This window comes from Phodopus roborovskii, unplaced genomic scaffold (genome assembly GCF_943737965.1).
Source record: "Phodopus roborovskii unplaced genomic scaffold, PHOROB, whole genome shotgun sequence".
NCBI classification, from domain to species: domain Eukaryota; kingdom Metazoa; phylum Chordata; class Mammalia; order Rodentia; family Cricetidae; genus Phodopus; species Phodopus roborovskii.
In genome coordinates, this window is record NW_026126407.1 from 11,419,463 (window position 1) to 11,542,688 (window position 123,226).

At 48.4% G+C, this 123,226-nt stretch overlaps 9 protein-coding genes across 27 annotated transcripts; 2 read left to right on the plus strand and 7 right to left on the minus strand.

The window, feature by feature from the left end:
* Positions 1 to 25,559: 25,559 nt before the first annotated feature.
* On the minus strand, positions 25,560 to 29,054 carry LOC127219021 (asialoglycoprotein receptor 1). The gene is made up of 9 exons (XM_051180194.1): positions 28,934 to 29,054; positions 28,416 to 28,504; positions 27,309 to 27,425; positions 26,938 to 27,033; positions 26,786 to 26,857; positions 26,503 to 26,589; positions 26,264 to 26,415; positions 26,082 to 26,188; positions 25,560 to 25,977 (listed from the first exon to the last, which is right to left on the minus strand). The coding sequence occupies exons 2-9, from the start codon at positions 28,483 to 28,485 to the stop codon at positions 25,821 to 25,823; spliced, it is 858 nt and encodes a 285-aa protein (XP_051036151.1). The 5' UTR covers positions 28,486 to 28,504; positions 28,934 to 29,054; the 3' UTR covers positions 25,560 to 25,820.
* Positions 29,055 to 37,935: 8,881 nt separating this feature from the next.
* Positions 37,936 to 64,981, minus strand: Dlg4 (discs large MAGUK scaffold protein 4). 15 transcript variants are annotated; one of them, XM_051180163.1, is made up of 20 exons: positions 64,560 to 64,981; positions 55,883 to 56,047; positions 52,558 to 52,611; positions 52,356 to 52,406; positions 52,030 to 52,154; positions 51,533 to 51,702; positions 51,274 to 51,410; positions 51,018 to 51,162; positions 43,914 to 44,209; positions 43,640 to 43,742; positions 43,326 to 43,440; positions 41,731 to 41,907; positions 41,448 to 41,484; positions 41,324 to 41,351; positions 41,142 to 41,189; positions 40,965 to 41,066; positions 40,481 to 40,653; positions 39,481 to 39,590; positions 38,875 to 38,966; positions 37,936 to 38,655 (listed from the first exon to the last, which is right to left on the minus strand). In XM_051180163.1, the coding sequence occupies exons 1-20, from the start codon at positions 64,587 to 64,589 to the stop codon at positions 38,549 to 38,551; spliced, it is 2,265 nt and encodes a 754-aa protein (XP_051036120.1). In that variant the 5' UTR covers positions 64,590 to 64,981; the 3' UTR covers positions 37,936 to 38,548. The 15 variants fall into 15 exon arrangements, 14 of the variants coding, with proteins under 14 accessions (XP_051036120.1, XP_051036119.1, XP_051036124.1 ...); XM_051180162.1 differs by having other exon boundaries at positions 52,356 to 52,414; positions 52,557 to 52,611; positions 64,560 to 64,980; XM_051180167.1 differs by having other exon boundaries at positions 55,982 to 56,047; positions 64,560 to 64,979.
* Positions 64,982 to 67,973: 2,992 nt separating this feature from the next.
* On the plus strand, positions 67,974 to 73,233 carry Acadvl (acyl-CoA dehydrogenase very long chain). The gene is made up of 20 exons (XM_051180176.1): positions 67,974 to 68,084; positions 68,152 to 68,227; positions 68,501 to 68,566; positions 68,654 to 68,726; positions 68,809 to 68,873; positions 68,963 to 69,097; positions 69,733 to 69,877; positions 70,019 to 70,148; positions 70,242 to 70,367; positions 70,650 to 70,848; positions 71,097 to 71,201; positions 71,630 to 71,716; positions 71,802 to 71,864; positions 71,947 to 72,048; positions 72,125 to 72,222; positions 72,318 to 72,390; positions 72,474 to 72,546; positions 72,637 to 72,709; positions 72,804 to 72,879; positions 72,949 to 73,233. Exons 1-20 carry the CDS (start codon positions 68,023 to 68,025, stop codon positions 73,087 to 73,089), a joined length of 1,968 nt encoding a protein of 655 aa, XP_051036133.1. The 5' UTR covers positions 67,974 to 68,022; the 3' UTR covers positions 73,090 to 73,233.
* A 156-nt stretch (positions 73,234 to 73,389) lies between these two features.
* On the minus strand, positions 73,390 to 82,765 carry Dvl2 (dishevelled segment polarity protein 2). Its single transcript, XM_051180173.1, has 15 exons — positions 82,383 to 82,765; positions 78,523 to 78,592; positions 78,101 to 78,246; positions 77,856 to 77,965; positions 77,615 to 77,750; positions 77,409 to 77,499; positions 77,223 to 77,292; positions 77,001 to 77,140; positions 76,841 to 76,917; positions 76,120 to 76,187; positions 75,627 to 75,755; positions 75,424 to 75,555; positions 75,142 to 75,321; positions 74,510 to 74,728; positions 73,390 to 74,377 (listed from the first exon to the last, which is right to left on the minus strand). The coding sequence occupies exons 1-15, from the start codon at positions 82,574 to 82,576 to the stop codon at positions 73,929 to 73,931; spliced, it is 2,211 nt and encodes a 736-aa protein (XP_051036130.1). The 5' UTR covers positions 82,577 to 82,765; the 3' UTR covers positions 73,390 to 73,928.
* A 618-nt stretch (positions 82,766 to 83,383) lies between these two features.
* Phf23 (PHD finger protein 23) lies at positions 83,384 to 87,496 on the minus strand. Of its 4 annotated transcripts, none has more exons than XM_051180188.1 (5): positions 87,259 to 87,496; positions 85,714 to 85,745; positions 85,514 to 85,606; positions 84,257 to 84,881; positions 83,384 to 84,139 (listed from the first exon to the last, which is right to left on the minus strand). In XM_051180188.1, exons 1-5 carry the CDS (start codon positions 87,290 to 87,292, stop codon positions 83,925 to 83,927), a joined length of 999 nt encoding a protein of 332 aa, XP_051036145.1. In that variant the 5' UTR covers positions 87,293 to 87,496; the 3' UTR covers positions 83,384 to 83,924. The 4 variants fall into 4 exon arrangements, with proteins under 4 accessions (XP_051036145.1, XP_051036144.1, XP_051036146.1 ...); XM_051180187.1 differs by having other exon boundaries at positions 84,257 to 85,082; XM_051180189.1 differs by lacking the exon at positions 87,259 to 87,496 and adding an exon at positions 86,287 to 86,330.
* Positions 87,497 to 88,354: 858 nt separating this feature from the next.
* On the minus strand, positions 88,355 to 90,962 carry Gabarap (GABA type A receptor-associated protein). Its single transcript, XM_051180201.1, has 4 exons — positions 90,765 to 90,962; positions 90,217 to 90,295; positions 89,961 to 90,079; positions 88,355 to 88,841 (listed from the first exon to the last, which is right to left on the minus strand). Exons 1-4 carry the CDS (start codon positions 90,852 to 90,854, stop codon positions 88,776 to 88,778), a joined length of 354 nt encoding a protein of 117 aa, XP_051036158.1. The 5' UTR covers positions 90,855 to 90,962; the 3' UTR covers positions 88,355 to 88,775.
* Positions 90,963 to 92,171: 1,209 nt separating this feature from the next.
* Positions 92,172 to 101,059, minus strand: Ctdnep1 (CTD nuclear envelope phosphatase 1). The gene is made up of 8 exons (XM_051180195.1): positions 100,916 to 101,059; positions 98,178 to 98,244; positions 97,963 to 98,081; positions 97,694 to 97,765; positions 93,915 to 94,031; positions 93,689 to 93,800; positions 93,031 to 93,115; positions 92,172 to 92,606 (listed from the first exon to the last, which is right to left on the minus strand). Exons 1-8 carry the CDS (start codon positions 101,015 to 101,017, stop codon positions 92,546 to 92,548), a joined length of 735 nt encoding a protein of 244 aa, XP_051036152.1. The 5' UTR covers positions 101,018 to 101,059; the 3' UTR covers positions 92,172 to 92,545.
* Positions 101,060 to 102,214: 1,155 nt separating this feature from the next.
* Positions 102,215 to 110,318, plus strand: Elp5 (elongator acetyltransferase complex subunit 5). The gene is made up of 8 exons (XM_051180202.1): positions 102,215 to 102,275; positions 102,442 to 102,502; positions 102,591 to 102,671; positions 104,714 to 104,934; positions 107,174 to 107,355; positions 108,795 to 108,890; positions 109,419 to 109,519; positions 110,082 to 110,318. The coding sequence occupies exons 1-8, from the start codon at positions 102,230 to 102,232 to the stop codon at positions 110,194 to 110,196; spliced, it is 903 nt and encodes a 300-aa protein (XP_051036159.1). The 5' UTR covers positions 102,215 to 102,229; the 3' UTR covers positions 110,197 to 110,318.
* Positions 110,319 to 110,857: 539 nt separating this feature from the next.
* Positions 110,858 to 113,051, minus strand: Cldn7 (claudin 7). 2 transcript variants are annotated; one of them, XM_051180207.1, is made up of 5 exons: positions 112,791 to 113,051; positions 112,317 to 112,579; positions 111,368 to 111,532; positions 111,183 to 111,267; positions 110,858 to 111,096 (listed from the first exon to the last, which is right to left on the minus strand). In XM_051180207.1, exons 2-5 carry the CDS (start codon positions 112,537 to 112,539, stop codon positions 110,934 to 110,936), a joined length of 636 nt encoding a protein of 211 aa, XP_051036164.1. In that variant the 5' UTR covers positions 112,540 to 112,579; positions 112,791 to 113,051; the 3' UTR covers positions 110,858 to 110,933. The 2 variants fall into 2 exon arrangements, with proteins under 2 accessions (XP_051036164.1, XP_051036163.1); XM_051180206.1 differs by having other exon boundaries at positions 112,317 to 112,597.
* Between the last annotated feature and the right edge of the window lie 10,175 nt (positions 113,052 to 123,226).

Sequence of the window (123,226 nt, forward strand, 5' to 3'; positions counted from 1 at the left end):
TAATATCCAGCCTTTCTTTACCCAAAGCCTGGCTCATAGTGTAAGACCCTCAGAATGAGGAGTCTCCCAGTTTTGGTCGGTACCCCCAAGAACTCAATGTCCAGTCCAGTTGCTACAACACGAAAGAGGCTGTAATGAACAGGAAACATTTGCACAAACGGGCTCCTCCAGCATGCAGGCTAGAGAAAAGCCCCATCCCCTGGGCACAGGTGTTTTTAAAGGCAAAACCCACAAGCTTAGGGAGGGGTGGGACCCTCTGTCCATTGAGTACGGGACCCTTGGAGGCCGGATGGTCTCACTATTAGGGTCAACAGACCTTAGGGCCTCAGGGTGTGCTAATTAATCTTGTCTGGCAAACTGGAGACACAGTTATCTCTTTGTTTCTTAAGGACCCTATTCACTAACTGCTGACTCAATAGAAAGGAGGGCCAGTGTGAATTCTTGGTATCTTGTTATCTCAGGGCCTTGTGAGGGGAAGTTAGCAAATTCCAAGGAACAGATATTGGTCTGGGTTAGCTTTCCAGGTTAGTCTGTCCTTCATTTCTAGTGGGGGGTTTCTTTAACTTTACTTTTTTGTCTTTCAATAGTAAGTACTCAGAAAAAATCCATTCATCTCCTCACCTCTCCCAGTTGCTATAGAGAAAGCTCCCACCCCCACCCCAGCTCCAGCTGCTGGGTCCACATTACCCCTGGGGCAATGACAGGAAGCAGAACCCTGCCACACCAGGTAGGAGAGCCCCAGAGGATGGCCTGAGCCTCCAGCAGTGCATCCTGGGAAATGGGAGCAGAAGTGTGAGCTTCTCTTGAGGGATTTGGAGACTCCAGCAATTTGGGGAACCTAAAGAGCAGGAAGTGAAAGGAGATGTGGGCTAGAAAGGATTCTGATCCCTCCGAGATAGCTGCACACACCCACTTCTCAGTCACAAGAATGAGGAACTCGGAAAAGCCAACAGGAAAGGACAAGTGAAGGCTGGAACTTAGGCCCATCCCGCACTGCCACCCAGGCCCAGCAACCAGCACCATTCTAGTTTGATCCTGGAACCATTGGCCCAGAACCTCCAGTGAGGTCTGAGTTGAATCCCCAGAATCCCCAGAGCTCAGCTCTCGATTGTAATAGGAGGCATTGTATTAGTCGATCTTGTTATTGTGATGAGATACCGGACAAAAGCCACTGACAGGTCACAGTCGGAGGGTACAGTCCATCATAAAGGGAAGACAGCAGCAAGAACACAAAGCCACTGTTCACAGTGCGTCCACAGCCAGGAAGCATACAACAGTGGTTATGCTCATCATGTTTCCTGCTTTCCATTCTGCCAGAGACCACAGACCCTGAAATGGTTCTGCCTACATTTCACCTGAGTCTTCCTACTTCTGTTAATAATCCCTCACTGACACACACAGAGATTTGTTGCCATGGTGATTCTGACTACCATCAAGTTGACAGTCAAAATTATGAAGAGTTTCCCAAACATTCTCCCTTCCTTCTTTCCTTTCCCTCAGACCAGGCTGGGCTCGATCTCACAGAGAACTGTCTGCCTCCACCTCCTGAGTGCTAGGATTAAAGGCCTCAACACCCAGGTCCCAGACATTATTTCAAAGCAACTTAAATGTACTGCCGGTTGCATGGAAGAGAGTGGAGAAATAGGTAACATTGTATCTCACGTTAAACAGCTCTTGATAGAGTTGACCCAGAGGCATTTATGTTACTTCGTTTCTCCCCCATTGAAGACTGAACCTAAGGCTATGTTTCTCTTTTTGTTTTGATTTTTATTTTTCCAGACAGGGTTTCGCTGTGTAGCTTTGTAGCCTGTCGGAAGCTAGTTCTTGTAGACCAGGCTGGTCTCAAACTCACAGAAATCTTCCTGCCTCTGCCTCCTGAGTGCTGGGTTATATTAAAGTTGTGAGCCATCACCACTCGCCATAGGGTTGTGTTTCTCAACCTGTGGGTCACAATCCCTTTGAGGGTTGAACCACCCTTTCACAGGGAGTCACCTAAGATCATGAGAAAACACAGATACAATTACAAGTGTCTTCCTCAGGCAGGGTTGCCTTTCCTCTGGACCCAATTCATAACAGTAGCAAAATTACAGTTATGAAGTAGCAACAAAAATAATTTTATGGCTGGAATCTCCACCACATGAGAAAAATGTATAAAAGGGTCACAGCATTAGGAAGGTTGAGACCCACTGATCTAGGGCCTAGGGTATACTAGTTAACACTCACACACTGAGCTATAGCCCCTGACCACCATAGCCTTGGTAGGCAGCGTGGGGATTGGAGGGTGAGGGAGATGGTGTGTGTGCACATGTCCATAAACACACAGAAGTGAGAGGAGGATGGCCCTATGTCAGCCAGGTAGTCTGAATGTCCATAAAGTCTCCCAACCTCTCAGAATAGAGCTATCACCTGGGGACATTTCACTTTCAACCCAGAAGCATATGGCAGCTGTTTGTTAAATGGCACATTCCAGGAAGCAGAGAGAGCAATTGGGCCAGAAGCCAGGCTAAGCTATAACTTGCCCTAAGAACCATCCCCAACTAAGACTTCCTCCAACTAGACCTCAACTCCTAAACACTCCATCTGCCTTCCAAAACAGCACTGCCAGCTGAGCACCAAGTGTTCCCATTCAAACCTCCACAAGTATCAAAGCCTCCAGCAGGCTGCTTCTCCCAGCACCTTATTTGGTCTGTCTGGCCACTCTGATTTCCTTGAGTGCCGTGGAAATCAGTCCTCCCATTTCCTGGCAGTGTATAATAAGTAGCTGTTTATCAGGCAAAGCAATGGCCTCCAGCAGGTTTGATGGGTTTATTTCCTGAAGTTAGTGATTTTTCTTTCCAAACAGCTCCATGTGCAGCATTGGGAAAAGACACACAGCATTCATGCACTGTCGTAAAGACATATTCAACGCCAGTATCAATGTTTACCTGCTTGCCTTATGGCTATAAGTTCCTGGAAAGTGTGATAATTTCAGCCTTTTATGCAGGGTTGCTAGGCAGGAGGGTATGGGCACCTATTGTTTTATTCAGCATTACCCCAACACGGCCATCTCAAGAGCACCTTTCTTACATGTGGCTTCCCCATCAGTAAACAGCTCCCAACCCTGAACTGTGGTATTCCCACTCAGAGGCAGCATCTGCTGTTGGGAGCAGAATGTCTGACTTTAGGATTAAGGCAGTCTGCAAAACAATGCTTGGATTGTCCAGCAGAATGGTGTGCCACTTGTCCATCTGTCTCACCATCATCCAACAAACATCAGAATAAACTATTCAAATTTAACACTCTCATAAGACAGCACAAGCGGCTTCAATGCTCTGAGTCAGGGATGCTCTCCTCTAGATGCCTGTTGGTGGTGTCAATAGCTGTGGGCTGTGATCACTCTCCAGCCATATCATGAGGGCTCTTACAATGTCAAGTGTTCATTGGCACCCTGCTACCCAAAATAAATTTTCTATAGACTCAGACAGGTTTTCTCTCACACACAGAACTCTATGTGTATGTATGTGCGCACGCACGTGCACGCGAATGCACTCACATGCACACATGCACACATGCACACTTGCACACATGCTCACACATGCATCCATATTTGTTTTCATATGTGTCATTGATTTGGGGTCAGTGGGATCAGAGGGAAGTTACTTCCCCCCCAAATCCAGTCTCTCCTAACTCCAGGATCAGAAGGACAGGGCTTGTTCTTTGACACACGCACACCCCCATGGCAACAGCTTTATTCAGAACTATTTCCAATTGGTAATGGTGGTATTTGCCTGCGATCCTAGCACTTGGGGGGCTGAAACAAACAAATAAACAAAAAAGTACTCCAGGTCCAAGGACAGCCTGAGTTCCAAGCCAACTTGGGCTACAGAGTAAGACTGTATATAAAAAACAAATGCTGGGCAGTGGTGAGCCAGACCTTTAAAATCCCAGCAGAGGCCGGCAGATCTCTGAGTTCAAGGCCAATTTGGTCTACAGAGCAAATCCCAGGACAGCCAGGACTCCGTAGAGAAACCCTGTCTGGAAGAGAAAAAAAAAGAAGACTGACAGAAGCAACTTGAAGAAAGGTTTATTTTGACTCACAATTTAAGGGTAGTGTCCGTTATGGTGGGAAATTGTTGTAAATAAAATGTGCATCAGGACGGCAGGCTCAGCAGAGGAGCTGCCATCTCCTTTGGAGTGAGCTGTGCTAGGAGAGAGCCCGCTGTTCACTGGAGGTGGGGACGGCAGCTTTATAAAATAGACATCTGGTGAGACATAGAGAGCACTGTGCTGTGGAATACTTCTTCTGGGAATATGAATTACTCCCATAGGTTAATAAAAAGCTGACAGGCCAGTAGCCAGGCAGAAGTTAGCTGGGAAAGCCAAACTGAGAATGCTGGGAAGAAGGGGGCGGAGTCAGGAGACACCAGCCAGCTGTTGAACAAGCTGGCCATGTAGAAAATGAGGTAACAAGCCACAAGACACATGGCAAAATAGAAATAGAAATACAGATTAATGGAAATGTAAGAGTTAGCTAGTAACAAGCCTGAGCTATTGGCCTAGCTTCCATGTGATTTTATTTGAGAGCAGCTGCGGGACAGGAAAACTTGCCTTCAAATCCCCAGAGCTGATAGCATGAGCAAAGTCTCAAAAGGAGAAACTGGCCTTCAGTTCGTAAGGAACAGGAAATTTCCTACCTTACAGGTTTCCAGGGGCTGGTGAGAAGTTTCACTCCAAGTGACTTAGTCTGACCTATTCTATGTGTGACAGGGACAATAAACTCATGCTTCCATTGCAAGGAGGAGGGGCTACAAGGCCACAGCAGAGACCCCTTTCTTATCAGCTCTGGGTCCCAAAGAGGGGGGGCGGTATCCTGGCCTCTGAGGTGTGTGTGTGGGGGGGGGTGTCAGAAACCTAAAACAGCTGGTCACATTCAGTCAGGAAGCAGAGCTGTTTCTATCCTCTTCCTTCCTCGGTACCCAAGCCCATAGAGTAATGATACCCACACTGAAGGTCTAGAAAGTCTCAGACATGCCCCAAGGTTTGCCTCAGAGTCTAAAATCTGTCAATCATCAGACCTTGTTCAATAACAACCTCTAAGCTTAAAATATTATGTAAAAATGTTTTGATGTATTTATTTTTTGTTGGGTTTTTTAAAGATTTATTTTACTTTTAAGTATGTGCATGTGTGGGGGTATGTTCTGGCTGCTCTTAGACGCCAGTAGTAATTGATGCCCTTGGAGCTGGGGTTATAGTTGTGAATTGCCTGACGTGGGTGCTCAGAATAAAGCTCAGGTCCTCTGCAAGAGCAGTAGACACTCTTAACCACTGAACCCTTTCCAGCTCCAGCATACCTGTATTTATATAAAGAAATTATCTTCTAAGGCTGGGAATATAGCTCAGTGGTAAGGTATTTGCCTCAAATATGTAAGGCCTTAGGTTAATTCAATATCCCAACACTGCAAAAAACAAAATAAGCAAAACACCCAGAATTCTTCTTTTTTATTATTGTTATTTTGTGTGTATGGGTGTTCTGCCTACATGTGCACCACATGCATGCCTAGCACCCAAGGAGGCCAGAAGAGAGGGTACTGGGTCCCTTGGAAATGAAGTTATAGACAGTTGTGAGCCACCATGCAGATGCTGAGAAATTGAACCCAGGTCCTGTGGAAGAGCAGTCAGTGCTCTTAACTATTGAGCCAACTCTCCAGCCATGGTTTATAATTGTGTTTTAATTATAATTTTGATTGAAATAGAATTATACCACTTTCCCTCCTCCCTTTCCTCCCTTCAGCTCCTCCCAGCTACCCTACCCCACCCCACCCCCCACCTTCTCATGTGCCTCTGTCACTTTCAAGTTAACAGCCTCTTTTTCTTTATTATTGTTATATTCCCATACGTGATGCACAAATATGTAAATACAACCCGCTGGGTCCATTTTTGTTTGTCGTGCATATACTGTTTCAAGATTGGCCACTCTGAACTGGACAAAGGCTCATCATGAAGAGAGGCTAATTCTCTTTTTCCCAACAATCACTAGTTTCCTGTAGTCTGTCTAAGGTGTGGGACACCATGAAATTCCTTTTTCATGTTAAATGGCCACTGATGTCTCTGGTCTTGGTGACGCAGCCACTTCCAGGAGAAACTGTTTCACAGCAGGCTTCCTAGTATTCTGGCTCTTAGAAAATTTTGCACCCTTTTGTTACAGTGTTCCCTGAGCCAGAGATGCAAGAACTGTGATGGAGATGAGTCTGCTGGGGCCGGGCTCCTCAGCATCTATTGACCTTTGTGTTGTGTCCAGTTGTGGTCTTCTGTGATAGTCTCCATTTGCTATAAAGAGAAACTTCTTTTTGATGTTTTCAAGACAGGGTTTCTCTGTGTAGTCCTGGCTGTCCTGGAACACTTTCTCTGTAGACCAGGCTGACCTCAGACTCACAGAGACCTACCTGCCTCTGCCTCCTGAACCCTGGGATTTAAGTTGTGCACCCCCTGCCCTGCTTAAGAGAAGCTCCTTTGATGACAAGTGAGAGCTACAGGATATGATTTAGAATGAACTAAGAGTTGCACTGGCCTACAAAGTGGCAACAGTACATTCTCTTCCAAGCTCTATGACCAATGCTCTATGACCAAGTTGGTTGCCACCAACATTGAAATGCCATTTATAGCATCTTTATGCATATTTTATCATGCTGGTGATTGTCGTGGTTCATAGGTTTTACAGCTGCATAGGAAGGACTATTTAACTGCTTCCCTCTGTTGGCAGGGTGCACAATATTTTCTGGAACCATGAAAGTTAGACCACGGAAAAGAGACTTTCAGGTCAGATCCAGCTCTAATCATCTGGAGTATGTGGTGTCTTCAACAATAGGACCCCCCTCAACCCCTGGGAGGCACTGATTTTAATTAATTGGGAAATTTCCCCCAGAAAATGAAGTATATTTCTTGAGCCTCACTCAGCAAGACACTTAAACTAGATCCTGGAGGTAAGGGATTCCTATACCTTCTAGGGCCCCTTCATTTTCCTTACTGAACTCCCCTCCCCCCACATTTCTGGGGTGTTTTTTGTCTTTCTCATCCTTTTTGCTAAATGTTTTATGTCTGCTGCTGACTTTCCTTTCAGACCTGGGTTGAGTCCACCTGCTTGCTTGTAGCTTCTCATAGGTCATTGACTATTTTCATGAGAAAACTTCTGAAGTCCTCATGTGGCATCTTATCTGTTCGGGGTGTTTGGGTTCAGCTCTTGAAGGCTCAGCCCCTAGAGTCCATTCAACAAAAAGGAAACAAACTGCTATAGAAGCAACAAATCTGAACCATTAGTACCGATCAGAGCTCCCTAACACATCACAATGGTCACAAGGGCAGAAAGTGGCCAGTGTGCTTCAAAGTGGGAAATCACTCAGGCCTACAAAGTGAGCTCCAGGACAACCCTTCTCAAAGAGAGGGAGAGAGGGAGGGAAGGAGGGAGGGAGGGAAGGAGGGAGGAGGAAGGGAGGAGGAAGGGGAGGAGGGAGGGAGGAAGGGAGGAAGAGAGTGAGGGAAGGGAGGAAGGAAGGAGGGAGGGAAGGAAGGAGGGAATGAAGGAGGGAGGGGAGGAGGAAGGGAGGAAGAGAGGGAGGGAGGGAAGGGAGGAGGGATGGGAGGAGGGATGGGAGGAGGGAGGGAGGGGAAAACCACTTGGATAAGAGTGGGAATAGTAGTGAGATCAAGGAAGGAGACAGGAAAGTGGGAGCGAAGAAGAAGATGCAAGATTAAATAAATAAAAGAGGAAGTAAAGTGTGGGGCAGAAGGGAATGTTATAGAAGGAAAGAAAAAGAGCAGGAGATTAGGAAAAAGAAAGAAGAATAGAAAAGTTCAAAAACAAGAGTCCAACAAATATAAGAAAGAGACTAAAAATAAGGAAACACAGGGGTGGTTTTCAATAAGGCAGGGGCCGAAAGGTGGTTCAGAGCACTGGCTGCTCTTGTAGAGGAGCCAGGTTCCATTCCCAGCACCCATGTAATGGCCCACAACAATTTGTAATTCCAGTTCTGGGATCCGACACCAGGCCCATATGTGGTGCATAGACAAATGCAGGCAAAGCATTCACATAAAATATAATTAATCAATTCAATAAAATAATAAACCAGTAAGATAAAATCAAAATGCTGCTAAAAGGGGTGCAGAGAAACACAGGGCCAAAAGGTGGGGAAGAAACTAAAGGAAAAAACTAAAAGAAAAATTATTGCCCCCAGATGGAAAAAAAATGTATCACAAAATTGAAAAACTACATGAAAAGAAATAACAAATGAGACATTAAAGCTGAAAATAGAGTAGAGGTCCTGCTCGACAGATAGGGCAAGACTGTCACTGCAAGGCCGGGAGAAGGGGTAGCTGAGGTATGACAGCAGTTTCTGAGTCGTCAAAATAGGAAGGCCGCACAGTTGGGATGGTCAGCGCATGTGTGAACGCTTGTCTTTCCCATGGTGCTTGTCTTTCCTATGCTGCTGTTGAGTCTGCTGAATAAAGTGTGGTGTCCCCTAGGCCTCTGTTCACAGTAGCTGTTCCCTCCTTTATGATTCAGGGGCCTCTGCTGGCCACACTTCTCTTTAAGTCCTGAACCCGTGGCTGTCTTCTAAGCTCAGGCCTCCAGGGTAGCTCAGTTTTTAACAGCAGATTCCCTCTCAAAATAGCAACTAGTCACAGTTCTCCAAGTCATAGAGAGGGCAAACTGGGATTTGTCTGCTCCAGTGACGTGTCTGCAAGAGGAGTGGCTGTCCTCCACAGTCTACAGCTGCATCTGCGGTGCCAGAGATCTGTAGAACTCAGTTCTGGCTTTCATCTCCCTCTCCCTCCCTCTCTCTCTCTCTCTCTCTCTCTCTCTCTCCCTCTCCCTCCCTCTCTCTCCCTCTCTCTCTCCCTCCCTGTCTCTCTCTCTCCCTCTCTCTCCCTCTCTCTCCCTCTCCCTCTCTCTCCCTCTCTCCCTCCCTCTCCCTCCCTCTCTCTCTCTCTCCCTCCCTCTCTCTCTCTCTCCCTCCCTCTCTCTCTCTCTCCCTCCCTCTCTCTCTCCCTCTCTCTCTCCCTGTCCCTCCCTCTGTCTCTCTCCCTCCCTCTCCCTCCCTCTCTCCCTCCCTCTCTCTCTCTCTCCCTCCCTCTCTCTCTCTCCCTCCCTCTCTCTCTCTCTCTCCCTCTCTCTCTCCCTCTCCCTCCTTCTCTCTCCCTCTCCCTCTCTCTCTCCCTCTCCCTCCCTCTGTCTCTCTCCCTCCCTCTCTCTCTCTCCCTCTCTCTCTCTCTCACACACACACACACACACCTCTGCCAGGGCACTAGCCACACCATCTTTCTTCTGCTCTTCTCCAGTACCGTTTTGTTCCCCTTGTAGATTTCCTATTTTTTTTTTTTTTTTCTGTCTTTGAGATACAGTCTGCATTTTCTTATTGTTTTGCCCCTCACAAGCTCACACAGAGGCAGCCTCCGTCTGTCATCTTGCTGAGAAGTTTTTGTTACTGTTTTGTTGAGTAGTCAGAACCTCACACAACCCAGGCGGACCTGGAATTTATGTAACAGAAGATGACTTTGAACTCCTGATCCTCCTGTCTCCATCTAGAAATTCAGAGATTACAAGCATGAACCATTACTCCCCGCCAGATGATAAATTGTGTGTGTGTGTGTGTGTGTGTGTGTGTTGTCACTCTCATTTGCCAACATTCAGGATAACAGCGCCACCGTGTGGTAGGCTGCCCACTCCAGTTTCAGGAGCCCTGAAGCAACTTTTTTTTTTAATCCCTTTCCTAAACACTAAGGTAAAATATTAAACTGTTGATTCTTACAGCTTTTTTAAAAATTCCATACTTCAACTCCTGTGATAAGTTGTCCTCCCCCACACCCCCCACACAACTCCTTTCATTACTTGCCTATACCTTTATTGGTCACTCAATGCTAATAACTGCTTGCAATGACCTAAAGGTCAAGGAGGCTTGGCCTCAGAAAATAACAGTTTTCTCGATTAGTCTCAGACCTGCCGAACTGGTGCTCCATGGCCAGGACGATTGTATTCTAAGTTCAGTGGCCAACGACCTTCTTGAGTTTTGTTTAATACAGCTACTCCTTTCTAACAGATCTCATCCTTTCTTTCTGTAGTGGGAATTGCACTTACCCAGAAAGTTACTCGGCCCTCGCCCTCTCTGGGGTAGGGTCTTCCCATCCAAAACAAAAGCTTACTCCCAGGCATCACCGCCAAGCACTGAGCAAGTAGTGGAGGTCACCTGCAATGGTTCTCCCCAGTGTCACCCTACGAGTTGCTCCAGACAGTTCGCATAATCAGCTTCCTTCCTCTGCGGGTCCTCAAAACAAGTCTGCTGCAAGCATCTCTCCTCTTTTTAGGAGCTTAAGCCTCTTGCATGGTTTGACTCAGAGAGGAAATGCTTTGCAGTGATCTGACTGGCCTCACAGAGGGCAGAGACCCACCCTTTGCGGGTCTGTATCCGGGCACCGAAATCATGTAGCACTTCTATCCTGCTCCTTGCCTGTCTGCAAAGTCCAATAAAGCTGAATGGAGGCCACCTACCAGCACCCTGTCTACCCTCCGGGAATGTCACCCACCGCGCAATAGCCTTTCTTCTTGACTTTTAAAGATAAAACATGGTGCTGGGTTACAGGAAGTTAAGCTTTATTTGTGTGTAGTCAAACTGACATTTAATAACTTTTCTAAGTGAAGTCAGCAAGTGATCCTTGTTCTGGTAGAAGTTGGTCTAAGACTGCCCTCCCTCTTGGACCAGTGTACAGAGCTAATGATTGGAGACAATGCTTCTCTAAAAAAGCAAATAACTTCAACAAATAAATAAAAATTCCAGCAGGAGGTAGAGCAGCTGGAGAGATGGCTCAGCAGTTAAAAATACTGGCTGTTCTTCCAAAGGACCTGGGTTCAATTCCCAGCACCCACATGGCAGCTCACAGTTTTCTGTAACTCAGTTCCAGGGGATCTGATACCTCACACAGACATTCGTGCAGGCAAAACATCGATGAACATAGAATAAAAATAAATTATTTTTTAAAATCCCAGCCCAATAGTAGTGGCACACTTTAATCGCAGCAGTTAGGAGGCAGAGGCCGGTGGATCTCTGTGAGTTCCAGGCCAACCAGGGATTCAGAGCAAGACCTAGGACAGCCAGGACTACACAGAGAAGCCCTGTCTTGAGAAACAAAATACAAATAAACAAACAAAGATCTAAAAAAACTAATTCTTCTTCCTTTAGTCTTGTTTTCTTTCTTTGTTCGTTTGTTTAGGCAGGGTCTCCGTGTATTGCCCCAGGCTAGTCGGAAATCTTCAATCCTTCCTCAGCCACTAGTCCAAGACTAGATAGACATGTGCCACCACCATGACCAGTCCCATCTTTCAGAGATACAATGTTGTTAGAATGTGCCCAAGGCTGTAGTTAGGAGTACTTGTTGCATTTCGAGAGGACCAGATTTCAGCTCCCAGCACCCATATGGTGGTGGGGGATTACAGGGTTTTCACCTGGCCATGAGTCCAACCCTGGGGAATTCTCTCCTGGTTTGGAGAACTCTGCACTCACATGGGCATACCCACATACAAACACACACACACACACACACACACACACACACACACACACACACACAAACAAAAAACCCTTTTTAAAAGAACTTCCTAAAGTTAAATGGTCCACAGGAAATAGTAACATCAGATCAATGGTTTCAAAGATCAGCGTTTATTCCTCACAGTTCTGGAAGATAAGTTAAATATGAACGTGTTCAGGGATCCAGTATCTGGTGAAGGAGCTCCTTCTGGTTTGTAAACATCACCTTCCTGCAGAAGGCCACATCAAAGGGTGTGTATATGTTCTTACAGTTTCTCAAAAATCCCAATCCTGCCATGGAAGCCAGAACCCCATGATCTTATCTAAACCTTATTATCTCCCAAAGACACCACCACTGATCCCATCATATTGAAGGGAGACCATCAACATTGGATTTTAGGGGGCACATTCAGTCTGTAGGACCCTGGGTAGTGCTAACATCTGGACCAGCTCATGAATGGGCCAGGTCCAATGTGCCCCCTGCCCAAATTGATACTTGAAAATGCACTGGGGAACCATAGATTGACAGGGACATGAGTTCTGCCTCAGGAGCCCAAACATACACGCCTATCCAAGGGCATTAACAAGGGACTACAGGACACTCTAAGCAAGCCCTCACTGATCAAAATATCTAAAACTCACAATGTATACATGAAATGTGATATTGTGAGAGCCAAAGTTACATTTTAAGTTTTAATTACTATGCCTTAGAAATCCATGAAACAAAATGCCTCTGATCTGCAAGCCCATTGCCCAAGGACAGATAGTCCTGAAATGCTGGATGTTGTTGTTTATGGGAGATAAAAAGCCACATGTTTTTCATTTGTTTGTCCCGTCTGCAACAGATATGCTCGGTCACATGTGGGTGGGAGGTGCGCAGGCAGGAAAAAGTCAGGGTGTATGTTTGCCCCTGATTGGACCTGATGGGAAATGCAATGAATTATGGGTTTTCCTTCTTAAGTCACTGCAAACTGTGATTCTGGGTCATTTCCCCGGAACCTGAGTATGGGCCTGGCCAGAGCTTATCCATCTGGCTAGTATTTAATTAAAGTTTTCTTCAGATTTGGCTTTAAACTGTGGTAGTGGTCTTATTCTCCATCAATGGGATTAACAATATCACATAGGACCCCACAAACCTGTACAACTTTTATGTCAATTTTTTCTTAAGTTTTTTTCCCCCCTCTGTGTACCTTTGGAGCCTGTCCTGGAATGTGCTCTGTAGAGCAGACTGGCTTCGAACTCACAGAGATCCACCTGCCTCTGCTTCCTAAGTGCCTGGACTAAAGGTGTGCTCCACCACCACCTGGCAAAAAAGAAATCTTTTAAGTGTTGAAATTCCCACAGTCCAGGCATCAGATGGCTTGGAAGACACAGAGCCAAAGAAGGAATGAAAGATAAATATCCATTCTTTTTCCCATTAAGCCTGAGAATCTTCTGAGACAGTAAAACAGCATGCCAGGGGCAGTCAAAGGCCAAATAGGGCCTGTTTGCTGTCAGCCTCATTATATTGTCCAGATGCTGTGCATCTGCAGGCAAATCTGACCTTTTAAACTGCAGTTCTCCATGGTTCTTCCAAGAACTGGGTCAATGTACTTCCTACTAACCTGAGTTAATAATCACTAAAACAATACCTTTGGTTATCAAAAAGAAACAAACTCAATTGTACTCCAAGCTGGTGAGACTGATCATGTAGGTAACAGAAAAACATGTACTGCTTCCCTTCCCAGATGCTATCATCAAAGCAGAGAGAAAGAAAACACATCTAGTGTGATCCCTACCACAGTACAGACAAATAACCCTAACCTCGTTCAAGCCAATCTCTTTAAGATTCAGTTTGTTCATCCATAAAATTATAGTCATCTGGTCTACCCAATAAGGTCACAGTAAGATTCAGTTTGTTCATCCATAAAATCATAATCATATGGTCTACCCAGTAAGGGTTAAAACAATATATATGAAACGCTGGGCACATAGCAGACCTTCAGTAAATGAGTTTCCTCTTTTCTTTAAAACAGACATCACCGTGTTGTTACTTCAAAGCCTCAGTAAACATAGGAACAGGCTGCCTTCAGTGAGTCTCCCCATACTTGCACACCCTTGGAATGGAATCAGGCTTCCCTCCAGTCTAGGCCAAAAGATTACAGAGTGGCAGGCCAGGAAGTAGATGTCCTCTAGATCATGTCCTTTCTTCCCTGGCCTCGAACCTACCACCCTGGACACCATGCCTCATCACTTCTGCCCAGTCTTAACCTGTGTGATGTGATGACCAGCTGTCTTGGCAACCAATCTGGCTGCTTCTCTGCTTCTTGCTCCCTTGTTGGGGCTTCTCAACAACACCACAGTGTCTGTGGCATGTGGGGGTCTCCATTTCCTCAGCAAAGGACCCTATGTGTACCCCATTGTTTCTTGTTCTATCCTTGGGTCTTTTCTAGGGCCCTAATCTTTTCTGTCCTGGTACTCTTCACCACTGCTAAAATGTTCAGTAGTCTTGAGCCATGCATGATGGTGCACAGCTTTAATCCCAGCACTTGGGAGATGGAGGCCAGCAGATCTCTGTGAGTTTGAAGCCAGCCTGCTTTACATATCAAGTTCCAGGGCTGGAATAAGAGACAAAGGCAGGAGATAGAGGAGGAAGGAGAAGGGAAGAGGAATGAGAGGAATGGGAAGGCACCATTTGCCCTGAGGGACCAAGGACTGCCTCTGATAGAAAGAAGACACTGTGGCCCTGAGGCAAGTTTAGAAAGGGAAAAAGCGAAACCTGGTGTTAGGACGAGTAGGCTTGCTTTGATTGTGTTAATTAGGGTAACCACAAGGGGGCTTTTGATTGCTGGACATCAGCACTTTGATAGCTGGACGCGATGGTCAGTCTCAGGTGGAGGAAGTGACTAAAGAAGGGAACAGACCTTGGTGGCAGTTTTGTACTGTAATTCATGGTTTAGCAAGGGAGAGGGAATGCGGGAAGAGTAAGGCCTGCCAGAGCCTTGTTTGCTATGCTCCAGCCTATTAGAGCCCTTCGATAGCCATAACTACAAGGGCAAACACAGGTTTAAACAATAAACAACAAAATCAAAATCTACTTTGAGAGCCATGGAATATTTGTGTGTGTCGAAGCCAAAGGTCAATGTTGGGTATCTTTCTCCTCTGGTCTCTATCTCATTTTCTGAGATAGGCTCTCTTGCCTAACCTGGAACTCAGTGATTCAACAAATCTAGACTCCAGGGATTGCCTCCCCTAACTAGGATAACAAGCGTGTGCCACCACTCCTGGCTTTTTACATGGCTGCTAGGGATACAAACTCGGGTCCTCAGGCTTGCCTGGCAGGAGCTTTATCAACTCCTTAGTCCCTGCGGTTTTGCTTTTAATAAACTTTATATTTTAGAATATTCTAAATCAAAATTGTGAAGGTACAGAGTTCCTATATCTCCCCCGCTCCACCAAGCGCTTAGGTTCCCCGGTGACTGTCTATAACTCTCTCTCTAGGTTAGCCTCACTTACAGAATTTATGGGGGGTTTGTTGTTCTTTCAATGTGTTCCACCATGACATCTTCCTACAGTGTCACTATATTTTGTTCTCATTTTTCCCCTGTCCACTTGTCCCTGCCCCCACTCCAGCTGATTTGCTGTCTCCCCCATCCAGAACTTACGTTTATAATCACCATCATTTGTTTTTTGTGAAGTTTTTAAAAAATATCTACTCGTGGGCTGGAGAAATGGCTCAGGAGTTAAGAACACATACTATTATTGTAGAGGACCGGAGTTCATTCCCCAGCACTTACACCAGGCAGCTCACACCTGTCTGCAACTCCAACTCTGGTAGATCTGATACCTTTCTGACCTTCCCCTATGTGCGCACCCGTGCGCACACACAATAAGTAATAGCTACATTATTTTAGTTAGTGTTTTGTCTGCATGTATGTCTGTGTACCGCAGCCATTCCTGGTGCCCCTCAGAGTTCAGAAGAGGGTATCAGCCAGACCTGCAGGTGGTTGTGAGCTGCCATGTGGGTGCTGGGAACTGAACCTGAATCTCTGCAAGAGCAGCCAGGGCTCTTAACTGCTGAATCCACCATCATTTGTTTTTATATATTTCTTATACTTCCCTGACCCAGAAAGTGCTGTTAACAAAGAGTTCATTTGTTCCTAAAACAAATTTGTTTTCATCTCACCAGTGAGAGTATGACGCTCTGTTTTTTCAGGTCATTAAATGTTTGCAATAAAAATACAATTAACCAGTGTACCTGAGGGATTTGTTTGCTTAAGGATTCTGTGCCTCCCTTGAACAATATTCTTTATTGTTCAACTGGGAAGCAACCTTTAGCTGAAGGACACTGAAATTTCATTATGTTTCTAACCAGTATCCAAGAAAAACTAATCTGGTTGTTAGATCAAAATGTCCTGTAAGTTGAGTTTTTAAGAGTTCACTTTGGCTTCCAGGTGTGTGAGAGCCCATTTTCTTTTTTTTCACAGGAGCAGGGAATGCAAGCCTGCCATGAAGATAACTGGGGACAGAGCAAGCTTCCTTTGGCAATGAAGCCTTCCACCCTGGCGTAGAAGACTTGCAAGGACCCACAAAATCCACTCAAAGTACGCTGCCTGCTCCTCTGCCCTAGAAATGTACAACACAGAAAGCATGCTTGAGAGGAAGGCCTGCTTGCTCTCTGAATGATGTAAATGTTGATGGGAGGAACGGAACCATACGGAAGGAAGATTTTAGCACAGAGCAGCCTGGAAAACTGCAGAAAACCATTAGTGGGAATGGAACTATGTTACTTTACTTTCTACCCCCCCCCCAGACAAGGTCTTACTGTGTAGCCCTGGCTGGCCTAGAACTGGCAACACAGACCAGCAGGCTAGACTCAAAACTCACAGAGATTCTCCTGCCTCTGCCTCCCTAATGCTAGAATTTCATGTCACCACACCTGGCCTAAAATAATACATTGTTTAAAACAACTCCTTAAAAGTAAGGTCAAAGTAGTGGGGCAGCAGACTCATTGCCAACTCTCCCTCCACGTGGGGCTTAATAAAGAGCTGAATGGCCAATAGCTAGGCAGGAGAGGATAGGTGGGATTTCTGAGGGGAGACAAAGAAAGATGAGGAACTGGGATTTAGCCAACAGACTCAGAACGAGTCAGACATGGAGTAATGAGGAAAAGTAAAAGCCATGAGGCAGAGTGTAGATTAATAAAAACAGGTTAATTTAAGTTACAAGAGATAGTTGGGGGAAAGCCTAAGCTAAGACCAAGTTTTCACAATTAATAATAAGTCTCTGTGTCATATTTGGGGGCTGTTGATCCAAAGACAGCCTGACAAGAAATCTTACTACAGAGTACATATCATGTTCATCTTTATGGGTCTGGGTTACCTCAATCGGGATGATTTTTTTTCTAGTTCCATCCATTTGTCTTCAAATTTCCTGATACCATTGTTTTTAACAGCTGAGTCATACTCCATTGTGTAAATATACCACATTTTCCTTGTCCATTCTTTGGTTGACAGTCATCTAGGTTGTTTCCAGGTTCTGACTATTAAAAATAAAGCTTCTATGAACTGCCTTCTTACCTCCCATGGCTTGTCACTCTGAAGGCTGTGGAGGTCACAGAGACACCACCACCACCACTCATGAACGCACTGATGGGGGATTTCTCTCTGTATGCTGTGTATATATGTTTCTGTTATTGGTAGGTGAATAAAGCTGTTTTGGCCAATGGACAGGCAGGATTTAGCCAGGTGGGAAATCCAAACTGGAATAGAGAAAGGTAGTAGGCAGAGTGGGGAGACTCCATGTAGCTGCTAAGGAAGAAAGAGACCCAGGCATTACCGATAAGCCAATAGTACATGGAGATACACAGATTGATAGAAATGAGTTAATAATTAAGAGAGAGCTAACCAGTAAGAAGCCTGAGCCATCAGCTAAACAGTTTATAATAATATAAGCCTCTATGTGTTTATTTGGGACTAAATGGCCACAAGACAGGGTGGGACAGAAACTTGCATCTACACACACATATTGTGACTTTTTACATTCAATAATAACCAATCCCCTGCTCCCAAATGGAAGTGCTTATTCTCTCACTGATCCTTATAATGCTGGCATCGGCACTCGAACCTTTGAAGGAGGTGGCATTCTGCATCTCGGGAAGGCCGGTTCTGATATCTCCATCACAAATACTAGAGTGGGCAGGAAGAGCCCTTCTTACTCCTGCTGAGAGTTACAGACCTGGCATCACACACACACACACACACCCGACTGAGCCTTTCTCACACCTATAGTAAAGCCTCCCCATTGTGTAGCTCTACCTAGGTCTTCTGTCCTCTCCCTGGGACACTTTCAGACACTCTGGCATAACCCACAGCAGAAAACGGCTGTGACACTTCCCTTGGTCTGATCAAAGCCAAGTGTCTGTGTTCATGTTCTCAGTAGGTTCCCCTTGATAACACTTCTGACTCCTTGATCAATGCCCATTTTGAGTCGTTCAGTAAGATAGACAGACCTGATGAAGAGCAGCCAGCCACCCATCTGGCAACAGGTTAACGGCACTGAATTTGCTGGAGGAAGCAACATCCAAGCTCATTCCTTAGTCACCACGATTATTTGCTTGCCTGTCACGATTCTGTCATTTCCATCCTAGATGAACTTTCCAGAAGTCTTGTTTACTGTCATCGAGCTTTTTTATTTATTTCTGTGTGGGGGTGTGTATGTGGGGGGTTACTATGGGGTGGAGGATGGGGAGGTGGGTGTATGGGTGCAGATGGGTGGGTGTATGGGTGTGGGTAGGTGGGGGTGTATGGGTGTGGGGGGCATGTATGTGTGGGTATGTGTGGATGTGTGTGGGGTATGTGTGGTGTGTGGGGTATGTGTGGTGTGGGGGGTATGTGTGGGTGTGGGGGTGTATGTGGGTGTGTGTGGGTATGTGTAGGTATGTGTGAGGGGTGTGTGGGTGTGTGGGTGTGGATATGTGCAGGCACATGGAGGTGCCTGTAGAGGCCAGGTGTGTCAGATCCCTTCTGGAGCTGGAGTTGTAGGCAGTTGTGAGCCACTTGGCATGGTTGCTGGGAATTGAACTCTAGTCAGGTAGTCTGCTACTCAGCTGTGTCCCATCCCTTGGCGTCTATTTTGTTTTCCTGCCCTGGGTTTATCGTATCCAAGAGCCATCTCTGCAACCCCTACCATCATAGTTTATGTAACATGCTTCCCCAGCAGACAACTAATTTTACAGCAAAACAAGGGCAGCATTTGGGCTCAAACACACAGAATTCACTGATCTCATTTATCTTTTCACCCAGAAGCAGCTTGGCAGTCAACTCCGCAAATGTGCCTGGTGGAAGACGGCCCCCGTGAGAGGCTGCCGCTGCCTATGGATGTTGTACACACTCTGTTGCCAGAATTTACAGGAAGTCAAAGGATTCCTCCCCTATTAAATTCAATAAAGTCACCCGTGTTTGGCTTCTGCTCTAGTAACTTTAGAAGCTACAAATCCAATGACTGAAATGTTTGTACCAGCAAACCCAACTGGTCCAACCCAAGGGCTCCCTAAAATGCCTATGTCCAGTCAAAGAAACCTCAAGGGAAGTTTTGATTCTTGGACCTTGCAGATCTGAACAAGCCATGTTCAGGCAAGGATCTGGACCTTCTGCCAAAATGTCTACACGGTCGATAGCTGTGAACTGGAGATGTCTGCAGAGGGTACCTGTTTTGTACTCCAAGAGGTGAGAACGTTAGCTACAGCATCACAGCATCCACACATACACTTGTTTCTTTGGAATCTCTTGCTGTGTGGTGGTGGTTATTCAGTGCTCCTGTGGTTGATTGGTTGGTTGGTTGTAGCTTTTCCTTCTTCTCTTGACAACCACGCAGATCACAGCAAAGCTGACTACTGGCAATGGGCAAAAAAGGGAATGAAGAAACCTATGAAGCACTAGCAGCAACTGTTACCTGCTGAGATCAAAAGCAAGCTGAAAAGGATGGGGAATGTTCCAAAGGCTGGTGGTTTTGTTTTGTTTTGTTTTGTGTAGCCCTGGTCACTCTGTAGACCAGTCTGGCCTTGAACTCACAGAGATCCATCTACCTCTGCCTCCTCAGTGCTGGGATTAAAGGCATGAGCCACCACTGCCTGACTTGTGTTTGCGTTTCCTATGTCTCCATCTCTTTTCTGCACTTGGGTTGGGTTGGGCTGTGTGTGTCAGGGTCCAGTTGGGTTTTCCCCTCCATCATGGGCTCTCCTCTCCTCGGCCTTCTTCCATGCAGTCACAAAAGTAAACACGTCTGTCAGTACAAGTTAACTAACAAGGCGTGGTTTGAAGTATGTGAGGGACCAGGACACCTGCTGCCTCCCCATGACTCCTCCTTTGACTAACCCAGAAGTTACCAAGAACATCTGAGAACATTGTAGGGGACTCATTATGGAAGGTGATTGGGCCCTCAAAGTTTGTCCCAAACCATGGATTTGAAAAAAGAAATTGCGAACCCACAGTGCCTTGCTATTCTGTGCTTCAAGGAAAAGACGAAGTGCATTTACCTTCAGGTACGAAATATTTTGGTATCTCAGAGTCGGTTTTCTTTTCAATTGGTGCTATATTACAGAAAGAGATCTTTATACCTGTTATTATGTTCCTGTCAAAAATGGCAGCATAAGCACTATAATTGAAAATTCTGAATATAGAATGACGTGTGCTCAAGGTATAGGCGTATAGAAGGTATTATATTCAGTAGGAAGGTTTTTAGGGAACCAACTGACACAAACACACCACAGAACAGTAGGTTTGAGCTAATCACTAAGGACCACTAAGTCAGTGTCGACCAGATATCCACCATGCAGGATATGCACTCAGTGGCTGTTCTGAAGGGTTTCTTTATTGTAAAACCAAAGAGTTTAGATGAAGACAGAGTCCTCAGGTGCTACAGGAAAGGGCCAGAGCCCCCTCTGAACCAATCCCGCTGTTTTTTAATCTGGTTAGTAAGGAATCACAACCTTCAAACTAGAACACCTGAGAAGCATCACTCATCCCAGGGCTTGGAATTGGGAAAGATAATTTATCACAAATAAGTTACTGGCCAAGTGTGGTGAATGCCTGTAATCTCAGCTCTGGGGAGGCTGAGGCAGGAGGGTTATAAATTCAGGCCTGCCTGGGCTACGTATAATTAAACCTTGTGATAGGGAGATTAAATTATTACCATTGTCAAGGCAAAGAATGAAATCAATGAGAGGGCCTAGAGGGATGGCTCAGCGGTTAAGAGCACTGGCTGCTCTTCCAGAGGACCTGGGTTCAATTCCCAGCACCCACATGGCAGCCCAGTGTCAGGGGATCTGATGCCTTCTTCTGGGCTCTGCAGACCCTGCATATGTGTAGTATACAGACATACATGCAGGCAAAACACCCATATAAAAATGCATAATAAATAAACCCTTAAAGAAAAAGCACTGGGATCAGTGTGTTGGATCAAAGGTCTCACAGCAGTTTCCTCTGTCTCTCACCAGATTTGTCCAGGGCTCTGGGTGTAATCAAAACTTGTGTTTGTTCGTCCTCATCTCCAACCTCTTCTTCCCACAGTCACTGTGGCAACCATGACAAGATCCTGGGCTCCAGCTTATTACTATACTATCAGGTGACCCAAACAGACCCTTTGTGATGAAGGAACAAGAGAAAGAGAAAGAGGACAGATGGTGATAGCTAAACTGCAAAGCTCCGGAGTGGAGTACCGATGTAACATGAAGAGTAAAGAAGCCACCATGAGATTTCTGAAACTGAGGCAGGCAACCTACAAGAGATAGAATGAATACATGGAGATCCTCAGAGGGCCATCAGGGCACCAGGCCCTGTTTTGACATAAGGCCAGCCTGAACCCTGCCTGGAGCTCCCACCATGGTCCCCCAGGCTGGTTGCCACTGAACCCTTTCCTCCACCAGCACACTCCACAGCGAGCTCCCTGGCTCCAGTTCTGCATCCTCAACTCATCTTCCCTTCCCTTTACCGATGCCAAGCGCGTTTTAATTACACCACTTGACAATAGATTTTAAGTTCTGGGAAGATAAGTTTCCTAACTGTTCTTTTTTTAAACATTCCTGCCATCTAGTTCAAACATGTTCATTCTTCCAGATAAATTTAGACTCATTTCATCGATTTTTTTTTTAAAGGCAAAAACATGGCTCATGGACTTTGATCCGAATGATCTTCACTCGCCGATTGAGCAGCAGGGACCAGGGATGTCTGTGCAGACTTAACGATTGCTCCCTGAGAGTCAGGCGCTGTGCTCAAGGACATTTATGATCCCTGTGAGGCTTTGGCAGATCTGAGAATGTTGTGCACATTTCTTAAGGTCACTCTCCCTTGTCTTATGTTTGAGTTCTCTTGTTGTTCTTACCAGAGTTTTAGTCTGTGGACTACAGCGGACACCTCTGCTGCCTCCCCTCACATCCGCTTGGCCCACGGCCAAGCTTGCACAGTCTCAGGCAGGTAGGTTAAGCAGCTTGTTGTACTGATGATGTCCACTGCAAGCTTGAGTCACACGCTCCGCTCCAGAACTTTCTCTAGAGCCATTTGGAACCAGTTCAAATATGGTGCAGAGCTACCTCGAATTAACAGCTGTGGTGAGCAGGGACCGGTGGGCAAATCCTCCAGTCAATTCCTCCTTATGTCAGCCATGCTATATGCTCAGGAGGTGCTCACCATCACCTCAGTTGCCAAACACAGGCAGCAACTAGGTAACGCCCTCCAGGCCACAGGCTTCTTCAGCTCCTAAGAAACCACCTCCCTCAACCCCTTCCCACAGGCTCTTCTCTTAGGAGACTCAAACTGAGACAGAAATCTCCAGATTCTGACTCCTAAATGTTTCCCTCTTACCAAGGAATCATCGCATCTGCCTGTACCCAACTACCATGCAGAGGCTGCTCACCCTGACTTAGAGCAGGGAGCTCTATGATGCTTCAGGTAACAAAGAGTCCTAGACAAAGGGACCACAGAGATGACAGACAAAAATGGCTTGTGGAGAGAGCCAGAGGTGGGGAATCAAAACCCAGATGAATATGATTTCCTCTCCTTGACTCTCCTGGGCCTCCCACTGGCAACATGTACATAGACTTGCGTGTGTCCTGCTATACAACGCAGCTAGCTATCGCTGTGTACTTCATTCTCTGTCGTCTTACCATTTGAGACACTGCTGAAAGGCTTGCAGCACTGACGCCCAGCTCCACAGCCCTCCTCAGCTTGCTGCACTGCAAATCTAAGCCAGTGCCCCCCATCCCTGTCAATTCTACATTCCATGCCACAATTGATTTCAGATGATAAAGAGAATTAAGACAGTGCCCGGGGAGAGTTAGAACATCCAGCAGAGGTTCCCTGATGAGGATACTACTTGGAACAGAGTGGGTACAAAAGTCATTACCATCAGCTACAGAAACGCATCTGACTTAAGGATTGACTTACAATTAATTCTTCTACCTCACAAATGGTGGAAACACGGTGTTCATGTGGCAGGTCCATGCTGTGGGTTTTGAACTTATATCTTTTTCTAGGCAAGCAATATGACACATGGCCCCTGTCCTCATCAGCTTTTTTTATTGCTGTTTTAAAATATTAATAGCAACTTGAGGAACAAAGGGTCTGTTGACTTACAGTTCTTTTTAGTAATGCCAGGCAGCGACAGTCACAGCCCACAAGCAGCCACACTATCAGGAGAGACAACCATGTTCTATGTATCACTTGTGTATAGTGATTTCTGATGGTCAGTATTGGCACATTATAAATGCATGTGCCAGCTGGGGAGAGTGCCCACACAGAAGGATTGGGACCTGAGTCTATACCAGCACCCATGAAAAAAATAATAAGCCAGGCATAGCATTATTGGACAGTGGGAGCAGAGAGCTATGAGCTCTAGGTTCAGTGACCCTGCCTCAAAAATAATAAGGTAGAGAACAATTGAGAAGGATGCTCAACATCAACCTGTGGTCCCACGCATAACAACATGTGCACACAAGCAAAATGCATTCACCGCTCACAATGAATTTATCAGATGATAAATCTTAAAGCATCTGCATATTTCTACCATGGAATTTTCCATTTGTTGCTGTTTAGGGGTTTTCTTTTCTTTTTATGGTTATGTAGATGGGTTCATACTGTATGATTATTTTTTCAGTTTGTATATGTCACATAAGCTTTTTTGTTTGTTTGTTTGTTTGTTTGTTTTTGTTTTTGAGATAGGGTTTCCCCTGGAACTTACTCTAGACCAGGCTGGCCTCAGATTCACAGAGATCCTCCTGCCTCTGCTTCCTGAGTGCTGGGATTAAAGGCCACCACCACTTGGCCTTTAAGAACATAAATTCTTAAAAGTCATTTTTTAATATTTATTTTGCCAGACAGCCTGGGCTACAGAGTAAGTTCCAGGACAGCCAGAGCAACACAGAGAAACCCTGTCTTGAAAATCAAAATAAAATAAAATAAAATATTTCTTTTATTTTTAACATGTGAATGTGTGTATGTCTGTGTAAGTGTATGTCATGTTTGGGGTACCTTCAGAGACCAGAGGTGTCAGATCCCTGGAACTGGAGTTAAGCCTGTTGTGGTTGCTAGGAATTCAACATGGGATCTCTGGAAGAACAATGCACTTTCTTAACTGGTCAGCCATCTCTCTAGCTCTTCTAAATGTCTTTTTTAAAAAGATTTATTTATTTATTATGTATACAGTGTTCTGTCTGCATGTATGCCTTCTGGGAGCACCAGATCTCATTACAGATGGTTGTGAGCCACCATGTGGTTGCTGGGAATTGAACTCAGGTCCTCTGTAGCCAGTGCTCTTAACTTCTGAGCCATCTCTCCAGCCCCCTTTTAAAAAATCTCTTAAACATGATCCACATACAGCAACTACTACTTCACATTTGTGTCATATACTCAAGCCAATTTCCTTGAAGAGAGGTCTGGCTGGGCAATGTCCCTAGCACAGGCCTGCTCCCAGCCAAATCAGGGAGCTTAGCCAAAGGAGATAGCCTACTGGCTGCTTGTGAGCATGGGAAAGAATTCCCTCAAATAGAACTGACTAATGTTTACTACAGTATCTTTTCACATTTCTCGGTTGAGTTTTTCTCTTGAAATTTTGTAGTTCTTTATAGTCTGGATATTAATTACTCATTATAAATGCTGCAAATATTTCATCCAAGTCTGTTGCTTGTTTCTAATTTTAGTTGTCAGATTTGCCAATCTTTTCTGTAGAGGAAAAATATTGTTTTCTGCATTGCATTTGTAAAAAGAACACATACATATTACTTCATTTATATAGACATGTATTATACATATATATATATATACATATGTATATACACATATATGTATGTGTGTGTATCATTTCTTATATTTTGGCATTATTTATAGGCAAACATTTTGCCCAGTTTTGTTAATAATTCTGTGTCTATAACTGATTTGTCCTCACTCCCAGCCTTAGTTGTTGATTATTCTAATTTTTTTAAAGATTTATTTATTATGTATACAGTGTTCTGCCTGCATGTATGCCTGCAGGCCAGAAGAGGGCACCGGATCTCACCACAGATGGTTGTGAGCCACCATGTGGTTGCTGGGAATTGAACTCAGGACCTTTGGAAGAGCAGGCAGTGCTCTTAACTGCTGAGCCATCTCTCCAGCCCCCATGATTATACTAATATTAATGTTCTGTCCTCATGTGTTTGTAACCCTCAGTTGTGTATTCATCACATTTATTCAGTCTATGACATTTGTTGTGATAAATACAACAGCCCAGTGTATTCCGTTCCAGCTCACTCCACATTCCATGCTGGGGGTCTGAAGTTCTCTTGTCTAGCCAGAATCAATCCTATTTCCCAACTGAGATTTAAGGACAGGATAACTTCCTCAATCTGTCATACCTATACATAGCAAAGCCAGGCTGCTAGCCAGACGGTGTGGTCCAAAGCTGTCCTGTTTTCCCAGCAAGGCTGCTGGCCTGAGGCCTTTCCAAAGCTAGCAACCCATTCATGGTTCCTAATCCCCAATGACCAGACAGCTCATGGATGGTTAAGTATATTTCTGTTCTTTTTACTCTTAAAAAAAATCAACAATAGTAAAGTTGCACGCTGCACAAAGTGTCGTAGGTCTCAATAACCCCACCCACCATGCATCATAGCACACTCCTCAAACACCATTCTTTACCCTTCCCTTAAAATCCTAGATGAAGATTCCCAAGGCTGTGGAGACGCCTAGGTAGGATCTCCCAATTCCAAACCTCGGCAACTCAAGGCACTAAGAAAATAAATTAAGGGGAGGGAGGCTCCTAATTGGTCTTGCCCAACTCTGTCTCACAGACCCAGCGGTAGGACCTCTTGCAGACGTCATCATTCCAGCGGCCATCTGAGGTGAAGTGGGCACAGTCCTCGCCGCCTCCAAGCCCGTGCCCATACCAGTCGTCAGGCTGCTCTGGTCTCCAGTTCCTACAGACAAAAGACTGCTGTGAGCCTCTGAGAATCAGACTCCCATCCACCCATGCTCCTGGGAGATCTCCAGCCTTGGCAACACAGGCTGGGAAGACACTCACTTGAAGTTTGTCTCATAGTCGGTATCATCCACCCATTTCCAGGGCCCATTCTGATCAGTTAGGCCAATCCAAGTGTTTATAGGGCCCACGTGATGCTGGACAAATTTCTGAGGAAAGAAAACAGAGCTGGTGGCCTATCCCTTCCACCATCCATGTCCCAGAAGAACCCACAGTGGCCTCACCTGCTCGCCCCAGGAGGTGACCACCACCAGGTGGGCATTCTCCAACTGGCAGTACTTGTTGGCCTCAGCCCAGGACCTCCCAGAGCTGGAGAACCAGTAGCAGCTGCCTTCATACTCCACCCAGTTGATGGGGCAGCAGGTCCTTTCAGAGCCTGAGGTGGGAGGTGGGGGTGAAGGGTTGAGATGCTACGGAGGGTGGGGGTGGTCAAGAAAGTGGGGCTGCTAACTCCGCCCCTCACCGTTGCCCTGAAGCGCAGCCATCTGACAGCTCAGGCTTCTCAGGTCAGACACTAACTGCTTCACATTCAGCAGCAAGGTGGAGTGATCTGGAGTGGCAGAGGACAGAAGGGGAGCAGAGGGAAAGGGGGGGCAAAGAAATTAGCTGAGTGTGAACATTGCGGAACAACCAATCATCACAGACCCTCTGGCCAAAGCTTTGATCTGGGCTGAGACCAACCCCTCCCCGATGCCCAACCCATCACCCTCACCTCTCCCCCTCCCCCTCCACTCCCCCTCCCCCACCTTCGCTCAGATCCTGTTGCTGTTTCTCCAGCTGTGATTCCAGTAGCTTCATCTTTCTCCCCACACTACCTCCTAGAGGAGAAACTTGTTGAGTGTCCTAACAACAGTACCACCCCTCAGCCCCGCCCGAGGCCCGGGCTGGCCCCCCTCACCCTGGGTGCTCAGGATCTTGACCTGGTCCTCAGTGCTCACAGTGAAGTTGCTAAAATTCTGCCTTAGAGCCAGCAGATCGCCCCGGAGTTGGGAGTCTAGGCAAGAGAGGGTGTGGGTATGAAAACATAAATTGCGCTGGACGGTAGTGATGCCCACCTTTAATCCCAGCACTCGGGAGGCAGAGACAGGCAGATCTCTGTGAGTTCGAGGCCAGCCTGGTCTATTGAGCAAGTTCCAAGACAACCCTGTCTCAAAAAGAGAGAGAGAGAGAGAAAGCAAAAATTGCCCGTGTTTACCCACCACTGCATCCATCTCTCCCTCACACACACCCAAAGTTGCCCCCTTTCTCTGCCCAGCCCTGGCCACCCACTTTGGGATGCGATCACACTGACAACCACCAGCAACAGGAGGCTGAGGCCCAGGGAGAGCAGGAGAAGGCGGGATCCAGAGCAGAGACGTTGTAAGAGCGATGGGGAGGGGGGCGGCCCTGCAAGAGAAGGAGTCAAGAGTTCACCGGCCCAGGCCAACCTCGTGTAGAACCCGGGTTCCTAGGAAGACAGCAGCCTCTCCAATAAACTAAGTGAAACCATATATATATATGACAACCCTGTAGGACCGGACGCAACCTAAGATGAGGAAGAAAAGGAGCTATTTCAGAATTGCAAAGCTTTGACCTGCCCTAGCATTGCCGAGGTCCTGGACCTCTGCTGCCCCCTCGTGGCATGCTCCTGTCATTACAGGTGCGTAGTCTGCACCTCTGCCCCTTAGGGAGTCACTATTCCACCAAGGTGTGGGGAAAGTGGGTTTCTTCCCCTCTCCGTGAATCCTGTGCATCTTTGGTTGCATGCAGGGAGAGAAGGGAGTCTCCCGCCAAAGAATAAAATGACAGTCCTGTCAGTTACCCTGTGGCGCCTTCTCCCCAGTGCTCCTCCTGTACAAAAGCACACTGCCCACCTGGGATACCTCAAGACTCTGACCTTGTTCTGCTTGCACAACAGTCCCTAACCAAAGGACAAAAAAATGAGGAGAGGGGTTTGTTTGAGGTGTAGGATGCTTCCTCTTCCATCAGAGCAGAGACCCCCCCCCAATGCCCTCTCCAAGGGTCCTCAACCTAGCCCCTTGGACCAAAAGCTGGTCCTGGTTCCCCACGGCCACCGCTCATACACAATGTCGAAGCTGAAGAAAGCAAGGGGCCTAAATTCAGAAGAGACTGACAACAAATTCATCTCCCCAGCCTTCAGTAGTCCCCAAGTCTTGGATCCACCCACTGCCTGGGGTCTTGAGAAGTGAGTGAGGAAGCTTGGGAACTGCCACTCAGAAAGACATCAACGCTGGGTCCTGTACCCACCTCCCCAGCAAGGGTGACTCAGCCACTGTTTTCTGAGAGCATGGGACAGAGCTAGGGGTTGCAGGGGAAACAGGAGCTGAGATGGAGGGATGGAGCCACTGATTCTCGCTGGTGGGGAGCACCCCTCACCTCTCTGGAGTCGATGAAGGTCATTCTCCTCATTGTCCAGGTGTTGGAAATCTTGATAATCTTTTGTCATAATAGCACTGGAGCTGGACCTAGGACAGCCAAGTTTAGAGCCAAGGCTGGGACTTACAGGCCCAGATCTGGAAGTCCCATCCCGTCTGTGTCTGCCTGGGTGACTTACAGGAGCACAGCACCTTGCTTCTTCCCTCCAGTGGCTCCCAAGCCCGACACTCAAAACTCTATCCTCCAGCTGAGCATGGTGGTGCATGCCTTTAATCCCAGCACTGAGGAAGCATACATGAGTGGATCTCTGAGTTCGAAGCCAGCCTGATCTACATAGTTAGTTCTAGGCCAGCCAAGACTACATCCTAAGAAAAAATCTACGCTCTCAAATTTACACACACACACACACACACACACACACACACACACACACACACACACGACCTCGTATTACCGGACCCCTCTACCCACTCCCTCACCTGCCTACCTTCTGTGTTTCCTCATCCTGCCTTACTTACTGAAGGTCCCTCAACACCACTCAGGGTCCAGGCTAAGGAGAGGGATGAAGTCTGAAGAATCAGGTGGACAGCCTTGGACAATGCGAGGGAAGGGGACAGGGTCCATCCAAGGGTCCTGTGTGCCTGGCTGGCTGTGTGTCTGAGCACGCTGAACCTGGCATCACCAATGTCAGGACTTTGGACTTTAAACAGAAATAGATTTGGAAGTGGGGAGGTGTTTGGAGTGGAAAGAAGGCATGGGTGACCATTATTCTATTTCTCTCTCCGAGAAGGGGAATCTCCTGACACACACACACACACACACACACACACACACGCACACACACTCCTGCATTGCACCCCACTTGGATACTGTTTACATCTTTGTGGGGAGACAGGGCCAGGGTGCCTTTGCTGTTTTCTCTCAGAGCCCTCCCCCTTTCCGTTCTGAATTTCCCAGAATTGTCCATTCTCCAAACACCCCTGACCAGGATCAGAGACACCAGCTGATCCCCAGCTCTTGCCCAATCCTGCCCTGTGACCTTGGCATTATAATTGCAAGCTGTAGATTCTTTGGGGCTCAGCTCCAGGTTCCCCGGCCCTGGCCTGACCCACTCACTCTCCTGTGGTCCTCCAAGCAGCACGGAGGTGACAGAAGGATCAATTCTTCCCTAGGATTGGGGCCAAGAAAGCCCTGATTCTGCCCCAGGGCTTCAACAGTTTTCATACCCAGAGAGCAACCCATTCTGCAGACAAGAAAACTGAGGCCCTGGAAGGCAAGCGCTTGCCTTCCTGCCATACTTCACAGAAGAGTGCAGAATAAAACATGAGCAGCCCAACTCCGTGCCCTGTATACTGCCTCCAGCACTTTACCCAGAACAAGGTTCCCAGAAGGTTCACACACTAGGTCCCCAAGTCCCCAGAGATGCTTAAGCATGGCCCCTCACAGTCTTGAAGGCTTCAGAGATGGCTGTCAGAACCTGGATACTAGCTTGGAAAGTGAGCAACATTAAAAATATCAACAGGCCCTGTGTTAGGCTGAGAACTAGACTCCAACTGTGGCTGTCTAGATCCTGTGAGCTATTCAGGAAGGCATTGCTTACATAAACGCAACTGTTCCGTGTGTCCTTGTTTGTCTGTGTCCTAAAAATCCTCATGTTTACATGGACTAGGCTTGCTGCCAGTGATTTTGGTGAAAAATGGGCCATTAATTTAACACTCTCTGATTTTGCCACTTATGATCTAGTTTATTCTGGAAAACAAACAGACCCGGATCCAGTATGAATAGTAGTTACGCTCACAGAAGTAGTGATGGGCAGGAAGCAAGGCAGGATGTAGAGGTGAGAGGGCAGGGTGTAGGGGTGAGGAAGTGGGGTGTGGGGATGAGGACACACCTCGTTTTTTTGGTCTCTGGATGCTGGTGACACCTTGGCATTGGCTTGTAAAACTGCAAAACGCTGTAAACTTGGGATTTTTGCCCTTTCTCTTTGCGGGCTGTTCTGAACAAGGCATTTTGAAATCTGGTTTGTACCCTAGAGCCATGCCATAAGCTCAGGGAAAAGAGCAGCACTGGACTAGTGTTGACTGTGTGTGTGTGTGTACACGCATACACACACATGTGTGTGCATGTATGAATGAGTGTAGGTGTGGATTGTGAATGTTTGTGGATTGTGTGTGTGTGTAGTTTTTCATCCCTTTCCAATAGATTTCTATTTAGACAAATACATTTTATAATGCATGTATACTAGACCTGAACCACTAGATATGTGTATGAGTCACATATTATAAAATAGCTATCCCACAACTTAGCAACTTAAACAATAGACACAGATAGTCTTGTTGCTAAGATCAAAGTGCAGTTTCACCCATTGGCTCTGTCTCAGGGCCTCTCCTGAGTACACCAGGACCCCAGTAAGTAGTCGCATTCTCTGAAAGACTGGACTAAGACCGGGAAGTCAACCGACCAAGTGGCTCACTCAGATGACAGGAGAGTCACCACTCAATGCTGTTTGGAGCCCTCTGTTCCTCACCCAGTAGGCCTCTCCGCAAGGCTGCTTGAATTCCTCATGACATAACTGCTGGCCTAACCTCAGAGGAACAGCCCTCCATTTCCACACTGTCCTACCAGTCTCTCAGGAAAAGAACTAACACAGTGTAAGTCCCAGGAGGCGAGAATTCCTGGGACCATCTTGAAGGAGCAGTAAGCACATACCAAGAAGACATGTGTTCAAAGACATCTAACTGATATCATTATATGATCAATACATTTAAAGACAATGTGGCCACATTGCAGCGACCGTGAAGAGCTGCAGTTCTGTTGGAGATATCACTTGGTGATAGAGAGCTCTGTGGGCATGCCAAAAGCCTTGGATCCAGTCCCCAACCCTACAAAAACCGGAAGGAGGTGGGTACAGCCAGATACCTAAAGTGTGCAACTGCCTGCCTTGGGGTAGAAATTGGGTCAGAGGGGCTAACTGGCCCAGATGCAATGAGACCAATCAGGAATATGCCTCTGAAAGGTATATCTTGTCTTCTTCTTCCCCATCTCAGCTCCCTGACAACAGCCTTCTTTATCACACCCTCTATACTGCCATGATGTTCTGGAGCCAGCCAAACATGGACTGAGCCCTCTGAAACCCTAGACCAAAAAAAAAAAAATTCCTCCCGTAAGCTGTTTTCTCAGGTATCATTTCTCAGCAGCAACAACAACAAACATAGACCTAATGAATCCTGTGACCAGGGGAGAGCAGAGAATGTCAGGGATGCCAGCCGGGAGCTGGAGATGACCAAGAAGAGAGAGAGAGAGAAAGGAGTCTCCTTTGGGGAAAACCAGAGCAAGGGAAGTATTTTTCATGTTGGTAGAGGCCTGAAGCCTTGCAAAGCTGAGAAGGAACTGGCCAAGGTGAGCGCTTGAATACTAAGGATGAGCAAGAGATGCCAGGGACTGGAGGCCCCTCAAAGGGAAAGTGAGAGAAACCTGAAGCCTGTCATCAGACAGTTCCAGGTTCATCGGAGAAGTTAGATTAATGCCCATCTCAAGGGTTTGTCCAAGTTAAAGATGGTGGGTCAGCAGTGCATAGTTCCGAGCAGGCCCATGCTGAATGCTGTGTGCTGACTCTTCATTTTCACTAGCAGCCCAGCAAAAACTGGGCTGTGTCTTGGCTAGTTTTTTCTTGCTGTAAAGAGACGCCATGACCAATGCAACTTATTTTTTTTAAAAAAAAAAAATTTAATTGGGGGCTTGCTTACAGTTTCAGAGGGTGAGTCCATGACCAACATGGCAGGCAGGGAGCATGGCAGCAGATAGGCATGGTGCTGGAGCAGTAGCTGAGAGCTCACATATGATCCCCAAACAGGAAGCAGAGAGAGCAAGACTTTTAGACCTCAAAGCCCATCCCTGGTGACACAACTCCCCAACACCTCTTAACCCTTCCCAAAACTGCTCCACCAACTAGGGGTGAAGCCTTCAATATATGAGGGCTGAGATGAAGCTGGAAAGGTTGAGTGATGGGTGCTGGATGGATGGCTGGGGATAAAGCTTCGGGAAGAGAGAAATAGCTAGGACCCGTGTACCAAGTGTAGGATTGAAGCTGACAGCTCCTGGGAGGCTGCAGTACCCCAGCTCTGCAGCTGATGGCGCCCTCCTTAGAAAACAAAGGAAGCCTAAGCCACCAAAGTCCAGCAGGGTTCCTCACCATCCTGCCTTGCACCTCCCCAGTTTCATTCTTTCCAGCCCAGGTACTTACACCCCAAGTTTGCAGCCCTAGAGCAATTGGGGTTCTGTGGCCGGGTGTTTCTCTGTCTCTTTTCTTTCATGGCGTGACAATTTAAGAGAAAGTTAAAAAATAAAAGAAAAGAAACCAAATGCTATGGTTTTTATGTAACTTTCAGGTTTATCCAATAACTGAAGGGACCCAGAGCCAATCACACACCTTGTAACTAAGGGCTTTACAAGCACTGTTCCATGTTATTCCTGTTAAGGACCAAGCTAGGTAGACAGTTACTGTTGCCACTTTACAAGCAGAGAAACAGGCTGAGAGGTTAAGCTGACCCAGAGTGTCAGCAACACCACAATATCCTCTCATATCAATGGGGCAATTACCTCTAGGCTTTCTATCGCCCCCTTCTGTACATTCTCTACTGGCACCTAAGACTCCTGCCAAAATAGATCCTGCCACTCTGATAGCTTCTCTGTTTTCTTGTTTTGCATTGCCTCTTGATATTTATTTATCGTACGGATGTGTACATGCAGAGGTCAGAGGCAACTTCTTTCCCTCCACCACGTGAAACTGAACTCATGCCATCAGGCTTGGCAACAGCACCTTTTCCCACCAAGTAGCAGGGCTAGAAAGCCTATGCGCGGGGTCCTGCTTACTTCTCTCCTCCGCTACACCCCAGCTCCCTCCAGTCTTCCAAACTTAATTCCTAGTTGTTCCCCTTGGCACATTCCTCCGCCTGTCTTTGCCATCATTTATGTCTCAGCACAGTGTTGTACCAGGCCACACACCTAAACTAGCCTGAGATAGTGTTCACTTCCTCTTTGTTTCTTTTGGTTTGGTTTGGTTTTTTGAGACAGGGTTCCTCTGTGTAGACCCAGCTGTCCTGGAACTCACACTGTAGACCAGGCTGGCCTCGAACTCACAGAGATCCACCTGCCTCACTGGAATTAAAGTCATGTGCCGCCACCACTGCCTGCCTAAACAGATGTCCAACAGTCACGTTATTTGCTTAATGGCTCTTGTCACTTTAAATTATCTGCATCCATTTTCATCCTTTTTTTTTTTTTTTTTTCATTCCCTCTGATGGATCCCAGGTTCTCTGTATTTAGAACATAAACTGGAACCAGAAAAGAGCCAAGGAGGATTTGATGGAGGACATAAAGAGGGCAGGGAAAGAGATGCTGGGGTTTGAATCCAAGTCAGTTTGGGAGTCCAGGGCTCTTCTCTGCCTTCTGGGGCTGGGGAGGTGGCTCCGTGGTTAAGAGCACTGGCTGCTCTTCCAGAGGACCTGGGTTTGACTCACAGCACCCACACGCTGACTCACAACCATGTGTAACTCCACTTCTAGGGGCCTGACACCCTCTCCTGGCTTCTGAGGGCACCTGGCAGACACAGCACACAGACACAAATAGAGACAAAACACTCCTACAAACAAAAATTGTATTTTAAAAATGTGTTTCACTGTGAGTGCATAAGTGTTTTGCCCGCATGCATGTATGATTACCATATGCATGTCTATTGGATCTCCTATTGGATCTAGGATTACAATGCTGATGAGCCACCATGATACAGATACTGGGACTTGAACCTGGGTCCTCTGCAAGAGCAACAAATGCTCTTATCCTGAGTCGTCTCTCCAGCCCTGCACATCAAAATATCAAATTAAAACATTTTCAATCTGGTGCCAAGAATGGTGATGAACACCTTCAATCCCAGCACTTGGAGGGCAGAAGCAGAAGCCCCAGCAGAGAATCCCTGTGAGGAGATTAAGAGGGGAGGACCTTGGTCCTGCCTCAGAGTGATGCCCGGGGATGGATGGGGAGAGCCAGAGCAGGGAGGGAGTGGGAACTGGGATTGTCATGTTAAATGAGAAAAGATTATTTAAAATAATTTTTTTAATTTAAAAAGGAAGGCCGAATTGGCTGGATCATGGTGGAGCATACCTTTCTTTAATCCCAGCACTTTGGAGGCAGAAGCAGGTGGATCTGAGTTTGAGGCCAGCCTTGTCTACATAATGGGTTCCAGGAAAGGCAGAAAGCTACATAGAAGAAAGACCCTATCTCAAAAAAAAAAAAAAATTTTTTTTTTTAGGTATTTTTTTCAAAATAGGATTTCTCTGAGTCCTGGCTGCCCTGGAACTCACTTGTAGACCAGGCTGGCCATAAACTCACAGGAATCCAACCTACCTCTGCCTCCCAAGTACCAGGATTAAAGAAATGTACCACCACCATCAAGCCAAAAGGAATTTTTAAAATTTGCCTCAATCGACCAGAGGGGCTGGGGGTACAATTCAGTAGTGTTTGCCCAACTTGAGCCTTGGGCTTGAACCTCAATGCAAGGTGAGGGGACACCAGGAAAGCAGTCTCTGTACACTTCTAATAACACACTCCACACTGCTAACCACACTCCCTCAGATGTGTGGAACTCCTAGATGTGCAGATTTGTCAGGTACAAGGATCACCCACATCACTTAAAAATAATGCAGGACAGGTGTGATGTGGAGTTCTATAACCCAACACTTGGCCGGGGGAGGGGGTGGTTTGTGGAGCCAGAAGGGTCAAGAGTTCAAGATTGAGGCCAGGGTGGGAACCTGAGGCCCTGTCTCTCAAAATAATAAAACAAAACAATAATAGCCAGTGAGATGGCTTGACAGGTAAAGATGCTTGTCACCAAGCCTGAAACCCTGAGTTTGATCCTTGGAATTGGAATTCACATGGTGAAAGGAGGCAATCCACTCCTCCAGGTTGGTCTCTGACCTCCAGGCACCTTGGTGCATGCACACATGTGCTAATGGGGTGCACGTGCATGTGTCACGCGTGCGCGCGCGCGCACGCGCGCACACACACACACACACACACAATAAATCTGAGGAGCAATTGGAAAGGGAAAAATCAACGAAAAGACAAAAAGCAATAGGGGCTGTAAAGATGGATCAGTGGTCAAGAGCACTTAACTGCTCTTCCAGAGAACCCAAGTTTGGTTCCCAGCACTCACACTGGGCAGCTCACAACCATCTGTAACTCCAGCTCCAGGGGGCATCCACATGCATGTGGCATATACTCTCATAGACACACACACATGCATGAACTTTATTAAAAGCAGTTAATAATGTAGCGTTTGAGCCTGGTGTGGAGGTATACACTTGTAGCCCCAGCACTCAGAAGGCTGTAGCAGGGTGACAAATTTGAAGCCAGCCTGGGGAACTTAATAATAAAGAACAAAACCGGATGATCTACCCCTTCTAGGTAAACTCTCAACTCCTTGGACCCAGACCCATTACCTTAACACCTTCCTCAGCCAATGAGAATGTCAGCACAGCCTCGCCCTGCCTTGCCCTACACACAACAAAGCTAAGAGACTTCTCTGGAAACCACCCTCTAAAGCAGTGTCTCTCCACCCAAGAGGAACAATTCTACTGGGCCACCCAGAGTCATACTTATACGACAATGCTTTAGTGATCCCTGTGCTGATGCTGTCTTCCCCAGAACCATTTCTCCTAAGTTGGGGGTTGTGGGATCTTTGTTTTGTTTTTCCAAAACGAGGTTTCTCTATATAACAATCCTGGCTGTCTGGAACTCAATCTGTAGACCAGGCTGGACTTCAACTCACAGAGATCCTCCTGCCTTGCCTCCTGAATGCTAGGATTAACGGTGAGTACCACCATTGTCTTTAATCCACTGGCTTCCTAAACTGATCTTTCGCATCCATCTCTCATCTTTGCTCCCTACAGAAACTGCCCTTCTGCAATTGTAGAGGATTTAACAACCCTCAGGGAGCTCCTACCTCCTTCTCAAGGGTCTCTAACAATCAGACGGACATGGGGACAGGACCACAGCTGTTGCCAGCAAGCAAGTTACTTGTCCAGTGCTGAGATTATATGCCCATCTTCCTTTCTCCAGATTTTATGGCCACATTTCTGCTTTTCTACCCACAGTATTTTTCTGGAGCATAAAGAAATCCAATACAAACTATTCGTATACAAATCCCAATAAAAACCGTCCAAAACCCCATGAACATAACAAAGAATGAATGCTTCCTCTATATAGCCCCAGCTTTGATGGGACAACTTGGAGTTTTTTACTTTAAAACCACACCAGAGGTTGGGGCTTGAGAGCTGATTCTGTGGTTAAGAGCACAGCTGATCTTCCAGAGGACCCAGGTTCAATTCCCAGCACCCACATGGGAGCTCACTGTGTCTAACTCTAGCTCACGGGACCCAACACCCTCACACAGACAAATACAAACAAAACACCAATGCGCATGGAAAATAATAAAGAAAAAAAACAATGCCAAGAAACACAAATTCAATTCAAACTATTTTTTGTTGTTACTGCTGCTGCAATTTGTTTCACCTTTTAAGGTAGCTTCATTTTGAAGCTCAGGCTACATAGCCTAGGCTACCCCTGAACTCTTAATTCTCCTGCTTCAGCTTCCCAAGTGCTGGGGTTAGATGTAAGCCTCCATAATTTGATTTTGATCTTTTTATTGGCTATCGTTATAGTGGGTGACTCCTGAAGCCGGGCAACAGAAGCGCACCTCCACATCCAGGCCACATCGGGGGCTGCTCAGCACTTTATAACACAATAGGCTTTGCTCATCTATAGCCATGCTCTGAGCCCTTTAAGATGGAGCCAAGCCCTAAGTTCATCAAGTGAGGTATATGAAGTTTGTACATTCTATACATGACTCTGTACGTAGGCCAATTCCAGCCTAATGTGGTCAAGTAGCCCTCATACTTTTTTAGGAGTGAATGTGCTGAGCACAGGGATGAGGCCAGCTAGGAGAGTGGTCAGGGCCAGACTGAGTTCTCAGAACCAATGACAAGTCTGATAGTGACCAGCATGGCTCCAGCAATTCCTAGGCCTGTTTGTTACCATCTCTGCTGCCTTGGCTTGACTGCTCCCTCCCAGGACTCTTGTAGGCACCCTATTCTTGGTGAAGTAAGAAGGGACCTGAGGTTCTCAGATACCCCCATCCCAGAGCCCCACCTGTGTCTCTCCACTTCCCTCCCTCACCCCAAAGAACCAGGCCACACACTGGGTTTCAAGTATCTGTCTCTTCCTTTCACTCTCTCAAAAGAAAAAATAAATAAATAAACTGCAGAAGGCGGCAGCAATTCCTGTCTCCCCTGGCTCCCGGACACCCAACCCCTGACCCCTTGCCCCCCCACCCACCCCCACAGTCCCACTCCCTAGACCCATCCCTCCCCTTTCCCCCCAAAAAAAGAAAAGAAAAAGAAAAAAAAATTCAAAAAAAAAAAAAAAAAAAAAAAAAAAAAAAAAAAAGAAAGAAAGAAAGAAAGAAAGAAAAGAAAAGCCACAGTTAGACCTTCCACTCATGCAAACCGGCAAAGAAAAAAGGCGGGAGGCAGTGGAAGGCAGGGAACCCACAACTTAGTCCCCTTACTTCTCCCCCCAAAGACCACCCTGGAGAAGAAAAAATGGAGAAAATAAATGAGAAATCAAATGGGAGTTATGGTGGGGCAGGGGCGACCCCAGCCCCTGCCTCAGGAGAGCGCGGAAGCCTGTGGCCCTGCATCCCCACAGCGGGTACTCCTTGAGAGGGGCCCTGACTTCTGGAATGTATGTGGGAGAAAATGGGGAGGGCAGAGGCCCCCAGTGGGTCTGTGTGTGCATGGGGGCGGGCAGGGGTAGGGGTCCTAAGGAGCAAGGGCTCAGAACCAGGAGCCCAATGCCCCCCCAGGCCCCAGGTTCCTGGGGTCCAAGAGCCCTGTTTTGGGGTACAGGGATACATGCAGAGGAGTGTCCCCCCTCCAATGGGCTAGATCCAGTTAGAAAGGAAATAAATAAGAAGGGTGGGAAGGGAGGCTGGGGTGCGAAGGGCTTGGGCTATTCAGTCCAGACCAAGGGCCCAGGTGATGGAGGCAGGGTGAGCCCAGGCCAAGCCAGGGCAGGAATCACAGTCTCTCTCGGGCTGGGACCCAGATGTAGGGGCCTGAGAGGTCTTCAATGACACGCTTCACTTTGTGGTAGATCTCCTCAAAGCTGTCGCCTTCCACGATGGCTACAAGTAGGGTGAAGCAGGAAGTGAGGCCAAGGTCCCAAGGACACATGACCAAGGAGCCCAGAGCAAGGGGCACTGTCTACTCCTTCAGCCAGGAGCCCTGGATCCCCATGCCCACGGACAGGAGGCTCTTCCCACACCGACCCAGTTGGGCAGCAACATCAACTCTCAGTAGACTCTCTGAACTCACGGCTCATGGGGAACCGGGTGGACTCTCACCTGAGAAGCACTCTGTGAACTCCTGCTCCAGCTTAGTAGCTCTGTCAAAGGCTTTCCGGGCTTGCTCCTCTGTGATCCGCTTATTGATCTCTCTGTCAAGAGTTGAGAGATGCAGATCTGAGGGGTGGGCCCCTCTCTGTAACTCTACCTCCTCCATCCTAGCATGCTAAATTACTTCTTTTTTCTTAGTTGGAGCACATAGCAAACAATATAATTTCTGATCTCCTCTGGGGCTACAAATGAGCTCCCGGCAACCCACCCCATCCAGGACCTCTCTGGAACCAATCCTTCTGGGCTTTAGTCCCACAGAAGGGATCCAGGTTCCAATTTCCAATTGCCTCTGAGGTTTTGATTTGCCCCAGCCTGTGTATGCCCCAGGAGGCTACTGAGAACTGTAGTGCTGCCTAGTCCAAGGCAGCAGAAGGGGGAAAGGCCTGCCATTGCTTCAAGGCCTGGCTCTCAACTCTCAATCCAGCTCTCTGAGCACAGTGGGAATTGCTGTCCAAGGTTCTGAGAGGACAGATCAAGGTAGGAGCCTTGAGAGCCCATGACCACAAGGGTAGGGAGCAGAGGGGGAGCCCCCAGGACCATCAGGACCATACTCACAGCACATTCTCCAGGGAGCGGGGACGGATGAAGATGGCGATAGGGTGCAGGTGGGCCGCCTGCAGCCGCCGCACGGCATTGGCCGAGACATCGAGGATGCAGTGCTTCCCCTGGGGCAGGCAGGGTAGGCGGAGGGGGACCAGCAGGTAGCAGGAAAGGACAGACAGAGGTACCAGGAAGAAACACAGAATATAGAAAGGTGGGGGGCAGGAGAGTGGCCAAAGGGCAAGTGACAGATGTCAAAGGGTAGAACAGAAAGAGGTATGCAGAGTGGCCAACAGAAAACAAAAAGACGTGTGGGGAGAAATGGACGATGGGGAACCAAGCCAAGAGGGCAGGGGAGGGACAGAGTGGAGGAGGCAGAGAGAGGACCCAAAGGATGAGGGCAGAGACAGGGCAGGGGCAATAGAGGTGGGATGCACAAGGCAGACCAGGGCAGGTAGGGAAAGACAGTAAAGGGAAAGGGGTGAAGGAATTAGGATAGAGGGAGGAGGGAGAGGAGGACAGACAGAGGACAGACAGATGGAAGGAATGAGAGGGACAGATGGGAGGCAGGGGAGGCAGATGGAGAGAAGAGCCACAGAGCGAGGGCAGGCAGGGGGAGTAGTAGGGGAAAGGAGTTGAAGGAGGGGTGAGAGGGAGGGTAGTGGGGCCCCCATTAAAGGAGAGAGAAATGAGCAGAGGGGAGTCAGGAAGAAAGGAGGGGACACGTTGAGGAAGGCCAAGCCACCACAGGCAAAGCCCCGGGAAGAGAGGAGAGACGGGGGGGGGGGGGAGGGGGGCAGAGGGCAGTGGGGAGCGTGGGGCCAGGAAGCAAGGGGGGCAGGGCCACAAAAGAGCAGGTGGTCAGGGTTGCCCGAGAGGAGAAGGAGGTGGAGGAGCGGGGTGCACACCCAGCAGGGAAAGAGACAGAGAGAAAGAAAGTTAGAGAGAGCTGGAGGGAGGCAATGGGGTGGGGAGAGGGCAGGAGGAAGAGGATGCAGAGCCCACCAGCTCTCACCTGCTCTGCTACCTCTCGCACAGACTGGACACTGGTCCCGTAGAGGTGGCTGTTGTACTGGCCAGCCTCAATGAACTTGTGCGCCTGAATGTCCTTCTCCATTTTCTCCCGGGAGGAGACAAAGTGGTAATCCCGGCCATCTATCTCATATTCCCGCTTGGGACGTGTCGTATCTGCCAAGAAGTCATCCCACCCCACAAAGATCTAACCACCATCCCTTAATATTAGCCTGCATCAACCAACCCCCCAGGGCCCTCGAGGTCCCAGCTGGTCCTTGGTAGGATGCTGCTGGGGATATTGAGACTACGTAAAACAGAATTTGCCACCCAGGGGCCTCCCAGGCTCAGACCCAGCCTTGCCTGCTGTAGACATAAAAGTGGGCAATCTGTGTCCCACCGTACTCCAGTGTCATGGCCCTGACTAAGTAAGACCTCTGGGGTCCCCCAACTCCAACTCCATCTCTATCCAAGGCCCCTGTACTCACGAGGGACACAGGATCCAAACTTGTCGGGGAACTCGGAGAGAAGATCATCATTGGCACGGTCTTTGGTGGGTCCAAGGATAATGATGGGGCGAGCATAGTGCACTAAGAAGAAAGAGCCAGGCTTAGCCAGCAAGCAGAGTGGGCGGGAGCACATCCGAGGCTGGGGCTAGGGCTCACCTTCCATCTGCGTCACTGTCTCATAGCTCAGAACCGAGTCTTCTCGACCTGGTAGGAGACAGGGCATCTGTGACGGGCTCCAAGGCAGGGGACCTGGAGACCATCTCGCCTGCTTTCCCGAGGATGTCAAGGGAAACTCCATGTTCCACTCATCCCACAGCTTTCCAATTTTCCCTACCTACCCTGTGATCCAGAGCTGGAGCCCCAGTCCTAGAAGAAAAACCAATCTTATGGTAGGTTCAGAACTTAGCTCAGAGACCACCCCCAGCACTTCTCCACCAAGTTCATCGTCTACCTTCCACTTACCTTGGCCTTTAACCTTGACCACTCTCGTCGCTCGACCCTGTGGAATACAAGGAAGAAGAGCAGGGAATAGTAGGGAAATGCTCAGTGAGGTTCCACCCTCTGGACCAGGTGGGAATCCCATTTCCTAGCTGCACCTGGGCCCATGGTACCTCAGTGAGAAGTCCTTTCCCAGGGACTGATGGGAGCCATAGTCCCCAGCAGGGTCTAGCACACTCCCACCGTGGGAGACTTTGTAAATTTCAGTGCCTCTATCAGGAAGGCTGCAGAGCCCCAGGCGCCTCACCGTCGTTTGCTGGGAATGAAGCCAATGTCATCGGTCTCACTGTCAGAGTGGACCCGCCGTGCTTGCCACCACTCTTCATCGCTAGCGTCAATTACATGGAGCACATCCCCAAAGCGGAAGCTCAGGGCCTGGCTCAAGAAACCGCAGTCCTTGGTCTTGTCGTAATCAAACAGGGCCCTGCAGCACAAGGAACTATGGGTCAGGGCCTGGCTGAGAACTCCAGGAAGGATGCACCAGCCACCTCGAGAACCAGCCAGATTCTGGGCAAGGAAACTGCAACAAAGCATGGACTGGTGGTACACACAAAGAAATCCCAAACTGTCTAAGGACTAAAAGCTCTGTCAAGTTTCTGAAAGAGCAAAGATGCAGAGAACAACAATGTGACTAAGGAGAAGAAACAAGCCCCCAGGGTCGCACAGCATCAGCTGGCAGTGAGAATCCAGTATCCTTAGGGACCTAGTAGACTCCAATAGGCGGGGGGAGAGCATGGGTGTGAGCCTCTGAGAAGGAGCACAAGCATCCAGGAGAAACACAGCAGTTGCAGGCTAGGTCATGTTGAATGTGACATGCCCATGGGACAACCCAATGGAGGAGACGGCCCAAAACCGATAGCCAGAATTGGTCTAGGCCTTCAAGATGGTATCAAGCCAGGCCAGACCGCTTTAAGGGACACCTGCATAGCAAGCACAGTGGCAGATAAGGCCAGCCAACTGGACAAAGAAAGAGGATGAAGGAGAGAGGCAGGAAAAGCGTCGAGGAGGAGGAAGTCCTGATGCCTTGTGAGGGGACAGGGAGAGGAGCCCTGAGAAGGGGACAAATGCTACTGAGCAGCCAGGGGGTGGAGCTGAGATGTGTTTCAGCAGTGGTTTCAGTGGGAGCCTAACATGCATGAGGCTCTGGATCCAATCCCCAGCACAGGAGGGAAATGGAAGGAAGGAAAAGAAAGAAAGGGAGGCAGACAGGAGGCATACACAAAGAGCTGCAGTCCTTCCCACTAAGGCTTCCCACAGGGGTGCCAAACTGAAAGAAGACTCAAAATATCCCAAAGCTGGGCATGGTGACAAGTGCCTGGAGTCTAAGGCAGGAAGATTAATAAGTCTAAGGCAGGAGTTCAAACTCAGCCTAGGCAACAAGGGGGGAGGGGAGGGGGAAGGAAGGGGAGAGAAGAAGAGGGGGAAAGGAAGGAGGGAAAGAGGGAGGGAGAAAGGGATGGAGAGAAGGAGGGAAAGAAGAGAAGGAGAGAGGGAAGGAGGGAGGGGAGGAGGGAAGGAGAAAGGGAAGGAGCTAGAGATGCCTGCTGTGTCAGACACTGAACTTAGGTCCTACATGAGAGCTGTTGGGGAAGTGCTTGGGTGATGTGGGCTAGAAGGCAATTAAGACACTTGGGGCAGGGGTTGTTTTCCAACCCAGGTAATATATTCTAGTGGATCAGTCTATGCAGGTAAGCCTATGAACTCCTGGTTGAGCATCAGGTCTGGATGCTGGGAGAATAGAAGGCAGGCAGGATTTAGGGGAGGAGCTGTATGGGGAACAGACAAGTTCAGGAGGAGAACACACGAAGGCCTCAAAGCATCGTTGCCCTGGGAGCTTCTCACCTGATGTAGAAGCCCCTCTTGGGGTTGCTCCGCAGGGATGCAGTCCCTGAGCCCAGGCTACTATTCATAAGCTGTTCCCGAAGATCATGGATCTTGGCCTCGAATCGGCTATACTCTGAAGAAGGACAAGAAGGTTCTGGAAATCTGCCCCACCCTAATCACTCACACACACACACACACACACACACGCACGCACTCACACACGCACGCACGCACACAACCTCCCCCTCCTCCTGCTGAGGCCACCCATCAGCTAAAGTGACAGTTCTGAGGACCATTTTAGCCAATAAGGAAGGGAAGCTTAGACCTGGTACCTTCTGGTTTATACTGAGCAATGATCGTGACCGTCTGACCCGCGTTCTTCAGGGCAATGGCAGCCTGTTCATGGCTGGCATTGCGGAGGTCAACACCATTGACCTAGAAAGTGGAGAAGAGGCTGTCACCTGGGACAAGAAGACAATAATTCTTGGGTCCCAGGGGGTTAGGGAACAGTCTAGCAGGACCAGGCTGGATCCCAGCTAGCCCCTCCCCAAGAGCAGAGAGCTCTGTTCAGGGGGCAATGCAGACCCTTGCACAGGCCTCTCTCACCGATAGGATCTGATCCCCCTTCCGCAGTTCCCCACTGAGGTCGGCAGGGCCCCCAGCGAGGATGAAGGAGATGAAGATGCCTTCACCATCCTCTCCACCCACGATGTTGAAGCCCAAGCCTGTGGAACCACGGTGGATCACGATTCGCCTTGGTTCCCGGGGAATGTCTTCCTCCCCAAGCAGGTCCTTGGCCACAGGGGAGTAGCGCCGAGGGGAAGTGGGGGTCATGGCGGTGGGGTAGTCAGTGCCCAAGTAGCTGCTATGACTGATCTCATTATCCAGGTGCTGAGAATACGCTGAGGGAAGACAGACATGGGTGAGATGGAAATGCTTGGACAATAATACCCACCCACCCATCCTTTCCAGGGAAGCCCAGACCAGGCTCCACCAAGGAAGAGTTCATCTGCCAGAAAGGAGTGTTGGTGACTGACAGCACTGAGGGTTGGGAATTTACATATGACATCAGAGGTAATGATCTGAAGGTCGTATGTCTTTAGTATGCCAGGAATGGTGAGACCAAGGGGGAATAATTAGTCATGCATTTCAGGCTGCCTTTTGGTTAAAAGTGCCTCTCCGGTCTTTCAGTCTATAAAATTTCTCTCCCTTGTGGCTATTTATTTATGTCTTGTTTTGTTTTTCTTTTTTAAAATGGGCCATTTGTGTATTTTCCCATCCTATGAGGTATAGTCCTTATATCCCTGTGGTCTTGCTTAACATGCACCTGCCCCTGTCTCCTTTTTTGCTTTCCTAGGTTTGTCCTAGAGGAAAGCAGACTCAAATTCAATGTGAAAATATTCCCCCAGGGTGGCATCCTGTGCTTCCCACTTTATCACCACAGGAGCCAGTGCCCTCTGCGGGGTGCAGGGCCACATTCTGCACCACCTTTTAACCCCAGCACAGGGGAGAAGCAGTGGAAGGTCAGTGAGTTCCAGGCCAAGGCAGCTGCCTGTCTCTCTAGCCAGGCAGGCAGGTTCTGGTGGGGTCAGCCAGATCTGGCTCAATACAGTGTGCTCTAGCAGACTGTCCCTAAGTTCTTGCAGGTGTTAATGTCTAATTCTGCTATTTGCAGGGATTGCAGAGTATTGCAAATACTCTACAATCATCATAAGATCTTTATAAAGGACTGTCCTACCTGCTGAGTGTTGTGTTCAAACCCACTATCCCACTCAGGAGGATTGCTGCAATCTATAGGCCACCATGGGTAACATGATGACTTTGAAAGTCAGCTTGGCTAAATAATGAGACCCTATCTCAAAATAAAAAAAAAAAATATGCACACAAGTACACGTACACACACACACACACACACACACACACACACACACACACACACACGAATTGCTGCATGGCAACCCTGTGCTTACTCTGAGGTAAGGTTTATATAGAAGAGGGGACGGATGACTAATTCTGTTCCTTACACATTTTCTGGAAGAATGGTATACCTCTAGGTAACCTAGCATCCTCCCAAAGTAACAAAATGATTTTGTAGTGAAGATGGAACCCCAGATCTTTCTCATCCTATATAATCAAAGGATGACAGTCCCCCAGTCCCAAACACATTTGATCACAATTTGATTTGGGTTTTATTCTCAAGTCAGAATCTCACTATGCTGCTCTTGCCTGGTTGGGCTCAACTGATCTTGATCCTTCAGTGTCCTAAGTAGTTGGGACTACAAGCATCCATCACCCTTGCCTGATTTCTAACTTTTTCTTAGGTATTATTATAACCTCATGAGTTTCATATATTAAATGAATTCTGAAAGGCCAGGAAAAAATCCTCTTCAAAATGGCTCATGTGTCTGCTGTGACTCCAATAGTCTTGAGTTCCTTCTTTGGAGCCCTCTAGTATGACAAATGTTAAGGCTCATCTTATACATGTATATATTTCTTTTTTCTGGTTGGTGGGGTGTGTGTGTGTGTGTGTGTGCATGGATGTGTGAGAGAGAGGATGGAAGCCAGGGGTTGACTTTGGGTGTCTCCCTCAAAAGCATTCTCCATCTTATGTTTATTTATTTTTAGTATAGGATGTCACTATATAGCTCTGGCTGTCCTGGAACTCACTAGTAGACCAGGCTATCCTAGCACTCAGAGTGCTGGGATTGAAGATGTGTGCCGTGCCAACTTGCCTTGCGGCACCTCACTGTTAAGTTAACCAGCCAGTGAGCTCCAGAAAATCACCTGTCTGTCTCTGCACCACGTCTCAGAGTCAGGCTGACACATGTGCACCACAGCACCCAGCCTTTTATGGGGGTGTTAGGGACCCCAATTCTGATCTCATGGTTGTAAAGCAAGCACGTTACCACCTAAGCTATCTCCCCAGACCAGCTTTAAATTTCTTTTTTTTCTTTCTTTCTTTCTTTCTTTCTTTCTCCCTTTCTTCCTTTCTTTCTTGTTTGTTTGTTTTTAAGGCTCATCTGTACTTTTTTTAAAATTTATTTTTTTTAAATATGTATTGGTGTTTTGCCTGCATGTATGTGTGAGGATGCCAGATCCCATGCAACTGGAATACTGGAATTATAAACAGTTGGGAGCTGCCATGTGGATGTTGGGAATTGAACTGAGGCCCTCTGGAAAAATAGTCAGTACTCTTAGCCCTTAAGCCACATCTCCAATATCAGAATTTCTTTTAAAAAAAAAAAAACCCGCCAGGGTCTCATGCAGGGTTGGCCTCACACTCACTGTGTAGTCTTGAACTTCTGATCCCTCACCTCCACAGGAGCACTAGGAGCATGTACCACAATGTCCAGCTTTATCCAGCACTAGGGATAAAACTCTAGGCTTCATGTATACTAGGCAAGCACTCCACCAGCTAAACTACATTCGCAGCCATTTTTTGAGACAAGTTCTATATAACCCAGGCTTTCCTTAAATTCTCAACCCCCCAAGGTCAACCTCCCAAACACCAGGATTACAAGTATATACAACCCATCCTGTCTCTTGTCTTTTGCTTCCTGCCAGAGACTGGAAATCATCTTTTTCCAAGGAGCACAAATTATTTTTGGTAGGTTATAGGATTCAGAAATAGTACCAGAGAGCTGGATATGCTCACACACACCTATAATCCAGCCCTAGGAGACTGAGGCTACAGGATTGCCAGTTCAAGGGCAATCTTGGCTACATAGTGAGACCTTGTCTCAAAAAGGAAAAATAAATAGCATCATAAAATTTGAATATGGTGTCTCATATTTGATAAAGAAAATGTCTCATTCCTTCCCAAAATAATGTCTCAGTTATTCTCCCACACACTTTTCCAACTGAACTTTAGACGCGACATAAATTCCAGGGAAAGATAATACTGGAATCCTGATGAGGATTCCATAAATCATGTAATTTGAAGAAGGCTGGTTCTTCCACAAATTAAGATTTTTTTTTTTCCATTCAGGATCAATGGATAAAGATCTGTGCCAACAAGCCTGCCAACCTGAATTTGATCCCCAGGACCCACATGGTAGGAGAGACCTGACTCCCACAAATGGTTCACTGATCTCTACATGCTTATTATGATGTGTTAGCCTGTGAGCACACACATGCACATGTGAAAAATAATAAACACACACACAAATTAAATAAATTTTAAAAAACACTTTAAAAATTTTTTCCTATCAAGAAATATTGTTTTATGTCCTTCACTAAAATTGTATCATTTTTGCCAGACAGTGATGGTACACACCTTTGATCCCAGCACTTGGAAGGCAGAGTCAGGCTACTACAAGTTCAAGGCTAGCCTGGTCTACAGAGGGACTTTCAGGACAGCCAGGGCTACCCAGAGAAACTATGTCTTCAAAAATCTTTTTTCATCATTTTCAATGGGTATGGTGGCACCCACCTGTAACCCCAGCACTAAGGAGGCAGAGGCAGGTGGATCTCTGTGAGTTCCAGGCCAGCCTGGTCTATATAACGAGTTCCAGACCAACCAGAGCTACATAATGCAACTCTGTCTCAAAAATGCTTACCTCATTCATTTTCTTCATCAATTTATTGTATTTTTTGTCAAATTTATATTTCTGTCAAATGATAAAAATATTCCTTTCCTGTTTCTCCCATTCCACCCATAACAAAATGTTACAACAAATTTAGCCTAACAAAATTATCCTGGTTGATAATCACTGATTTAGCCAAACAGTGGTGGTGCACACCTTTAATTCTAGCACTCAGGAGGCAGAGGCAGATGAATCTCTGAGTTTGATTTAAGCCAGCCTGGGATACAGAACGAGCTCCAGGACAGCCAGGGCTACACAGAGAAACCCTGTGTCAAAAAAAAAAAAAAAAAAAAAAAAAAAAAAAAAAAAAGAGAGAGAGAGAGAGAATAAATTTATGCTATGATGCATCTAGACTAAGATCTTTAAATAAATTAACTGAAAACTTAAGACATAAAATGGAAAGTTATTGCCCAGCCTAGATGTATGGGGTAGAGAGGTCCTGCCTCAAGGAGATGATGGGATACTTGGTAGACTTCCTAGGGGAGGTCATACCCTCTCCAAGGAGCAGATGGGGGGTGGGGGAGGGGAGGGGAGTTGAGGGAGGAGAGGAGGGAAAGGGAACTGGGATTGAAATGCAAAAAAATAAATAATAAAAAGTATTTTTTAAAAAATGGGAAGTTAATGGCACATGCCTTTAATCCCAGCACTTGGGAGGCAGAGGCAGGCAGATCTCTGTGAGTTTGAGGCCAGCCTGGTCTACAGAACAAGTTCCAGGACAGCCAGGGCTATTACACAGAGAAACCTTGTCTCAAAAAAAAAAAAAAAAAAAAAAAAGGGGGGGGGGGGTTAAGAATGTAGCCAGACATGGTGGTGCACATCTTTAATTTCAGCATTTAGGAGGCAGAAGCAGGTGGACCTTTGTGAGATCCAAGCCAGCCAATGTTACACAGTAAGATTGTTTCAAAACAGAAAAGTAATAATGTGATTGTACCAAGTGTAGTGCTTCACCCCTGTAATCCCAGCACCCCTGGCTGAGGCAACAGTACTGTTTAAGGCCACAGACTTTTACAATAACAAGAATCTGTAGCATGGCTGGGGCAGGATAGAGCTGTTACAGACAGCTGCTTAGCATGTTCAAGGACTAAGGTTAAATCCCCAGGAAAGAAAAAAAAAAAAAGAAAGAAAAGAAAAGAAAAACAAAGAAGAAAGAGAAGGGAAAAGAGGCAAGAGAAAGGAAGGGAAGAAGCTTGGCTGAATATGGCAGTATAGGCCTGAAACCCCAGCACGACCTTGCCTCAAAAAAGACAGGTGGGTGAGATAGCTGGACAGGTTTGATGGCCTGAGTTTAAACCCCAGAACCCACATAGTAGAAAGAGAGAACAGGCTTTCACACGTTGTCCTTTGACCTGCACACACACACTATGGCATGTCCATACTCACACAAATGAATAAATAAATGATTCCCCCCCCCATTTAAAAAAAAAAAAAAAAAAAAAAAAAACCACTTAGTATAATGGAGCCAGGCATGATGGTACACATCTTTAATCCCAGCACTTAGGAGGCAGAAGCAAGGGGATCTCTGAGTTCAAAGCCAGCCTGGTCTACTGAGTAAATTCAGGACAAAGAGAAACCCTGTCTTAAAAAAAAAAAAAAAAAAAAAAAAAAAAGTATTTATAAATAAAAATTCTAAAGCCAAGTATGGTGACACACATCTGTAACCCAATATTGAAGAGGGTGAAACCATTGAATTAGCACAAGTTCAAAGCCAGCCTTGCCTCCATAAGGAATAGCTGGGGCTACATAGAAAGGCCCTGTCTTTAAAAAAATAAAATGAGCAAGGAAAGAAATAGAGCCCTCTATTCTTTCTCACTTTTCGTTCGTTCTCACTTTTCCTTAATTAATCTATATTCACTCTACTAAGAAGAGGAGGGTGAGGGCTGTAGGGCCTGCGTGTGATTCAGTGGTAGAGCACTTGCTCAGCATGCATGAGACCCTAGGCTCCATCCGTATCACCTTTGCAAAATACAATAATTACTGGAAATTCCAGAACAGAGTTTCCCGTTGGTTAGCGATAGCGGCACCAACACCGGGAAGCTGCTGAAGGCGATGATGAGGAACAGCAGTGAGAGGCAGCCTTGCCTAACTCCTAGAGCGATGTACACATTGCTGGGATTTACTGATGTGAAACATCTGCTGCTGCTGGTTGCTAGTAACCAACTACTCCCTGTCACAGAACCTCTACTCCTGGGTTTACTAAAGGCTTGTTTGAAGACACATGTTTAGTATCATCAGTGATTTTCACATCTGGACTTGATTTTTCTAACTGTCCTCACTATGTAGCCCAGGCTACCCCAGCATTTCCAATCCTCCTGCCTCTGGCCCCAGAATGCTGAGATTATAAGTGTGGGCCACCATCCCCATCTTTCCCACATTTTGTTTTTGTTTCTGCTTTATTTTTTGAGACTGGGTTTCTCTGTGTAGCCTTGGCTGTCCTGGAACTCACTCTGTATAGATCAGGCTGGCCTTGAACTCAGAGATCCATCTGCCTTGGCCTCCCAAGTGCTGGGATTAAAGGCGTGTGCTACCACCACCTGGCAGTTTTAATATATTGAATGGAAAGGTTCCTATTATTAAGCCAACCATGGTTTTCTGAAACAAACTTATTCTGTGGCAACATCCCCCTCTTAATGTACCGCTGCTGAGTGTGGCTACCCATGCGGTGTTCTAAACTTAGGCCTCTCTATTCCGGCGTACACTGGCCCTCTATGTTCCTTCTTCCATGTTGTCTTTGTGACTATGGGAACTGCTCTTAAAAAGTACAATGTGAAGCCTTTGTCTTTTTTCCTTTCTCTCAGTCTCAAGTAGCCCAGGCTGACCTCAAACTTGCTATGTAGCCCAGAGTAGGTTTGAACTCCTGACCCTCCTGCACCACCATGCTCTTTTCTTAAGGATTTGATCAGAACCACAAAACCAAATGGGCCTTGTGTCCCTTGGACAAGAGAATGTCAACAATCGTTTTCAGTGCTTCTTCATGGTTGATTTTCCATCACCTCTCTAACCACCACAGGGCTCAGAGGTGGTGGCCATTTCATGGAAATAGGCCACAGGGGCTGTCATGGAATTGCATGTCTTAGGAACTACTAGGATGGGCCATGAGGAGCTTTGAGGTTTGGAGGGCTCTCACAGGTTGTGATGTCTGGGGGAGCATAGCTGTCACTCAGGTAGGCATTGCTGGGCTTGGCCACCTTTAGGTAGACAACGTCATATGTGTTCTTCAGGGCTGCCACGGCGTCCTCATGCATAACGTCCTCGAGCCCCACACTGTTGACCTGGGGTCAAGGGAAGCAAAGCTCAGACAGAGGCAGAAATGGTCAGGCAGTGAGGCCCCCAGACCTGCACTGAGACCCAAGTCTTGACTAGAACATGATTCAGGCCCTCACCGCCAGGATCTTGTCTCCAATCTGCAACCTGCCATCCTTGTGGGCAGCACCTCCTTCGATGATCTTCGTTACATAGATGCTATTATCTCCAGGGATGTGCTGGTTGCCTACACCCCCTGCAATGCTGAAGCCAAGTCCTGGATGGCAGGGAGGGAAGAAATAGCTGCCTGTGGACCTGGGGAGCAAGCCTTCCAGGCAGGAGGGACAGGATGGGGAGGAGGGGGGAGAGGAGGAAGGAGCTAACATGGGTGACTACTACCTTTAGGTCCTTTGATGAGCTTGATCTCCATGACCTTCTCAGCTGGGGGTTTCCGGCGCATGACATAGAGGCGAACAATAGAACCTGCTTCTTTGAGGGCCTCCACTGCAGCCGAATGGGTCACCTCCCGGACATCCACTTCATTTACAAAAAGGATGCTGTCATTGACCCTAGGAACCACAACATGGGTCTGAGCCAGGGGCTTTCTACTGCCCAACCCTCTCTTTCCAGGATACTAGTTTTCTCTCTTTTTTGGGAGCAGGGAAGGGGGGTGGGGTGGGGGATGGGAGGCTGAGAGGTAGGGGAGTTGGGGGGGGTGGTTGTGGGCAGTGATTCTTTGTGTAGTCCTGGCTGTCCTGGAACTCCTTCTGTAGACCAGGCTGACCTGGAACTCACAGAGGTCCACCTGCCTCTGCCTCCCAAGTGCTGGGATTAAAGGCATGCGACACCACCTCCCAGCAGGTACTAGCTTTCTAAGCCCAGTCTTCTCTCCCAACCTGAGGCGGCCATCCTGGGCTGCAGCCCCACCAGGAATGATCTTGGTGATGAAAATGGATGGGTCGTCACCAATGTGTGGGTTGTCAGTACCACCTGCGATGCTGAAGCCCAGACCTGAGTTACCCTGGGAAGAAGGAGATGAGAGGGTCAGCTCCCCATACTGCCTAATTCTGTTAAGGGATGCAGGAAGGGGTCAGGATTAGAAAGGTGCAGCTTAGAATACACAGGGACACAGTTAAGGGTCTGGATCCTAGAAAACATAGGCACAAAAAGAGGAACACCAGCCCAGAGCCAAGGGACTTTGAATGGAGGGGCTGGCTCTCACCCTTTCCAATGTGATCTCCTCGTATTCCATCTCCCCCTCTGTCCCGTTCACCTGCAACTCCAGCACGGGACAGAAACACAAAAACAGTGAGACAGACATTCTGCTCACAGAACATGCCCCTCCGTCCCCACTCAGGGACTCATTCCCTTCCTCTCTCCTACCCTTCTGCTACAGCCCCAGCCCCAAAATCTAAACAACTCACATATCCTGGGGCTTCTAGGGTATCCGTGTTGACAATCACAGGGGGAGAATTGGCCTGGGAGAGGAGACAGAAGACAAAAAGCTACCTAAGCTTTAACTCCAGAGGAAGTCCATAACCAAAGGTGGGCCCTACCAATCTGGATCTCCTTTTAGCTGGATAGTCAAACCCATTCTACATTAGGGCAACTCTACAAAGGACCCAGTCTGTCTATATTACACAAACATGCATGCACTCACTCGTATACACACACACACACACACACACACACACACACAAAACTCTGCCCAACCCAGGCCCCTGTATGTCTAAAGAGGTATGAGAAGAGAGAGACAGCCAGACGGAGAGGGGAGCAGCAGATGGTAAAGAGTGGGGAAAGGGGGAGCATGCTGGGGGGGATGCTTCTCACCGGATGTAACACTGCAGGGTGTTACATGCATTACGAACTACGCATTACACCCCACGGTTCAGGTCCACTGGGTCCTGCTCTCCTCTTTGGGCCCCCCTTCCTGTCTCTATATCCTAACAATCACCCAGATATCTTCATAACCCTCCCCCAAATTTGTCCCTCACCTTGGCACACATTTGCTCTAAATCTTGCGCCATGAGAATCCGGGGTTTCCCCAGCTTCTGGTCCCTCCCTCTCTCTCACCCACCCGCCATCCAATCCACCCCTTCCTCCAGGGACCAGGTTGCCTAGCAACGGTATCTAAGATCAGCCAAGACCTGGGGAGACCCACCTCCAGGAGGCCTGGTAGTCAGGACAACGGGTGGGGGCGTGGCCTAGGATACGCCAGACTCCCTAGAGCAAATGACTCCGTGAGTCCTCTCAGGCTCTGGACCCGCCCACCGTTAGCCCGGCCAAGAGGCCAGAACGGGTCTATTCCTGGGCGTGGGCGCAGTACATCCTGAATAACCTGCCTTCCTCTCTCCTTTGAGCCCCTCACCCTACGCAGTGCAGAGTGTCAGGAAGGAGAAATGGTAAAAGGCATCCAGAACCTAGCCTGTTTGTTCTACTACCCCCACTCCTCCCCGCCCCCACTTCATCAAGGAAAGGGTTAAAGTGAGGCGTACCCTGGTCCCTGACGTCAGTGGCCTCAACGCAGCCGGTCTCTAGCTAAACTGCAGGGCGGGGATAGCTTTAGATTTGTCCTAGGGGCTTCCCCAATTGCCAGGGCAACCGAAGCCACGTCTCTATGGCAATGAGGTGAGGCTGCCAAGAGACTCCTTCCGGGGGTCCCCAATCTATTTCCTCCTTAGACAAATACTTGAAACCGACCAAGTACGAGGATTCCCAGTCCCTTCCTAAGTTCTCCCTCTCCTGTAAAAGTCCCTCTTCTCCCTTACTGCCATTTCTCATATCTAGAAACCCCCAAACATTTCAGGCCCCTTCATTAATTTCATACCCATGAATCAACTGTCATCTCCGCTACCACCATCGATCCCCACCCCCAAGCCATTGCTGTTGTCTAGTCAATCAGTAGCACACATCCTCAGACCCACCCTTAGACTACAACCTCTCCCCGCACCTAGTCCCTCCCTAACTATTCTTTATCTCAAGTGTCATCCCACACCCTCCCTAGATCCTTGTCCCCAGACTTCAGTTTTCCAAAATATTCCAACCCCAGTCACCATTCTCCGCCCACTTCCCCGTCCCTATCCCAGATTTTAAAAGGCTCTATCCCTTTTCTCTCTTGCCTGTCACCTCTCTGAGGAGAGAGCACTTCATTATCCCCATTCACCTCATCTTCAATCCCTTAACGTTCCAGCTCCAAATCACAGCCCTCCACTTCTCAACCCACTGCCCAACTCCTGTGGATATTAGGGCATCTCCTGTCCCTTCGCTGAAGCCCTGTCCTGAGATTTCCCACCTTCACTTATGGCCTCTCCTAGCCCTCTCCCAGGCACTCCCTAAGCTCTGGTGCCACCATGTCTATGCACTGTACAGCAACTACCCTCTGCACCTGTTTCCTCCCTACCCCGGGCATTAAGGCCCCACCTTGCAAAAGGCACCTAGAATCTTCTTTCACTCCTTGAAGCCACAGAGTTACAAATATTCTGCACTGTTCCTTTTCCTTCCTCCAAGCAGCTTATTGAGCAGCCCTAATTCCCATCTAACCCCCATGCCTTAAGACCCTGGCCTTCCCACTTTTCTCCCATACCTCCCTTGGCCACTTTTAGCCTCAGAGACTGGTACAGCCACTTTCCTGCCTCATCCCTGGTTCACAAGCCTCCTCCCATCCTCTTAGTAAAATATCAGCAACCGGGATCCCCCTTCCTAAAGCACCCCACACTTCTGGCCCCTCGGTGTTCTCCTCAATCTTACAGCATGCGTCTCTAGAAGAGGAGACTGAGAGAAAGGGGGCTGGGAAATGGAAGGTCTCAGAAATAAGGCCTCTCAGGCCTGGAGAGAAGAAAACATAAAAATAAAAGCAGACTGTGAGCACAAAGGAGGAGGGGAAGGGGAACAGGTGGCCATATATAATAAGGACAGGGGATGGCTAAAGACGGTATGGGTGCAGGTGAGACCAAGAGGAGAAAAGACAGTACGATCAGGGAAGGGTGAAACGGGAAAAGGAATGGGCATCTGGAGGACAGAGAGAGACAGACCGACTGCTCAAACCAGGAGAGGGTTGATCAGGCCACAGAGGCCTGAGCTGGGGATCAGCGAGAGGGGGAAGGAGATGCATGCGTGGGAGGAAGAGAGAGACAGCATCAAGAACCAGCCAGCCAGCCAGCAGGACGGGGGGGGGGGGCACGGGAGGGGAGCAAAGGCTGGGGCACAGGAAGAGGCAGAAAGGACCAAGATTTGAAGTCTAAGTCCAGCCAGATGGAAAGAGCTGGAGACTCGGGAACAGGCAGAGCCAGGCCCAGAGGCAGAGATTGGGGGAGGAGGTGGGGATAAGGACAAGAGCAAATGAGGGCACCAAGCACTTGGAACAGAGCTCTGGACACAGACAACTGATGTGGGGGCTGGGGGAGCGAAGGAATGAAGAGGGCCCTGGTACTGAGGGCCCTTCTTGGGGGACCCTCCATCTATCTCAACACACCACACACACAAAAAGGAGGCACATACATTCTGGCATTAGGCTCTGTGCCCACTCCCACTTCCTCTTCTGTGACACCCAAGTGTTTCCAGTCTCATGCCCCCCCCACTGCCAATCAAGAAACATACACCCCCTAACCCAGCCCCAGGAGTCCAAAACCCAGATGCCAGGCCACCCCCAATCTTTTCCCCCATAGCTCTTGCCCTACCGGCCCTTGGGGATTGCTGCAGCTCCGAGGTTCCGAGGGCCGCACTGGGGAGGGGGCCGCCAGGGTCTCCTACCTTGAGGGGGGAGAGGTGGGCGTGGCCCACGACCCCATGGACGGCCTCGAGGTGGGACAAGTTCCTCTCCGCCACGTGCACCAGCTCGGGGGCGTTTACCTGGTTGGGGAGGTGGGCCGGGCTGTGCTCCAGAGGGGGCGTGTCTTCATCTTGGTAGCGGTATTTCTGGGGATGGGGACCGAAGCAGCCATCACTGGGCCAGCCCAACGCCTCGGGCTTCAGGCGCCTGCCCCGACCGCCTCCTTTTCCCCCCACCAGTGCAGTGCGGAAGGCCCTGGGGCCTGACCAGCTCCTCCCCCTCCCTCTCCTCCAGCCCATTGGCTCCCCTCTCTCCACCCTCCCGACAGCCCCCTCTCCAGCCAAGGCCTCAGCACCTCTCATCTCTACCCAAGTCCAGGCTCCATTCTCCAGCTTCCTACTCCCCATATCCCAGGGCTCTGGATGTCTACCCCACACTCCACCATTGTCTTCAAACCTTTCTCAAGCAAGGCTTCATTTTCCATTCTATCCTTTTAAGAGTTCAAGCATCTGACCCTTGTACCCTCATTTATCCCAAGTTCTTTGCTTCCATAATTATCTCCCACTCTCGCACTCCATCTACTGCCCTGCTCTACACCCCACCCTCATTGCCCATGCCTCCTCATTGCAGCTGGCTCACCAGCACCTTGTATTGTATGCCTGAAACAGGAACCAAAGTCAGGTACTTCAGCTAGAAAGTATTGCCGTCAGCAGTCCCTAAGAAAGGCAGGGCCAAACCTGCCCCGCTCTTCCTTCATTAGCCTCACTCACTCCCAATTACTCAGCAAAGGGGCCCCAGAAGCTAGCTGGCTAATCCGGATATACTGGACAAGAATGGAATGGGAGAGGAAGCTGGGGGGGGGGGGGGACGACAGAGGCAGGAAGGCTGGGGAGTGGGAGGAGCAGAAAGGGTGCCAGGCCCCCTAATTGAAAAAGAGGATATAATGTTAAAACCGAATATCTAGCCTCCCCCTGATTTTTGGAGGTAAACGGCTCAACATGACTCCCTGCCCAATTAACCAGCTGCCAGGACGATAGCCCCCAGCCAGCTTAATAGCAACATCAGTAAAGGAGATTAACTGGGGATCAGAAAGAGGGAATGTGCAGATAGAAGCAGCAGTGAAGGACTTCAAGTCCACCTGGACCCTTCCACATCTACCTCTTCTAGGCCTTCCCCTCCAAAGTTCACAGAAGCAGAACTGTCAAAACTCTGGAGTCAAGAAATAGGAGAGTACCACATGCAGGTCTCCCTCCCAGACCTGAGAAAACAATACACAGTCACAACTACACATGGGCAGAATTTCCCTCCCAAGGTCTGAGAAACTGAAAGTACCAACATGGGGGGGGGGGGGAACGCAACAGTTGCAAGATTAAGTAGAAGGACGCTTATCAAGGATAGTCAATGCCTGATGCTAGATTGTGATTCTTAAAAGTCTGAGGATGATGTATCAAATTGACTGTAGATTAAGGGTGCAGTAGGAGAATTAGGGGAGGCAACTGGTCTTGTCAACAAAAGACTCTCATACCAGGATACAAAGGCAGCTAGAGTTAAGCAATGCCGTGAGTTGGACATGATGGCATAAGCCTTTAATCCCAGAGCTTAGTGGGCAGAAGCAAGTAGATCTCTGTGAGTTTGAGGCCAGCCTGATCTATATAGAAAGTTTCAGACCAGCTAGGGTTACATAGTGAGACCCTGTCTCAATTAATAAATAAATAGATACACTCTACATGTTTTGTTGTATAATGTAGAATGTTGTAGAATTTTAAGGTGTGCTACATTTGTTTATGCTGTGGAACATTGTTTTAATGATGCAGATATATCCCAGTCTTTAATGTTGCATTTGTTTAACTCTGGAAAACTGTGATTCTTTGCCTAAAACACCTGATGGGCTAATAAAGATCTGAAGGGCCAGTAGAGAGGCAGGAGAAAGGATAGGTGGGGCTGGTGGGCAGAGAGAATACATAGAAGAGATCTGGGAAGAGAAAAGGAACAAGAGAACAAGAAGAGGAGGACACTAGGGACCAGCCACACAGCCACCTAGCCACCCACAGAGTAAGAGCGAAAGTAAGAATTACAGAATTAAGAGAAAGGTGAAAGCCCAGAGGCAAAAGGTAGAAGGGTTAATTTAAATAAAGAAAAGCTGGCTAGAAACAAGCCAACCTAAGGCCAGGCATTCATAAAAGAATATGATTCTGTGATTTATTTGGGGTGGCGGGTCCCCAAAAGAACAAAAAGACCTAAAGAGTAAAGAGTATAAAATAAGCAACCACAATGTTTGAAGAGCCTTAAAGAAGGAAAATAGGGCTCACCAAGTGTGGGTCACAAATTTAGACAATGTTGAACTTTTGATGTCAATAAAAACCTGTCTGCACTTTGGAAGTTGAGGCACAAGACTTTGAAGTTCAAGGTCATCCATGGCTACATAGTGAGTTCAGGACCATCCTGAACCCTATTTCACAATGTCCCCTCCCAAGAAAAAAAAGCAGAGAGAAAGGGAAATACAGGCGAAATAGCCCTCCTTGAAGGCTGAACTGTCTTGGATTAGCAGTTCTGAATGATCAGGTAAGCAGCCTGGCCACTTCACAAGCTGGAGTATAATGCGCTAGGACAGTAAATGCCCAACAGGAATTGCCTTGAATTCCCTGCAAGATAAATTAAGCAAGACAAAAACTTGCACCTCCCAAGTTTTGGAGACTGGGGAAAACTTGAGCCCAATCTCCCTTCAAGATCACCCCACTTAACAGGAAATTTCTAAATCTGAGCAATTGCCAGGTGCACCAAAGAAAATGGAGACATGAAGGGAGACAATCAATCATTTATTCTAGATAAGAAACAAAGGTAATTTTTTATCATAGTGCGTCCCGACATCTCCCTACTCCACCCCTCTGATGGGGAAGGACTTGCATCTGACAAGAAAAGGCTTCGGAGATTGGCAGACAATGTGAGGGTCCACAAGAATGAAGAACCGAAGTTCTCAAAATGTAACTGTAAGAGTTAGGGCCTACATTGAGTCCCTGGAAATTTTACACTGAGAAAGGAGTAGGGATGGTAGGAAAACAATTCTGACATTGCAAAGCTGGGGGTGGGGAGGTCGACCCCTCTTAGTCCTGGATTACAGGCCATCTGAAGTCAAACAGGATTACAGGCCAGCTGAAGTCAAACCCACTGGGTCCTGACTAGCACTCTATGCTATTGGGGCAAGTCTGCACCCCCAATATGTCCCCTACCTTCAAAGCCACAGCTGCACAGAATGACCTGAAACCGGGGCTTGCACCCCAAAAATAGAGGGGTGTGCGTTAAAGTGGATAACAAGAAGTACAACCCACTCTGCCTGTTTTCAAGAAGTTGCAACCCAGAGACCCCAGCCAAGCAGAGGGAAGAGGATAGCACTTGAAGCTCGCATCCTGAGATGGGGTGGGGGTGGGGGGTGTCTGGGAAGAGGGAGCGGGCCGGATCCCGTACCGCGGCACGTACCACGCAGAGACACATGGAGGCGAATCTGTTCCGAGTCGACATGGAGAAGGGGAGGGGGGCTAAGGGAAGGGTATAGGTGGGATAGCAAGGGTGCTGGGTTGGGGGAGGGGGAGGGGCTGAGGGGGCGGGGGCTGCGGCGGCCGCGGCGACCGGAGGCTGCGGCCAGGGAAGGGGGGGCAGCGCCTGCGCAGTACGGGAGAGCGTCATGATGGGAGAGAAGGGTGAGGGGAGACCCTCTTGGCTACCAACTTCCCTGATTACAGCTATTTCCCTGCAGACTTCAACCTACCATGGTATACTCGTTTTTCGACCCCTCTACAAATACTGACACTTGCAAACTTTAGCAATTTATCTCTCTGGTTCCCTTATTTCTTAATTCTCCACCACCCACAAAACACAAGCCTTTAGCTATTACAAAACCCCCAATGGGTATCTAGTCAGTACTGTACTCCTAGACTTCAGGGGCAGTGACAGCATTTCTCTCTATATCTTCTGAGGACTACCACTATTCTCAGGCCCCCACCCTAAGCCTCTTACTGTAAAAAAGTCTCATCAGGTTTCAAAGCATCTACTCTGACAGAGTTTCTACAGCCCACCCAGCCCCACCCCAAAACTGAACAATGTTTTCTTTTCAAGACTTAAGAAGCCAATTAAGTATTATTTAATCTGCCTTAAACCAAACCTTCCAAATTCAGTTGCAGTCTCTTCATATTATGCCCAAACACTTGCCTTATATTAAGAAATATTTTATCTTTTCCTTAAATTTTTACTGCATTTGTATGTGCGTGTATGAGCATATGCACACGTGCACATACATGCCTGGGCTGTGGCATTTGCGACATCAGAGAACAATTTTAGGGAATTGGTTTTCTCCTTTCACCAAATATATATGTATATATATATATAGATAGATAGATAGATAGAGATAGAGATGATATAGATAGATATAGATATAGAGGGAGAACAGTGTCTCATGTAACCCCAATTAGACCCAAAAAGTTCATGTAACTGAGGGTGACCTTGAACCCCTGATCCTCCTGCCTCTACCTCTCAAACTCCTCCACCTCCCAAGTTCTAAGATTACAAGCATGTCCACCATATCTAATTATTCTTCTCTTTACCCGTCAAGTTTGTAAATTTTCTGGCTGCCTCTCCCCCATTTCAACATCCTCTCCATGATTCTGAGCTACTTTTTTTTTTTTAATGGTTTTTTGAGATAGAGTTTCTCTGTAAAGCTTTGTAGACCAGGCTGACCTTGAATTCACAGAGATCCTCCTGCCTCTGCCTCCCAAGTGCTGGGATTAAAGTCATGCTCGACCACTGCCTGGCTCTGTGCTACATTTTTGTTGGAAGATTTGCTCCCAAATATATTTCTTTTGGGTGGGTGGGGGAGGTTGAGACAGGGTTTCTTTATGTAGCCCTGGCTGTCCTAGAACTGACTCTGTAGACCATGCTGACCTCAAACCCACAGAGGTCCTACTGCCTCTGCCTCCCAAGTGTTGGGATTAAAAGCATGCACCACCACCACCCAGCTCCAAATATATCTTTTGCACCCAAAGGTAGAAATGGTGGTGCATGTCTTTAAGCTCAGCACTGGGGAGGCAGAGGCAGGCTTATTTCTATGAGCTCCAGGCCAGTCTGGTCTACATAGTGAGACCTATCTCAAAATAATTTCACCAAGGATCTAAACCTCAATTTACAGTGACCCACAAATCTTTCAGAATATCTCAAAGTACCCCATGTCACTTGTCTTTCATCCTTTCCCAAACACCTGAACTTGCAAACCTCAATATCCACTCTCTAGTGAGAGTTCTCCCCAAATCAGCTGTCTACAGAATATAAAATTCCCACCTAGGGCAAAAGGCGTTAATGACCTCTGTAGAATCTCACCCCTGCACTTATTGGCATCTGTTAGGTAAGCCCCCCCAAGATGAACCCCACGTCAATGTCCTACTTTCATATCTGGATAAAATGCATGAGTCCTCAGAAAGAACCAATGGGAACTGGGCTTGTACTCAAAATTCCTTCCAAATCTAGAAAATGCATAGGCCCTTCTTCTTCCACCAGCAGGCGCTATGGGCTAGTAAGACCCTCTCCCATCCCCCATTTCCTTTTTCCCTCCATTTTCCGTTTCCCCGTTGCTTGGCAACGCAGCAATCAAGGACTTTGCCGTCGCCTAGCAACTGTCTCCCTGGAACATAGAGCTGAGGTAGGAGGGTACGGTACGCTGATGAAATCTGAAAAGGCCTCCATCTTAGGAAAATTGAGACGTCATATCTCCAACCCACGGATTCTCCTTTCCAAAGACCCCCGCATCCCGCAGTTGCTTGGACTACCGCCACACGAACCCGGTCTCTTTTCGGTACAGAAACCACACCCCGCCCGTCCTGGGTCAGCCCCGCCCTCACTTTGGTCTGGCAACCTAATCCCTCCTCTTTCAAGAGCTGCTGCCGGCCTCCTCCGATAGAGTAAGCCGACTCCACCCACCTGGCTCTATGAAACCACGCCTCCCTCTGCTTCCCGCCCATTCGCTCCCCCGGCCTCGCCCACACTATCCTTCCCACCACGCCCCTGCCGACCAATGAATGAAGCTGTTGGCCACAGCACCGCCCCCAGTATCTTGGTTTTGCCCAATAAGGACCACCCAGAGGACTTAACCACTTCGCCTCCGGGTCCCTGGCCAAAAGCCCCCTATCTTTTCACTACTTTTCCCCCAGCCCCCATTTGTTCTGCTCCGCCCTCCGCCACCCTCGCCCTGCCCTCAAGTCCGCCACGCAACTTCAGTCGTCTCTGGTTACCATGGCAACTGAGGCAGCAGCGCGGGGAGAAGGGGGAGGGACGGGGGCGGAGTGGGAGAAAGCTGCTCTGAGACAGAGATACTGGCAGAGACCTAGTACCGAATAAGACTCAGAGATGGCTGTAAAGCAGAGTTTTCACAGAACACAGAGCTGAGCACATATTAAGTATTCAATAAATGTTGCTTAAATTACTGCAGCAGTTTATAAATATAGGCAACGAAAGATGGGAGGGCCATCAAACAGACCAGGAGAGATCAGTGACTACAAAGGCTGGCTGAGCATTCCCAAACCCACCCACCCCCAGCATTTTCAGAGGGCAGAAGCCGTGTGCCCCCTACTGGTTCTTCCTGGGCTCCCCGCCACTGCCCTGGATAGAGAGAAACCACAACTCCCAACAGTCCTATGGACAGGCACACTCTACCACTGAGTGATCTTGCACTTCAAGGCCTTATGGGAGTTGGAGTCCCTCCATCCTAAAGGCTGACAAGTTTTCTGGCCAATGAATGTGGCAAACCTGGGTCTCCAAATCTCAGTAAAACCCGAATGCATGATCCTCTCTGCGAGCCTCCTACTTTCGCGGGTGCTCAATCATGTGCTCCATCAAATACATAGGAATGTGGAGCAGAGAAATGAATAAATGCATCCACCCAGAATAGTTACCAGTGCAGGCAAGCCCCTCACCCTTACTGGCTGGCATTCATCTGCTCACGTGTTAGAAGCAGAACCCACACATTCCAATGGGTTTCCTATATACGTACATCTGTACACAGGTGACAACAGCTAGGAAGCCAAGGCCAAGGATTAGGCCTAAGGACAAAAGACTGAAAGAACACAAGCAGACACTCAAAGAGGGCCAGAAAAGCTGAGGCACAAAAATCTACTGGAAACTACAGGGGATGAGAAAGCCAGCAACCTGGAAGGAAGCCCAAAGCCCACAGAACTGGAGAAAAACAAGCAGCCCTGTAGATTGGGCGAGGGGTACAGACCTAAAGTCTTCAGCCCCCAATCGCTAATCATGCTCACACGTGCACAATGCATGTGTATACACATGTGTGAGTTTGTGGCAAGGAACATGTGTGTCCTCAGCTCCCTCCCATAAGAAGCTGCAGTTCCCACTAAATATAACCCCCTCCCCAGCCTGTGACTCACCCGGACCCCGCCTCCCCCGGCCCCCACTTCCTGTCCCACCCCCCAGCCCCCAGCTGCCTGCCACCCGCCCAAGCCTCCCTCCATACACCAGGCTTACCAGTCCCAGAGTCTGGGAGCAAACAACCTAAACATCCTACCAGGAGCTTGCTTGGGCTTTTCATCCCAGATCTCCCAGGCTTTCCTGGCTCTAACTACTGGGACCCTGTACTCTTGTGCATCCAGGCTCTGCCAGCCCTGCTCTCCTCCTACACCTTTTTTTATCCCAGTAACCTCTTCACCCTGTAAATTTTCTGAGACCCTTATACCCAGGTGTCCTCCCAAGAGTCAGGTGTAACAGTCCCCTCCATCTGCTCTTCTGGTTTTTTTGACCAGGAACTAGATGAAATGTAGGAAATAGGGATACTGGACACCTGCCTGGACTACCCCCACATTTTGCATCACCCACACAGTCCCCCTTCTCAACTACCTGTTCTGTACCCTCCTACCCTTCCTTGGAAATGGCAATCTCAGCTGTTGCAACCTTCTGGCTCTCATGGGAGTACCCCAAATCCTAATCTCAATCTCACCTGGTCCATTATGTCAGGTAATTCTGTATCAGGCCCCAGCTCTCTGACGATTCCCAGGCTGCTCTATTCCATATAACTAAGCCCTAAATTAACAATTCCCTCACATCAGGAGCATCCCAAACATATCTACAAGATGTTCTGTGTCCTGAAGGGCCACCCTTACCTGCCAGCTGACATCCCCAGACAAACCAAGTACTCACAATCAGTAACCTTTACCCTCATGCCAAGAGACCCCCAAAACTGGTCAGCACCTAGAAACCAGCTTTTCCTTTGCCCAGGAAGGAAGAGAAACACCCCGAAACACACACACTCACACATAGCCCACCTTCCCACATAGATGAGCAGAACTCCCATGTGAGCCAGGCAGGCTTCTCCCTAAATAAATTGCCCTCCAAACACTGCTGGTGAACACCAAAGCCCACCAAGCCACCCCAAACACCAAATTCTCAATTTCTCTATAGGTAGAAAATGATCACTCCAAGGAGGCACCTGTGGCCAAATCCATTTTCTCAAATGTGAACCCCAAAACTAAACTGTGACCCCTCTAATGCATCAAATTACAGATGCTCTCAGTCCAGTGTCTGCAGCCCTAGATAAGGCCTACCTAACCCCTCTCCACAAATTCATTACCTACTCCCCCTCCCCACTGGCATCCCCCACATCATGCTTACCTTGGTTGTCACTATACAGAGACAGTCCATGTTGGGGGGCCTGGCCGCGGAGGCGAGTAGGGGGCTCTGACTTCATTGGAGTTTTGTTCCTCCCCTCAGTGGGTTCTCACCCCTCCCCCCTCCGCACCCCACTTTTGCAGGGGGGGCCAGGATGGGGGGAGGGGTGAGAGGGGAAAGAGAAGGTTGGAGAAGAGAAGGATAGGAAAGCGTGGAAGGGAGGGGGAACCCTAAAAGGGGCTCCCAAGTGAAAGGGAGGGGGCTTGAGGAGCACACCCCGATTCTCAGGAGGGGCAGGGGCACCGGGGGCTGGCAGCCCCGGACTTCTGGGGCTGGGGCATGAGCTGGGGTGGGGGAGGGGAACTGGATTTCGGGAAGCCCCGGGATGTGCAGGGGTCTTGCCGAACGGCCAGGGGCTAGGGGCCGTGGCGGGGGAGTGGGGTGGGGGGGTGGGGGTTGGAGATGGCAGCGGCCGATGAAGCCGCGGAGCCGAGGAAAGGGGAGAGAGGAGGAGAGAGGAAGCAGGGGGAGGGAGGGAGGGAGCTAGGAGCCAGAATGGGGGGGGTGCCTTGGCAGTGTTAACTCCTTCGCTGCTGGCAGGAACCCGGATAATGGAAAAGGAGATAGAAGCAAGAGCAGAGAAGCCCTACGGCAAACATGGAGACCTAGCCAGCCTTGGTAATGACAGCATAGACAAGCAGGATGGATTTCATTTCTTAGAAGGAAAAAGCCCATAGCTGGGAGGGGAACATCCCTGTTTGTTTGAGTGCTGGAGGGAGGCCACTGCATGGGGTAGGGTCTGAGGGAGGGGCAGGCAGCAGGGAATCCTGGGGGCCTAGTTCTCCCCTAGGATTCACAGGAACTCTGAAAAGTAATTAATTATGGCTTGGTCTCTCTGGTGCTGAAATTGGGGCGATCCAACAAAGGGGAGAAGGAGAAAGGAGTATGGGGCTAGCTAACCACAGAAAGAGCACTCTGTGTCCCCAACCCCTCAGTCAATACTCATGATTCTGTTGCCAAGCCCCTAAATCTCAATTTAATGTTAGCAAGGAATTTGTGAGTGTCTCCAGTCCTGCCAGCTCAGTCAGGAAGCCAGGCACCCACCTCCACCACCTTACCTGACCCTCTGAGATGGAAGCTTCATAATAGTCCAGGATGTCTGTCACAGGAACATAAATAACTAAGTCACCCTCCCACTTCCCAGGCCTCTCTGGCCACCCCTGCTACCCAGGGCTTCTGTTTGTCAAGAGAAGCTCCTCTAGCTAGGCTGACTACAGGAGCTATAGCTTGGACCAGATGCTCTGCAGGCTTCTACACAGTCTAGAACCTGTAATATCTGCCCTCGTAGGCCCAGGCTAGCCCCTTCCACCATGGCCCCTTAGAACCCCGGAATTACTCACCCAGCAAGGCCTGGAAGAGGTCACTGTGAAGTACTGTAAGGAGGGGAGGGGCCCACCGCAAGAGTGGGGGAGCCAAGAGCCAGAGGGCTGACCTGGGAACTGGTGAGAAGCAAGTGACAAAGGACTGAGGCCAAGGCCCTTACACAGTCAGTCATCTAAGGTTCTCCACCCTTGTCCTTCCACTCTAGACCCCATGGAAAGATTCAGGGACAGAAAGAGCACCCAGGCCCCCATCAGAGATCCACATCTCCCCTCCAGAGACCCGTTTTTCACCTCTTGGTCTCTGGGACATCTCTCTTCGCTTGCTTTATTTAATCTCCCTAATCCGACAAGACTGGTGGAATTGAGCTGCCTTCTCCCTACGCAGTTGTAGCTAGTGAAGTACGCGAGCAGCCTCAGAGTCCCCTTCTTCCACAGGTCCCCAGGTGCCACTGTATTACACATAATGTGCCTCCCCAAAAGCCAGGTATGATTTAGTACTTTCCCAAAAAGTGGGAAAGAGGGTTTTCTCTAAGGCAGTCCCAGCCATTAAGAAGAATTAAGCTGAGTGTGGCAGCTTTTTCTCTTCCCAGTCCTGATCACAGTGAGAAGTGTGGAAAGAGGGGGGTGTACAGGGGTCGGTGACATGGCTCACTGGGAACTTGCTGCCAAACCTGATATCAGGAACCCATATAAAGGTGGAAGGAGAGGACTATTGAAAGTGGTCTTCAGAGGAGAGCTTGTGACTGCACACACACATCAACTTTTTGGTTTGTTTTTCAAGACACTTTGTAGATTTGTAACCTGTGCTGGAACTGACTCTGTAGACCAGGCTGGCCTCAAACCCACAAATCAGCCTGCCTCTGCCTCCTGGGTGGTGGGATTAAATGCATGTGCCCCCACCATCAGGTTTGAGATGGCTCAACAATTAACAGCATTAGTTGCTCTTGCAGAGGACCTGAGTTCAGTTTCCAGCACCCACATACATGGTGACACATAAGTATCTGTAAGTCCAGTTACAGGGGATCCAGTGCCCTCTCCTGACCTCTGCAGGCATGTCATATGTACACACATGCATGTGTGCCTGTGCACGCACACGCGCGCGCGCGCACACACACACACACGTTGGCAAACATATACATAACATTAAAAATAACACGATAAACCTAAAATATAAATGTGCCAGGAGGTGGTGGTGGTGCATGCCTTTAACCCAAGGATTTAGGAGGCAGAGGCAGGTGGATTTCTGTGATTTCAAGGCCAGTTTAGTCTACAGAGGGAGTTCTAGAACAGCCAGGGCTACACAGAGAAACCCTATCTTGAAAGGAAGAAATGCACATCATTCTTCCAGAGGACCTGAGCACCCACGTTTCCAGCACCCATCAGGAGACTCACAAATGCCTGCTCAGGGGACCCGTTGTCCCTAACCTCTACAGACACTGCACTCATGTGCACGTACCTATATACAAACACACAGAGACACGTAATTAAAATAAAAATCCTTTTTTAAAAAAGTATAAATTTCTTGTTAGATTTTTACTTAAAAAAAAAAAAAAAAACAACTAACACCAAAGGTTCCTACTATGTGTTTTGTCCCTTTGAACTGGTGAAAACGTCCTAGCTCTCAGAATTTGCTGCCACCTCATTCCCCTCCTTATTTCTAGGGGACATTTTCCCAAAGAATCCATGCCTCTGAATCTGACATTTACCTTACCGTCCTTTTCCCCATTTCTCCCTTCTAACTCCATCTAGGAAATCCTCCATCCATCCCTCTAGCCGTAGTCACTTAAACTCCTCCCTTTCATCTTTTCTCATCCCTTTTTATTGAACTAGACTTTAGTTCAGACCTATGGCACTAAAGAGTGTAGGAAAGAAAACGGATTGCTTAAAGATCGATCACTCCAGGTCAGTCAGAATACAGGGATCGGGTGCACGCCGAACTTCAACTCCCACCATACATCTGGGCCCGAAAGACCACGCCCCCACCGCGCAGTGCATTGTGGAGCGCAAGTCAAGGCCCAGACACAACCCTTAGGCAGGCGGAACATAGGAGGTCAGCGGTCAAGGCTTTGGCAGCAGCTTAGGAGATGCAGTCGGCTCGGATAACTCCTAGTGTGGGGCGGCAGCTGCTTCGGCTGGGGGCCCGAAGGTCAGTATATGGGAGGGGGACATTGGGTCTGGAAACCAGGGTAGGACTGAACCCACACTCCTTACAGCTCGCGACCTACTGTGCTTCTGGGACAGCACCGGCCTACCTCTGCCCAGAGACTTTATGCCAACGAGGCTGCTCAGGTAAGTGACAGCGGATGAGAAAGAGGGGCACAGAAATGGGATTGTCGGCTCCCACTAGCCTGTGACCAACAGGGGTCTCTCTCTTTATCCCAGTCACCTGGTGGCAGCTCTGGCACAGAAAGTAGGGGAAAGGGCAAGCCAGGGTGCCCTAGAGAGAAAGTAGGGGAAAAGACACTGACGCACCATCCCCAGGGCCAGGGCTTCCTGGTGTTCTCCTCGGCACACCTTAAGACCCATCTCCAGCCTATTTAACTACCCTCCTCCTTTCCCCAGGCGGTTCTGAACAAACCAGATACCATCTCCTCCGATGCTTCCACCAGAGAAAAATCAGCCAAGGCGGTAAGTGAACTGGAAATTGGATTGACCCCTACAAGCCAGGAGTAGACTCGTCCCAACCAGCCCCTGAAACTTTCTTCTTCTGCCCAGGAATCTAAGTCCTTTGCGGCGGGGATGTTCAAAGGCCAGCTCACCACTGATCAGGTGTTCCCATACCCATCTGGTAAGCAAAGGGGTTATCAGTGGCAATGTAGGCAGGGCAGCCTCCCTACCTGACTGGCTTGTTTTCCTTTCCCATCCTGCAGTGCTCAGTGAAGAACAGACACAATTCCTCAAAGAGCTGGTGGGGCCAGTGGGCCGGTTCTTTGAGGTAAGAAATGACTGGGGCACAGCCCTTTGGGGTAGCCAAATATTAAGCTTAAAGAAGCCTCTAAACATGGGGTCCTATTCCTTACCCAGGAAGTGAATGATCCTGCCAAAAATGACTCCTTGGAGCAGGTGGAGGAGAAGACTTTGAAGGGCCTCAAGGAACTGGGCGCATTTGGTTTGCAAGTACCCAGTGAGCTGGGTGGTTTGGGCCTCTGCAATACCCAGGTGAGAGGATCCTCCTTGTTAACTTACTAATACCTCACATTGCTCTAGCTTTGGCAGACTGAGCTTCCTCACCACTAGGGCCAAGCAAGTAGCTAGGGGTACTGTCTGCTTGCTCAATTTCTCAGCTGTGTATACATATTTCCCTGAAAACTTTATCTGTATGCAGGCCATTAGGACCAAGGACCTAACCCAAGTTAGGGACTGTGTGGCAACAAGATAGTAGGCAATATTCCCATCAAGATCGGGGCAGCTGGGTGTGGCAGTATATGCCTTTAATCTCAATACATTGGGGGCAGAAGCAAGTAGACCCCTGAGTCTCGAGGCCAGCCTGGTCTACATATCATGGTCCAGGCTAGCCAGGACTATATAATGAGAGTGTCTCAGAAAACAAACAAAAAGATCTAGGACCTTTGATGTCCCTGCTCCTGTTTTCTCAGGAAAGAGCCTCATGCTGGCTAGGTAAGCATTATACCACTGAGTTACATCACCAGTCCTCCCGTGACTTTTATGATCCCATTTTACACGCCTGTAGTAGAGATGAGCCAGCCTAGCCTCTACCCTGTTACACATTCTCTCCTATTGAGGGCCAGTTCAATGCAGCATGTTACAATCCCAGATGCCTTCTTCCCCTCCAGTATGCTCGCTTGGCAGAAATCGTGGGCATGCATGACCTTGGTGTTAGCGTTACCCTGGGAGCTCATCAGAGTATCGGTTTCAAAGGCATCTTGCTCTATGGCACAAAGGCCCAGAAAGAAAAATACCTCCCCAAAGTGGCATCTGGTAAGGCAACCTTAAAAGACCTAGGGGTAAGGAGTGTGATACCACTCATGGTATTACAAGGAACTTCCCAGGAGTAGTATGGGAGGGACACAACTTGGATGGCCATCATGATGCCAGGTAAATCAGCCCTCTTCTCAACAGGGCAGGCTGTGGCAGCTTTCTGCCTAACGGAACCCTCAAGTGGGTCAGATGCAGCCTCCATCCGAAGCTCAGCTGTACCCAGCCCCTGTGGAAAATATTATACTCTCAATGGAACCAAGATTTGGATCAGGCAATCTTCCATCTCTCTTCTTCCCTTCAGCCCCATCTGCCGACCTCACTGCTCTGAGCCACACCACTTACTAATCATCTCATTCTTCCACAGTAATGGGGGTATTGCAGATATTTTCACCGTCTTTGCCAAGACACCAATTAAAGATGAAGCCACGGGGGCCGTGAAAGAGAAGATCACAGCTTTTGTGGTGGAAAGGAGCTTTGGAGGCGTTACCCAGTGAGCGAGCGTGGGGACAGGGACAGCACTTGACTCTGAAGCCAGTGCTTCTTACAAGTCACACTGGGGCATGTATAAGAAACTAAGAAAGTGGCAGTTTGCTTTCTTGGGGGAACAAAGGTAATAGGACACTGCCAGACCTCCATAGTCCTAAGGCACATGTACAGTGCCTGTATGCTCTCTACAACCTAGGGAGTTCCTCCCCGATTATAAGCACTGGAGAGGCCATTTTCCACCACAGCAACCTAGTCACACCTCAACTTTCCTGCCCTACCTTTTCAGTGGGCTCCCTGAAAAGAAGATGGGCATCAAAGCATCTAACACAGCAGAAGTGTACTTTGATGGAGTAAAGGTACCATCGGAGAATGTGCTAGGAGAGGTGGGAAGCGGCTTCAAGGTTGCCGTGAATATCCTTAACAATGGAAGATTTGGGATGGCTGCAACCCTAGCAGGCACCATGAAAGCCATCATTGCCAAGGCGGTAAGTCCTGCCTCAGTTCCCAGCTAGCCTGAAGGAATCACTCTTAGCATTTACGCCTGGCTATCTAACAACACACACACACATCCACTAAGTTAAGTCTCCAGCCCCTGCGCAGGTGCCCCGGCTACCTTGCAGGCACACCCTCTGTCAGAGCACAGACAGACACTCTTCCATAGCCTCCAAGTTGGGTCTCAGTCCCATCCAGGTGGAGACTGCAGAATCACAAGTGGGATGCATGTGCCTTTCAGGTTGACTTTGCTACTAATCGTACCCAGTTTGGGGACAAAATTCACAACTTTGGGATGATCCAGGAAAAGCTGGCTCGGATGGCAATTCTGCAGTATGTGACTGAGGTAAGGATGTCCTATGTCCCTCCCCCTGGAGCCCTATGGCTTTCTTCACAGTTGGGTCAGACTACAACCCCCAGCAGCACCTGGGGCAGTGGGTCTCCAGCTTTACACCAATGCCCTAGGGGATGCGAGGAGGCATAGTCAGTTCGGCTTCTGAAGGAGTGATGCTGCTCTGCTACTTGCTTCCCAGATGATTTACCAAATACTAATTCTAACCACCCCTTTAAAAAGTCTGAGGCCTGGAAGCCCGGTTCACCCAATCAGAGGACCACCTACTGGACATGTTTGAGCTGACTAGGGGGTTAGAGACAGTGAATGCAAGGGTTGTAGGGGAGTAGAGCAGAGCTGGTCTTGAGACTGGAGTATGAACCATCCTGGCTGATGCAGCCCTCTCCTGTTTTCTCCCCCACATCCCAACCTTGTCCCCTCAGTCCATGGCTTACATGCTGAGTGCCAACATGGACCGAGGATTCACAGACTTCCAGATAGAGGCCGCCATCAGCAAAATCTTTGGCTCGGTGAGGACCCAGGCATGCTGGAAGGACAGAGTTCAGTTCAGGAACTCAGCTCCAAAACCAAACTCAGTTGTTTCTGTGTCCTTAGGAGGCAGCCTGGAAAGTGACAGATGAGTGCATCCAAATATTGGGGGGCATGGGCTTCATGAAGGTATGGAGTACTCCTCAGCACAGCGTCCTACAGTGTGGACAGGACCTCGAAACAGAGGCCCATGTGTCTTTCCCTACACTAGGAACCTGGGATAGAGCGTGTACTCCGAGATACTCGAATCTTCCGGATCTTTGAAGGGACAAATGACATTCTTCGACTGTTTGTGGCTCTGCAGGGCTGTATGGTAAGAGGAAGGACAGGAAGGGAGAGGAGCTGTGAAGGACACTGAATCCTGACTGTTGGACCCTCCTCCCCGACAGGACAAAGGAAAGGAACTCACTGGGCTTGGCAATGCCCTAAAGAATCCTCTTGGGAATGTTGGCCTCCTGATAGGAGAAGCAGGCAAACAGCTGAGGCGGTAAACCAGGGCCAGGGCCAGGGCCAGGGCCAGGGAAGACAAGATGGTAGGCATGCAGCAACTAACCAGTCACCCACTCTTCCACTTCTTTCTAGGCGGACAGGACTTGGGAGTGGTTTGAGTCTCTCAGGGCTTGTCCACCCAGAGTTAAGTCGCAGTGGTGAACTGGTGAGTGGTCCCTTCGAGCAGAGCCTGCAGCAAGGGGCTGGGCTGCCTGCTTCTTCAGAGCTGTGTGACTCTTGTCTCTTCAGACAGTGCAGGCTCTGGAGCAATTTGCCACTGTAGTGGAGGCGAAGCTGATGAAGCACAAGAAAGGGATTGTCAGTAAGTGAGCTCTGCAGCCCCCTTACCTCTGCCACACCCCCTCTGCCTTCCCTCAAACTACTAACTCTCAAACCCTCATCTACCTGACAGACGAACAGTTCGTGCTGCACCGGCTGGCAGATGGAGCCATTGACCTCTATGCCATGGTCGTGGTTCTCTCCAGGTGAGAAGGCAGAGTGGGAAGCTTGGGAGCTTTGAGCCAGAGTAGCTGGGCCAGCACCACAGCTCAGGATTATCAACCTCCTGTTTCCTTACAGAGCCTCAAGATCCCTGAGTGAGGGACACCCCGAGGCACAGCATGAGAAAATGCTCTGTGACAGCTGGTGTATTGAGGTGAGCCTTGGAGCTCCCCAGTGAAGGTGGGGAGCCAGGACAGCAGCCTGACCCTCTCCTTCTCCCCAGGCTGCAGCACGGATCCAAGAAAACATGGCTAACCTTCAATCCAACCCTCAGCAGCAGCAGCTCTTCCGTAACTTCAAAAGCATCTCCAAGGCCATGGTAGAGAGTGGTGGCCTGGCCACCAGGAACCCCCTTCGAATCTGAATACTCCCAGTCAGGCTCTAGTGTCTAAGTTATGTGCCTTCTCTTATGCCAGAACACAGCCCCCCTCCTTTAATGGGGCCCTGGTATGTGTTTGTTCTCTGGAATCCTTAATGCCTTAAGAACAATAAACTTTCTAACAAGCCACCCTCTGCTGCATCTCACCAGTCCCTCCTCTGCACAGCCTGCTTCCCTCCCCACTTTCTAACAAGCCACCCTCTGCTCTTCTACCTTACTGCTCCCTCCTTTTCTCTCCCGTGGTCCCTCTACCTGCCTCCCAAAGAAAGGAGCCAGAGGCTTGGGGAATTGGCCTCTATTGCTTTATTTGGTGTTTTATACAAGTGACTAAAATAAATAGAGTAACAAAGGCAGCTACACAGTCCCCATGTACACCACCAGCTTCCTTGGACTGCTGTCTAGGGTACCCAGCCCCCCCTTCCTCTTCCCAGGGTACCATTAACCACCACCCACCCTCCAAGTGACAGCTAACTAGGCAACTAGAGGTGGTGGTCATATTCTGGGGTTAGAAGGGACCCAGGAAATTTTACACGAAGAGTTTCTTCATATAAAAGAGGAAATGTCTACTAAAAAAATACTCCCCAAAATATAAGAAAGTCTATCTTAACCCCCAAAAAGTCTTATAAAAAAATAAAGCTAAAAATAACCAAAGGTCCCCAACTACCCCTGAGGAAGGGGAAGGACCAGGCACTGCTGGTGAGAGTCACGGTGGCAAAAACCTTGTGGTAGGAACCAGGCACCAGGATGAACCCAGGTACTATGAGGAGCACCAAGCTGAGACTCGAAAGCCAAGGGCACAGACCCAGTGCGGCCTCAAGGTAGGCCTACATAACATCTACAAAAAATTCACTGGGGTTGCCCATGGCCATGTGGAAGCTCTGCCGGCTGGCTGTCAGTTCTGGGGGCACAGAGCCCAGGTCTCTGACTGGAGGGGCACCAGGCGGCTGCACTGCGGTAGAGACAGGGGGCGGGGGTGGAGGCACCATGACTACCATCATGGGGTTATAGGGGAGAGCCATGCCTGGAGGAGGGCCATAGGGATGGAGTCCTGGGAGAGCTCGGAGATTAGGGGTACCGCCTGTTGAGCCTCTGGATGGAGGGGGGCCCCCATCACCAGTCCCACCAGGTTCCCCACCCCGCCGAAGGCTGCCTCCCCGGCTGGAAAGCTCGGACTCACTGCCACTGCCAGACTTTGACTCGGGGGCCCGTTCCTCGGGCCTCCCTGTGCGCCCGGCCCCCCCATCACTTCTTGTTGACCCACTGCTCCGGCTCCCTGTGGGGGGAGGTAATGGGATAAGTGAAGCGCATGCAGAGTCCTCTGGATTCCCCCAGCCCCTGCTCTTGCCTCTCCCCCGAGACCCCTGTACTGTGCCCTCTATCTGAATTAGTAAGTGGGGTGACTTACCTTCACTGTGCTGGCTGCTGGCACTGCCTCCACCATATGTGTAGGATGAAAGCTCATGGTAGGGTGGAGGCTGTGGGCTGTAGGGGTGTGGGGCTGGATACTGGTAGGAGAAGGTAGGCAGCAGAGGCCAGGGGGTAGCTCCAGGAAGAGGAGCCAGGGTATCCTGGTCAGAAGCCCCACTGGAACCATCATTGTCATTCAGAGACAGGTTAACTAGGTCTGCAACAAAAGGGAAGAGAGGTCCCTGTTTTAAAAGGCCAGGATTCCTGAGAACAGACAGAAACCAGAAACCATTTCTCCAGAGCCATCCACAATGGGAAGGCCAAAGAGATTATGATGGCTTAGAATAGGAAACTCTGTTTCTAGAGCATAGATACAACCAGGGTCACTGCCTCAGTATGTTCTTATGGGACTCATGAGGCATCCTTTCCCTTGGGAATAGAGCTCTGCAAATGGTACCTGGCTCGTTCAGCAGCATACCAGCCCCCATGGCTGGCCACTGCAAGGCCAAGTGTGGGTACAGCGCCTCACTACCCTGGTGGCCATCTCTACAGTTTCTGGGCCAGGTCTAGGGTTGGACTGAAGAACAAGGTAGGACAACCTGCTCTCCCACACCAGGGCAAGTGACTTACAACTTTCACAGCCACCACTGAGGTCCCCGAAGACATAATAGCACTGTTCAGAAAAAGTAATCTTGTTGACAGTGTGCCGGATGAGTCCCGCCTTCAAAAGCCCACTGGCATACTTTCGGGCCTCCCGGCGCTCAGGAAAGCCTTCCACATGATGGTACAGCCAGTCTACCACATCTGAGCCTGAGATCAACAATGGGAAAAGTCTGCTCTCACCCTTTGCTGTTCCCAGCCGTGGCCTCCTCCTCCCCTCCCCATGCCCCCTTGCTCAGGGCCTGGGAATACCTAGAAAAGCATTTGGGATGGTAATCTTGAGCCACATGCGGTCCCGGACTTCTAGCCCAGACTCTGGGGCTGCCATGGCCTTGGTCACAGAGGCCATGTCCATGTGGATAGAGAGACCCCGGCTTTCACAGCCTAATAGAGACAACAGAGAACTCAAGAAAGGTCCACTCAAACAGGAAGGTGGGGAGGGGCTCAAGACTCACCATCAGGCAGGGAAGAGCCAGATGTAATAGTGCTCATAGATGACGAGCCTGGGTAAGCAGGGAAGGTGCCTGTCAGCGCAGCAGAGTGCGACACCCAGGCAGCAGGATCAATTGGCTGGATGGGCTCATCTGTGGCAAAAATAAAATAATCACCAAGACCAGCACTACTTAATCCTAGAAAACTAGCCCCATCCCCTCCAAGATTAAGAACCCTGTCCTGTTGCTCCCTTGACCTTCCTGAACCCATCCCCTGTAACTTGGAAGCCCAGCCTCATCTTCTGGCTCCTCTAAACTCTTTTCATCCTGGTTTGTCTGAGGCAGGGTTTTACTCTGTAGCCCAGGCTTGCCTAGAGCTCACTATAGATTCTAGGCTAGCCTCAAACTTCGGGAGAGCCTTCTGTCTTAGCCTCCCAGGCTCTAGGATTACAAACTTAAGCTACCATGCCCAGGGTCCCCAGATCTCTTCACTTCATACCCCTGCCTGAGCACTTACTTCGGGGGAGGGTGAAGTAGGCCTGTGGAGAGGGATCCCAACACTTGGCCACAGTCAGCACAATGGGGCTGTGGAGAAGAGAGGGCCAGTCACAGTCAAGTGCATAGAGGAAGAGGCCTTAGGAGTACCAAGCCTGATGCATAAGACACAGGAGACAGGAACACACACGTAACCGGGCTGGAGAACGTGAGAGTGAAGGGCTCCACAATCTGGATGACTCACCAATATGGGCAAGTTAAAAACACACTGCTGAGTGAAACAAGGAGCACACGCTGTACCATTCACTCACAGGAAGCATGAGACAGGTAACACTGAACCATCTTGTTCCAGAATTCAGGCATGGGTGGAAAAACCATCAAAGGTTTTCTTGACCAAAGAAGTCAAGAGTAATTACCATCAGTGAGGAGGGTGGGAGGGGGAAGGAGTGTGCAGTGGGTGGGATTTCTGAGGTAATCATCACATTTTTTCATGCGTTAGGCTGAAGTGACATGTACCGCTACTTAGACCTGTTGTTTGGTTTGGTTTGGTTTTTGAGACAGGGTCTCACTATCTAGACCAGGCTGGCTTCACAATCGGAGAGCCACCTGCCTCTTCCTCCCAAGTGCTACGATTAGAGGCATGTGCCACCATGCCTGGCCTCGCTTCTTTTTTAAACTGCACAACAAAGGTGAAAGGACTTAAAAACAAGAGGCCTAAGGACCGGCACCCAGTAGAGGCTCACCCTGGTTTGTGCACAATGTCTCTCAGTACCCGTACAGCATCATCATTGCTCATGTTCTCAAAGTTCATATCATTCACCTGGGAGGGAGGAGAAATGGGTTAGAGGCAGCGTGGGAGAGTGAGAGCCTCTGCCCAAGCTGGTATCCAACCTGTCGGCATACCTGCAAAAGCATGTCTCCAGGCTCGATACGCCCATCAGCAGCCACAGCGCCCCCCTTCATGATGGAGCCGATGTAGATGCCTCCGTCACCGCGCTCATTACTTTGGCCCACAATGGAAATACCCAGGAAGTTGTACTTCTCTGTGGAGGGAGTTCACATTAGACTAAGCCCCAGAAACCCTGGAGACCCTGTCCTCCCCATCTCTCGTTAGGACCTTCATACCCATGTTCAGTGTGACCGTGATGATGTTGAGGGACATTGTGGAGTCGGTGACACTGCTAAAGGATGAGGTCTGTGGCGGGAAGACAGGAAAGAGGTGAACTGCTCTTCACCAACACTTAGACAAGCCCCAAGCCTCCGTGCACCACCAGCTAAACTAAGGCCCACTTCTCCCAAAAGGACCCTCACCCTTTCCATGCGTGGTGGCCGCTGCTTCCTCCGCCTTCGGTGGCGTTTGAGGAGGCGGGAGGCACTGCTCTGCTCAGTGGAACTGCTGAATCTGATAACAATTGAGAGGCAGGGCATTTGGAGGCGGAAGTGGTCAAACGCAACAACAAGAAACTGGTGAGTGGGCAGGAGGGAGTGGGCCTGGGGAGAGATGTGTGAAACCATACCTACTCATGGTGTCATCCTCATCCGAGTCTCCCAGGCTGGTACTCTCCAGCTCACTGGTCATGAGAGTGGAGGAACTCTCATAGCCAGCCAGGTGGCGCTCCAGCCTTGAGGTGCCACTGGGCCTGTGGCCACCAGCTATGTACAAAGGAAAACCTTAGGAGCCAGCCTCCCACCCTGCATGCTGACCTTGCCTCCCCTCTCAGCTCCCAGTCTACCCTTCCTCCAGGGCCTGTCCCTCACCGCCATGCTCAGTGCTGTCTCTCCTTCGAGGTCGTTCTCGTCTCAGTGATACAACAGACTCAGTTTCAGTCTCAGGCTCTAGATTTTCATGGCTGCTGGATACATTAGGGCTACATAGGTAGAAATAGTTTCCAGCCAATGTCAGCAAAACAGAGCACCGAATCCTAAGTCTCCCCTCTCCAAGGGCTTGAACTGGATCCCCTCTTCACTCCCCTCCCCTGGATTCAAGAATGTAAAGGACTCACTGGAAAGACGGAGGTCTTGAATCCCCAATGCCACTGGTTCTTTCTGGAGGCAAAGGGGGTAAGGGTGGAGGTGGAGGGACCAGTTCTGTCCGAGACTCATGGGCTGGGGGCGCCATCTCAGGCTGGGGGTTATCTGAAGACACTAGCTAAAAGAGTTCAAGAAAACATGGCTCCATCAGGTAGTGTTTAAGTGGAAAGACTAAAGGAAGGGGCACAAAGAGAAGAGAGTCTCAGAGACCGGGGAGAACAGCCCTGAAAAACACAACCAGTATGGGAGGCTCCGGAAAGAGAAGGCCAAGGAATGCCCTCTGATTCTACAAGTAGAGAAGTGAGAAACCAGGGCACCAATGACTGGGCAGGGCAGGGGATAGGCTGCAGAAAGGCACTGAGGTTGGAAGCAGCTTGGTAATGACTCCCCTTACCCAGGAGACAACCCTTCCATTGAAGCAAGGTAGGCGGGCATTGTCATCTGAAATCTCTTCCTTTACCACCCTGTGGAGAGCAGAGAACTCAGTAAGATGTCAAGTATGATGGTGCACACCTTCAATCAATTGTAACACCTGGGAGGCAGAGGCAGGAGGAGCTCTGAACTTGAAGCCAGCCAGTGTTACACAGAGAGACCCTGTCTATCCCCACCCCTCCAAAATAAGACAAAGGAGCAGCACTCAGGAGGCAGAGGCAGATGGATCTCTGTGAGTTCAAGGCCATTCTGGTCTATAGAGTGAGTTTCTGGACAACTAGGGCTACAGAGAAACTCTGCATTGAAAAAAAAAAAAAAAAAACAAGAGAGAGAGAGAGAGAGAGACAGACAGACAGACAGGCAGGCAGGCAGACAGACTAGTACCCCCAACCCAAATCTCATTCAAAGTCTCTCCCAAGCTCCATCCAACCCAAGCATGTTGATTCTCTGCTGGCCTGGCTAGTACACTTCATGGTTTTTAATGTTTATATGTACATGTTCTTGTGTACCCCTGTAACACGTGTGAACATGTGAGCATGCTTGCAGAGGTCAGGGAGGGCATTAGATACTCGGGAGCTGGAGTTACTGGGAGTCATGAGCTACCATTTTGTTGCTGGGAACTGAACTCAAGTTCTTTAACAGAGGACCAAGCAAGCACTTATATCCTCTAAGCCACCTCTCTAGACCCAATCCTCTACATTTTTTTGAGGGTGTGTGTGTCTCATTTTGTATCCCTGGATGGCCTGGAATTCATTAGGTATACCAGATTGGCCTCAAACTCACAGAGATCTACCTGCCTCTGCTTCTTGGGACTAAAGGCATGTCACCATGCCCAGCACGCATCACCGTGGTTAACTGGCCCCTTGGCTTTTACAGTGAAACTATTTACTTTTACCCCCAACCCCCAGCTCATCCTTAGAGATACAATGCTGCTCCAAAGACTTCTTCTCATCTGATTGAAGCCTTCAAGTATCACTCCAAAGGCCTTTACGGACAGCTCTCCAATTGCTCCAAATATCTAACTTAGAGCCTTGCTAACCTTATCTCTGTTCTACACATCTGTCCCATTAAAGGCTCTGGTCCTCATGTGATTCTCTGCTGTCCCACCGCCTTTCAGTTCTCTAATTCACATCCAGAGATGTGCAAATGTGTGGCCTTTGAAGGTTAAAAACACCCTTCAGTGCGCCAATAAGGCTCCACACTAGGAAAGCTCCCACAGAGGAGAAGCTGGGCTTCCCATTTCCTGGCTGCCTCATCTCACTAAGCAATCTGCTCAGCCTGAAAAATCCCAAAGCCCAGCCTTGGTGGCCAGCCTCCCACAGGTTCCTGTGTTGGATTAGACTTGTTCCTTCTCAATACCCAAAAAAAAAAAATCATTAGCATCTATTCTGTTCAACACGTGTCCTGGGTTTGCAGTGCCAGCCTTGATACTTAGTAAGCTTTAGCAAATACGTGGTGATGAAATATGAGCCATGAGGCTTGCTTTCACACACACCCTCAAAGTGCTTTCACACTCTCACCCTCAAAGCAGACCTTCTTGTCTGGGGGCTGGCTCAGTGAGAGCTGGCTCAGTGGTCAAGAGCATTTATTGCTCTTGCAGAAGACCCAGGTTTAGTTTCCAGCACCCACATAGTGGCTGACAACTGTCTGTGACTCCAGTTCTGGGCTCTGTCTCTTCTAATGTTCACAGGCACCAAGCATGCACATTATATACATACATACAGGCAAAGCATTCATATACAATATACACAAAAATAAAGGAAAAAATTAAAATAATAAAACCTCTTGGCTGATTAACCCTAGCCTAATATGCTCTGGGGGCCTTGGTTATATGCCACATTTTGAGGGTATATGCCTCCTCATATGTTTGCTGTCAAGACTACATAGCCCAGTCACCACTGGGCTTCTCAATGTATACAACTCTTCCCAACATAACCGAACCTCACACAACCTCAGCATGGCCCAGTCTTCTCCATAGCAGGCAATTTTGTATCACTATAATCTAGTCTATGAACTAGTTAGCCTTAATACTAAATGAAAATTACCAGCCACCATGCGCTGTGCACCTAAATTAAGCATTTTACACTGTGATTATCATCATGCCACAGATGAAGAAATCAAAGCACAAAAGTGAAATAAATTGCCTAAAATTATAATGCAAAAAGAAGAACCTTGATTCAAATACAAGACAACCCCTAGATAGTATCACTTTGTTCATGTTGAACAATCTTTAGTGAAAGTCCAGTTTGTTCAGTTCTAGCTCATGGGGAATGTGCTCCGACCACAGGGACTTTTCACAGGTAAAGAGCCTCTCCCCAACTCAGGAGGTAAATAACCTTTTTCCACCCAGTACCTTGCTATCTTCCTTATGCCAACTCAGAATATCAGAACTTAATGCACTCTATCTTCAAACCTTGAGCCTGAGAACACAGAAGGCTCAGTCCTAATAGCTACAAAAGGCTGCCTTAATAGGTACAAAAGGCTGCCTTACTTAAGAGTTCCATTCCAGCCCAGGATCACCCAGAATGTCCCAAATTACCCCAGAACAACCCAATCTATTCTAGCATAGCCCCAGTGTCTCCACACAAGCAACTGTGCAGCACCAGTACTGACTGCAATACCCCAATACAGCTGTATGTATGTACAGGCACCACCAGCCTGCCTACTTGTTCCTATCTTGTAACATAGTAAACCCAGGTCTGGGTCAGATATAAGTGCCACACATCTCTACCCTAAGCACACAGGATGCAGATGTAGAGGTTGCGCTGCTACAAATGCAAGGTGAATCTGTCCTATATTGTGAGCTCTAGGTAGCTTTAGTTACAGAATGAAATTCTGACTCAGCAGTTAAGAGAACTGGCTGCTCTTCCAAAGGACTGGAGTGCAATTCCCAGCACCCACATAGTGGCTAACATATACATAACCCCAGTTCCAAGAAATCCCATGCTATGTTCTGGTTTCTGAGGCATTGAATGCTTGTGGTGCACAAAAATGCACGCATGCAAAGCACCCATACACACAAAATAACTTTAAAATAAACAAACCTCCAATTTCCCCCTTAAGGGGGGAGGGGTGTATCCCTAAGAGAAAATAAAAAGAGCACAGAATGGTGCAAACTTCGCCAGAAAAAAAAATCTTCAAAACAGCTCAAGCCATCCCCAATAGAGACATCTCTGCATTATTTCAGATCTCAAAATAATACTACTATGGAACCTAATTAATAAGCCAGAACATCCTAAATTGTCTAACTACAGCTCAATCTAAATAATGACACTGCACACCCAGCATATTGGCTCACACCTGTTAACTCCAGCTCTCAAGGCTTTAGCAGGAACTCCCAAGAGTTCGAAGCCAGCCTAGGATACAAAGAGTAAGGTCCTGTCTCAAAACAAAAGAACAATCAAAGCAAGCAAGCAAACAAGAAAAACGTAATATTCCTATATAATCCTTGTGCAGACACGTCTGAGAACATAACAGCCTACCAAGATAGTTGAATCTAATCTCAGCACAGCCTAAAATATCCTCAAGCATCGCCTCTTATAACCTTCTGGCTAAAATCTGGCCAAACAAACCAGTGTGCCCCATCATTCCAACCTAATTTTCTTGCCTCTGGTTTACTCAAGTCCAGCCCGTTCTTCTCAAGCTCTATGTGTCCAACTATAACCTTGTCCGTCTTGGGATGGGCGATCTACCCTAGCATAGTACAATATGCTGTGTTCCACTACAGGCCAGAAAAATTCCAAGGCAGATCAGTCCCCCTCAAAATCGCTCAATCCATTCTAACACACCCATCGTCCTTCCCCGTCTAGGCCTCGCGCTTACCCAAAATCCTGATCCATAGACTTGAAAAAGTACTTAGCGCCCGCGGGCCGCTGCAAAACGCTCTTGAAATCGCCGAGGGTGATGCGCTCCGCCGGGACGGGAATCTTCACCAGGTAGGGAGTCTCTTCCTCATCCAGATGGTAAATCACCTTCGTCTCGCCTACCCCGCCGCCCCCTGCGCTGCTGCCCGCCATGGTCTCGCTCGCGCGCTCCCGGGCTCAGCCGCCCACCCAACGGGACTAAGCGCCCCCGCCGCGCCTGCGCACACCCGCAACCTGACGTGCTAGCACCGACAGGGCAGGGCCAGCGCGGGAGACGCGCCCAAGGAGGTCGGCGTGGAACAGCGGAGTGATAGCTTAGAGCCGTAGAGCGAAACCCAGAGCCCTGGACCCCACAGCCGAGGTCCAACACCACCACCAACGTCGCGAACTCTATCGAGGTTCCCCGCCCACCTCTCCCCATGCCACGTGACACAAGCCCGCCCACTTTGCAAAGCGGACTGCCCTTCACGTGACTTTGTGTCACGTTACTACTACAAGCCCCGCCTAGACAGTCACGTGACCGCCGACTTGAGCAACGGTCCCCAGCCCTAAAAGACTCCGCCCCCAAACGTGTACCCCGCCCCACACCAAGTACTATGGCCAACCCCGTTTCGACTCTTGGAATGCTGGCAACTGGCTCCCACTTTGTTTTACCCATCCCAGGTCCAGAGCTCAAAACACCTCAGGTGCAACCATGGGGGTGTGGGAGGGTATTGGTAAACGGAAAATTGCAAACCAATTTGGACGCTAGGATAGCTTCTGGTTTGAGAAAGCTGGAAACTGGTCAAGATTTGACTTTTGAGTAAGGGAGGGTGATGGGGGCTTCAGACAGTGTCTCAAGTGGTTGAAACCAGACTTAGATCCTAAATTGTCTCCACCTCCCAAATTGCGGGATTAAGAGGGCGTTTCAGCCCCAACTACAGATCTGCCAGGTCCCCTCCCCAAATAGGACAGCAAGGATTGTAAAACACGAGAGCCCACTCTGCTTTATTTACAACACGCTGGCTGTCTGTACAAGCAGCCAGCCAATATTATTAAAAACGAGGCTAGTGGTAATTGACACCTTTTGGCTTTCCTTCCCCACTCCACCAGATATGGTACTCCACCTTTGAGCAGCCATCATGGTCACACATGGGGAGTCCAAAATTAAAAACAACCGGTGTAGAAGAAAGTAAATGGGAGTGGAAGAGAAGAAAGCATGAGGGGAGTGCTGTATTTACACTACAATTTTATAGACAACTATCCCATTACATCCCAGTTTGAGCCCTGGCCCTGAAAGTGAAAGTGTGGCAGGTTCACTGGACAGAGATTTGCCTACAGATCCAGCCTCCCCTGACCCAGATGGAATGGGGTCTAATTCAAGTCCATGGAGCAGGAAGGACAGTGCAGAAGACACTCATTTCCAAACGAGTCTCCCACAGGAATTCCTGCCTTGAAGAGGCTGAAGACTCTGAGCCTCAGTTTCCAAGTAATGTCACAAGTTCCAGCCTCAAGAGTGATGTCAGGGTTCTCCTGATTTGGGAAGACCCCCTAACCGCCGGGCCTCTGGCCGAAGTTCCTTGCATTTCTGGCAATAAAAGAAGTCAGGAACATTGGTCTTCTTTATCTTAGCACAGGAGAGGTGGATCCACGTCCCACACAGGCTGCACTCGATCATGGGCCGCCCAGCAAAGGGCTTTCTGCAGTAACACGTGATCAGATCCCATGAGTCATCACCTGGAAAAACAAAGTGGAAAAACAAAGTTTGTTTAGTGTTCTCTTTAAGGCTTGGCTCACAATATCCCCCAAACCCATCATTCCAGCTCCCCACCCTGGGCAGCCCTAACTCCTTACCTGATTCCACCATGATGTCCTCATCCATGACCCGCATTTCGCCTTCACTGGAGCTGGCATCTCCATCTTGGCTTGTTTCTGTACTACCCACCTCCTTGCCTTCACTGTCAGTAGGGGGAACACCTTCAGGGTGCACTGCAGCCGGGGGCCTAGGGGCTTCAGGGGGTGTTGGGAGCACAGGAACTGGGACTTCACCCCCCACCACTGCGGTCATCTCTTCCTCCTCCTCCTCTTCCTCCTCCTCTTCAGAGTCTGTATCACTGGGAGGTGCCCTAGGAGGGCCAGGAGGTGGGAGTCTATCCCCACGATCTGCCTTTTTCAACTTCCGTTTCTTGCTCTTCTTGATTCGAGACCGTTTCTCCCCATCCCCAGGAGCTGGTCGAGGCCTCCGAAGCACCCCAAAGCCAGTCCCACCTCCTGGTCCCAACTTTCTGTTCTTTCTGTCCTTCTTTCGAGGCTGGGAAAGGTCCCCCTGGGAAAGTGGCACTGGGGTGAGAGCAGCAGGGGACCGGGAGGTATGAGTCAAGGACGTGGGAGAAAGTGGAGATGCTGCTTTGGGGCCGTCCAGATCAAACAGAGAGTCCTTGAGCTTCATCTTCTCAAGCAGAGTGGCACTGTCAGGGGCCTGCAGACGAGAAAAAGTGGACCTTGGGGGTCCTGGCTGGGTAGGACCTGCTTGAGCTGCCCTTCTCTTTGATGACTTTGCTTTCTTAACAAAAGTCTGGATAGTTCGAAGGTCGGAGGGGGCTGAGTCCCAGCCATCACTGTCTGCTGCGCTCTCACCTCGCAATGGAGAGCTAGAGCCAGAAGCTGGCCAATCGCTTTCCTTAAAAGGAGGAAGAGACTAGGATCAGCAGGGACCTAGTGACAGCTCAGCCTTGCCACATATCCAGCATAAAAACCAGGAACTAGACACATCCCTACCACAAATCTGACATGTCCTCTAAACCTTCCTTAACCCCAGTGCCCCTGCCTAGAGCCGAAACTATATTACTTTAACTGTGTTTCTGTATCTCACTTGCTAATATACCTACCTGGGAACTTTCCATTAATAGCAGTCAAGACCACTAAATAATCTTGACTGATATTCCAAATTTTTGTTACTGCTGCCAACTAATATCATTATTCCATCTCTCCACACCAGCTTTTCCACCATAGCCCTAAAAACTTCTATTTTCTTAGTCTTACATAGTATAGTAGGCTCTTCCTATAGAGTAATTCCCTCTGACTCTAGTCAGCTACTTTTCTGTTTCCTACCTCTTTGCTAGGAGGGATGTAACCGGCATAGGCCAAGACAAAACTGCAGAATTTGTTGAAATCCTCAATTGTTCTCCTCCGTTTCTCTGGTGGCTAAAAGAAAGGAAACATGGATCAAAGGGAAGCCAGGCATTCCCAAAAACACAGCCCCCAAATTGTCTAGCAGTGTACTAGCCAAAGGTATGTATGGGACAGCTCACCTGAGTTTCTGGCTTAAGAGTCGGAGGTGGATCTGTGAAATCAATAAAAGCTGAGTCAAGGCACTAGGAAAGAGTCTGTAAAATCCTATATCTAAACCTTGGAGGTCTCAACCTAATCCCATCCACTGTTAGGTCACCGGGCCAAGCCAGCCAGCCCCCAGCTGTGCCGGACCCGCCCCTGCTCCCCCTTCCGCCCCAAGGGGCGGAGCCTGGGCGCGGCGCCCTTACCGGCCTCGCTATAGCGCTCCCCTTCCCCCAACCAGAGGCCCAGCGCCCCGCCCCCTCCCAGCCTCTCCAGTCAACTCGGCTCTCTTGGCGCCCCACCCCGCCATACCGCTCCCGGGGCGAGACCAGGCCACCGCCCGCCCCCGTCCTTCACACGCGCCCGGAGCCCAGAGTTCCTACCCGGCCGCGCTCCACTGCCCTGGGCCCTCCACGCCGCCCGCCCCCAGGGTCCGGGATGACCATGCTGAACTGCTCCCCGCCCTCCGGCCCCCTCCACTCGAACACGAGGCCGGGCGCGCCCCTTACCCCCACCCAAAACACACACGGGCACACACTCCCCAACATTACTTCGCGTCCGGGACAGGCAGAGAGCTGCAGCCCGGACACAGCCCCACTTGCCCCCCCACCGCCGCCGCGCTCCCCACAATTTCGCTGTCCCTCCGCCCCCATCCGGGGCTTTGGCCCCTCCCCGTCTCGAGCTCTTCGGGCTCCCCGCCGGGCCCCCGGGCCCAGTTCCGAGCTTCTCCGGCCGCCCCCTCCCGCTCCCGTACTCAGCAAGTCCCTAGGCTACCAACCCCTAAACTCTAACCCCCGGTCCCCATCCAGACACTCCACAGCTGCTGCCGCCGCTGCCCCCCAATACGCTCCACAACTCGCAGGCTCCTGCCTTAGCCGACCGACCAACCCCCCCCCCCGCGCAAGTTGCCGGTCTTAACCCCCCACACCTCGCCCCGCCGCCCCTACAAGTACCGGGCTAGCCTCGCTTCCCAGTTATCTGGCCCTACAACTACCCCTCAGGGTCGGGCTCTATCGGAGACAATACCCAGACCCTCTCTTCTCCCCACAACTACCTGCCCACCCCTCTAACAATCACCAACCTATCTCTGGCGGCAACTACTAGGCGCTCAAGCGCCACCGTCACAAACTCCCCCACCTTGGCCAACTACCGGGCCCCTCACTCAATCCTCGTCGTGCTCTCTCAACTACTCTCCAGCAACCAGATTCCCCCAGCCTCTCTGCTTCCGAGCGCCAACCAGTCCGAGGCCTTTTCAGCTCCTAGCCCCCGAAGCCGGGTTTCCAGCGCCTATCCCCGGACACCCCACCACCACGATCCACACCGTGCCTGATGTCTAACTATCCAGACACAGTCTCCCACTCCTCTTTCTCCCAAGGTATCGCAACTCGTCGCTCCCCCACCTCAAGAGCCAGGCCCCCGACCCCTTTTCCCGCACTCCCCCGCTGGGTGCCGGAGATCGACCTCCAACTTTGCCAATTAAATCCTCACCCTCTCCCTGTCCTCTGTGCCTGTGGAGCGCTTACCTTCGGGACTGGGCTCCGCCATGGCTTCCAGCATCGCCCCCTACCCTCCACCCGGCCCGGCGACCCCCTCCTCGAAGCCGGGATTCCCGGTGCTGCCTTGGGTGCTCCGTGTTCCTACTGCCTCGCTCCACCGAAGTGTCCGCCTTGGCGCGGTTGAGACTCCAGTCCGCTACCGCCACCTCCCTCTGCCACTGCCTCCCGCACTCCCGGACCGGGCCCCCTCCCCCCGCACCGCCGGCCGCCTGCTCCCTCCTCCTCCTCTCTCCTCCCTCCCTTCTCCCCCTCCCCGCCGGCTCCGCCGCGCAGTGCACCAAGGGATTTGTAGTCTGTGCAGGGGCAGCGGAAAGAGGATTGCAAGATTCTCTCGAACTTCAATTCCCAGTAAACCACGGATAGGCGCAGGCGCAATGAACAGTCTCCTATCCCCGCCCAACAGGGGAGTGGCGGGGAGATCCGGAGGCAGAAGGGTAGAGCGGAAAAGTACGCACAGACTCCCGGGAAGTGTAGGCTGGGCGGGACCAAGAAAGTAGACGAAAAAGGGATTAGAACTCTCGGCCACCATACTGCCTCACTTTGTACTTTCTTTTTACCCCTCAGGGAACCGCCCCACTTCCGGCCAAGAGGAGACATGGATGCTGGGAGATGAAGTTCTCCTAATGATAATGGCATCCTCCCAGTATTCGTCCTCTCTGAAATTCCACTTTATAGGATCCCATACACTGGCACAAACTCTGCAAGTGTCAGCCAGTTAAAAGACAGGCCTTTTACCACCTCCCAAGAATGAACATCTGTTTTTTAATACAAAGTAACAAAAGTAACAAATTTGGACATGCTTACCTAAAAGTGGTGCTTTCAAACTTTCTCCATAGAAACCCAGACACCATCCCTTTGTTTATATCACAACCCAATAGACACATATATAAAATGCTCACGTTATTCCACTCATTTAAAAAAAGAAAAAAGAAACTTTTTTTCAAACACGGAAATACCTACTGGTCCTTTTTCTCTAACCCATACCACATTCCTTCTTTCCCACAACTGAAGTTCATGACAATTGAAACAAACAGGAGGTGGAATGACAGAGGGCAAAATTCAATTCAGCTTGGTGGTTTCTTCTTTATTGATATGCCTCCTACCTCCCCCTGACAATGTCAATCCCTTCCATCTACCCCCCCAAAAAGAAGGTAGTGAAAGGAAGGGTTGGTTGGGGTTCTGAGCCTGCTGGGCAGTTAGAAAGGGAATAGAAACCAAAACAATCAACGGTTGTGACAGAGATTGACAATCAAGAAGTCTAAAGCAGAGAGGGAATGGAGGGCAAACAAGGGGAGAGGAAGATGTACAGACTGCGTCTACCATGACCCCTCTTGCTGAGAGGGACTGGAGAATCAGCCTCAAACATTAAGTGCAGGTCCTGAAGGAGGGAGATGGTGTTTTCCCCTGAAGAAGGAAGTAGATGTCAAGGAAGGAGCGCCACCTCTCTTTGTAGAATGGAACCCCCCACCTCAGGGACAGCAGCTTCACAGACCGTAGACACTTTCATCACTGTAGGCAATGTATAGAAAGAAGTCTTCTTCATGGTGTTCCTACAGTGAAACCAAAAAAGGCTGTAATGGCAACTTGAATCCAAGACACTCCTCAAGAATAATTCTTTTAGGGATGGCCTGGTAATTCCAGCTCCTGGAAATGACTCAAAGTTAAAGGCCACCAAGGCAACTTTAAGAACTTGATTCAAAATACAACTGAAGATATAGGTCATCTATAAGGGACCTACCTAGCAAGTGTAGGCACTAAATATAGTCCCTAGTACAAAAGGGATAATAAAAAGCAATTTATTATTTTCTCTCTCTTCTTTAAGAAAAGCTGACCTCAGACTACATAGCCAAGGTAGTTTCCAACTCAAGATACTACTTGCTTGTTTTCATTCATTTTTATTTTTGGGGTGTGTGTGAGTATTCTGGGGTTTTCGTTTTGAGATAGGATCTTACTATGTAGTTCTGGCTGGGCTCAAACTCTCGATAGACCACAATGGTCTTGAACTTAGAGATCTACCTGCCTCTACTTCCAGAGTGCTGAGATTGAAGGTGTGCATGAGTATACACCACTGTCGGCTGTTTTATGTTTGTTTTGACACAGGATCTTAATATGTATCTCTGATTTGCCAGGACAGCTTCAGAGACCCAGCAATTTTAATGATAGGATTAAATTTGGGTACAGAAGCAACCGTGATTGTGCTGACACAGGCTCCTGCCTCCTGAGGACTTACAGGGTTAAAAGTATACACCACTGTGCATCTGTTATTCAAGGTGGGGGCTTCAAGTGTGCTGGCGCACACCTTTAACTCCAGCACTCAGGAGGTGGAGGCAGGCAATCTCGAGTCCAAGGCCAGCCTGGTCTACAGAGCAAGTTCCAGGATAGCCAGGGCTACACAGAGAAACCCTGTCTCAAAAAAAAAAAAAAAAAAAAAAAAAAAAAAAAAAAAAAGAAAAGAAAAAGAGAGAGAGAGAAAGAGAAAGAAACTGTCCTGACATCTTGGATGAGGGGAAGAGACTTGGGTAAGTAGGGGGTCCCAATTAAAACAGCTACTACTCCAACTCAAGCTCTTCTGTCAATTCTCACTGCTGTTAAAATCCCAACTCCTTTCTTGTATTCAAGCTGTCCAGGACTCCTCTCCAAACACTCCCATTACGTCCAACGTACTATACCTGGTATAGCTGTCCCATCGTGGCACTGGTGGGTGGAATGACATTGTTGACAAAGAAAAACAAGGCATCTTCAGCACGGAGATGAATTCGCTTCCGGATCAAGAAGTAGAATTGACCAACTGCCAAAACAAGAGATGCAAGAATGTCACAGAGGTCATCAGTGCTTCCAGAAAACAGCTGCCAGGTGAAGCGTCCTCCCACGAAGATGGCACACCCACCCACTGAAGGAGAGCCACATTTAGGGTCACGTGCCCACCTGTAAGATCGGAAGGCACCAGGTATTTCTTTTTGTCCAAATCTCCTATCCGAGCTTTGGGAGCTTTTTCCACTATCACCTGATGAAAGGAAGATACGACTGAGAAGACACAAAAAATACAACTACATCGATGAAAAACTCAAGATACGATATTCCAGAGATTCTGGCCTCACTGGCTTACCTAAATATTGAGTACTGGTCACAGAGTGGGTCATCACAATAACTATTGTCATCAGAGAAACAGGATGATTTGTTTGGTTAAACTCTACCCTAAATCTAGGTAGTTGAGAGGATGGCCATGAAAGCCCTGGTTGTCAAGCTCCCTAAGGCCTACATTCTGATAAATGCCCAGGTCTCACCCTCTCCTGTCCACATCACAGTCCCAGCTATACTTATACAAGCTTCTCAATTCCTGGTACCAGGGACAACCGTTTCAGACTCCTATCCAAACGACAGACTGGAGCCTGACCACCGCTTTCCCAGACTCAAGCCTAGCTTGTGGCGACAGCGTCAGCACCCTGAGGCTTGGTTCTTGATACTGTCCTTACCGGGACCCGGTCTGGGTATTTCTTTCGGATTTTCTCGCCCTCAGAGCGGCGCTTCTCGAACGGATGCTCCTCTTTGTACACGAACTTCATTCTCCCGAGAGCCGGGCTGGACCTAGCTGGGCTGAGGAAACCCAGGGGGGGGGGCCGGGACAGGGGGCGGCGGCGGAGGTGGCAGCGGCTTCGACGAACAGACTCAGCGGAGCGATCCGCGAACTTGCGCCACTTCCCTATTCACCAACCCCGCCCCCGACCATCCGGTGCGGCCCCGCCTGCTGAAATACGCCACTAGCTCAGCTCGCTAACGCCACTGGCGTAGCACCGCCCGCTGCCCAGACATCTCACGCCTTCAGCGTAACCGCTTTGGAATCGATTTATGTGTTACGCAGATGACATCGCTGCGAAGACTGCTGTCGTTTCAAACCCTTTCTCCGGTAGCCTCGCAGCACGAAGCTGAGGACGAAATAGGGTAGCAGGTGGTGGTCATAAGAGTTGGGTCTCTAGTTCCTTTACGTAGGGGAAAGCAGACAATTACAAGTCTAGCTATTCATGAAACAGGTCACTACGCTGAAGGTGGCCGTTGACACCAAAACAAAGTAGTACCCAAGAGGTAGATGTGGACTCCACAATATAAGGCCAGAAAGGAAAGGTGTTTGCAGACACGAACAGAACGCTTAGGTATTGAGGTTGAGTGAACCAATAGGAACTGCAAAGTCCAAAAGATGGGGACTACGCCAATGCGGAGGAATACATTTTGAGAGGCACATAGTATCATGTGACCTCAAAAAGGGCGGAGCATCACGTGGCGGGTACCAGAAAGTAGACCCGGCTCTGAGAGGTGTCAGAGTTCCGCCCCAAGCCTACCGCAGGAGAGCCAACAGCCCATTGGCAGCGCCCTCTTAGCCTGTCCACGTCAACCTCCCAGACCAAGCCCTGCCTTTCTCCAGCTGTGAATGCCCTTTGAAGGATCCAGGCTTCTCATCTTCAGCCTTCTATGTCCTAGTCTGAAGTTGCTCTTCCACTATTCCTGGGGCTCCCATCTTATCCCTGGAGCCTTTCCTGCCAAACTACGTTGACACAAACCACTTTATCCCTAAACAGAGTCCCACTTCCCTACATCCCAAACAGCATCTCCACCCCACCCCCACTCCGTTTCAGGGTCAGGGTGGATGTGAACAAGTTCCCACCGCTACCAAAAACGTCAGAGAAGGACCTATGGCAGCTTTGGTTTCAAAGTTATAATGCTTGGTTTAAAAGAAAAGAGAAAGTTGATTACAGGTATCAGGGGGTTTGGGGGAAGAAAAAAATTAGGAAAAGTAAGGGAAGGACAAATTTGAGGAAGATCCAGTGGCCCAAAACCCCAGGCTCCCACCCACAGCCCAGCCCTTGGAGCAGGAGTGAAGAATTAGATCAGTTTTATACAAGAGTTTTTAAAAAATCAAATCACAACAAAGTTGACTTTGCTTCTTTCCAGCCTCTGGGATCATGTCTGTCACTCAGGCCAGTCTTGCCTCTCCACCAGACAGTTTCAGCTCTCCAAGGCCTTCACTTGTCCCGGTCTGGCATTTCCATGGAGTGTGAACACGAAGAGTGAGGCTGCTTCACAGTCTGGCCCATGTGTCCATCCAACTCCGTAAGTGGAGTGCAAGGCTCCAGGGGCAGAGAGGGATAGGAGGGGCAGACCCTGCCCAGGCAGTCCTCACATTGGACAGGGCAACAGACGGCATCCCAAGAGTTCTCCCTCCCTTCCCCCCCACCCAACTCAGGTGGGGGGGGAGCAGCTGTCACCAGAGTCTATGTTGGTGAAGGTTTCGGCTCAGCACAGAACGGACATCAGCAGTGAACCTGGAATGACAGCAACTTGCATTGGTGGAGTTCCTTACAGTCGATACCCTCACCATGGAGCCTCACTGGAGACTTAAGGTGCAACTCAAACAGCGGGAGGCCCAATCTGATAGAAGCCAAATAGCTAAAAGCAGAGCTCTGAAGTTAAAAAGACCTGTCCCAAACACTGAAGTTCTGACAGACTTTTTTTTTCTTCTAATTCTTTTGAGATCCACCCACCTCTTCCTTGGCAACCCAAGTGTTGTTAGATATGGGGGTGCACCTATGACCCCAGCTAGCACTTGTGAGGATAAGCCAGGAAGTCCCAAGTTTCAGGACAGCACAGGCTACGTAGAATTTGTCTCAAAAAACAAAACAAAACAAAACTAACACAGAAAGAGGGAAAAACAGAGATCAAAAGGTATCTATAGAATACTTCCCTTACCTGAGGGCATCCAACATTGGGAGAAGGTTGAGAAGGGCTGTGTCACTGGGGTCACTGAACCAGGATTTGATAGGGATGGCATTGTCTAGGGTGGGTAAAATTACAGTTGAGAAGAGGCGAAGAATTCAAGAGAGCCTGTGAGTTTTCCTTAATATTATTACTTAAAAACCCATATACCTCACCCACCAAAAAGTTATCAGCCACCTAAGTAAAACCCTTATTTCTCTTCAAATGTCAAAATGAATTACCAATAGACTTCATAACAGTGTGAGGCTAGAGTTCTGGTCAAACTGCCACTGTGCCTCACTTGAAGTGAATCTGACCGGGAAGTCCCATTTATAAAACAGACACATGAGCGTGGGTACCTCATTTGGAATAGAGAAACAACTTAAATTCAGATCTGTAGTACAGTAGGAAATCCAAACTCTGGGACTAGAACCCAGGTCTTCTGCCTCCTAGCTCCTGGCATTGAAGCTCTCAAGGAGTTAGGGGTATAGCTAAATGGCATAGTGCTTTGCCTGGGATTTAGTGTGAAGACCTGGGTTCCATCCCCAGAACCACTAAAACAAAGAGTTAGGTCAGGTTAGCCTGGTCCTATAAGGAGGCCCTGTATCAGAGCCATTTCCTGGTCCTGCCAGACTCACCACCTTCCCCATACCTGGGTGGCTCCTATAAGCCCCGGGGGAGTTATCCAGGATCACAATGCTGGAGAGGTCACTGTGAACCACAGAGAGGTCTTTGATGTAGCTGCCCAACTCCAAAGTGCAGTGCTGAAAAGCAGAGGTTGATGTAGCATACATATACCTATCCCCATCCCCATTTCCATCCCATACACAGGACCCAGGTAACCTGCCTCTCTTTCAAACCTGATTCTGGCTCCTTACCTGTCTATAGTATCTCCTCTTAAGAATGCTTCTGCTATTGTCCAGTTTATCTGCCACAGCAGAGCCATAAATTTCCATGCTTGCTGTAAACACCACAAGTTCATACCACTGGCTTACCTAAAGGAGGTTTGGAGAGGAATAAAGATGTCATACAAAGTAATCATTTAAACATAATGATTTTCAGCCTAGCCCTTTGGCCTTCAAGTAACATCAAAGTCTGTGAAAATGCAAAGTATCTGGACCCTCTGCCAATCTTCCAAACTCAGTATCTGAGAAAACAAACACCCGCAAGGTTCAAAAATATAAACACAAAAGTGCAAGATGCCTGTGAAAGAACAGAATTATAGCACTGCAACAAATGAACCCAAGCTACTCAAAGCTATTCCCTTACTTCCCTACAGATTCCCCTTACAAAACTGTCCTCACCCATGGTCCTAGTTGCTATAAACACTGACCAAAACCAACTTGGGGAGGAAAGAATTTATTTCATCTAATAACTCCCAGATCACACCCCATCACTGAGGGAACTCAAGACAGGAACCTAGAGGCACTAAAGTAGAGATCACACAGGAATGCTGCTTACTGCTTGCTTTCCATGGCTTGCTCTGTTTTCTTACCCCACCCAGGACAACCTGTCCAGGGGTAACACTATCCTCAGTGGACTGTGCAACTACCAAGCTGTCCACTTCTCCAACCACAAAGACACAGCATCTACTAGGTGCTTAGCCTTGCAGGTGTAAGACAACTCATTACCATTTTAACATAAACTGAATTCATAATTTTTTCTAATACATAGCCATCTTATCAGTTCTGTTCCTCTAGAGAACCTTATTACAAATTTGCAGCAGAAAATGGGATCTGCTGTGACAGACCTTCCCATGTTGATCTGGGGAAGGACTGTGGAATCATGTGAAACTTTGGAGCCGGAGAAGCCACTGAATGCTTATTGCCTAACAGGCTGTTCTTCAGAGAGCTTAGAATATAATGTGGAGAACTATGCAAAGGATAGAAGGCTGGACTGTAAAGTTTCAGAGGGAAACCAAGACTAGCAGGGCTGTTTACGTAATATCTTGGATTAAGAATCACAATTTGTGGACACAGCACCCACATCAGGCATCTCATGAGTAACTGCCTGCAACTTCTAGGTGCTCCAGCACCAGGCCTCCGTGGGTACCAGGAATGCATGTCGTACACAGACATACATGCAGGTACTCACATATATGCACAAAGTAAAAATAAAACAACTCATTTTAAAAAGAAGGCTCTAGGGACCAAAGCCAGGCATGGCTGGTACACACCTCACAGAGGCAGGAGAAACTCTGTGAGTTTAAAGCCAGCCTGGTCTACAGATCAAGTTCCAGGACAGCCAGAAGTACATAGAGATCCTGTCTAAAACAACCACAGTCTGTGGAAGAGAAACCTGTGCTTTAATGGGACAATGGATGCTGGTTAGCTAAGGCTGAATTATCAGTTGTGAAGAAGAGACCAGCGCACAGAGGTGAAATCTTCTAAAGTTATTTACTCAGGGCTGGCACACAGAAATTATGGTCTGATTAAGGCCGCCTCTAAAGCTGGCAGCCAAACTTGGTATGTGTTTCAAAGTCCACACCTTACTACAGGTTTTGGCAGAAGGATGCTACAGAATTAAAGGGATCATGGAGAAAAGTTGAGGTTTGGCACTGTGAAAGGCCAGGAAACCCAAGAACTAAAAGGTCATGAAGTGAACCTAAGGCTTCGTACCATGGGACAGAGTCAGAGTTCCTGAACGGGCTAAGAGACAATTAATTGGTGAAAGTGCAACCTCAGTTGCAGCATAGACCCTAGCATATTGTATATGCCAGGACCATGGGATGATCACGGGAAACCAAGCAGATGTGAAGCAGAGTTGGCCTGTGCCTATGAGACAAGCTGTGTGTGCTACTGACGGCAAAACTAGAGAAGTTAGGCTGCCCAAGCTCGTGGAGCCCTGGAGACTGTGAAGTGAGTCCCAAATGTCAGACACTGAGCTGTAAGATTTGATTTACACTACTGGATGTTGGTTTTGCTATGATATGATTGTAACCCTGGTTCTTCCCTCTTATAATAAGAAAGTAACTTGTGCCAGGCGATGCTGGCACATGCCCTTAATCCAAGTGGGGATGAGAGGTTAAGGAGTGGAGGAATTGGTTAGAATTGGTTAGAGACAGGCAGATCTCTGAGTTGGAGGCCATCCTGGTCTACAAAGTGAGTTCTAGGTCAGCTAGAGAAACTCCATCTCAGGGGGTTAAAAAGTAACTTGTTTTTGATTTTACAGGAAGCCAGAGTTAATACAATTAAGAGACTGAATATTTAAAGAGACTTTGATTTTTTTTTTTTTTAAAGAGAGCCAAATGGATGAACAGTAATTTGTATCAAATTATGGCTGTCTACCATCCATACATGTAAATAAAGCCCTCAAAGAATTGTTTTTTCTTTTCTCTCTTTTTTTTTTTCTGGGACAGGGTTTCTCTGTGTAACAGCTCTGGCTGACCTGGAACTTGCTTTGTAGACCAGGCTGGCCTTGAACTCACAGAGATCCACCTGCCTCCGTCTCCTGAGTGCTGGGATTACAGACATGAGCCACTATCGCCCTACTGAGACTTTGAACTTTTACGTGTTTGAATTTTTTAAAGACTGTAGAACTTTTTTTTTTCTAGATAGCGTATTTCTCTGTATGGCTTTGGAGCCTGTCCTGGAACTAGCTCTGTAGACCAGGCTGGCCTCGAACTCACAGAGATCTGCCTGCCTCTGCCTCCTGAGTACTGGGATTAGAGGCATGTTCCACCAATGCCCTACTAAAGACTGTGGGACTTTTAAAGTTATAGTTTATATTATCAAATAAATATGAGACTTAGGGGAATAAAGTTAATGGTTTTTAAGACTTATTTGCATATTTTTTTTCTTTTTCAAAATATGTTCATGTAGGTGTGGATAAGTACATGTGTGTACAGGTGCCCATGAAGGCTACAGGCATCAGATCCCGGAGCTGGAGTTACAAGTGGTTGTGAACCACCTAATGTGGCCCTCTGAAAGAGAAACAAGTACTATCCACCACTACCCATCTTTGCCACACAAGAGTATGGTTTTTAAACTGACATGTCATTTTGTCAAGTGATAAGGGATGGACTGTGATGTTTGGTTTTAATGTCAACTTGCCACAGGTTACAACCACCAAATAGAGCACTCAATTGAAGAATTGCCCTAATTGCTTTAAGTGATATGGGAAGACCCTCCATGAGAGTTGGTAGAACCTTCTGGTAGCTGACCAGGGGAAAAAGCACGGTAGAAGGAAGGTTATTTGTCTTTTGCTCATTTGACCTTCCCCCTTGCCATTGTTGATTCACCCTGCTGCTGCAGCTGCTTCCTTCACTAATGTCACAACCAGCATTTTTAAGCATCTATCATCAACTAAGGAACCTCCTAATTTTTCAGCACCAGACCGGAACTGTTGAAATACCAGTCTCATTGACCGAGTAACTATCAAATTGTCAGCCTCTCCAGTAGAAGACCAATACTGTGGGACTGCTCCAGCCTCAAGTACTGAGCATCTATCAGGTTTTAGCCTCTTAGTTGTCTTAGTATGAGACAACTCATTACTATTTTATTGAAAGCTGAATAATATATATCTATATATTTATATTCTATTGGTTCTGTTCCTCTAGAGAACCCTGATCACCACACCAAAACTTCTCACCCTTCCTCCAAATCGCCGGAAGATCCTAACCCTACCACCATTTTTCCATCAGCTCATGCACACTTACCACTTCTAAGAAGAAATCCACATGTGGTCTCTTATGTACAAAAAACCGGACAGGATGTTTGTCTATTACCACCTGTGAAGGAACAGGTAAAAAAAAGATGAGGGAGTCCTGAGCACCACCACAATGACCTTGCCCCTGTGCCCACCGCCTGCTCCTCTTCTTCTGGCTGATGCTGGTGCCAGGTCTTGACAAGCCCTAACCCTTAAGACTGGGAAAGAGTTTATATGTGGACACAGTAAGAGATGTAACTATTCATAATTTCCACATACCTTGAGGATGAAATCGGGAGGTGTTCCAGGCCTCACTGTAGGCCTCAGGACCCCATCATGGTGAGAGTGAATAAGTGTCTCATCCAGATCCAGCACCAGGATCTTCTTCTTCACCTGGGCTGAACCACAATGGGAAGAAACAACACCGATGACCTCCAGCCCAAAGCTGGAGTCTTTTTTCACCTGTGGGTAGTCTTCCCATCCAACATACTCACCTAGTCGATTCCGGGACAGAGGAGATAAGGGGAGGACATCATATCGAACAGTCTGATACTGAATTACCTAAAAACAGCAAGAGAAAGGAAATCAGAACCCTTTATAAGGAAATCTTTCCTGACAGTAATAATAGCAAATACTGAACATTTACCACATGCTGGGTACTATATGTAAGATTCAGGCCCTAATGTATAATCCTAATAGGGAGACAGAGTAACATTCAATGATAGAACACTTGTCTAACATGCAAGAGACTCTAGGTTCAATGGCCAGCACCATTAAAAAATAATAATAATAATAATAATAATAAAAATTCAAGTAATACTATAATTATCCTTGTTTAATGGGTGGTGAGATAGGCAACAAAGAGTAAATACATTCATGTCTCGGGTTGTACAGCTAGTCTTATTATTAAAGCTAAAACAAAAACTCCATGAGAACACGAATTTCCTCTCAATAATGTTTCCAATGTTAAAAACCATCGAAAGGATGCCAGGTGGCAGTGGTGCACACCTTTAATCCCAACACTTGGAAGGCAGAGGCAGGCAGATCTCTGTCAGTTCGAGGCCACCCTGGTCTACAGAGAAAAGTTCCAGGATAGGCTCCAAAGCTACACAGAGAAACCCTTCTCAAAAAACAGCAACAACAACAAAAAACAAAAACAAAAACTGTAGCAAGGATAATTAGCTAATAGAATATGCCCTCTTAATATATCCTGCTGCACTGAACAAAGAAAACACACAGGTTCCCCACCTTCACCTCAAGGATTTTTTTAGGGCCACTCCTGTTCTCTCTTGTTGGGAACCAAGAACCTCAGACTCTTAGTGGGCAGAGACCAGGAGTGAGGAAAGGAAGTCCTTGGATCACTGAGGGGAACAGTAGATAGGGAATCCAGGGGTTGTCAGGTCAGCTAAGTTCCTCTGGCTAGGGGCCATCAGGACTATTTTAACCAGACACCTGTCCACTTCTGTTTCTACTAGCCAAGTCACAAGTTGTAGTGAATGTCTGCCCAGGGCAGTGTAGAGAACATTGTAATGTCCTACTGTACAGTCCTACTACACCTGACAGGACATACAGAAGGCCAAAGTGAAGCAAGGACTGTGAGAGAAAGGTGAAAAGGGACAAGGACATCATCACTCAAGCTTTCCAGCTCTGCTTTTCCAAGGCTTCTCTAGAAACTATTTCCTAATCCCCAGAGCTTCTATGCAAAGTCTGGCAATTCCCTCCTCTGCTCTTTTCTTCTAACATACAAATGCTCTCAGTCCATCCCTAGGCCCTAAGCCACACACTCCTTACTTGAAAACCAAAAGGCCCTCTCTTCTTTAATCCCAAGGCATCTGCCCTTCTTTTCTCCCTGAGCCTGTGATGAGGGCTGAAACAGCTCGGGTGTCCTGCCCGGCTATCTCGGGTTGCACATGCTGGGCATGTAGGGAATGCTCTAAGTATCAGCCAGAAAGGGCGTGGGGAAGAAAGCAGACTGGAAGGGAAGGGAGGACAAAAGGCTGTGGGGTCAGTGATGTACAGGAGAGCAATTTAGGAAGTAACTAATCGTCTAATACATGGACTAGAGCACTACTCCCTGCACTCAAAAAAAAAAAAAAAAAAAAAAAAAAAATCTGTTAGAACAGGGCAGATTCTCAGGACAAGCTCAGAATGAAAGGATGAGCAGACATCAACACATAAAATCACAGGAGTTAGGCCCACATTGTGTCAGTTTTGCACACACCAACTCTTTCGTGCATCATACCACTCTTAGGAGACTAGATCTGCTTACAACCACCACTACCACCACCCAAAATAATCCTCACCCTGAACCAGGAAGTGGAAGAAATAGAACGGACTGCTAGAGAATGAGTGCAAGTCCAAGGTATTCTCTCAAATCAGTCAAGTCTACTGCCAGTACCACCAGTCTTTCTGGGAAGGCTCTTGACCTAGGCTGCCAAAGATTACACTCAGCTCACTCATTTAGGAGACTTGTCCCAGAGGTGATGAAAACATAAGGGCACATTCATCAAGTGATGTTAGCGGAAATAAATTTTACCTTGGAGAAATGCTTGAGAGACAGAACCCAGAGATGCTTGGGTTCATCCAAACAGTCTCTACACTTCAGGTATCTCTTCCTAACTGCTACAGTCTCCTGGAGAAACATGCCCACCTTCAGATGCAAGCTTACAGCTAACAGGCATGTCTTCTAATAAGACACCCAACTTTAATGTGCTGCCCATTATAAAAGCATCGTTTTCAGTCCCAGGGTCTCAACACTACAAACGCTACATATTTCCAGAGCCTTTTTGGAGGAGCTCCTTCCAAGTTTCAATCCCTGCTACACATATGCCCTCCTACATACACACCCCACTGACAAAGGAGCCTGGCTTTCAACAGCAGGGTCTTTCCAGAGCCCACATCAACAGTCTGGCTACCAGCAAACAGGTGTCGCCAGACTCTTGCTTTCTTTAGCAACAACTTCAGCTTCCTTAAGAAGTGCACCATTCTAGACCCCAAGAGCTGCCAAATCCTATCCTATCTAGGTAGATTAAAAAAGAAACCGAAATCACTACAGATCTTGGTTCTTCTATAAGGATCTAAACCCTGCTTAAAGGTGTCCTACTTGTCCAGCGGGTAAAGCTCTGGCCAAGGCTCCCTTCCTAGGCCCAAAACAGAGGCCCAACGCTATCCAAAATTCCATGAGCACCGCGGACAGAGGTCCCCACCACTGCCAGCCCCCATACCAACTCACCGTGCGGATCTGCCTCCGCAAAAGGTAAATAAAGAAGCTCCAGAGCTTGGCGGCGAAGGCCACGAACGTGCGCAGCCCCAGCAGACACTGCGTCCGCATCATCCCGATGACCCCGGCACCGCCGGCCCCGGGGCCCCCGCGGCCCAGCTCCGCCAGCCCCCCGGGGGCAGCCCCCCGCCGCCGGGAGGGGGAACGGGGGCCCCGAGCGGCAGGAGAGGCTGCAGAGATGGGCACGGAGCGGGTGGCTCAGAAAGCCACCCCCAGCGAAGGGAAAGCCCAGCGGAACCCGGAGCTGGGGGACTGGCGTGGGCAGCCCGCAGGGGCCCACATGAGCGGGAAGCGGCACCGACGGCTTCGCGTGGGCTGCAGGCCGAGACGGGTCGGGCTAGGACGGGGTCCTCTGAGACCAGGAGGGAAGGGGATGGAGAATTGGGGGAGGGGGCAATGGGGGAGGGGGTAAGGGAGAAGGGAGGGAGGGAGATGGGAGGGGAAGGGGGAAGCGAAGGGTGGCCCTCTGCGCAGGCGCGCTAGGGGTCTGCCCCGGGAAGGGGGCGGGCGGGGGCAGCGGCGCGCGAAGGGCCACGACGACTCTTGGGGCCAGTGAACGCAGGAACAGGGAAGGAGGGGGAGGGGGAGCCGAAGGGCGCGGAGCGCTGGGCCGGAGTGGCCTCCCCCTCCCCGAGGTCGGGGTCTCTTAGCCGCTAAGGAGCGGTGCTGCAGCCCCTGCAGCTGGGCTTCCCACTCTGACAGGCGCCATTTTACCGCCCAAAGGGCTCCCTCCTCCTGCCTTCCCTCCTCCTCTTCCCCTCTGACAGTACTTCCGGTAGTGACGTGTATTCACTTCCCTGGGATTGATGTTCCCTCAACTGGTTCTAATGAGGGAGGGTAGAGTTAAGGAAAGCAGGGAGCCCTGAACTGGGATGCAGCGTTGCGCACGCGCGCAAGGTTACTGCTGGGCGGGACCTGGAGCGAAGCCTCAGCGGTGTGGGCGGGGCTGAGTGACGTCATGTATTCCCAGGTTCGGCCCCTCTGGGGAGTGGGGCTCGTGCGACCGCTATTCCCATCCCACTGACAACAGTTCCAACGGCCCGTCTCGCCCTTGTCGTAGTCCAAGAACAAACTGAGGATGTCATTTCTACGACTGCGTACAGAGGTTCTGGAGCGGCCTCTCCGAGTGACCCCCTGGGAACACTGAACATAGAAAGAAAAAAAATAGACCCCCCCCCTCGTTCCAGACTTTGCGGGCTTTTAATGGTGGAAGCAATCGCAAGTGCCCCGCCTCCTTGGACATGACGACATCAGAAGGCGTCCGAGATGCTGGACTCGCTGTTGGCCATCGGTGGCTTGGTGCTTCTTCGAGGTAAGCAATGGAGGCACGCGGGGAGCCTCGGACCTGGCTGAAGGGGAGGAAGTGTGAGGGCCGGGGTATCCGCCGGGGATACCTGGCTAGGGGCGGAAGTCGCGGTGGATTCTGAGGTCAGAGGCCTAAGGTCTCTGTCGGACTCACCCCTGCTTGGCTCTCACAGATTCCGTGGAGTGCGAGGGCCGTAGTCTCCTAAAGGCTCTTATCAAGAATTCTGCACTTCGGTGAGTTATGTCACGGCTTCCCCTGGTCACTCTGGGAAGGGAGCTGCTGTCCCCACTTTTGAACATATTCCCATCATCTCTACTTTAGTGGGGAGCAGATCCACGTTCTGGGCTGTGAAGTGAGTGAAGAGGAGTTTCGCGAAGGTTTTGGCTCTGATACCAACAGCCGGTAAGTATAAATTAGAACGAGTTTCATTCGGGCCACAGTTGATAAGCGGCGTCTTTTCAACGGGAGCACAGGATCTCCTGTGTGAAAATGGGATTGTATGACTTGGAACAGTGGAAATTACAAACAAGACTAGCAGGGTTCTGGAGACTTTAGCTCCAGCTGGAGACAAAGGGACACAACCGTCATGGAAAGGAACACGAGGCTGTTGCCCACTAAACAAAAGAGAGCAGTGGACTGTACAGATATTTCCCTGTACGTGAGCATTCTGGCTTTAATGTTTGCAAGTTAATAAGAAACTACAACTTCTCCTTTAGGTGATGCCATCATCTTTCACAATGTCCTTGGAATTGCTTTGTTCGGGGCCTTATAATGCCCAGGACTATAGGCGCTAGAACTGAATTGAAAACACGAGATAAAAGCATACTAACTCCAAAGTGTAATCGGCTAAATTAACCTTTGAACAGAACTGTTTTCCTTTTTGTTTTGTTTTTCTTCCTCAGAAAAGGACATTTGCTAATTTAAAAATAAATAAATAAATGTGATCTCATTATGTGGCCTAGGCTGCCTTGAAACTCACTGTGTTGCCCACAATAACCTCCAACTCTCCTCAATCCTGTCTCACTCTCCAGTGTGCTATGATTATGTTACAAACCACACCTAATTATAATATGTCTTTAATATAAGGCCACTGTGGTAATACCACCTATAATTCCATCATCCAGAAGACAGATACAGGCAGAGCTTTGTGTGTTTGAAGCCAGCCCTGTCTTCATAGTGTGTTCCAAACCAGTAAGGTCTACATAGTGAGACCCTCTATCTAAATAAATAATAAATGTAAAACAAATAAAATCTCACTTTAATAGACACAGATAATTACGGAGTTCTTTAAGTGATTGCACCCTCGGGCTGCTTTCATGATCATATGCTAAAAAAGAATATTGACTTTAAAATTTATTTTGGATTTTTCTTTTTAAATCTACCTGCCTCTGCCTACTAAGTACTGGAATTAAAGACATGTGCCACAAATAAGTCACAAACAGGATGGAAAAAACTCTGCTTTAAAGCAGCATTCTTTTTTTTTTTTAATCTACTTATTTGTATTTTGTGTATATTGATATTTTGCCTGTATTTGTCTGTGTGAGGATTTTGGACCCCCTGAAACAGGAGTTAGAGACAGTTGTGAGTTGGTATGTGAGTGCTGGGAATTGAATCTGGTCCTCTGGAAAAGCAGCTAGTGCTCTTAACTTGAGCCATCTAATCAACCCCCTAGTCCATTGATTACCATGTAGAGAATGTAACAAAACAAGTCGGTCTGGAGGTGGAGACTAGTTAGGAAGGTTAGTGCAGTATCCAGGTTCACTCCCTAGGTCAATCTGTATTGAGTACCAAAAACCAGGAGCTATGCTACCCTGGTTATAGAATAATGGATGAGACAAGCTTGGTGCCTGCCTGCTCTCGTCAATCTCAGAAAGCAGTGGTAAGAAATGACAGAGCCCTGTGGATGGCAGTATCTACAGGACAGGGATGTTTTGTTTGTTTTGTTGTGTGGGTTTTGCCTTGTTTTTTGAGACAGGGTCCCACTACATATCCCTGGCTGGCCTGGAACTTTAAATATACCAGGCAGATCTTGAGCTCACCTGTCTCTGCCTTTTGAGTGCTAGGATTACAGGTTTGCAACATGCCTAGTTTGGTAGGATTTTTTGGTTTTGTTTTGTTTGTTTGGGTGTGTTTTTGGGTTTTTGTTATTGTTTTTGTTCTTTGGTTTGGTTTTTCAAGACAGGGTTTCTGTGTGCCTGGCCAGTAATTATCTGGGAAAAGGGAGTCTAAAAATCAGGAAGAGGTGGATGGTAGCGGTACACACCTGTAATCCCACCACTCACACTAGTCAGAGGCAGGTGGATCTCTGTGAGTTTGAGGCGAGCCTGGTCTACAGAGCAAGTTTTAGGGCAGCCAGGACTACATACAGAAGCCCTGTCCAAAACAAAACAAAAAATAAGGAAGAAGTCCAAGGTTGTAACGAATCTTCTGTTTTCCCTTTATAGCCTGATTTACCATGACCTCTTTAAAGACCCTCTTAACTGGTCAAAACCTGGTGGAGCTAACCCTGAAGGACTTCTAGGAACCTTGAGAGCCTTGTGCAGAAGGACAAATCCGGGCCCTGTCACCATTGCTCTTGATTCTCTCAGCTGGCTGTTGTTTCATCTTCCCTGTGTTACACTCTGTCAAACCCTGCATGCCCTGACCCAGCAAACCGTCTCCCCAGGTGAGCTTCCTCCTGCTATTTACCCTTACATAGCTCCTCCTGCCAGAGGGTGTTGCCCCTTCTTTTCCACACCAAGAAGAGGCATCAGGAATCTCCAGTCTGATAACCTACCATCTCCTTAACCTTTTGGGGAGAACTGAGGGGTAGGGTGTTGGTTGTTGGAGATTTGTTGTTTTAAGACTGTGTGTCTAGCTGGACAGGGTTGAACATACTTTAATCCCAGTATTCAAAAAAAAAGAGAGAGAGAGAGAAAAGAAAGAGGTATAAGGATTTTGTTTTAATTTTGTTGTTGTTTTGTTTTGTTTTTTGAGAAAGGGTTTCTCTGCAACTTTGAATCCTTTGTGGAACTCGCTCTGTAGACCAGGCTGGCTTGAAACTCAAAGATCCGCCTGCCTCTGACTCCTAAATGCTGGGATTAAAGGCGTGTGCCACCATGTGTAGCAACAGTTTCTTTTCTTTTTTTCTTTTATTATTATTATTACTAGAATGCTTTTAAAGATAATTATTGTTACATAGATATGTTCCTATTTTGTAGAATGTTATGATTTCAAGGCTAACCACTTGGTATTGTGTCCAAATTGGGGGGCTGTTCCCTCAGGAAGACAGTTTCTCCCACTCTCAGCATTCCTGAGTTGCCTGTGGTTCTCTGCCTAGTGTTGAGGTCCTGTGGGGGTTTCCCCTTCCATGTTAGCATGTCTGTTGGTATTTCCCTTGTGTGGGTCTTGTTTAGGAGCCGTGTTAGTGAGGCTTAGTGGGTATGGCTTCTCTGACATTGCTAGGAAATGAAAGAGATGGCTCTGCAGTTTAGAGCACTGGCTGCTCTTCCAGAAGTCCTGAGTTCAGTTCCTAGAAACCACATGGTGGCTCACAACCCTCTGTAATGAGATCTGGTGCCCTCTGCTGGTGTGCATGAAGACAAGAGCACTCCATATAAATACAGGAATACATAAATCTTTCAAAAGGAAAAAAAAAAATCTCAGAGCAAGCTTCCTTTTCTTCTGGCTCTTATAATCTTTCTAACCCTCTTTCAAGGTGATCCCTGAGCCTTAGGTTCAGGAGTTGTGTTGTAGATATATCAGTTGGGGATAGGCATTATACAGTCATTTGTTCTCTGTACTTTGGTTAGTTATGATTTTCTGTAATGGTCTCAGTTCAGCTATATCCCAGAAAGATAATCAGGACCCGGCTGGGTTGAGAGGTTAGATCAACCTTGAGCTTCTGATCCCCTTTGCCTCCTAAGACTAAGTATAGGCCTGTACCACCATGCACAGTGTATAACCTGCTAATCTATAGCTTCTTTTATGCCAGCCATGAATCTTAGTAACTGAGTTATATCTCTAGCCTCTCGTTCAATTTTTTTACAATTATAAATACAGTGCAATGTCAGGTACAGTTTCAAATAATGGAGAAATAAGAACTGACCTTATAACTAGGTCATTGCCTTCTAGAAGTTTGGTCTCTTAAAAGATACAAAAAAATAAATGTGGCTGGAAATGATGCTCAACACCCTCTTCTGGCCTCTCAACACCCATACATATCAATAAAAATAAGCCATTTTTTAAAAATTAGAGCTGGCTGTGGAAAGACATACCTTTAATCCTAGCAGAGGCAAGCCAATTTCTTAAGAGTTCAAGACCGGTCTGATCTATTTATTGAGATCCATGCCAGCCAACCTTATCTAGTGAGACCTTGACTCAGAAATAAGTGAATGAATAAATAAATAAATGTGCCAGTTTGGGCCAGCCAGCAAGCAGCTTAGTGGGTAAAGGTGCTTGCCACAAAGTCTGAGGACCTTTATTCAACGCCTGAGTACCACGTGTTAGAAGAAGTTAACCTCTCATCTCCACAAGCATCTATGGCACATGCACACCATGGAACATAACACGCATATGTAAACACCCACAAAATAAATATAAAAAAACAAAATGTGCCAAAGTGTTCGATACAGTATATCACATTGTTGATATTCCCAGAAAGGAACACACTACCTAATATCCACAGCATACAAGCAGTTCAGTAATTGATGAGGCTGCAAAATTTGTAGACACATGCTAAAAGTGCTCATGTCATGCTGAAAGATAGTGGTCCCCTGACCAGATGTGAGCAGTATGGGGAAGTAGTAAGACTGGCCAAGGTAGGTCCAATATGCTATGATGTTGGCCTCTCCTTTTTTCTCTTCACTGTGTACTCCCAATGCCTCACCTAAATGCTACCTTGTGTCTTTCATGTCCCTATCCAGGTCCTAACTCCCCAGTAGAACAGGTACGTGTCCTGGGCCTACTGCATGAGGAGCTTCATGGTCCCGGCCCCATGGGAGCACTGAACACCCTTGCTCACACAGAGGTGACTGTGAGTGGTGACATGGCCCAGACTTCAGCCTCCATCCTCTATCGAAGGCCCCAACAGCGTGCAACTTACCAGGTCAGGAAAGGCAAGAGAGAAGGCTGGGGATTAGGGTCAGAGAAGGACCAGTGAGTGCCTTAGTCAGGGTTTCTATTGCTGCTATGAAATGCCATGAACAAAAGCAAGTTGGGGAGGAAAGGATTTATTTGGCTCATACTTCCATGTTTTAGTCCCTCATTGAAAGGAATCCAGGCCAAGGAACTCAAAACGGCAAAGAACCTGGGGGCAGGAGCCGACGAAGAAACCATGGAGGAGAGCTGCTTACTGGCTTATTCACCCTGCATATAGCACCCAAGACCACCAGCTCACAAGGGATCCCACCACAGCGATCTGGGCTCCCCCCCCCCCCCCCCCCGTCAATCACTAATTAAGAAAATACCCTATAAACTGGATCAGTCAGAAGAATTTTCTCAATATCAAACTGACGTAAAACTAGCCAGGACAGGAAGCATGATGGGAAGAGCAGTAAAAACTGATGTTTATTTGTAGGGTAGAAGCAGGAGAATAGGGAGTTAAAGTACCTAGTAAGCTCAGGGACAGCCTGGTCTATATGACACATGAGAGTCTGTCTCAGGAAAAAAAAAGAGAAAGCTGATCTAATTACTTCCGTGTTGTTGATGGTTTGTTTGTTTCACTCTGTTTGAGAAGAGGTCTCACTGTGTAGCCCTTCCTAGCCTGGAACTTGATCTTTATTAATCTATCTGCTTACTTCTTTATTTGTTATTTATTTTTAAGGCTAGGTTAACTTGGAACCTACAGAGATCCACCTGCCTTTGCCTCTGAAGTTCTAAGGTTAAAGACATGTACCACCATGCCTAGCATCCTGTATTTTTGGTTATTAGTTTTTGGTGTTTTGAGGCAGGATTTCTTTGTATTGCTTTGGAGCCTGTCCTGGAACTCACTCTGTAGGCCAGGCTGGCCTTGAAGTCACAGAGATCCACATGCCTCTGCCTCCTGAGGCTGGGACTAAAGGCGTGCACCACCAATGCCCAACCTGTGTTTATATTTTGTGGTCCTTAAATATGCTCACACACTGCCATCCCTGGGTTTTCTGTTGTTTTACTCATTCAGTCTTCACAGCTACCCTATGACCCTGTGAAGTAATTGTTTTATCCTTGCTTTTCAGACTGGAAAACAAAATCCAGGGATGTTAAAATTTAAGTCACTTACCTAAGTAATAAACACCAAGTGAAATACACAGAATTTGAACTCAGGGTTGCACAACTCAAGTGCTTATAAACTATTCAGATGTGGTGGCACACCTCTTTTATCCCAGCATTTGGAAGGCAGAGGCAGGCAGATCTCTTGAGTCTGAGGCTCACCTGGGCTACATAGTAAGTTCCAGGACAACCAGGGCTAGGGAGATCTTGTCTCCAGAAAGCAAGAGTCATTAACTTAACCAATTAAGGAGGCTGTCTTACACCAAATAAATGAGGGATTTTTTTTTTCTTCCCTAGACTTGGTGTTTCTCCATTCTTCCTGACTTCAGCCTGAATCTCCATGAGAAGCTTCCCCTCCACTCTGAGCTACACCCAGATCCTCACACAACCCAGGTATCTAAAAGAGGCAGAGCGAAGTGTGAGCTTAATTAAGAGTCTGTCAAAAGGACAAATAGAGGTAGAGATGCTAACCAGGCATTGGCAGTGCACACTTCTGATGCCCTTGCAAACATAGGCTGGCAAAATACCAATGAACATAAAAGTAAAAACTACAACAGCAAAGCCAGGCAGGGCAGTAGTGGTGCATGCCTTTAATCCCAACACTGGAGAGGCAGAGGCAGAGGCAGGCGGATCTCTGAGTTCAAGGCCAGTCTGGTCTACAGAATTGTAGGGCAGGCTCAAAAAAAAACAAAACAAAACAAAACAAAAACCACTATAAAGGGAGGGAAATGCCAGAAGGTAGAAACAGGCAGAGTTCTGAGTTCAAGGCCAGACTGATCTACAGAGCTAGTTCTAGAACAGCCAGGGCTCTGCAGAGAAGCCTTGTCCTGCAAGGGGAAAAAAAAAAAAAGCCTGGAGATATTGGTGTTGGGAGGTCTGGGGTTGAAAAGAACTGATCAGAAACAGCACTTGTACCCGCAGGTGGATCCCACAGCTGATTTGACCTTTAACCTTCACTTATCCAAGAAAGAAAGAGAAGCCAGAGACAGTCTCACTCTACCTTTCCAGTTCAGTTCTGAAAAGTAAGGTTGGGCTGGGATCTCAGCATCTGGGTCCAGGAAGGTGGGATGATGACAGGTTATTGATTAACCTCAAGGTTTTATAGGGGCTGAAGTCCACCTCCAGAGACAAGTCTAGGGAGTGGTTCCCTGCCCACCTATACAGAATTCCCACAATGACAGAGGGACTTATTGCACTCTCTCAATAGAGCCATGGGCCCTAGCTGAGCCAGACCAGATGGGGAGGTGGCCCTTCCAGCAGCAGTGCCAAAACTGCAACTTGTATGGGTGTGGCAAGGACTGATTGACGAGGGCTCATGAACTGCCTCTTGCTCTGTGCCCTGTGCGTGGGTGGGTGTCAAGCATGACTGAAGAATCTTTGCCTTCCAGCTGCTAAGGACTTGTGTTTTGTTAGAGCAGTCCCTATTCCAGGGGCTAGTGGTACTTCAGCTCTGATTACTCCTGAACTTAGACCAAGAAAATGACACACATAGGATGGGTTACCTAGTGCCTCATTGCCACCTAGAAGGAACTATCCAGTCCTACCTATCACCCACCCTCATCGTCATCTTCACATCTTCCTCAGACAACAAGCTCTGCTGCGCCGTGGACCAGGCCAGACCACTAGCCACATCTTCTATGAACCAGATGCTTTTGATGACGTGGACGAAGAAGACCCAGATGATGACCTAGACATTTGACTGGACAAAGGGGAGAAGAAGACTGTGCCTCAGAACCATCCCATCGTTTCTGCCTATTGGGGCAGAAAGTGTAGTGAAAGCATAGTGTATAGCAAAAGAATAATAAGGAACTTCTTTCTTCCCATGCCCATTTCTAATAAAATAGATTCACATGAATATTAGCTGAAAAAGCTCCTTGGTAACTGCTTAAAGAAGAAAAGTATATATTGAGGGTAGGGGCTGGTGAGACAGCTCAGTAGGTAAAGGCAGTTGCCACAAGCCTGGTGACTTGAATTCAATCCCTGGAACCCACTGGAAAGTAGGAGAGGTCCCCTCCACAAAGCTATCTTTTGACCTATACATGCACACCTGTATAGCATTGGCCACACAGAATAGTGCTCAGTGAGAAATTTAAAGAGTCTGGGGGAGAATAGGTAAGAAACTAGAGTCAAGGCATTAGGCCTAACAAAATAGGGACTACAGGCCTAGGCACGGCTGGCACTTTGTTCATTTCTGTTGCTGTAGTGCCAACCCCTGTGTGAGGATCCAGGTGTGGAGAAAGAAGGCCTGGAAAGACACCTAATTTCCAAAACTTAGTTTTTATTACTATACAAAAAGCACACCCTCCCTATGTTTTGTTGTCCTCTCCCAGTCCCTCCCCTACCCCCCCCCACCCACCCAGGACTGTACATCGTGTTCAGGGATAATGACCAGGAGGCCTTTGTCCCACACCTTGCCCCCAGGCTGAGCACCCCAGCTCACACATATTCCTTGGCAGAATTCGACTTAGGGTAGGAGCGGGGTGCACGGTATACAGCTTTGTTTTCACTGCCCGGACAGGAGCAAGAGAGCAGGGCACCTCCCAGGAGAACCAGAGCAGACCCTGCCCAGCCTATAAAGATGGCAGGGCCAAACTCATACCTGTGAAGACAAAGGATTGGAGTCAAAACTCGGGCCTGAGGTCTTCCCTGTCCCAAGTCCACAGATTGTCACCCTAGAAGACTTACTTAATATTCATGGGTGTCAAGGGGTTATAAAAGTCTGTGACAATCTGATGACCAATCCAGGAACATGCTACCAAAGCAGCAAGGCCTAGGATGAAAAAGATTCTGATATTGAGTGTCCAAACCCTTAGCAATGCTTTTCTGGGTGGTAAAGAGCCCTTGAATCCCATTTTGGACCTGTGGCTCACCTGCCACGATGAAAACAATTCCACCAGTCATAGCTATACGAGCCTTCTTCACTTTGTCATCACCCCCACAGCTCGTACACTTCATGCCCATCGTGGCGACAAACATGGCCAGGAAGCCCAACACCAGGGACACCACCATTAGGGCTCGAGTGGCCTGCAGAGCCGCTGCAAAGGAGGAAGAAGAAAGTCAATGTTGGACAAGACATGTAGCCTTAGGATGGCGCCAGCCTGCCTAAGTGCTGCCGACCGCGCCCACTAACCCCTGGACCGCAGTGTGCCAGTTGGGTTCCACCGCCAGCCTGGGGCCCCCTCCGTCCAAGACAGGCCTTGGGCAGACAGTTCCCGCCCCCAACCCGCCACCATGGCCGTCCAGTTCCCCGCCCCGCCCCTCGCTTCAGAACCCGCCCGGGGCACCGAGGTTTCGATGAAACCGCGCCAGGTAGGGGGAAGGGAGAAAGGGGGCGAAAGGGAAGTGCAGGTGGCGGCCAAGGCCCTCGTTTGAGCCACACCGGCCTGCGCGTGTCCTAGCTCTGCCCCCGCTATCGAGGCCACCAGGTTTGTGGCTTCAGCTAATCGGCCGATAAGATTAGAGGCCACAAGTGCGGTCCCACGTCTAACGAGGGCACGATTCTGCGTCCCTACGCACCTCCGTCTGGATCCCCCTTTGTCACAGAGAAAGAAGCAGAAGACAGAGGCCACTAACTGCCCAGGGGCCGGGTGCCTCTTCCCAGGACTCCCCACCTTAAGCCGGGAAGAGGGGCGTGGGCCCACGTGCGACTGCCAGATCCCAGGCCCTCTTCCTCCGGGTCCCACCGACTGGGCTCAAGGCGTCCGCTTCCCCCTCCCTGGCAACCCCGGGCGCCAGGCCGTGCGGCCTCAGCCCTGCCCCACACCCAATCCCTCCACCCTGACTCTGTGCGCGTCCGCCCCGTCGGTCCCGCGGCCTTACCTGGCAAGGCGAGCACCGAGTCGTACGATTTGCAGCTCATCATGCCGGTACTCTGCGTGACGCACTCCATCCAGAGCCCCTTGTACATGGCCTGGGCTGTGATGATGTTGTCTCCCGCATACGAGCTCATCTGCCACTGAGGAATGGCAGTGCTCGCTATCAGGCCCACCCAGCCAAGCATGGCCATTGAAAAGCCCAACAGTTGCAGGCCCGAATTGGCCATTTCCGTCTCAGAAAAGATGGGACGCACCTGGAGGGCGACCCTACAGTAAAAACAAAATCTGGGAAACAACACAAGAAATTTTGAATGGAGATTGTCACCCAGAATTGGAAAAAAGAAAAAAAAAAGTTTTTTTTTTTTTTTTTTTGTTTTTTGGCGGGGGGGTAGAGGGGAGGGCGGTTCTGGCCGGTTAACTGCAAATCTTGTTAACCGAGGTAAAAACAAATCGTCCCCTCCGGTGAAGCGACACTCACAGCAAAGGGAACCGGCTTCGCCCGAAGGACTGGTTCCAGACAAAAGGGGCCCCCGAAGGCCAGGCGGTTCCCTCCGGCGTGCGCAGAGACTACCCAAAGAAGTGGAGGGGCCGCTAGGGCGTGGTCCCCAAAAAGTATGCGGGCCCCCGGGCCCCAGGCTGCGGTGCACGGCAGAGAGCGGAGCGGTGAGTCGGCAGGTGCGGGCGAACAGGTGCGGCGCACCTGAGTATATGTAGGGCGTCGGGGACGCGCTCCCGCAGGCAACGGGAGCGCGGGAGCTGGGGCGGGACCAGAGGGGCAGTCGAGGGTGACCTGACGTCACCGAAGGGACACTCACCTGAACCGGAAGTCTTGGCCCCCACCCCCTCCTTGTCCAGGTGAAGAGGAAGAAACCTGAGCGCAATGTCACGCCCCTTCATTTGCCTGGCTCTAACTGCTGATGGGAAGTAGGCGAAGGCTTGGCCAAGTCCCTGGAGTCTCCCCTGCAGGCTCCAGACTGCCCCTTCCTTTCTCTTCCATACCAGTGCGCCTGGGTCACTGCGGAGCCAGTTCTCATAGACGCCCCTGGAAGGGCTCCTTGCCACCCTTGCCCTGAGGGTTTCGGCGCGTACTCTTTGTCTAGTCCTATGTTTGCCTCTACCTACTCTCGCCTTCTTTTTCTTCAATCTCCTACCGTGGCCAATCCCGTCTTCAGGAGCCCTAACTCATTATGGTAAAATCACCCGTGCTACACCCTTCTAGGAATTTCGGCTCCAGGAACTTGGTCTAGCAACCCTCCGCTTCACTGCTCAATGAGCCCTCCACGTAGGCCCTCTATGAGGCATGGCTCTTCCACAGCCCCACAAGCCGGCTCCCTGAAGCCAGCGGTGGATAACAGCACTCACTACCTGAGCCCGTCAGTGCCTTCTCCAACTTCAAGGCTCCTTCTTCCTAAAGGAAGAAAACACGGGAAGCTTTTCTGCCGATGGAGAGGAGTAGAGTAAACCTAGGTCAGAGTCGCTGCCACACCCAACATTCCCCTCCCCAGGTGTCATTTCAAGCCTACCCTCCACTCTCACCTTCCCCAGCCACATACTTGCCCTCATTCTGAGCTTCCGGGGTCCTATTTGTGTGCCCTTTCCCGCCACCTCCCACCAACTCTAGCATCTGACTCCCCAAGGTGGTCCTTGACACACCCCTAAAAGAATCCTATCTCAACCTTACAGTCCTTCCTACTTCCCAAACTTTGACCCCATCCTTCTGCCCAATGTGTCTTCTAAGTTTCTCATTCCTGATTTTGCATTTTTTTGCTTCCTTTCAGTCTATGCTTGCACCCCCAGACACAATGTTTCTGTCACTGCTTTGCCTAACTCCTTTTTAGTTCTTTCTCCCAGCCTTTCTCTCCTAGGACCCCTTACCCCTCTCAGACCATCACACATCTTTCTTACTCTTGCTATCTATTTGGGGAGGAGAGCAGGTTCCCAAGACATGGTTTCTCAGTGAAGTCCTAACTCTCTGGAACTCGCTCTGTAGGGCTGGCCTCAAACTCACAGATATCCACCTGCCTCTGCCTCCCTTCCCCACCTGCTCTACCCTTAATTTCCCTGTTAATCCTTCCTTCATTTATCCAATAAAGGGCCTTCTTGTTCAGCTAATGAACCTCACATAAGTGTGCCTGACTACTGATACATCTGCCTTGTCCCTCAGCTAAGTTGGCTTTTGTATAAAATGCAGACCTTTGTGGACTCTTTTATTTGTGTCTACTTTTAACCTTTTAATTTTTGTTTTGTGGGGTGGTTTGGTTGGTTGGTTAACTTTGAGACAGGATCTCATTATTTGGACTAGGCTAGCCTGAACCTTGCAAGAAAGCCGCCAGGCTCTGTCTCTGGAATGTTGAGACTACAGATGTGAACTCCCATGCACAGCTGTGATTTTTTTTTTTTAAGTTGTTTTTCAGATTGGATGTGGTTGGTGCATGCTAAAGGACAGTTAGTTTGAAGCCAGCCTTCCGGGAGGAGAGTGACTTCCAGCTCTGAAAGTCCACGTTTCTCATTATCATTATCACAGCCACATGCCTAGCTACTATCTACTACCTGGAGACTACAATTGCACCCAAACCAATCTCCCTGCGTCTGCCCTTTCCAAAATTCACTCTGCAGAGTACTCTTTCTATAAACTTAAATCTTGCCGTTCTTTTTAGAAGGGCACTCAGTGGGGAGCTTGGGAGATAGCTCAGCAATTAAGAGAGTTTACTGTTCTTGCAGAGGACCAGAGTGCAGTCTCCAACAGCCACAAGATGACACTCGGTCCTGTTACTCCAGTTCTAGGTGATCCATTGCCGCTGCCATCTCCTCCTCTTCTTCTTTTTGTTCATTCATTTGTTTCTCTGCATAGCCTTGGCTGTCCTGGAACTTTCTCTGTAGACCAGGCTGGCCTCAAACTCACAGATCCACCTGCCCCTGCCTCCCGAGTGCTGGGACTAAAGGCATGCGCCACCACTCCTGGCATCATCATCGTCATAATTTTTTTCTTTAACTTTTTTGGTTTTTTGAGACAGAGTCTCTCTTAATAGACCTGGTTGTCCTGAAACTAGCTACGTAAACCAGGCTGAACTTGAACACACAGAAATCCTCTCGCTTCTGCCAGCTAAGTATTGGGATTAAAGGAGCTAGTTTGCAGGGCAGTGGTGGCTCATACTTTTAGTCCTCAGCACTCAGGAGGCAGAGTCAAATGAATCTCTGAATTCTAAGTTCCAGGCCAGCCTGGTCTACAGAGTGAGTTCTAGGACAACCAGGGCTACACAGAAAAACTCTGTCTCAAAGACAGACCCATGACACATGACGACCCAGTTCCAATGCTTCTTCTGACCTCTCCAGCTCCCACATATACACATAAAAATAGCTAAATAAATATTAAAAATAAAATAAAACCATTCAGTGGCAGTTTTTCTTCTTCTCTGTTGTTGTGGGTTGAATCCAAGAGCCTCCCGTAAGTGTGCCTGTCACTGAGCTACGCCCAAGCCCAAGTGGCACTCTCGACTACTGACATATCTGCCTTGTCCCTCAGCTATGTTGGCTTTCTCTCTGTCCCCAAAACATTATGCATGTTCTACCTACTAAAGCAGCTTTCTGTTCCCTACGCTTGAGTGCTCCAATCCATTTACCCCACCCACCTTCCTCTACCAACTAACACATTCATCCTTCAGCATTTGGCTCCACTCTCTTCTAGGAAGCCTGGCCTGCCTACCCCACCCACACTGAGTCAAGTCGTCTGCTCAGGGCTCTCATGGTTACCTGTACTTCCTTGTCAAGGCTCTTATCATAATCTGAAACTATGTTTTGTGTGCTTAGGGATTGAGTATCAATTTCCCTACTGTGCTGTAAAGTATAGATGTGTCTAGATTTCTATTACCAGTGCATGGATTCCGAGAAAAATTTCACCCACAGCCCACATGTGTTTTCTAGGTGCCTATAAATGTGTTGGGCACTGTAGTTAAGCCGGGGGATGCACTGGTGGACAAGACAGATAAGGACAACATGCTCATCTGGCTTATTTTCTAGAAGGGCAATAAAGACATAAAATGCTGCTTGTTTTGAAGGCAATGAAACAAGGGAAGGTATGAGGTTGAGTCCAATCTTGAGTGAGATCAGGGAGATGTTCTGAGCAAGCGACTGTTAATAATGAGTCAGTTATGAGGGAACGACAGTATAGGCAGAAAGGAGCAAAGGCCTCATGTCCATTGCTCTCTGGAGCTTAGTCATTGATTTGAAACAGACTGTGTTGTTTTGTTCTATTTTGGTTGCCTTTTTTTGTTTTGTTTTGTGTTTGTTTGACACAAGATATTGTTTCATGGGCCAGGGCAGCCTGGACTTCATGAACCTCCTGTTTCCAAGTGTTGGAATTACAGGCATGAACCACTATGCCTGGCTTTCTTGGTGTTTTTGAGACAGGATCTTACTAAGTATGCCTGGCTGGCCAGGAATTCACAATAACTTACAATAACACTCTTACCTCTTCCCTTTCTGGTGCTGGGATTAGAGGTTCAAGCCACCAAGCCAGGAGAGATTTCCTTACCTTGGCAATGTCAACACTTGGAGCTAGAAAGTCTTTGCTACTGTGGGTAGTACAGTATGTGTAACAGCATCCTGCGATCTGCTGGTGTTAGTAGAGATGAGATGTCACCTCTGCCGCACCTCAGCATGACACTAAGCTGGGAATGGTGGCTCACACCTCTATTGTTTAATCTTGGGAGGTAGAGGTACCAACTGTGGTACATTCCAGCTATCCATCCATTTGAGTACTTGCAGTCAGTGGTTTATTTCAGATATGCTAGAGGGAGAGGAAGAAACACAGGGATGCTTCACTGATGACATTAAGCCTCAGAGTTTGTTAGCTGGATAGAAAAGGTGAGTGGGATAGATGGATTAGAATATCCATGGGAACAGAAAGGTGCTTTAGTAGTGCAGAGTAGGCATAGCAGGAGGAAGCCAAAAAAAAACAGAACAAACTGAAAACCTTGAAAAAACAGTAGAAGGGCTAGGGATATAGGGGTACTGACAATGCGGATCTCTGTGAGTTCAAGGCCAGCCTGGTCTACAGAGTGAGTTCCAGGACAGCCAAGGCTACACAGAGAAACCCTGTCTCGAAAAACCAAAACAAAGAACCACTGCTCTAGTCTTACCAGTGAGCATCACTGTGGATTTTTAGTAAACTGTTGAATGCAAGAACCCAAGAATTCAAATGGATGGATAGGTGGAATGTATCTACTGCCTAGTTGGAGGTTATGTCAAAAAGCAGGAGAGGACCAGAGGAATGATATTTGCACTCTCCCAGAGGATCCAGGTTTGAATCCCAGCACTCACACAGTGGCTCACAGGTATCAATCGCTCTAGTTCCAGGGGATCTGAAGCCTTCTTTTGGCCTCTGAGGTCATGCATGCACAGGCTGCATAGACATACCTGCAGGCAAAACATCCATATATACTAAAACACAAATAAATAAAATAAGAAACTAGTGCGGTGTTGCAGGCTTTTGAGCTATCCCTGCACTCAGGAAGGTGTACCTCTGTAATTTCAAGGCCAGTCTGGGCTACAGATCCAATTCTAGGTCAGCCAAGGCTACATATTAGGACTTTGTCCTAAAAAAAAAGAAAGAACTCTTGCTGGGTGGTGGTGGTTCACCCCTTTAATTCCAACATTCAGGAGGCAGAGGCAGGCTGATCTTTACAAATTCAAAGCCAACCTGGTCTACACAGTGAGTTCCAGGACAACCAGAGTTACATAACTACATAGAGAAAATCTGGAGAGAGAGAGAGAGAGAGAGAGAGAGAGCAATAGAGGTGCTGGAATCGTAGCTCAGTTGGTAGAATGCTTGCCTAGCTTGTACAATGACCTTGGTTCATTCTCAAAACTGCATAAACCAGGTGTAATGGAACACACCTGTAGTCCAGCACTGTGGTAGTTGAGATATGAGCACCAGCCTGAATTCAAGGCCAGTCTGGGCTACATTGCAAGACCCTGGCTCAAAAAAAGAAAAGAAGGGGACCAATGACATAACAGATAGAGCATTTGCCACACAAGCCTGACAACCTGAGTTAGAGCCATGTGAAGGTAGGCGGGGATAGCCATAAGGCTGCCCTCCGACTTGCACAGGCACACTGTGGCATGCCTGTGTACTCTTGTGTGTATGGGTTCCATGCAGGCCCATGAACATAAACTAATAATAAAGCTTAATAATAAATAATAATAAAAAGAAAAGAAGTAAAACTGACAGAAAGACCATTAGAACCAGCAGGTGTATTCAGCAAGGTTGCTGTACAAGATCAACCTACCACTAATATTTTATTGAAAACCTTTGGATTCTATTTATTTCATGTGTATAAGTGTCTTGTCTCCATTTTTGTACATATACCATGTGCCTGTCTCATGCAATAGGAGGTCAGAACAGGGCTTTGGATCTTCTGGATCTGGGGTCACCAATGTTTATGAGCCACTATGTGGGTCCTCAGCAAGAACAGCAAGTACTCTTAACTGCTGAGCCATCTCTCCAGCCCCAAATCACTAATATTTTAATATGTCAACAATAACCAACTACAAAACAAGACCACAAGACTACAAGAAAAAGGATTGTTTTGTTATTGTTCTATTTTTAGATAGGGTCTTATTTAGGTCAGGCAGCTAAAGTTCTGTTTGCTTGTTTGTTTGTTTGTTTGAGGCAGAGTTTCTCCATGTAACATCACTAACTGTCCTAGAACTTTCTTTGTAGACAAGGCTGACCTAAAACTCACAGAGCTCTGCCTTTCTCTGGCACAGGAGTTCTAGGAAAGCAATCACTCTTAACAACTAAGCCATCCCTCCATCTCTATGGGTTTTCCTGCAGAGTCTTACTAACTGATCCAGAGAAGCCTCAATCTCAGTTTTCTAAATGTGGAATTAGAGGCATGTACCACCACACCCACCAAAACTGGCCTTTAACTCAGTATGTAACCGGAAATGGCTTTGAATTCCTTACCCTTCTGTCTTCACCTGTTTAGTGCTGAGATTTTATGACTGAACCACCACATTCAGCTTTATGTGGTAGTGGGAATCAAACCCAAGGCTTCAGGAATGATAGGCAATCAACTGAGCTACATATCTAGCCCCCTAGAGAGAGAGAGAGAGAGAGAGGACATGTGCACAAACTCTGGAGCATACATACAAGGGAGAGTTGCTAAATTTGTATTTTGTTTGTTTTTTCCCAACTTGACATAAACTAGACTTATCTGGAAAGAGTGAATCTTAAGTGATGGCTTGCCCCCATCAGATTGTCCATAGGCAAGTCTGTGGGGGCATTTTCTTGATCACTAATTGGTGGAGGGCCCATCCCACTGTAAGCAGGACCACACCTAGGCAGCTGGTCCTGGATGTTACAAGAAAGCAAGTCAAGCCAAACAGGAGTGGCTTTTAATCCTAGCACTTGGGAGGCAGAGGCAGGCAAATCTCAGTGAATTCCAAGGCCAAGCCTGGTCTACAAAGCCAGTTTCAGGACAGCCAAGACTGTTACACAGGGAAACCCTGTCCCAAAATAAATAAATAGATAAATAAACGAGAAAGAAAGCTGATCAAGCGGAAGGGCGAGGAGGGGAGCCGCGTTTCACCATGGTCTCTCCCGGTGTCTCTTGAGGATGGCCTGTGAGTGAGCAAACAAAGCTTTTCTTCCCTCCAGGTGCTTTTGTCATTGAGGTAGCATCAGAGGAAAATCTAGAATAGTTTGAGTTTGCTTTGTGGTTTGTGGTTTTGTTGGGATTTTTTCTTTTGGTGTTTGTTTGTGAGACAGTGTTTCATACTGTAGCTCAGGCTAGCCTAGAACTATGTAACCCAGGCTAGCCTCAAATCTCAGTGATTCTCTGCCTCAGCTTCCCAAGTGCTTGGATTGCAGCCATGAACAACAACAGAAGTTCAAAGCCAGTCTCTGGTACACAGGGGGTGAAAGACCAGCCTGAACTACAAAGCAAGGCCCTGTTTCAAGGAAAACAAAGGTTGTGAACACAGCTCACTGGCAGAGCACAGGCCTAGCATGTGCAAGGCCTTGAGTTTGATCCCCAGCACCTTCTCCCCACAAAAAGCTGTTTCAGCTGTCACTAACAAGAGGAAACTGTGGAAAGATACCACCTCCCCTAGGTGCTTTTAGGATTTTTGGTTTGTTTTGTATTGATTTTGTTTTTGTTGTTTTGAGTCAGGGTTTCTCTGTGTAGCCCTAGCTGTCTTGGAACTCTGTAGACCAGACTGGCCTCAAACTCAGAGATCCACCAACCTCTGCCTCCCAAATGCTGGGATTAAAGATGTGCACAACCACGCCTGGCTTTTATTGTATTTCTAGATATTAGAAATACAGAAATTTCTCATTTATTGGATTAAAACTTTTTTGTTTATATAAACAGGGTCTCTCTGTGTAACTTTGGAGCCTGTCCTGGAAATTAATCTGTAGACCAGGCTGGCATTGAACTCACAGAGATTCACCTGCCTCTGCCTCCTGACTGCTGGGATTAAAGGCATTTGCCACCACCGCCTGGCTGATTAAAATTTTATGAAGTCCATTTTGACTAAAGCTTGTAAAAGTCTGAACCCATGACAGTCCTAAAGATGTGAAGAAACTGAAATTCCACAGGATGCTTGTAGGGATAGGGAGTGATCTAGCTACTTTGGAAATAGTTGGAAAGTTTCCTAGAGTTACACATATGCCTATCATATAACTCAGCTTTTGTTTGAGAGAATGAAAGCATATGTCCACACAAATACCTGTTCAGAAATGCTCATGGCAGATTTATTTGTAATAAGCCCAACAAGGGACTGAGAAAGCAAACTGTGATATATTCATATATTAGAATACTATTCATGGGCCAATGAAATGGCTTAGTGTGTACGGGTGCTTGCCACTAAGCCTGATGACTCAGTTTTGAACCCCAAGATCCAGATTTGTGGGAAGAGAAAACTAACTCTCACAAGTTGTCCTCTAACCTCCTAATGGAACATTATGGTAAGCTCATGTACACACAAAGATACAGAGATAAATATATAAATGTCATTAAAAAATACTATTCAGAAATAAGAAAGAATGAAGTCAACCAGATGTGGTGACATATGCCTGTAATCCCCTCATTTGGGAGGTAGGGAAGAAGGACCAGAAATTCAGGGTTACACTCAGCTACATAGAAAACTCAAGACCAGCCTGGGCTACACGAGGCCCTGTCTCAAAAGCAAACAGAAAATAAAGAATTGGGGCTGGAGAAGTGGCATGTGTATTAAGTAAGAGTAGCCAGTACTGTTCTTGCCAAGAATGGAATTCAGTTCCCAGCATCCCCATCAGATGGTCCACAGTTAACTGTAACTCCGGTTCCAGGATGCCCTCTTCTGGCCTCTGGGTGCTGCACACATGCACCCAAAATGCTCATAAACATAATACACGTTCTTTGAAGGACAGAAGGAAGATTTTGGGGTGATTGAATGTTCGTTACCTTGATTATGGGGCTGGTCGTGTGTATACCTATGTCATAACACCAAACGATATAGTTTATGTGATGGTTTCAATGGCAATTATATATTTTTTGTTGTTGCTGAGATAGGGTTTCTCTGTGTAGCTCTGGCTGTCCTGGAACTCACTCTGTAGACCAGGCTGGCCTCGAACTCAGAGATCCACCTGCCTCTGCCTCCTGAGTGCTGGGGTTAGCCTCCAGCAGCCAGCTTGATGTCAATTGTATCTTAGTAAATCTATGTTGAAAAACAAATAAGTTTTGCCATTGGACCCATTCTTAGCACTCTGTGAACATCCCACGTCTGTTAGGGTCTGAGGATGCAGCTACTATTATTATTGCCCTTCTCACTCCTCCAGCTAGATCAATAAAGCACAAAGAGCTCAGGCACTTTCCAAAGGGCACCAAGTTGGTGAGTAACATAGCTGGGGCTCAGCTGAGTCAACCATACCCCAGACTGTGCCACTACTGGATGATGCTGAAGAGGATAGTGGTGACAGCCCCCCTACACTGCTGAGAAACTGGGGCAGCCTTTCTGAAGAAAGCTGGCAGTACAGTACGGAATCAAACTAGGCAAAACACCCTATGACTCAGCGACTCTGCTTCTACAGGTAGTTATAAATATAGACAGTCACAGTCATGACACAGACAGATCTCCCAAAGAAACCGAGCATAAATAGTCATTGCCACATTATCTGTTGTGGCTGGAAATTAGATGGGACATGGGAGACCATTAATGGGATCCTAAGCAGGTAAAATAAGACGACCCTGCCCTTCTGCCTCTTGAGTGTGCCACTGTGTGTTTTGAGACAAGGCCTCTTATTGTGTTACTAAACAGAGTTAGGATGACCTCAAATGCTCTATGTAGCTCTTGAACTCCTGATCCTAACCTCCACCTTCTTAGTGGAATGTCGGGATTACAGGCATGTGACACCAGGCCTGGTCTATGTGGTGCTGGGGACAGAATTTAGGGTTTCATAAATGCTAGATAGTCACTCTATCAACTCGACCACATCTCCAAGTTGGAGATACAGGCTGGCAAGATGGTTCAGTAGGTAAAGCAATCCCATGCAAGCCTGACAACCTGGATCCTACCACTGCCTTCTGACTTCCACAAGGGTGCCATGACACACACACACACACACACACACACCACTACCACCACCAACAACAACAATAATGCAGGTGGTAAGCCAGGGCATTGGTGGTGCATGCCTTTAGTTCCAGCACTTGGGAGGTAAAGGCAGGTGGATCGCTATGAGTTACAGGCCGTCCTTGTCTACAGAGTGAGTTCCAGGACAGGCTCCAAAGCTACGCAGAGAAACCTTGCCTTAAACAAACAAAATCCCCAAAACAAAACAGAACAAACAACAATAATAATGTATTAAGATAAAATAATAAAACATAGATCAATGAAGACACAAATCAAGAACTTGGTTATGATAGGTAT

What these genes read in the sequence shown, in the direction of transcription:
- LOC127219021 (XM_051180194.1), bottom strand. Translation starts at nt 28,485, where the DNA reads ATGACAAAAGATTATCAAGATTTCCAACACCTGGACAATGAGGAGAAT. An exon ending in GGCTGCGCTTCAGGGCAACG is followed by an intron (nt 26,416 to 26,502) that starts GTGAGGGGCGGA and finishes CTCCCACCTCAG; the next exon opens with GCTCTGAAAGGACCTGCTGC. An exon ending in GACTATGAGACAAACTTCAA is followed by an intron (nt 25,978 to 26,081) that starts GTGAGTGTCTTC and finishes TTTTGTCTGTAG; the next exon opens with GAACTGGAGACCAGAGCAGC.
- Dlg4 (XM_051180158.1), bottom strand. Translation starts at nt 59,582, where the DNA reads ATGACGCTCTCCCGTACTGCGCAGGCGCTGCCCCCCCTTCCCTGGCCG. An exon ending in TGCTCAGTATAAACCAGAAG is followed by an intron (nt 43,441 to 43,639) that starts GTACCAGGTCTA and finishes GTCCTTCTTCAG; the next exon opens with AGTATAGCCGATTCGAGGCC. An exon ending in GACAGTGACGCAGATGGAAG is followed by an intron (nt 41,067 to 41,141) that starts GTGAGCCCTAGC and finishes CTTTCTTCTTAG; the next exon opens with TGCACTATGCTCGCCCCATC.
- Acadvl (XM_051180176.1), top strand. Translation starts at nt 68,023, where the DNA reads ATGCAGTCGGCTCGGATAACTCCTAGTGTGGGGCGGCAGCTGCTTCGG. An exon ending in GGTGTTCCCATACCCATCTG is followed by an intron (nt 68,727 to 68,808) that starts GTAAGCAAAGGG and finishes CCCATCCTGCAG; the next exon opens with TGCTCAGTGAAGAACAGACA. An exon ending in TCAGCAAAATCTTTGGCTCG is followed by an intron (nt 71,717 to 71,801) that starts GTGAGGACCCAG and finishes CTGTGTCCTTAG; the next exon opens with GAGGCAGCCTGGAAAGTGAC.
- Dvl2 (XM_051180173.1), bottom strand. Translation starts at nt 82,576, where the DNA reads ATGGCGGGCAGCAGCGCAGGGGGCGGCGGGGTAGGCGAGACGAAGGTG. An exon ending in GGCCACCACGCATGGAAAGG is followed by an intron (nt 77,293 to 77,408) that starts GTGAGGGTCCTT and finishes TTCCCGCCACAG; the next exon opens with ACCTCATCCTTTAGCAGTGT. An exon ending in CAGTGGTGGCTGTGAAAGTT is followed by an intron (nt 74,729 to 75,141) that starts GTAAGTCACTTG and finishes CTTTTGTTGCAG; the next exon opens with ACCTAGTTAACCTGTCTCTG.
- Phf23 (XM_051180187.1), bottom strand. Translation starts at nt 87,292, where the DNA reads ATGCTGGAAGCCATGGCGGAGCCCAGTCCCGAAG. An exon ending in GGCGGAGCCCAGTCCCGAAG is followed by an intron (nt 85,746 to 87,258) that starts GTAAGCGCTCCA and finishes TTGATTTCACAG; the next exon opens with ATCCACCTCCGACTCTTAAG. An exon ending in GGACATCATGGTGGAATCAG is followed by an intron (nt 84,140 to 84,256) that starts GTAAGGAGTTAG and finishes TTGTTTTTCCAG; the next exon opens with GTGATGACTCATGGGATCTG.
- Gabarap (XM_051180201.1), bottom strand. Translation starts at nt 90,854, where the DNA reads ATGAAGTTCGTGTACAAAGAGGAGCATCCGTTCGAGAAGCGCCGCTCT. An exon ending in AATACCCAGACCGGGTCCCG is followed by an intron (nt 90,296 to 90,764) that starts GTAAGGACAGTA and finishes TCCTTTCATCAG; the next exon opens with GTGATAGTGGAAAAAGCTCC. An exon ending in GGTGCCTTCCGATCTTACAG is followed by an intron (nt 90,080 to 90,216) that starts GTGGGCACGTGA and finishes TTGTTTTGGCAG; the next exon opens with TTGGTCAATTCTACTTCTTG.
- Ctdnep1 (XM_051180195.1), bottom strand. Translation starts at nt 101,017, where the DNA reads ATGATGCGGACGCAGTGTCTGCTGGGGCTGCGCACGTTCGTGGCCTTC. An exon ending in TGGATTTCTTCTTAGAAGTG is followed by an intron (nt 94,032 to 97,693) that starts GTAAGTGTGCAT and finishes AACCTCCTTTAG; the next exon opens with GTAAGCCAGTGGTATGAACT. An exon ending in CCAATGTTGGATGCCCTCAG is followed by an intron (nt 92,607 to 93,030) that starts GTAAGGGAAGTA and finishes CTGTCATTCCAG; the next exon opens with GTTCACTGCTGATGTCCGTT.
- Elp5 (XM_051180202.1), top strand. Translation starts at nt 102,230, where the DNA reads ATGCTGGACTCGCTGTTGGCCATCGGTGGCTTGGTGCTTCTTCGAG. An exon ending in TGGCTTGGTGCTTCTTCGAG is followed by an intron (nt 102,276 to 102,441) that starts GTAAGCAATGGA and finishes TGGCTCTCACAG; the next exon opens with ATTCCGTGGAGTGCGAGGGC. An exon ending in CAGATCCTCACACAACCCAG is followed by an intron (nt 108,891 to 109,418) that starts GTATCTAAAAGA and finishes TTGTACCCGCAG; the next exon opens with GTGGATCCCACAGCTGATTT.
- Cldn7 (XM_051180207.1), bottom strand. Translation starts at nt 112,539, where the DNA reads ATGGCCAATTCGGGCCTGCAACTGTTGGGCTTTTCAATGGCCATGCTT. An exon ending in CTCGGTGCTCGCCTTGCCAG is followed by an intron (nt 111,533 to 112,316) that starts GTAAGGCCGCGG and finishes CCTCCTTTGCAG; the next exon opens with CGGCTCTGCAGGCCACTCGA. An exon ending in TTGACACCCATGAATATTAA is followed by an intron (nt 111,097 to 111,182) that starts GTAAGTCTTCTA and finishes TTGTCTTCACAG; the next exon opens with GTATGAGTTTGGCCCTGCCA.